The sequence below is a fragment of the Mytilus californianus genome, unplaced genomic scaffold (assembly GCF_021869535.1).
Source record: "Mytilus californianus isolate M0D057914Y unplaced genomic scaffold, xbMytCali1.0.p SCAF_1, whole genome shotgun sequence".
NCBI classification, from domain to species: domain Eukaryota; kingdom Metazoa; phylum Mollusca; class Bivalvia; order Mytilida; family Mytilidae; genus Mytilus; species Mytilus californianus.
The window spans coordinates 131986343-132114245 of NW_026262581.1; the positions used below are offsets into that span (position 1 = coordinate 131986343).

The 127903-nt window shown below is 31.7% G+C and overlaps 5 protein-coding genes and 1 long non-coding RNA gene across 9 annotated transcripts in view; 3 read left to right on the forward strand and 3 right to left on the reverse strand.

Annotated features, from left to right (window-relative positions):
- The window catches only part of LOC127734630 (uncharacterized), a 12391-nt gene extending 11592 nt beyond the window's left edge, over window positions 1-799 (forward strand). For both annotated transcript variants that reach the window (XM_052244610.1, XM_052244619.1), the window contains exon 2: window positions 1-799. This exon is cut by the window's left edge and continues 2235 nt beyond it. The gene's annotated coding sequence lies outside the window, so the exon portion shown is untranslated.
- Window positions 800-10558: 9759 nt separating this feature from the next.
- Window positions 10559-32002, forward strand: LOC127734684 (uncharacterized). Of its 2 annotated transcripts, XM_052244687.1 has the most exons (12): window positions 10559-10670; window positions 15044-15080; window positions 16078-16235; window positions 16781-16862; window positions 19153-19336; window positions 21316-21383; window positions 22327-22403; window positions 23047-23153; window positions 23396-23547; window positions 25524-25646; window positions 26005-26113; window positions 27565-32002. In XM_052244687.1, the coding sequence occupies exons 1-11, from the start codon at window positions 10605-10607 to the stop codon at window positions 26085-26087; spliced, it is 1137 nt and encodes a 378-aa protein (XP_052100647.1). In that variant the 5' UTR covers window positions 10559-10604; the 3' UTR covers window positions 26088-26113; window positions 27565-32002. The 2 variants fall into 2 exon arrangements, with proteins under 2 accessions (XP_052100647.1, XP_052100641.1); XM_052244681.1 differs by lacking the exon at window positions 26005-26113.
- A 1728-nt stretch (window positions 32003-33730) lies between these two features.
- On the reverse strand, window positions 33731-66410 carry LOC127734609 (post-GPI attachment to proteins factor 6-like). Of its 2 annotated transcripts, none has more exons than XM_052244588.1 (12): window positions 66262-66410; window positions 63254-63419; window positions 62041-62239; window positions 61337-61470; window positions 59748-60022; window positions 58883-59214; window positions 56726-56931; window positions 55912-56057; window positions 51502-51680; window positions 48132-48398; window positions 46299-46509; window positions 33731-37753 (listed from the first exon to the last, which is right to left on the reverse strand). In XM_052244588.1, the coding sequence occupies exons 1-12, from the start codon at window positions 66353-66355 to the stop codon at window positions 37614-37616; spliced, it is 2349 nt and encodes a 782-aa protein (XP_052100548.1). In that variant the 5' UTR covers window positions 66356-66410; the 3' UTR covers window positions 33731-37613. The 2 variants fall into 2 exon arrangements, with proteins under 2 accessions (XP_052100548.1, XP_052100540.1); XM_052244580.1 differs by having other exon boundaries at window positions 46263-46509.
- LOC127734745 (uncharacterized) lies at window positions 38413-42677 on the reverse strand. The gene is made up of 2 exons (XR_007997740.1): window positions 41189-42677; window positions 38413-40266 (listed from the first exon to the last, which is right to left on the reverse strand). It is a non-coding gene; the product is annotated as an uncharacterized LOC127734745 (long non-coding RNA).
- A 572-nt stretch (window positions 66411-66982) lies between the features above and the next one.
- LOC127739056 (choline transporter-like protein 1) lies at window positions 66983-99357 on the forward strand. The gene is made up of 19 exons (XM_052250623.1): window positions 66983-66988; window positions 71138-71242; window positions 73591-73733; window positions 75483-75719; window positions 77235-77344; window positions 79263-79371; window positions 79980-80100; window positions 84450-84521; window positions 89732-89798; window positions 89954-89967; window positions 90057-90149; window positions 90663-90769; window positions 91429-91482; window positions 93061-93147; window positions 94337-94452; window positions 94798-94964; window positions 96027-96119; window positions 98114-98206; window positions 99152-99357. Exons 1-19 carry the CDS (start codon window positions 66983-66985, stop codon window positions 99239-99241), a joined length of 1884 nt encoding a protein of 627 aa, XP_052106583.1. The 3' UTR covers window positions 99242-99357.
- Window positions 99358-100237: 880 nt separating this feature from the next.
- LOC127734619 (uncharacterized) lies at window positions 100238-119469 on the reverse strand. Its single transcript, XM_052244600.1, has 14 exons — window positions 119202-119469; window positions 114487-114532; window positions 113908-114122; window positions 113215-113331; window positions 112476-112617; window positions 112019-112212; window positions 109028-109263; window positions 108513-108652; window positions 108155-108284; window positions 105717-105860; window positions 105215-105344; window positions 102912-103019; window positions 101667-101719; window positions 100238-101240 (listed from the first exon to the last, which is right to left on the reverse strand). The coding sequence occupies exons 1-13, from the start codon at window positions 119274-119276 to the stop codon at window positions 101669-101671; spliced, it is 1728 nt and encodes a 575-aa protein (XP_052100560.1). The 5' UTR covers window positions 119277-119469; the 3' UTR covers window positions 100238-101240; window positions 101667-101668.
- Between the last annotated feature and the right edge of the window lie 8434 nt (window positions 119470-127903).

Genomic DNA, 127903 nt, shown 5'->3' on the forward strand with positions numbered 1-127903 from the left:
TTTTCATACTGTATCAGAATTGTTTTTTTTTCCAAATCACGGTTGAAGTAATTGCCAGTTATATTTTAAAGTACACATTTTATCATTTGTTGTTCATGTCCAGTTATGTGATTTATACTGAGCAGAATATGCTTTACATCAGCTCCTTTTATACACTGTATCATGTATTTTACAAAGTGTTCTCCTTTTATACCTTGTATCGTTTTACATAACGAAAAGTCTTCTCCTTTTATACCTTTCATCATGTTACATTATGAAAAAAGTTCTTTTATACCCTGTACCATGTATCGTTACAATGTCTTCTCGTTTTATACCCTGTACCACGTAACGTTACAATTTTTTCTCGTTTTGTATCTTGTACCATGTTACACATTACCGTAACAATGTTCTCTCGTTTTATACCCTGTACCACGTAACTTTACATTGTTTTCTCGTTTTATACCTTGTACCATGTTACATTACAATGTCATCCTGAATACCCTGTATCGATCATGTAAATTACAGAAAAGTCAGAAGTTAAATAAAGCATTCAATATTGAATATCTTCTTAAGATGTTTTATAGAACCACATCATGAGAATTTACCATTTTGCAAAAATTTCGCATTTCGAGTAAGGCTGTAAAATGGTGAAGAAAATACAACGGTACTCCACTATTTTATAATTATTATATTTTTGGTTGTGTTCATACAATTATGATTTTTTTTAAGTTTTTTTGTTGCAGATACATTAATATATTTTTTTAAGAATTACAGCATAATATTAATGAAAAATATTGAGCATAATAAAATTATATTTGAATTTTGTGTATTTTGTATGTACATCAGTGAACTTCACATGCTCTTGGCATGATCATAAACCAAGCATAAAGACGACAAACAACTCACAAAACTCAGGTCTTTGAGACTCTTTTACTACAACCTAAGTTGTATACAGTCATTAAAAAGAGAGCTCATTCGCCTTAAAATCTTTTGTAAATACTTGTTATTCCCCTATATGTATAGAAATCACCATGTCTGTCTGTCCGTCTGTCCCGTTTTGTGTCTAGTGCATAAATTTTGTACCTTTGAACATGGATTGATCAAACTTGGTATACATATGTATCATGGGCTGTCATATACCAAAGTCAGGTCACTCTAACCTTGAATTTGACCTTTGATTCCTTTTAAAGTAAATCCTTGTCATATTTGTGATCGATTCATAACTTTTGTATCGTAAAACAGGTTAAACAAACTTGATTTGCAGTTGCATCTTGGGCTGTGTGTATGTCATTAACTAAAGTCATGTCACTCTGACCCTGAATTTGACATTTGACCCCTATAAGAGAAAAAAAAACCTTGTCCTATAATGATAAAACATTGTCTGATTTGTGTACGGTGCATTTAGTTTGTACGGAAGCATTTAGATTGTCAAAACTCTATATACAGAAGCACCATGGGATCGGGATATGTTAAATACCAAAATCTGATCTCTCTGATCTTTACCTTGACCATTGAACCCAAAAGCAAAACAGTTCAAAATGTCACCGTTTCTTTACTGAATTTCACATCAGCAACTAAAATGCATGTACGTAGGTATTAGTCTCGCTATGCGGATAGCTCTAGGTTTTATATTTCTACGTAAGTGTCAATATGGCATATTTTTGCCAGATAAGGGACTCGGACAGTCCATTTTTAATTCATTTGCAAGAAATTAAGCAGCACAGTGTATACTTCACATCATATGTAACATTTATCTTTTATTCACATTATTTTTCAGAACAAATCTTCGGTCATTTAAAGTTGGATAAAAAGAAGCTATGCTATATTGGATCTATATCCTTATTTATATATGTACTGGAATTTCGGTAGCAGTTGTGATCGTCTTATTCTACGCCTTTTGAACAGATAATGTTTTTTTTCAATTTCAGCTCTTCTTAACAACAAATATGCACTCATTTAAACTTCAGTAACCTCATAGGACGGTTATGACATGTTTTTAACAAAATGTTTTAAAAGATCATATTTAATAGACAAAGAAACGAGCCTTTAAAACTATAACACATTCTAATCTTTTTACACAATAGACTGTTCAACTCTGCGGGATATCTGACTTTGTTATGTAGTTTTTGAAAAAAGAAAATCATGGTAGGTGAACTGAAAAATAAATATGAATATATTAAAGATCGTTTTATAAGACCTTAGTTAGTATATCTTCAGTTTTATGTAAACTGAGGACTAGTTTCCATCAGATATATACAGGCTTTATTTCCAGATAGTTCCCGCTGAGAACAACAACAACTTTTTTGATAACCTAACCGCAACATTCAGGTTTTAAAATGACATATAAAATTCCATTACTTGTAGAATATATGGTTTGTTCAGTTAGATTGTTTCTGTTGTATATGCATGTAACAATATTTTTGTAGCCTCAAATCTAAATTGTTAATTTCCAAACATTGCCTTTTTAACCGATTGTTTTGACGAAGAACACTCAGACAAAGATAGCATTGGCTAGGCACACATTTATCGGATTGAAATGTATGCCTTATACGACTCCTTGTGATTAAGGCAGGTGGGCAACACCAGACAAGGATAGCATTGACTAGGCACACATTTATCGGATTGAAGTGTATGCCTTATACGACTCCTTGTGATTAAGGCAGGTGGGCAACACCAGACAAGGATAGCATTGACTAGGCACACATTTATCGGATTGAAATATATGCCTTATACGACTCCTTGTGCTTAAGGCAGGTGGGCAACACCAGACAAGGATAGCATTGACTAGGCACACATTTATCGGATTGAAGTGTATGCCTTATACGACTCCTTGTGATTGAGGCAGGTGGGCAACACCAGACAAGGATAGCATTGACTAGGCACACATTTATCGGATTGAAATGTATGCCTTATACGACTCCTTGTGATTGAGGCAGGTGGGCAACACCAGACCAGGATAGCATTGACTAGGCACACAGTTATCGGATTGAAATGTATGCCTTATACGACTCCTTGTGATTAAGGCAGGTGGGCAACACCAGACAAGGATAGCATTGACTAGGCACACATTTGACGGATTGAAATGTATGCCTTATACGACTCCTTGTGATTAAGGCAGGTGGGCAACACCAGACAAGGATAGCATTGACTAGGCACACATTTATCGGATTGAAATGTATGCCTTATACGACTCCTTATGATTAAGGCAGGTGGGCAACACCAAACAGAACTTAGGGGGTATCTAAAGATCAGAACAAAACTGGTATTTTACACAAAATTTCCCAACATTTTTTCGTTGTTAAAAGTAAGAATCTGTTCCTGGGACTAATTGTTTTTTAACTTGTGAAAATACTAACGATTGTCAAATATTTAAGTACAGGTGACAAGAAAATGCAAAGGGAAGACAATAATTAAATTGAATTTTGGACCCTTTTCCAAAAATAATTACATTACATTTGTATCAGATGCTTTAAACCCAAACAGAACGCAACATCCATAACTAGTATATACGTACTCACCATAACAACGGTACATCAGTGGGTAGGAATATGTAAAACAAAACAGACGAGCTGATTGTTCATCTCATAATTTCCCTGTGTCAACTTTAAGAATTGAATCATTTTTGTAATTTTATGATATGTTTAGTATGAACAACGCTTCTGCGTTTATATAATGTTTGGGTTTGTATCTCTATACTACACTAATGTCATCTCTACCTTTCACTATGAATTATTTGAATATATTGTTGCATGTCTTTCTCTGTTCCTTTGGGTTATTGGTTTTTGGAAATAAAAGTATTGTAAGCGCTAAACACTTCAATTAAACAACGAAATAAAGCATTCAGTTCTTACTTATAATGTAAAGGGTAATGAAGAACTTTCCTTTTCGAAGTTGTCCATGTCGTTTACTATAGTAATCAAAATGGTCGGTGAAAAGAAATCAGAGAAATAAAATAACGTTTAAAATCGACGACGACGACGAATCCTTGTATCAATATATTACCTTATTATTTGCTTTTGTGTTCAATCTCAAATTTTTGTCTCGCCTTGACGGAGTCAAAAAGTGAGACAGAGGTATGCTGTTTCCGGCGTCGGCGGCGGCGGCGGCGGCGTCAACAATGTATTCGTTTGTGATTAGGTCGAGTTTAAGGTGAACCACTAGTGGTTGGTCAATGATATTTGGTATGCAGTTGTATTAGCACTGGCACATCTCATTTCCATGGAGATTTTTGGCCCTGCTCCCTCAGTCATGGTTTATTGACTTTGAAACTTTTGCTTAGTTTACATGTATTAGTTTGTGATTAGGTCAGTTTGTGGGAAACCACTAGTAGTAAGTCAATGATATTTGGCATGCAGTTGTATAAGCATTGGCATATCTCATTTCCATGGAGATTATTTGGCTCTGCCCCCTCAGTCATGGTCTATTGACTTTAAAACTTTTGCTTAGTTTACATGTATTAGTTTGTGATTAGGTCAGTTCAAGGGGAACCACTAGTGGTAAGTCAGTGATATTTGGTATGCAGTTGTATTAGCATTGGCATATCTCATTTCCATGGATAATATTTGGTCCCGCCCCCGCAGTCATGGTCTATTGACTTTGAAACTTTTGCTTAGTTTACATGTATTAGTTTGTGATTAGGTTAGTTCATGGGGACCCATTAGTGGTAGGCCAATGTTAATTGGTATGCAATTGTATAAGCATTAGCACATCTCATTTCCATGGAGAATATTTGGTCCCGCCCCCCTCAGTCATGGTCTATTGACTTTGAAACTTTTGCTTAGTTTACACGTATTAGTTTGTGATTAGATCAGTATAAGATGAACCGCTAATGTTAAGTCAACGATATTTGGTATGCAAATGTATTGACATTTGCAAGTCTCGTTTCCGTGGAGATTATATAGCCCCACCCCCTCATCAAGGTTCATCGACTTAGGATAAGTCTATGTTATTTGGTATGCAGTTGTATTATCATTGGCAAATCTCATTTTCATAGAGATTGTTTTGCCATGTACCTTCAATCATGGTTCATTGACTTTGAATATTTGGATAACTTACATATTAAAGTATTGCTATTTTAATTTCAACATTTACATTATCAAAAGTACAAAAAGGCGAGACATATCTCTGTGTTAACAGTTCATGTTGAATGTTGTACATGTATGTAACATGGGACTATTATACTTATGTATTCAGGATTTATTGACTAAAATATTTATTGTCCGGAATGATTTCCCTATGAAATAAGTCCAACGTAAAAAATGACTGATCGTGATTCATTTTCCTCTGAAAAATTTTCATATACTTTTTTCTGGTAAAATTTAGAACACGGATTTCTTTCGGGAATTCTTTTGAAAATGAAGAATTATAAAAATTATTGAAAAACGAAGAATCACGTACGTTACATGTTATAAATTTTATTAGGAAAATAAAACGGTATAGCATTTCATTTTCTTTAACAGTCCTCTATTTTGATTTCAGATTCGTATTATGAATATTTGACTAATAGAAGTTTGTTTAAAGTTTGTGTAATAAATTTTGCCATGAAAATAAGGTGATGTTACATCTTAATTTCCTTTACAGTCCACTTTATTATGACAGATTCGTATAATGAAAATTAAAGTTTGTATTTTTTCATTATTTCATAAATCATTCAAATCCTGTTTCATCATAACATCCACGTTCTCAAATTCAAAATTTTAATTTTTCTATATCATCATCAAAACATAAACACACTTTACGGAAATAATGAGAGGTTCATGTAGTACTACGCTAAAAAAATATATGAAAACTTCCATTGTTTAAAGCTGAATGATTATTCAGAACAAGGAATGTTCCTAGTAAAATTGAGGACAATGAGATTTTTTACCTAGGAAAATAAATAGGTGGACGATTTTAATTGACATCGGACTCACAATACTAGTAAAACTATGCAACCATGGACAATTCATACTATAGCCATTTGTATCCGCCTAGAAATATTTAACCAGGACTAAATTATCGCTAACATAGTAAGCCTAGCGTCTGGTCTAGCTTAGACATAACAACAACAAAAAAGGGCAAAATATCCCCATCCCATTAAGTCTTAACTAAGTTCGATGAACGGAGCGATTTTCATTTGTAACACTGATATTATGGAACGGTTCAAGAAGTAAGGATTGCAGCCATTGATTTTTCCACTTTTCAGCCTTAAGAACTGGCTTCATCCCCTATCAAGAATATCTTGAAAGGGATCATTGGCTTTGCATGGAATATCGTAATATACTATAGTCCGAGACACTGCTGTATATACTTGAAATTTCTACACCGAAACATTTGAAGTTATATAGTATGGATTCAAGTTCCTTTTTCAATAGGCTGCCATTTCTAATTTGCATGTGTAGGACAAGATAAGAAGCACATATTATATATAGTATTTGTGATAAAAGTTGTGTTCCAACTCAATGGAATGCACGAAAGATCCAAAACAAACGATGAAATTACAGGATCGAGCAGGCTTCGTATTTTTTCTCTTAAAAAAAAACAATAGAAAAAAGAATAAGAATGTTTATTTTTTCCAATCTATTTTCCAAACAGATATATATATACTGAACAAAGGATCATCAAGTCATAAAGTCCATTGCATAAAGGTTTCTCGTACGAAATATTTTCTTCAAAATAAGCTCCTAAAATATACAAATGGAAACATGTTTATCTTGAATTTATGAGGATAGAATTTAACTCGTTGGAAAAGTTATGAAGTCGACACTATAAGAGTATTGAAGTTGGGGAAAAAAGTAAATGTTTTAAATCTGATTTGTTGCCCTAAAATATGATCTGCTGTGAAAATGTTCTGACTTAAGTCTGATTCTTTTGACAAAAGGTCACTTCAAACGAACTATATATTCGAATTTAGGTCCAGGTAAATGGGAAGCTCTGATTTGAAGATCCCAAGAAAAATGTAACGGAAGTTTTATACTGGACGGACGGACAAACATACGGACGGACGGACGAACGGACATGGGTAAAAAAATATACTCCCTCCTTTGGAGCGGGGCTATAATAAATTAGTTGATATTGCATAAATAAAAAATCACATGCTATTTTTGTCGAGCCTGCGACTTTTGTCGCAGAAAGCTCGACATAGGGAAAGTGATCCGGCGGCGGTGGCGGTGGCGGCGTTAGCTAACTTCTTAAAAGCTTTATATTTTAGAAGCTAGAAGACCTGGATGCTACATACTTTGTATATAGATGCCTTATGCTACGAAGTTTCCGTCTGTCATATGTTCATTGTCCTTGACCTCATTTTCATGGTTCAGTGACTACTTGAAAAAAAAGTCAACATTTTTTGTAATGTTAATTTCTTTCTTATTATGTGTAATAGGATAACTATATTTTTCTTATTATGTGTAATAGGATAACTATATTTTTCTTATTATGTGTAATAGGATAACTATATTCAGTATGTGCGTACCTTGCAAGGTCCTCATGCCCGTCAGACAATTTTCATTTGACCTCGACCTCATTTCATGGATCAGTGAACCGGGATAAGTTTTCGTGGTCAAGTCCATATATCAGATACTATAAGCAGTAGGCCTACTATATTTGGTATATGGAATGATTGTAAGGTGTACATGTCCAACTGGTAGGTGTCATCTGACCTTGACCTCATTTTCATGGTTCAGTGGTCAAAGTTAAGTTTTTGAGTTTTGGTCTTTTTTTCTAATACTATATGCAATAGGTCAACTATATTTGGTGTATGGAAATATTTTATGATGTACATGTCAGTCTCACAGGTTTTATTTGACCTTGACCTCATTTTTACGGTTCATTTCTCAGTGTTAAGTTTTTGTGTTTTGGTCTGTTTTTCTTCAACTATAAGCAATAGATCAACTATATTTGTTGAATGGAAGAATTGTAAGGTGTATATGTCTGTCTGGCAGGTATCATCTGACCTTGACCTCATTTTCATGGTTCATTGGTCAATGTTAAGTTTTCATGGTTAAGTTTGTTTCTTAGATACTATAAGCAATATGTCAACTATATTTAATGCCTAAATTGATTGTAAGGTGTACATGTCTGTCTGGCATGGTTCATCTGACCTTGACCTCATTTTCATGGTTCATTGGTCAATGTTAAGTTTTCTCGTTTAAGACTGTTTCTTAGAAACAATAAGCAATAGGTCAACTATGTTTGGTTTATTGAATGATTGTAAGGTGTACATGTATTTCTCGTTTGATTTATCTTACCTTGACCTCATTTTCTTGGAACATGTTAAGTTTATGTGTTACTTGTAGTAAATCTTTGTATTTAGGACTATCAACATAAAATCAATGGTTAGTAAAGAAGGCGAGACATTTCAGCGTGTGCACTCTTGTGTATTTATTCAATGGGACAGTTTACCGTGCTAAAATTTGGATACCTTGATCAACACCAACTGATTCTAGAGAAAAGTTTATTTCCTTCTCAATAATTTATTGTAAGGTGAACTGTCCCATTTTATAAATACCTCCTCCAACCCTTGCCAAAAAAAAAAAAACAAACACACACACACAAACGATACAAAACAAACAAAAGCGAAAAAAAAATCAAACAAAGAAACGTTACTTTAGAAAAATAAGAGTCCCATGGTCACATTAACCAAAGTATTGCTGTGTAGACATTTGACTAGAAGACGGCATAGATATTGATAGGTGAACAAAATAAAAAAGGATACCAGAAGGGGAATTTTAGATAACCCACTACTACAATTATTAACTCTGATATTCTGCTGTTCTTCATTTGTAATATTTATATATGTTCATTAGGGTTTTTTGTTTCTTTCAGAGCTCTTTATTTGAAAGGCCGATGTCTTGCGAACGTAGGGGCCTATAATAATGAAAGCGTCCCTGTGGAGAACGCGTCAAACATTGACTTTACATAGATCTGATATGCATCTTACAGTTTTATGATTGTTCTTTTCTTGATTTTGGATATTAATGTTACTCACGCTCCAATTGTTAATTTTCATGTTTTAGGTCAAAGTTAAACTTGTCTTTTTCATGATTCAGTAGTGGACCCAGGGTTCGAGGAAAAGGGACGTAATTATGCGTACTGGTGATATGTATACATTTATTTTTAAATGGTGTCGAGCGTAGCGATGCGAACATTTTTTTAACGATTTTATGCCAGAAAATAACCTTTTTTACCGACCACAGGGGGGAAACCGCCATTTATATTTCTTTCGTCCTGATTATCAAGTTGGCTGAGATGGTAGAACATGTAGAATGACAGTGAAAGAGTCAATATTTTTCTAAATCATTCAAACCATCTTTTGTATATCTTAAGTTTCTTAAATCTATTTTTTTCTTATCTTTTTTTTTCTTATCTTTTTTTTTCTTATTAACATTCTAAATTCTTTTTTATATTGTTATGATTCTTTAATGTATCAATATGGTTACGAGTCACTGTCGTTATTCTTCGGGTGCGATAAGTTAGTAAAAATAAGTACATGATATCAAACATGTTGTTTTGAAAAATGAGTTATTAAAATTATAATATTGGACAGCTGACTGGAGACTGTTTATTTTAATGTAAGGCCTCTAAATACATCAATGTTGGAGTTTATTACCTAGAATATTAATATTTTTTTTCTTTTTTTTTTCTTTCTCTGAGTTAACTACATGTATTTGAAGCATTCTTAGAATATTCATACTTTTTGTCTGAGTTAACTATTTGAAGCATCATTCCAGTCAGATATGAGGTATTTTTGAAAAATTAATTCTGTGTTGCCATTATGTTTGTGTATGTGTTGCTTTGTTTGAATGTAATATAATTGTACCTTGTTTTATGGAGAGGGCTTACATAGGCTATGCCTGTTGCCCAATCCAATTCAATTTATTTGAATAAAATACTGTTTAAACTAAAAGAGTCAGTATTTGAAGCAAATTATAATTACCAAAATTTTAAAATGTATTGTCTGTATTGAAGCAGCGCCGTTGAAAGCTTATATAAAGACAACCAAATATACATAATGGAAACTATTATTCAGCAAGTTACTTGGCTAAAAGGCGTATTTAAAATAAAATGAATCCTTGAGTTGCTTGAAAAATCCCAAGCATTTCAAGAATTGCTATAAACCATATATAAACTTGCTCTTGAACTTAAAAGATTTTCCTTCGTGATTGGCGAAAACCAAATGCTTAAAAGATGATTAAGAATATCCGTATGCATTTATAGTATAAGCATCTTTATATACTGAGGAATACCTGTGACATAATATATAGAAAAATAGTCCCAACGAATATAAACACCTTTTGGCTTTCTGAGCAATTAAAATCATTTTCGGTTCTGACTTGGTAATTAAGCTTCGGAGAAAATAAATTTGGGCAGTTTGGTTTTGTTTTTTTTTGTATTGTGTATATTTATTGTGTAAATTTATAAAAGCTCAAAGAGCTTATGTTTATTTTTTTGTGACATGCCGACTTTAAATAAAGTTTTTGATTTGATTTGGTTTTCGGCTGACTACTAGCTACACTTTTGGGTTTATCGTAATACACATAAAAATGTTCGGATCCACCACCGTATCTTTTTTAAAATTACTTCGTTTCCGGTTGAAAAGCGCCCTCTGTAAACAACGAGCATCCTGACAACGAAAGGGAGAAGTAGAAATGGACTGGGAAAATAAGTTTGCGTCAATTTTACGTGAAGCAGACTCAAATTTATCTAAAACAAGAGTAGGTGCAAGTTAAAAATGTCAATATGTTATGAAATGGCATGTATTTGAAAAACACACAATCCTTAATTCATGCTAACAGCTTGTTGAATATTGCCAGTTCATGATTTATTCATTGGCATTGCTCAAAGTATAGATCATCAGTGTGTCACACCCTAATTAGATGAATGAATATTTAATATGTAGCAGGTATAACCTGTGAAAGAGGGCGAACTTGGTATCATTTGCATGAGACATTTTGGTAATGATTATTAGATACAAATGTATACTTCTTCTTCTTTCATTAATCATCCAAGCCAAAACTAAGGAAAATTCCATCACGCTGATGCTGTGTCATCAAGTGCAGGTGCTGTACTAAGTGTAATCAAAGAAAAAAAAATGAAAAATTCTATGTACATTTGTACAAGATAAAATGTGGTTGGTGCAGGATAAAACCATAGATTATAATTTCTACAGCATCACTGTGTCCCTAGTTTCATGATGGAAGTGCAACCAGAGGTTTTCCTGAAATTTGTAGGAAAGTGTTCACTCCTTTATAATCTGAAAAATGGTACAAATTGGTATAAGTATGACTTGTGGACGCAGACTTGGTAAAGGTTACAGTAGGTTGAAATTTGTAAGCATTGCAAGGAAGGAGATGGATTTAACCAACATTAAATTGAAAATCCTCAAGGTTACTTAATTCAGATGTGGGAAAGCTTTTCGAGACACAACCAGTTCGGCCATAGTCGATTCAGCCACACTTTTATATTGTTTTTAGTTATGCATTAATTGTTTTGGCAGAAATTTGAATATTACTTATCAAATGTAACAAATGTGTTTTCGATACAAAATAAAAAAGTCAAGCATCATATCAGTTTCTCAGTTCAAACCGGTTGTTTGAAACAGATCTTTTTCAGACTTACAAAATATGTATGTTCCTTAAAACAAGATATTTGTATATATGCGTCAGTCATTTTCTTGAAACCGGCAAAGATTGACTAGGCCTTTAACTCAGTCTCTAAGTTGATGATGAGGAATATGTGTGTAAACTGTGAAGAAGTCAAAAGGTTGAGCCTGTCTTCACACTATGCTATGGAATACATATACATTTTATCTCTCTTTATCCTTCTTTTTTCTTCTTGGTAAAACATTTGTCCACTAACTCATTGGAAGCTACACCATTCAAATAATCGAGTGGATGATTATTATTAGATTAACAATCGTCTTCACTTTTTAAATAATGTCATATCTTGTTCAGTGTATCAGAGACATATATTAGTATAACATTAAAGAACTTCATTTTACACACGTTTATCAATGAATATTAATCTATGATTAAAATGTATTTTTCCATGTCTGTTTCTAAAACAGTTATATTCCCATGGCTGAAACAACTTTACAAAGTATTGCTGAACTGGCAGTACGGCCAAAACGTCTTGCATGGATGGGAAAAAGAGAAAACAGAAAAGATTTCTCACTAGTGTATTTGTTTTTCAACTGTAATAAGTAGATATAAGAAGATGTGGTATGAGTGCCAATGAGACAACTCTTCATCCAAGTCACAATTTTGTAAAAAGTAAACCATTATAGGTCGAAGTACAGCCTTGGCTGACACTGAACAGCAAGCTATAAAGGGCCCCCAAATTTTTTATTGAAAATGCATAATTTTTACAGGTACATAAAACTACAGGTAAATGAAGTTAAAGGTGTCTTATTACCTATCACCTGGCATTGCTAGGTGTGAAAATTTAATTACTATAAAAACAACAGCCCCCAATAAATGATGACAAAACATGGTTGAAAGTAATTAAAAGTGATATTTGAAGACTCACTTAAACAATAAAATATTTCCTGTCTATTAAATGTGAGACAAAAATCATCTTTATGCAGGAAATGGAAGGTATGAAGGACCTTTACTCTTATGGCTGAACTGTAATTTATGTTTTAAACCAAAAAATATATAATGTATAAATTTTACCTTTACATATTCATAATCAATATTTACATGATTTACATACACATAGTACAACCATCTTGACCTTAAGCACCAAACTGAAACCTGAAGACCCTATTTGCCAATTGGAACTTCTATACAATATAAGACAACAAAACCAGTGCAAAATGTAATGATTGCAATGCTATAGTCAGTGCAAAAGCCACCTGATGAGTTTCCATGCCAGGGACGAAACATTTTTATCTTATGTACTAATAAATCATTGTAAATCACTGTTTTTACAATAAAGATAGAAATGAGAACATTTAAAATGACTTTAACACTTTCATTATTTCATTACTAAAAGTAATTGACCAGGTAGAGAGTGGTTTTTGTCGAGCCTGCGACTTTTGTTGCAGAAAGCTCGACATAGGGATAGTGATCCGGTGGCGGCAGCGGCGTAAGCTAACTTCTTAAAAGCTTTATATTTTAGAAGGTGGAAGACCTGGATGCTTCATACTTTGTATATGGATGCCTCATGTTACGAAGTTTCCGTCAGTCACATGTCCAATGTCCTTGACCTCATTTTCATGGTTCAGTGACTACTTGAAAAAAAAGTTAAGATTTTTTGTAATGTTAAATTCTCTCTTATTATAAGTAATAGGATAACTATATTTTGTATGTGCCTACCTTGCAAGGTCCTCATGCCTGTCAGACAGTTTTCACTTGACCTCGACCTCATTTCATGGATCAGTGAACAAGGTTAAGTTTTGGTGGTCAAGTCCATATCTCAGATACTATAAGCAATAGGCCTAGTATATTCGGTGTATGGAAGGACTGTAAGGTGTACATGTCCAACTGGCAGGTGTCATCTGACCTTGACCTCATTTTCATGGTTCAGTGGTTATAGTAAAGTTTTTGTGTTTTGGTCTGTTTTTCTTATACTGTATGCAAAAGGTCTACTATATTTGGTGTATGGAATGATTGTAAGGTGTACATGTCTAGCTGGCAGGTGTCATCTGACCTTGACCTCATTTTCATGGTTTAGTGGTTATAGTTTAGTATTTGTGTTTTGGTCCGTTTTTCTTATACTTTATGCAATAGGTCTTCTATATTTGGTGTATGGAATGATTGTAAGGTGTACATGTCCAACTGGCAGGTGTCATCTGACTTTGACCTCATTTTCATGGTTCAGTGGTCAAAGTTAAGTTTTTGAGTTTTGGTCTTTTTTCTTATACTATATGCAATAAGTCAACTGTATTTGGTGTATGGAAATATTCTTTGATCTATATGTCAGTCACGCAGGTTTTATTTGACCTTGACCTCATTTTCAAGGTTCATTGCTCAGTGTTAAGTTTTTGTGTTTTGGTCTGTTTTTCTTAAACTATAAGCAATAGGTCAACTATATTTGTTGTATGGAAGAATTGTTAGCTGTACATGCCTGCCTAGCATGGTTCATCTGACCTTGACCTCATTTTCATGGTTCATTGGTCAATGTTTAGTTTACTTGGTTAATGTTAAGTTTATGTGACAGTTGAAATAAAGCTTTATATTTAGGACTATCAACATAATATCAATGATTAGTAAAGAAGGCGAGACATTTCAGTGTGTGCACTCTTGTGTTTACATTCACATTGTATCACTATCTCAATCAGGCTAAATGAGAGCTAAAAATGACTGTTTTAAAGAGAATTTCACTGTCTGTGTTTCAAAATGGAAGTACTGTCTAAACTGCTAAAATTATACAGACATTAATAATAATTAACAAACAGGGTTACACTAATGATTATATTAAGCTGTAATATTTTTTCAATGTTGACCTTGTTAACGCTTAATGTAAAAAGCTAAGATATCTGTAAGGCCTCACCTTTCACATGGTGCAATTTGATAGGTTTGTAAACCAACATTTTTTGTGGTACTTACATTGTACATGTATATGGTAAGGTACATATATTGTAATGATGGCCAACAGTGTGGTAATCCACTGTTGTCTTTCTATTGCATCAAAGATATAGATATACCAAGAAACAACACATCCCAAATTACTAAACTTTGTAATGGATTTCAACAAGAGCTTTTCATAACATAAAAATTAAATCTAATTTTATGTCTTGTAATGGTATTACAAAATAAACTCAAAATAACTTAACTGTGATAGACCTTTTTATAGCATTCTATTTTCAAATAAAGACTATTGACATGTCAACCAGTCAATGCCAGAAGAAATGACAGAGGGAAAAGGAGTCATAATACAATAATCATTTAGAAAAGATAAGAAATCTGTAGTTGGTAGACCAATAACATAGACATATAGGGTAATACTTTGCATGTCCACATGTGACTCCTGTGAGGTTACTTATTGTCAATTAATACTACATGTACATGTATTTAGACAGTAAAAGACTGTTTCAAGAAATTTGATTGGTGCTTAAATAAAATTGTATTATTGTCTTTTTCAGCGAAAGATAAACTTCACAAGATATAATGATAGAAATTGTAAGTGATACATGTGTATACAATGTATTTATTTTTTATTTCTCAAATACTTCACGAAAGATATAGTATAGAATTTTAAAAACTTATTTCTGTTAAATAAAAGATTTAAACTTAATTTACAAAACGTATAATATTTACATTGACATTGTCAAACTTAACCTTACAAAATGTTAAAGGAATGATTTTAATTACTAGAATTATGTTCATATTATTAAGAAAAAGAAAACTATTTTACAGTTTCGAATTATTTTAGTTCAATTAATATATTAGCCATAAAGAAGTAAGGATACATTAATTTCAACAAGTAAGATGTTATACCCAAATTGGTCATGCAGATGCAATAAAGCAAATATTAACAATTACATGTAAAAGATCATATGTAAAGTTTTCTTAGTAGGCTAAGATATTGTTTAGATGTATTTTATGGAGAGGAAATATAAGATATGGAAAATTTAATCGAAGGAAAGGAAATTGGAAAAGCTATGTCTTAATCTAGTCAATGTTGTAGAAAAAATTTGTATATACATGTATTGCATATATATAGTATGGTCAATAATGTATGATGTTGCGACATAAAACTACAATTTCTGTCATTTTATTCTCTGTAGCCTTAACTTATATTCCATATATATTGCACTAAGGAAAAGATAACCTGCAGCTTTGAATAATTTCATTTAAGTCCAATAAAGGCACAAATGACATGCAGAAAAGTTACTATAGGGGGAAGTAATCATTGTTTTTTGGCAGACTTTGGGTGTTTGCTAATTATGCTGAGAAAATTAATATATTCAACTGAAAATATACACATTTGAATGATTGTCATTTACAAAGTGCTTAAAAAAATAAAATAAATTAATACCGGTATGTGTTACTGTACATGAATATGAATGCATATTGAAAAAGCTTTTATACTTATAGCCTTATAAAAACCCAAGTTTTCATGTTTCTACATTTAGTTTGTAAGTTTAAATTGTTTTATTTTTCATTTGATTTATAGTTTCTGTATCACTACCAATGAGGAGAACGTCTTCACTGTTAGAATTTCCTAGAACAGATTTAAACAGTAGTGTTTACAATCCTTATACAACAGAGCCAACAGGAACCAGTTCAGGACTGGTACAAGCACTTAGTGATAGGCTGGAAGAGCAAAATAGGGTAAATGAAGTCCAAAAATTAACATCTAATCAAAATGCAAGAAATATGTTTTTATCAAATCATCTCATGCACAAATATAGCACACACATGCTTATTATCTTTAACACATATCTATATAAAAAGTTGAGTGATTCATAACTTAAAAAGTAAGCCCATGTTGGGTACTAATATTCCTTCTCAAATTTATTTTTGATAGTTTCCCTATTTCAAAATAAATAAAGATAGACATCTTCTCAGTCAAACATTATAAGAAAAAAATTGCTTTTGAGATGAATTCTTGTTGAAATAGCAATTGTGTGTTGTTTATATGAATTAAGTTTGTTGTTGAAAATTTTTATTCTCAATATGCATGACATGTTTGCAATCATATAAAACTAAAATCTCAGAGTGAACTTGGAGGAAAATGAAATGACTCTGTTTTTCGAAGTCCCTTTGACCCCTCCAAAAATCCTGACTAAATAAAATGATAGATATCCTATAAGCTGTACTGATTTTGGAATAAAGTATTATTATACATGTATAAATATTTAGTATTGCTGTTTCAGTTGATTGACCAGTTAAGACAGATGGTAAATAGGTTAGAGACTGATAGAAGTAACTATAATGAACAGATTAGAGAACTTAAAAGTAAGTCAATTATCAAGATGAAAGAGTATGTGGTTAAATCAACAACCCATTTCCTTTCATTTATTAGAAAATTAAAAAATATGAGTGTCTAAACATTATTATAATGTTTTCTTTATCCAATTTTTGCAAATATTGTACACACTGTTTTGTTCCTTAAAGACAAACTTCCTTAATTTGGAAGATATTAAAATTTGTTGTCCAGAGTTATTGGACTTTATTCTTTTAAAAACAAGATGATTTCAAGCAGGTGTAATTGTAAGTCAGCAAGACCCATTTTCATTTGGAAGATTTTTACATGTGTCTTTCCAGAGTCATAAATATAGAAATATAAGTCATATGACAGTTATGGAAGAGCCTGTAGCACAATATATATAACTGATGTTTGTTTCAATGGAATTTTAAGAAATTTTGATGAAGTATCTGATGATTTATTGTGTTAATTAGACATCTGTCCTCAAAATACAAACTATATACCCTTGAATGGCTTCAACAATGAGTAAAACCCATTCCATGAATATTTTAAATTTTAATTTTGGATAAAACAGATTTTACCATTATAATTTTTACACGACCGCAAAAAAATTTTGATGTCATATATTGGTATGACGTTGGCGTTGTCATTGTCGTCCGAAGACACATTGGTTTTCGCACAATAACTTTAGTTTAAGTGAATGGATCTCTATGAAATTTTACCATAAGGTTTAATACCACAAAAGGAAGGTTGGGATTGATTATGGGGGTTATGGTCACAACAGTTAAGGAATTAGGGGCCAAAAAGAGGCCAAAAATAAGCATTTTTGTAACTTCCAGACAATAACTTGTGTGTTAGTGTATGGATCTCTCTGACATTGTACCACAAGGTTCCATATCACAAAGGGAATGCTGGTATTGATTTTGGGGGTAATTGTCTCAAAATTTTAGGAATTAGGGGCCAAAAAAGGGTAAAAAAACAAGCATTTTTTCTAGTTTCATGACAATAACTTGTGTGTAAGTGTATGGATCTTTCTGAAATTGTACTACAAGGTTCCATATCACAAAGGGAAAGCTGGAATTGAGTTTGGGGGTAATTGCCCAAAACGTTTAGGAATTAGGGGCCAAAAAGGGGCCAAAAATAAGCATTTTTGTAACTTCCAGACAATAACTTGTGTGTTAGTGTATGGATCTCTCTGAAATTGTACTGCAAGGTACCATACCACAAAGGGAAGGCTTGGATTGATTTTGGGGGGTAATTGCCTCAAAATTTTAGGAATTAGGTGCCAAAAAGGCGAAAAAAACAAGCTTGTTTCTGGTTTCAGGACAATAACTTGTGTGCAAGTGTATGGATCTTTATGAAATTGTACTACAAGGTTCCATATCAGAAAGGGAAAGCTGGGTTTGAGTTTGGGGGTAATTGCCCTAAATGTTTAGGAATTTGGGGCCAAAAAACAAGCATTTTTTACAGTTTCCAGAAAATAACTTGTGTTCAAGTGTATGGATCTCTCTGAAATTGTACTGCAAGGTACCATACAACAAAGGGAAGGCTGGGATTGAGTTTGGGGGTGATGAATCATAAGGGGGTTCAAAAAATTGGGGGGGGGGGATTTTTTTTCCTTTTTTTTCCCCCCCTTTTTTTCCTTTTTTTTTCTTTAAAATTTTCCATTTTAAGTTGGTTATTTTTGATTTATAAAAAAAAGCAAATAATAATGATATGGTGTGATTTCATCAAAAATTGAAATATTGATTTTCTTTGATATGCTGAATCTAACCGTGTATTTAGATTCTTAATTTTTGGTCCCTTTTTCAAATTGGTCTACATTAAGGTCCAAAGGGTCCAAAATTAAACTGAGTTTGATTTTAACAGAAATTGAATTCTTGGGGTTCTTTGATATGCTGAATCTAACCGTGTATGTATTTAGATTTTGGATATTGGACCATAATAGGTAAATTAAAAATCTTTAAGTTCTTACACCACATTCATTCTGTGTCAGAAACCTATGCTGTGTCAAATATTTAATCACAATCCAAATTCAGAGCTGTATCAAGCTTGAATATTGTGTCCATACGTGCCCCAACTGTTCAGGGTTCGACCTCTGGGGTCGTATCAAGCTGCGCCCAGCGGAGCATTTTATTCATTTTGAATTGTTGTTTTGAGTTCTATTAGTAATAGAATTGTAATATGAAGCTTTTGAAATATTAGCTGAAAATAACTAATTAAACCCTGAATTCTATTTAACTTGTATTGTTCAAGTTTATTGAAACAGTCTGTCATAAAACACAATAAATCACATTATTCCTGTTGTAATAATTGTAGATGAAGTATATAAAATGAGTGGCAGCGAAAGTCCCAACATTGACCGCAAACTAAACAAAGTTTGTCATGATCTCAATGGAGATATTCAACTGTTAAACAGTGAACTTCAAATTTTACGCAGCACAGGAAGTAATAGAATGTCAGAAAATCAGTTCTACTCACTCAGTAAAGATGTACAAGAAGTGTAAGTTACATCTGTGCAGGTCTGGAGTAAACAGGAAGTATCAGACATATACTTGAATATAAAGTCAGGTCATATATAATGAGAGAATGATCCCTATTGATGTTGAATCACTACAGGTCATAAATAATGAGAGAATGATCCCAATTGATGTTGAATCACTACAGGTCATATATAATGAGAGAATGATCCCAATTGATGTTGAATCACTACAGGTCATATATAACGAGAGAATGATCCCTATTGATGTTGAATCATTACAGGTCATATATAACGAGAGAATGATCCCTATTGATGTTGAATCACTACAGGTCATATATAATGAGAGAATGATCCCTATTGATGTTGAATCACTACAGGTCATATATAACGAGAGAATGATCCTTATTGATGTTGAATCACTACAGGTCATATATAATGAGAGAATGATCCCTATTGATGTTGAATCACTACAGGTCATATATAATGAGAGAATGATCCCTATTGATGTTGAATCACTACAGGTCATATATAATGAGAGAATGATCCCTATTGATGTTGAATCACTACAGGTCATATATAATGAGAGAATGATCCCTATTGATGTTGAATCATTACAGGTCATATATAATGAGAGAATGATCCCTATTGATGTTGAATCACTACAGGTCATATATAACGAGAGAATGATCCCTATTGATGTTGAATCACTACAGGTCATATATATTGAGAGAATGATCCCTATTGATGTTGAATTACTACAGGTCATATATAATGAGTGAATGATCCCTATTGATGTTGAATTACTACAGGTCATATATAATGAGAGAATGTTCCCTATTGATGTTGAATCACTACAGGTCATATATAATGAGAGAATGATCCCAATTGATGTTGAATCACTACAGGTCATATATAATGAGAGAATGATCCCTATTGATGTTGAATCACTACAGGTCATATATAACGAGAGAATGATCCCTATTGATGTTGAATCACTACAGGTCATATATAATGAGAGAATGATCCCTATTGATGTTGAATCACTACAGGTCATATATAATGAGTGAATGATCCCTATTTATGTTGATTTTTCTACATGTATGTCTAAGTTTAAGGTCAAAAGTCTGAAATTTGTGTAGAAAAGTGGTCTAAGGAAGCTATATCAGATACTACAAATGGGACTTCAACCTTACTTGGAAATGTGTTAATTTTTAATAAGAGGAATCTACTTATTTTTTTGAAGTCATTTTGTCTAACATAAATGTCAAAGTTACTAAAACAGATTGTTCAAGACAATATTACTGTCTTAAATCATAACAAAAAAGAATACTTTTATTAAATAAACAAATTATGCCATCATATGCCACTATAAGCTATTCCCCTTTTAATTGGTTTCTGGGGAGCATGGGTATGTGAGCTTTTGCACTAGATGGTCTTCTATTTATACATGTATTTGTTTTTGGTAGTTGTTTCATCAACATTTACTTATATACTAAGTCCAAGCTTGTTGGTGGTTGTAAACTCTTTTTTAGTTGTGTGTAATTGTTTTTTATATATTTTGTAAGAGAAGTAACATGATATAAAGACATGGTAAAATGCTACTTTCAAATTAGTATGAATAATCCAGAATATTTTAGTGTCTTGATTTATGTGTTTCTGTTTATAGACTGTGCCAAAAAATAATTAAAACACAAAATTTTGTAATTGCTTACGAAAACACGATGAGTTTTAACCCTCCAAAGACGAAAAGATGCTCCCTTGAAAATTTTGACCATCATGTTTTAAAAATCTGTATCTGTTGCATTTTAAAAAATTTTCATGAAATATTAAGCTTTCTTAACTTGAATATATTTAGAACATTCCAGAAAATTATCTGTAAGGACAGTCAGAAGCATCAAACAAAAAAATCATGTTTTATACCTCTAATTATTTCACTGAATTATAGGAATTGTTGTTCTTAATTAGTATTGTGATTTAAAATCAACACTCTTATATTTTAGAAAGCAGAGTTTAAAAGATGACATAGGAACTATAAAAAGAGATATAGATACTGTCAAATCTAGATTGTGTAAGTTTTTCTCTTATTTTCCATTTTATACATTGTAACATCATTGTAGAATGCATCACAAAGATAATGAAATTTTATAAATCAAATTTTTTAAACAACATAAAATTAATTTGCATATCAAATGACTGAGCTTAACCATTTGGGCTGATTTGAAGAGCAGAGGACCAAAGAAGAAAGGTGTAAAAACTATGGAGCTATATATTAAATGTATGCAAAAAACTGAATTTCCAAAGAACTTTTTGTGTGAAAAAGGGGATTTTTTATCTCAAAAACTGCATCACAAAAAGCTTTTCATGGTTTAAAAATTTGTGGAAAATTTAATTGCACTTTTTACCCTTAAAATTTAATCACATACATATATGTGAAAATGTTTCAGCTTGGAAACAAGCCATTGTATATAGCCAAGTTTATTATATTGGCAGAGAAATTGAACAAAATGTTACCTTTACATCTTATCTAAAATGAATTGTGAATATTGATTCTGTTACCCAACTATTCCAAATTTGATCTCATCATCCTTATTGAACAGAAGTCATAGGCCGTGTGAAATCACAATCAATTAGGCCACACCAATATTATTGAAACAATAATTAATGAACTAATACTCTTTCATATTCATAACACTAGTTGACTTATATGGAGACTTTTGTAAATATATTAAGTACAACAGAGAAGTAAAATGTGTAAAGGACAAGGGATATAAATAGCTGAATTGCTTTATTAAAAAATATATTTTCATTTAGCTACAAAATTCATGTAGTTTTATTTAGTTCATTTCTCTTCTTTAAATTGAAAAATGTTCTGCAATAAAATTCTTCAAAAGAATCACTAACAATTTAACAATAATCATGACTAAAACAAGTCTTAAAAAAGCTTTACTTCTTTATATAACAGATGAGTTATATGTGTTTATATATTTACAACAATGTTTTATTAATTACAGTTAAAATGGAGTTGGATGTAGCATCTGCCTTTAATAATGGAAAAGATTTACAGAGAAAACAAGATCTCCTAGATCGGGTAAAATAAAAAATATTTCCAGTATATATTAAAATTTTGATTTTTATTGGACAACTAGCAATAAATTTTAGCTTTTGTTCAGGATATGTATAGTATACATGTAAGGAAACTATTACACTAAACAACTTACCTTCCAATACTGCACTTTATCTTTATCTTTAGTCTTTAATTTGATGCACAATATGTTTTCATCATTAATTGATTACGTTTGATAAGGCCCAAATATGGCTCTTAGTTTAAGCTAATATTTCAAATTATTTTTTACTAGTTTTTATCTCTACAGATCATTGTTAAAACAGTGACTAGATAGGAAATGTGTCTTTTTTTGTGTGGAAAATTTACATATCATAATATATTTTTATTCACAAAATTAGCGTTAATTTCAATTTTTCACAGAATTCAATGAAACCATGCCAATTTGCATTTGCTTTAAGAACCAGAAACATACTGGGAATGCATCAACAAAAAGATCTTTTAATTTTGTTTGTTTTAACAAATAATCTATTTGACTTGAATATATGTTTTGTTGCACCCTGCCCTCTATATTAAAATATGAAGATAGGGATTAAGTAAGGGCCATATAAAGTTATAAATCTTTTCCTTTGCTTGTTTAAATGGACTTTTTTTCTTTTTGTTCCTGTAGAATGTGCATGATCTAGCCAAACAGCACCATAAACAGCAATACAGACCATCACAGGGAAGCTGGAGTCCTACCTCAGATAATGAAGGACTACACATATCAGAACTTAGGTATGGTCAGTCACAATTTTACATACTTGATTACCAGGCTCCAAATGGCAGTAGGGTTCTAGGGTTCCATACAGCATAAATTTTCTTTGCCATATCTAAAGAAATGGAGAGGGGACAGGGTGATGAGAATTTAATCCTATAATATTTTTTTTTTATATAAAGGTTAGTAAATAGATGAAGTAAATATACAAATAAATTGATTTGTTGCTCATTTTACTGTAAAGATTTTTTTTTCTTTGAAGGTCAACAGTTTCATTATTAAGGGATAGAATTGGCAACATGGAAGCTGTTGTAAATAGTCGTCCAACAACACCCAGATATAGTACTCCAGTGCCAAATGGCTACTCATCTACATTAAAATATCAGTCAACATCACCAAAGAAACAAAAACCAAGTAAGTCAAGCAACAACTAAAACACCAATACCCACATACAAAAAAAAACCAAAAGTATTTTCACATATTGATTTGATGTTCTGATAATAGCTTTATTGTCCAGCTCTGAGTATAGCTTGGAGATATTGGATGTATAACCAAGGAAAAGCAGGAATTTTTGATAGAAATTCTTGACTATTTGCCTTCAATGAATATCCTTATTGTGGTCATATATGCTATTCCAGCAAGAATTGGTAGCCACAATATTGTAACTTATTCTACAAAACTTGATGATTCAGATGGTTAAAGACATATTGTGTATATATATATATACTTTATAACCTGAAGTTTCTGTAAGGTGGGACTTGTTTTTTACATATATTTCCATAGTTATAAAAGCAACCAATGATAAGTTTTTATGATAGAAAGTGGAAAACAAGAGTTTTCTTTCATAGATGCTTCATTAAAATTTGACATATGACATCAGAATTTGACCTCTTGATACTTTTTTTCATGGTCTACCGAATCCCAAACATTAGTAGTAAGTTAAGGATATCATTCACTATGTCAGTCTTCACATGGACCACAAATGATTTTGACCTCAATTCCATGATTTAGTGATTAATGTTAAGTTTTGTGATAAGTGATTTTTTTTTATGACCCCGCTGTAGCGGTGGGGGCATTAAGTATTACCCTTGTCCGTCTGTACGTACGTACGTATTTCCCAAAATTGGTTTCCGTTCTCTAACTTGCGTTTGCCTCAACCAAATGTTATGAAACTTATACACAATTCTAATTACCACAAAACACAGATCAAGTTTGAATTTTGGTGGCGTCATTTCAACCGTTCTAGAGTAATGCCCCTTTATAAATGGAAAAATTGCAAAATTTTTAGTTTCCGTTCTCTAACTTAAGTTTGCCTCAACCAAATGTTATGAAACTTATACACAATGCTTATTACCACAAAACACAGATCAAGTTTGAATTTTGGTGGCGTCACTTTAACCCTTTTAGAGTTATGCCCCTTTATAAATGGAAAAATTTTCTTCAAAATATCAAGTTACTTTTAAAATTGGAGTTATCTCCCTTTGTCCATGATTATAGTTGAATCAACTACAATCAATGCTTTATACAATGCAATGTTTAATTTTGACTTCCACTGATAAAACACAGATCAAGTTGAATTTGGGTAGTGTCACTTTAACCATTATTGAGTTATGCCCCTTTATAAATCGAAAGATTGCAAAATTTTTAGTTTCCATTCTGTAACTTAAGTTTGCCCCAACCAAACATTATGAAACCTATACACAATAATCATTTCCACAAAACTAAGATCAAGTACAAATTTTTTGTTTCCGTTTTCAAACTTTAGTTTGCCTCAACCAAATGTTATGAAACTTATACACAATGCTTATTACTACATAATACAGATTAAGCATGAAATTTGGTGGTGACACTTTTACCATTCTTGAGTTATGTCCCTTTATAAACATTAAAATTGCTGAATTTTTCGTTTCCGTTCTCTAACTTTAGTTTGTCTCAACCAAATGTTATAAAACTTATACAGAACCGTTCTAGAGTTATGCATGTTTACAAATAGAAAAATTGCTGAATTTTTAGTTTCTGTTCTCTACTTAAGTTAGCCTCAACCAAATGTTATGAGACTTACACACAATGCTTATTACCACAAAACTCAGATCAAGTACAAATTTGGGTAGCGTCACTTTAACGTTCTTCAGTTATGTCCCTTTATAACTATATGATATGCAAAGGGGGGCATCATCTGTGTCCACATGTGGACACTATCCACATTTATTTTTAAATAACTTTTTTTAGTTAGATCATATATATACTTTCCATTTAATGATTGAAATGTCCTCTGTAGGTTTGACCTTAACCTCACAGACTTTGAAGAAATGTATGCAGTCATAGTTTTTAAAAAGGTGAAACATGTCATTGAAACCACTCTTGTTTTATAGATGAATTATTTATTTCAGTATACAAGGCCAGTGTCAAGTTAGATAATGATGAAGATTCAGATGACTTCTTGGTGTCAGATGATGATTCTGATTTAGAAATATTTAACCCAAAGAAACAAGATATTAAAGGTTTAGACAGTGGTAAGAATTTTATGTCAAGATTTTTAGACAATCATTAGAATAGCACAGTATCTATACATAAAAATTTGGATTAAATGGCACAAAGCACAATATCGATCAAATCAGCTAATTTGAGTTTGAAAATATGTCTCTATATATACAATTTAGAAAAATACCCAAAACATCTTTTAAATATGAATCAGGTGTAGGGAATGTGATATCAACATCTTTCAGTAGATTCAACATACACGTTTTGTTTTGAATTACATAATGAATATAAGGATACATAAAGAAAATGATTGACATAAACTTCATGTGAACACAATGTATACTATTATGGATAACTTGGTGTGCTAGTACTCCAAAGGACTATTTTTAGATTACCTTATTTTACACCACTGGAAAAGAGTTCCTTACTATAGAAGATACACAAACAGATTGGAACAAACAGGAATAATTTGAAACTTTTATCATAATGATTAGTTAAGGTTTGTTGTAAAGATCATTTGTATGTGTATATGTTTATTATATAAATTGTTTTACTCTGATATAATGATAAGAATCCTGATACTACTTCATGTATTTCCTTCAAGGTTGATTCATATCAGGTAAAAATGTTCATTATTCTAATGGAGAAAGGTTACTTTAATTAAAATAAAGGTAATTTAAGTTACAAAAGCAATAGATATTATAAACAATACACTTTACTTTTTGTAAAATAATTTAGTTGTTCAACTACAGCTTCAAAAACACACTTTAGAGCCTCCCTTATTCTTCTATCCTGTTATTATTTAAATAGCTAAATGTTATAAATCTAGATTACTCAAAGTCTAATTCTTTGAATGAAACCTGTAAATTGTTGTCCATAACATTTTGCAAAAGATTAAATACTTCAAGGAGGGCCATCATGGTATATCTCTTTTCATAAATTAAAAAAACAAAGTATTTGTGAGTTTTTGTCACCAGAAACAATGGGCTGTTATTTGCTATCTATTGCTTTGTATTATAATTTTGTTATATGATATATCAGTTCAGTTATATGGGGCAGGTTTCATTTTATATGAAATTTTTAACAGATAAACTTTCAATGGAGCTTGAAACAATTTGTGCATAGTATCTATGTATACATCACTAAAGATAATTTATAAAAGATTTATTTGATAAAAAATCTGACTAGTATACTGTGCTGAATTTTTTCAAGGTCTTTAAGTTAATTAATTCACCATTTGAAATAGTTATTACAATTCACCGTTTCTGACAATTTGATTTATGTTATATTAATACAAACAATGTTCCTTTTGTTATGATGTATATGGTTAGTATACACCAAGATGAAGGTTAACAGTGATATCTTTTATTCTGGAAAAGTTTTGTTGCCATATTGTGGTAATGTGTTGTTCTTTCCATGTGGAAAAAAATGGTTTCCTTGCAAACACTTTTTTTAAAGATAAAAAATATATCTGCCTACTAACATTTACCTTCAAATTAATTGTAATTATATATAGAAATTATAACACATCTACAATTGCTGTATTAAAAATAGCAATACAACAAAATGAACGTGGAAATTGGATTCAAGGGTCCTCAAACTTTCCAAGTTTCTGTAAGGGAACCTTAAAAAGAAAAAGAAAAACATTGCTGATAAGAGATTGAACATATGATAGAGTTTTAGTATGACCAGGTCTGATAATGGCAGTTCAAAGTGTTATTGACAATAAGTGCATAAAATTGACCAAAAAGATCTAAAAATTAATCATTAAGATATTTAGGATTTATTAAGGCAAATTACATTTTGGAAATTTAATGCCATGTTCTTTTCCTTCTTATAAAAAAGTGGGAAGTTACCAAGGGGACATTGACTTTAATAATCTTTATATGGAACTTATGGTTTTTTATTGATACATGAGGCTGAATAATACTTGGAGTTTTGTAATTTCAGATGATGACGATGATTTAGATTTGGATGACCTTGATCTGGATGATGAGATGGGTTCCTTAGATTCAGAGCTGAATGACTTGTAGCTAACGAGAAAATATGGCAGATAATTAAGCAATTGATCATATATTAAATTTAGAAAAATTTTAAGGTGTATTTGATGAATGTTTTATTAGAATTGGTATTTTCACTTAAAACATAGAACTTGAATAACATTTCCTTTGAACATGTTTAATCTTGGTTGACCTACCAATGGTGGTTATAAAAGTTTAAATGTTTAAAATCATGCTGAAATGCTATCTATATATACTTGCCAGTTATTAGTGATCAATTTTGGAAATATGAATCTATTTTTTTAAAATTTAGATGCTTTTACACATACAAAATTTGTCAACAATATCTTTACGGTTTTTTAAAAATCAGTTTTTTTTTTTATATGTTAAAAAGAAACACATAACACATTTATTTGATACCCTGTTTTCTCAAAACTGTATGAAACAGAATACATGTATATAGAAACTATATTTATTGATACAGTCCAAAGTGCTTTAGTTTTTAGCTTAGTTGATCAAAAGTTTTTAACACTGCCAATTGTTCATGGCTTCTGTTCTTAACTAACCATCATATTGTATGTTTAACTTGCTATGAAATCTTTCATGAAACACTAAAACAAAACAAAAAGTGTATTTGCAGACAAGTTTCTAATAAGGTTCTCATCATATACACACTTGCTGAAAATTAAAAAAAAATCTAGAACCTGAATTCTGGTTAAATTTCAATATATATATAGCTTTTTTGTGTTAAAAATGCTTGAAAGAGAGCCTTGATGTATAGAAATCCATTTTAGGGTTATTTTTTTTTAATATTGTTATAGAAATTTAAAATGTAAGCAGCTTTTTGTTAACATATATTGGTCTTTTGTGAATAGTTGCCTCATCAGTCATACCACATTTTTATACGACCGCAAAAAAATTTTTGTGGTCGTATATTGGTATGACGTTGGCGTCGTCGTCCGGCGTCGTCCGAAGACACATTGGTTTTCGCACTCTAACTTTAGTTTAAGTGAATGGATCTCTATGAAATTTTACCACAAGGTTCAATACCACAAAAGGAAGGTTGGGATTGATTTTGGGGGTCATGGTACCAACAGTGAAGGAATTAGGGGCCAAAAAGGGGCCAAAATAAGCATTTTTGTAACTTCCAGACATAACTTGTGTGTTAGTGTATGGATCTCTCTGACATTGTACCACAAGGTTTCATATCACAAAAGGAATGCTGGGATTGATTTTGGGGGTAATTGCCTCAAAATTTTAGGAATTAGGGGCCTAAAAAGGGTAAAAAAACAAGCATTTTTCTAGTTTCATGACAATAACTTGTGTGTAAGTATATGGATCTTTCTGAAATTGTACTACAAGATTCCATATCACAAAGGGAAAGCTGGAATTGAGTATGGGGGTAATTGCCGAAATGTTTAGGAATTGGGGGCCAAAAAGGGGCCAAAAATAAGCATTTTTCTAGTTTCCAGACAATAACTTGTGTTCAAGTGTATGGATCTCTCTGAAATTGTACTGCAAGGTACCATACCACAAAGGGAAGGCTGGGATTGATGATGGGGGTAATTGCCTCTATATTTTAGGAATTAGGGGCCAAAAAGGGGCAAAAAACAAGCATTTTTCTAGTTTCAGGACAATAACTTGTGTGTAAGTGTATGGATCTCTCTGAAATTGTACTACAAGGTTCCATATCACAAAGGGAAAGCTGGGTTTGAGTTTGGGGGTAATTGCCCTAAATGTTTAGGAATTTGGGGCCAAAAAGGGGCCAAAAAACACATTTTTCTAGTTTCCAGACAATAACTTGTGTTCAAGTGTATGGATCTCTCTGAAATTGTACTGCAAGGTACCATACCACAAAGGGAAGGCTGGGATTGAGTTTGGGGGTGATGAATCATAAGGGGTTCAAAAAATTTGGGGGGGGAATTTTTTTATTTTTCCTTTTTTTTCTTTTTTTCCTTTTTTTTTTCTTTTAAAATTTTCCATTTTAAGTTGGTTATTTCTGATTTATATTTAAAAGCAAATAATAATGGTATGGTAGGAGATACACACCAAACAGGATGTGTAAATTATTATATAATAAGTATTGTGCAATAGCAAGAAATTTTCAATTGCACAGTATTGCACAATAGCAAGAAATCTTCAATTGCACAGTATTGCGCAATAGCAAGAAATCTTCAATTGCACAGTATTGCGCAATAGCAAGAAATATCCAATAGCACAATATTGTGCAATAGCAAGAAATTGTCAATTGTACAGTATTGCGCAATAGCAAGAAATATTTAATTGCACAGTGTTGTGCAAAAGAAGATACTTTGTATAAATTGCTTATTTCTTGACCAATTTCAATGGGGTTTTATTCTTGAATTCTTGGGGTTCTTTAATATGCTGAATCTAACCGTGTATTTAGTTTTTGGATTTTGGGCCCCGTTTTTAAATTGGTCCACATTGAGGTCCAAAGGGTCCAAAATTAAACTTTGTTTGATTTCATCAAAAATTGAATTATTGGGGTTCTTTGATATGCCGAATCTAACCGTGTATTTAGATTCTTAATTTTTGGTACCGTTTTCAAATTGGTCTACATTAAGGTCGAAAGGGTCCAAAATTAAACTTAGTTTGATTTTAACAAAAATTGAATTCTTAGGGTTCTTTGATATGCTAAATCTAAACATGTATTTAGATTTTTGATTATGGGCCCAGTTTTCAAGTTGGTCCAAATCGAGGTCCAAAATTAAACTTTGTTTGATTTCAACAAAAATTGAATATATGGGGTTCTTTGATATGCTGAATCTAACCATGTATTTAGATTTTTGATTTTTGGGCCCCGTTATCAACTTTGTCCACATTGAGGTCAAAAGGGTCCAAAATTAAACTTTGTTTGATTTCATCAAAAATTGAATTCTTGGGGTTCTTTGATATGCTGAATCTAACCATGTATTTAGATTTTGGATATTGGACCATAATAGGTGAATGTCCAATTTAAATTTTTTAAGTTCTTAGACCACATTCATTCTGTGTCAGAAACCTATGCAGTGTCAAATATTTAATCACAATCCAAATGCAAAACTGTATCAAGCTTGAATGTTGTGTCCATACTTGCCCCAACTGTTCAGGGTTCAACCTCTGCGGTCGTATCAAGCTGCGCCCTGCGGAGCATTTTATTTGGTTCTGATATTATTTTAAAGAAATCTAATAAACATGAAAATCAGTACTCAGTAATTACCTTTAATTGGTAGTTATATCATATTTTAGCATAAAATCATCCAAAAATTTTTGCCGATATTACTTCACTTTTATCGAATTACGCCTCCCTTTCAAAAATCCTGGATCCTCCCCTGGTACTAGATTATGTATATCTATGAAAATATATCTCATTATATAAAACAAAATCAGATCCTTGTTGAGTAAAATATTCTTTTAATAATTTTTAAAATCCTGCCTTTTAGAATCTCTATGCTAGATATTGCCCGTTTATTTACAATATATATATTTATCCATGACAACTTATAATCGTCATAATAATCAGAAACTTATACATGTATGTTAGAATGCAGTTTGTTAGTTTGAAACTGATGTGTGTATGTGTGCTTTGTTTGAAGTGAAGGGTAATTTTAACTTACAAACAACAGAATGTGGTTGGGAAAAATTAGAATGCTTTTTTTAAATAACATCTACAATCATTGAGATATGCTGTTCTTTTTCATGTATACAGTTGATCAACAGGAACTTATGTCATCTGTATAATGGAGCCTTTTCATCTCCATATAAATATTACAGAAATTTCATATTGCTGTAAAAGTAATTGGATAAATGGTTTAGGGAAGAAAAAAAGAAAATCCATATACCGGTATACCTAGTGACATTTCATATCAAGGTTCTCACAGTTTTATGTGTAGGATCTCTTACAGAGAATCTGTGAAAATGAAAGTTTTGTTCCATTTTCCATATATTTCTTGAATTTGTGCATTCAAAAGTTTTATTTTTGTATGCAGCTTAAAGTTATATATTAAAACACATAGCTACTTATACCCACAAAATTACTAATTGTATTATGTCCTTATCATTAACAAGTTTTTACATTTACACAATAATGGATGGTTTCTGTTGTTTTCTAATTAATGTTATGACATTTTACTTTAATAATAAATTTGTACTCTTCCATAATACTTTGTATTTGAAGTGTTATAAATACAATAATAAATACTTCTCTGGATGTAGAAACTGTAGAATAAAATCAAGAGTTCTCAAAAACTTCCATACAATATTTGTAAAGGTGCTTACAAGTTAGCATACACATATTATGCAAATTTTACATTTGTATGCATTCATCTGTGATGTTTATTTTATATCTGTTGTGTAATTTTGTTATTAAAATGTTATATATTTGTAAATCTGTTTTTGGTTGAGCAAATATGAGTGGAACCCTTCAAGCTATCATGATAAGAAAAAAAAGGAGAATCTCAGTGTAGTATCCTTAAGCAATATAATTGGTCCAGCAGTTTTATTTGTTATTGGCTTCGAACTAGCTTTCAGTTACTGCCAGGACTCTGTTCTATTTGTCTTGAGTGTTTTTGTGCTTTGAACGATCTGATGAATAAACATTTTCAACTGACTTTTGTCGAGCCTGTGACATTTATGTCGCAAAAGCAAGACATAGCGAACCTAGATTCCATCATCAGCAACATTTAGGTTCAGTCTGTGGTTAAAGTTTTTTTTAGACATCAATAACTTTGTCAAACCTTCATGGAATTTTTAGAAATTTGGACAAAATACAGTATCCAGAGCAAAATTTTTTAAATATTTTAATTTTTCCATATTTTACTGATAAATGGACTTAATTTTTTATTTAACAGTTAACAAGTTAATACAGTCTGGGGTTCAAGTTTGTTACACATGAATTACTTTGTCAAACCTTCATAGAATTTTATGATACTTTGGCAGAAGCTTTTTTATAATTAAGTGATAATGTCTGAAGCAAACTTTTGAAAATATATTTTCTTTTTCAGTATTTTTCTGATAGATGGACATTTACAGAGAGTCTAGGATTAAATTCTTTTGACATGATAAATTTGTAAACCTTCATGGATTGTTATGAAACTTAGACAGAAACTAATCTTCAAGACCAAGAAATAGCATCTAAATAAAAAGATTGTTTTTTTTTTAAATTCTGTATTTTACTGATAAATGGACTCACTTTTTAAGTCAATATTATACTTTTACACTGACAGCAGCAATCGTAGATGAGACACAGGATTCTGCGGACACAAATTTTTATAGTATAATCTTAAGTTTTGCTTTAAAACTTCTGTCCCAGGTCAGGGAGAAGATTGGGCACCTGCAAACATGTTTAGCTTGCCACATTTTGTATGTAGCCTATTAATCAGTGATTGTTGTTTGTATATCACATTTGTGTTTTTGTCATGTCAGGGCCTTACAGCCTTTTATAGCTGCTATGCAGTATGACTGATTGATTATTAGTGATTAAGGCCACTTAAAGCACTATCAACCATATCTTGGCGGTCAAACTTATTGGTTGAGGAAGCCGGAGAGAACCAAAACCTTTGGCTGGAAAACTGACAATCCAAGTCAATTAAGATTAGAGATGAAAGCACCTCAGTGTTGACAGGCTAGTTATACAATAGATAAACTACTTGGACCACTCAGCCACTGAAGCCATACTATGCAGTATGGGTTTTGCTCATTGTTGAAGGCAGTAGGGTGACCCTATAATTGCTACCATCTTCATCTTTCGGTCTCTGTTGGATAATTGTCTTATGTCTTATTGACAATCATCCCACATCTCCTTATTTTATATAAGAGAAGATTTTTGTAAAAAATGGGAACACACCTTCAGGCAAAGAACAACCAAATGAGATACAATATTTACCTTTAAGAGTGATAAATTTAAAAAAAATAATTCTGAGTTAAAACTTCTCAGTTAAAACGGCATATATTCATGTAAATTGCTACAACTTTTCCCATAGAACTATAAATAAATCTTTCAAATGCCAGTAAACTCTCCTCCCTCTCTGTGTTGGTCCTGTTGCACCATAATCAGGACTCAATAAAACACAAGGTTACCTAAATTTATTCTACTCTGTGGAAAAAAAAACCCAACATGAGATTGACTAGTTTTATTTCATTCTATATAACAATGTAGAATAAAAAAAAATATATATAGTACACCAGTTAACACTTAATAATAATAATGTAATCATTGACAAACTTCACATCCAATAGGTTTGATATTCAAAGTTCTAATACGTTTTTCAATGTAATCAACACTTGTTAATATAATTTACTTTTTAAAAGTAAAAGAAAATAATCAATGTTTGTAAAAAAATGTAATATATCCTGACAAATATCAAGAATGGCCACTCTTCAATCCAGTAAAGCATATTTAGCCTGGTTCAGTGGTAGTTGCCCCTTTACATAATTTATAACAAATTTTTTGTTGAATTTGATTGAAACTTTATTATAACAGTCAAGTTTGATCCAAATTGGCTCACAAGTTTCAGAGGTGAAAATGTGAAAAGTGAACACACAATTAATGACAAGTGGTACAATAGCTCACATTTTTGTCGAGCCTTCGACTTTTGTCGAAAAAGCGAGACATAGCGATCCTACATTCCGTCGGCGTCGTCGTCGTTGTCGTCGGCGGCGTCCACAAATATTCACTCTGTGGTTAAAGTTTTTGAAATTTTAATAACTTTCTTAAACTACCCTGGATTTCTACCAAACTTGGACAGAAGCTTGTTTATGATCATAAGATAATATTCAAAAGTAAATTTTGTAAAAAAAAAATTCCATTTTTTCCGTATTTTACTTATAAATGGACTTAGTTTTTCTGCCAGGAAACATTACATTCACTCTGTGGTTAAAGTTTTTGAAATTTTAATAACTTTCTTAAACTATCCTGGATTTGTACCAAACTTGGAAAGAAGCTTGTTTGTGATCATAAGATAGTATCCAGAAGTAAATTTTGTAAAAAAAAAATTCTATTTTTTCCGTATTTTACTTGTAAATGGACTTAGTTTTTCTGCCAGGAAACATTACATTCACTCTGTGGTTAAAGTTTTTGAAATTTTAATAACTTTCTTAAACTATCCTGGATTTGTACCAAACTTGGAAAGAAGCTTGTTTGTGATCATAAGATAGTATCCAGAAGTAAATTTTGTTAAAATTTTGTTCAATTTTTCCGTATTTTACTTATAAATGGACTTAGTTTTTCTTCCAGTTAACATTACATAACAGTCTGCAGTTTAAGTTTTTATTTTAAAACATTTATTAGATTCATAAACTATCCTGGATTTTTACCAAACTTGGACAGAAGCTACTTACAATCAAAAGATAGTATAGAGAGGAATATTTTTATTAATTTTTTTCCTCATTTTTGTTGAGCCCGTGATTAACAGCAGAAGTAGGCGAGACACTGGGTTCCGTGGAACCCTTACGAATTTTTTGAATGGTGACTATAAAAGTGAAATTATTTGAGTCACTTGATACTTATTTTGGTAAGGTTGCACATAGTTGAAATCTAGCTTACATGAATAATGCTCGATGGTCAGTTCTGAGAAAGAGGTTTCCTATTTTAATATATTCAACAGCATTGTCAACCCTAACTAAGCAAATGAAAGTTTACAATGTTTGCATAGGCAATTACACCAAATATAAAAGTAAAGTTTACATTGTGCAATACTATATAACAACAAAAGGGACCTGTCTGGTCTTCAGTAACAGGATTTTTTTCACTAGTTTTGGGTTTAGTTTTTTTAATGTGTGGACACTGGCTTATCACCGCCTACAATTTCTTTCTAATCCAGATTTCAGAAATGTTACTAAAATGTCCATTGGTTTTTTATGTTTTTGGGTTGCTGTATCAACAACATATTCCCACATCTGAGATTTTCTTTCACAATTATGCACCTGGTGATTTCTTTTTTTCTAAATTCTGAAACTGATTACTTTGGTTTGGGCTGTAAACTAAAATCAACGTTGCCAAAACATTTTAGCCATGATGTTTAACAAGTTTATCAAATAAGACAGAAAAACTGAAATGTCACTGATTTGGTTATAAATTCCTATCATGCTTTGGAAGCAGACAGTTTTTTTTTAAATATGCATAGCCAACCTCAATTCTTTATAAAAGAAAATGACTTTTTGCAACCTGACCATTTTAAGGCGGCATAATTTTATGAATTTTGCTGTTTCACAACAAAATACACAGCATTTATTGGTCTGGCTGAATCTATTGTGAAACAAACTGAAACCAAAGTTAAATACTTTCACAACTATTCCACAGTCTTCTCTGATCAGAATTTAGCTTAAAATTGATATAATTAAATAAGTTAAAAATAAATAACTTCCTTAAATTACCAGATGTATTATCAGATCTTTTAGTAAATAGTACAGTTAGTCAGATCTTCATAATCATAACAATGAGATCAAAATCATATAACAAGCATATAAATATATACAGATTTTCACAAATTACTATAATGCTCATGTTAATATTTAAAAAAAACAACGAATAAATAATGCATTATTCATATTTCTTAGATAAAAAATATCCCTGAATTAGCAGCATATTCATAACTAGTCAGGATAGGCTAATTATATGCTACTATATTAACAATGTAGTTCTCTATGGCTAGATATGGTTCACACTGAGATGCACAAAAGTTCACAAAATATATTGTAATGACAGTGAACTGATAATGAGTACAGTCCCTCAATCAACCAAAATATTTTAAAACTTATTATATATTATGGTTGGAGAAAATTTGCTAAAAAATTGAGATTGAAAGATTTATATTACAGCAGTTGACAATTGTTGGTCAGAAAGATTTGGAGCAAGTTATGAATAAAATAGATTCATTAGGGACAACACAAATGCCCCTGTTTGCCAGAAGGACAGTCTTTCCATTTTCAATTTTATTTCAACCCCTTGTGGTAATGTATTTGAGGCTGCCTTATAATTAAAAATTGTATGAATTAGTCATCATTTTCTTGAGATAATAGAAAAACTGTCATTTGTAAAAAAGAACTTATTTCTCAGTTTACCGCCTTCTTGGCAGTGATCATACACATTAAAAAATCTTAATTATAAAACATGATCTTTTTGATTAAACATATTTTGCATTTAGACTAGCTTGTAAAAATATATATTAAAATCTATACATAAACATTCAATAAATGTGGAAAAAAAATTGTTTTGCTTTAAAAAAAAATCAAATCAGAAGAAAGAACACCAGACTAAAACATCATTGTTCAGGAAAGAAAATGTTTTAGAGGCAAAACAAGGTGATCATTTAAGAAAATGCCCAACATAATATGTTTTTTGCCTATTTCTGTAAAACTAAAATTTCAAAGTAATCAGGAACTGTTTAAATATATAGATGACTTTCTAATTCGTGCACTTTCCTTTACATTTCATATGTCAGAAATCTTTTTGTGGGCATAGTATCCATGAGTCATATTATGTAATATACAGTTTTTGTCATTTTTGTTCATGCTTTTAGATGATAAATATAGTGTGCTGTATAAAACATTTTGCAATGACATCATGGCTTTGATATTAAGATTTAATTAAATTTAAAAATAATAAAAATTGGGCAGAGCTGCAAATTTCAATATCTTACGTCCCTTGTACTTTTTACTGTGCATATAACTAAAACAAAGTAATCTAGTCTAAACTAAAATAAATTCTGGACTTTTTTTAAATGAGGTAGCAAGATACAATGGGAAGATCAAGAAAGGATAGAAAAGTAATCTCATACAATATACTATAGTATTTAACATATGTCAATGATCTAGGATTACTACATTTTCTCCCGTTATCTCATGGCTACTCTAGAATAAGTGTCTACATATTTCAGAGCTATTAAGGTTCTTTTCTCTTCCAGTCAGTGCTTGAGTCTACTTTGGTGCTAAATCACCTGAAAACTCAATCAAAGATTCCTACTCTTTATTCCATTAGCTGGATTGCCCTATTTTCTCTAGTCATAAAATAACATTCCAATCTTGGCGAGATCTGCTAGGTTGTAATATACACTCCTCGTCAGAATCATCTATCCCATCAGCTGACATCATTCCCACGGCTTCCACCGGTTGGTTTTGTACTAGGCTGTAGTCTTGTCCATCTAGTAAACAAAAAGTTTTTCTTAAAAATGGCTATCAACATAAAACTAACTCCAAAAGTTTAAATCCTAGTCCTAGTTATGTAAATTTTCTTATCAAACTGATTGATTAACACAGAACTTGTTCAGTGGATAAATGTTTAATATATAATGTCCTGTATGCTTTTGCAAATAAATTTTCACATATTCAGTCATTATTTGATAGTTATACAAAATTTATGAAAAATTGATAATCTAGTTAGATATATTGCAAATTGTGATATGACATCCAAATATATATGTATATTAAAAATACCTAGCTTGGGACAATTTAAGATGAATAAACCTATTTTTTTTTTAATCTTTTTTCACAATACAAAATCATAACATCATATAATTTTAGAGAAATGCCACAATGTTATTCTTCATTTTCTCAATATCATATTTCATAAACAATGAATTTTTAAAATTTACAATTTTTCATTACTAATATTTGGTTACATTCCTCTTCCATAGAATGTATACTAGTAAACCAAATGTAGACATCCAATAACACCACCAACACCATTGATATCTTATTTAATAAAATTAGAATGAAATTTTTTTTTAAATTTGCGTTTGAGAAGATTTTAAAGTTCTACAGTTCCTTCAAGAGGCAGAATAACTACTGTAAATTCAGAAAATATTGTGAAATTTTTTATTAATGGAATAATGCGACTAGACAATAATAACTCACATTCTGATATCTAATACATATATCTGTATGCAGATTTTCCTGAAGTCACAATATATAATCTCACATTTTTGTCCATTCTTCAAAAATAGCAATTATAAACGCATTCAATAATTTCTGAATTTACAGTTTTATGGACAGGCATGGATCTTGCTAGTTAAAACATTATGCTAAACATAAAAGTTTCTTCAAATTTCTTCTCATGGTCAACTACTGCATAACTTATCTTTCTTCATATTGATAAATTTCAGAATGACCACTTGCAGTCCAACACTATACATAATGTTACAATGTTCAAGCAGAAGCAGAAGAATTTGCTGTTTTTATTATTTCATGGATAGATACCTTACCTGCTATGAAAGCATAAATACAGAATGCAATGCAAAACTAGCTATGGAGAAAAATTTGCCAAAGATCAGTTCAGAAATTATGATCCTTTAGACAGACAAAATATTGATGAATATGCTAAATTATAATACCTCCACATATTGCTACAAGGAAAGTGGTAGGGGTAAAATGAAAACAATTGCATATTTTTTCAGAAACCAGACAAAAGGAAACTTATAATATCACTCTGTCCATCTTTTATTTTAGTTAGTTAGTTCCTCGAAAAGGGTAACTGCTCTTTGTATCTTTACCATTCTGTCAAACAAACCAAAATCAGAGACAAAAGTATAAATCTGAGCTGCATTTGCTCCTGCACACCATAAGATAACATGTCAATCGTTTATCTACTTAAAGTTGCCTATCCAATAACTCTTTACAAGGCAAACACAATTTGCCAAAGTTGCCTATCCATTAACTCTTTACAGGGCCAACACAATATGCTAAATATGCTTGTCCATAAACATTTTACATAGCCAACACAAATTGCTAAAGTTGCCAATACAATTGGTTATTATTGGTTATTAATTAACTCTTTACAGATCTAATATAAAGTGATAAAGTTGCCTGTCCATTAACTCTTTACGGGACCAAGACCATGTGAGAAAGTCATGCTAAATTACATACCTCAAAATTAGTACAATTTATAAAAAGATATCTGGGCTATCTTAAATAAAGATTATGAACACAGTCCAAAATGCTGTCTAATACTTCCCGTTACAGCTTCCTTCTTGACAGAAAGTCTTAATAAAAAAAGTGTTATGATTTCATATGGAAAAGAATGAAAAGTCATTAATGATACAAAGTACCATATACAATTCAGTACATCAGACATGCATTTCAAAAAATAATTAATTGGGGCTCAGTTAAAACCGTTGGAAGACCAAATCAATTATGAAGTTGAATAAAATTTATTGAAAGAAAACCTAAATGTCCATGGAGGAATAAAATGCTTCGCTGGGGCGCAGCTTGATACGACCGCAGAGGTCGAACCCTGAACAGTTGGGGCAAGTATGGACACAACATTCAAGCTTGATACAGCTCTGAATTTTGATTGTTATTAAATATTTGACACAGCATAGGTTTCTGACACAGAAAGAATGTGGTCTAAGAACTTGAATTTTTTTAATTTACCTATTATGGTCCAATGTCCAAAATCAAAATACATGGTTAGATTCAGCATATCAAAGAACCCCATATATTCAATTTTTGTTAAAATCAAACAAAGTTTAATTTTGGACCCCAACTTGGACAAACTTGAAAACTGGGCCCATAATCAAAAATCTAAACACATGTTTAGATTCAGCATATCAAAGAACCCCAAGAATTCAATTTTTGCTAAAATCAAACTAAGTTTAATTTTGGACCCTTTGGACCTTAATGTAGACCAATTTAAAAAACGGGACTTAAAATTAAAAATCTAAATACACAGTTAGATTTGGAATATCAAAGAACCCCAATAATTCAATTTTTGATGAAATCAAACAAAGTTTAATTTTGGACCCTTTTGACCTCAATATGAACCAATTTGATAGCGGGGCCCACAAATAAAAATTCTAAATTCATGGTTAGATTCAGCATATCAAAGAACCCCATATATTCAATTTTTGTTGAAATCAAAAAAAGTTTAATTTTGGACCCCAACTTGGACCAACTTGAAAACTGGGCCCATAATCAAAAATCTAAACACATGTTTAGATTCAGCATATCAAAGAACCCCAAGAATTCAATTTTTGTTAAAATCAAACTAAGTTTAATTTTGGACCCTTTGGACCTCAATGAAGACCAATTTAAAAAACGGGACCCAAATTAAAAATCTAAAAACACGGTTAGATTTGGCATATCAAAGAACCCCAATAATTCAATTTTCGATGAAATCAAACAAAGTTTAATTATGGACCCTTTTGACCTCAATATGAACCAATTTGATAGCGGGGCCTACAAATAAAAAATCTAAATACATGGTTAGATTCAGCATATCAAAGAACCTCATATATTCAATTTTTTTTGAAATCAAACAAAGTTTAATTTTGGACCCCTATTTGGACCAACTTGAAAACTGGGCCCATAATCACAAATCTAAATACATGTTTAGATTCAGCATATCAAAGAACCCCATATATTCAATTTTTGTTGAAATCAAACAAAGTTTAAATACTGGACCCTATCTTGGACCAACTTGAAAACTGGGCCCATAATCAAAAATCTAAACACATGTTTAGATTCAGCAAATCAAAGAACCCCAAGAATTCAATTTTTGTTAAAATCAAACTAAGTTTAATTTTGGACCCTTTGGACCTCAATGTAGACCAATTTAAAAAACAGGACCCAAAATTAAAAACCTAAATACACGGTTAGATTTGGAATATCAAAGAACCCCAATAATTCAATTTTAGATGAAATCAAACAAAGTTTAATTTTGGACCCTTTTGACCTCAATATGAACCAATTAGATAACGGGGTCCACAAATAAAAAATCTAAATACATGGTTAGATTCAGCATATCAAAGAACCCCATATATTCAATTTTTGTTGTAATCAAACAAAGTTTAATTTTGGACCCCAATTTGGACCAACTTGAAAACTGGGCCAAAAATCAAAAATCTAAATACATGTTTAGATTCAGCATATCAAAGAACCTCATATATTCAATTTTTGCTAAAATCAAAAAAAGTTTAATTTTGGACCCTTTGGACCTTAATGTAGACCAATTTGAAAACTGGACCCAAAATTAAAAATCTAAATACACTGTTAGATTCGGCATAACAAATAAATAAATGTGATCAAAGATTTTACAAATCTAATGCGCCATACTGTGCAATTAAAGATTACTTCTTGAAATTTTTCAATATTTGAAATTTGAAAAAAAAATAATATTTGAAGAATAATTCTTTTTAATTTCTGAAATCTGAAATGAGAAAAAATTGGCCCCCCACAATTTCTTTTTATCCCCCCCCCCCTTTTTCCCCCAAAAAAATTCTTTCCCTCAAGATATGGTCATAATCTCAATTCAAATTTCCAATGGAGTTGGCAACCATAATTACCCATTTAAATTTACCACAGTGCTAACTTAATCTATTTTATAATAGAATTAATAAAAATATAGTGTCAAATCTTTCATATGGATTTTTTTGTAAAAAAAAAAGATGAAAACATTTGCAGATATTTTTACTGGTCTTCCTTTATAAATATGCATTTCTTTAAACATAATTTAAAAGCAGTGTAAGGGAAGTAACCAAAACGTAGTATTTGGATTACCTCCCTTACACTGTTTTAGATTATCTTTATTGTTCATTAACCATTACTTTATACATAATTTAAAAGCAGTGTAAGGGAGATAATTTCAATGATGTATTTGATTTATCTCCCTTACACTGCTTTAAATTATGTTTTGTACTAAAGTATTTGTCCATTAACCAGGACAACCTTGTTTTTCCCCCTTTTTTGCCCCTAATTCCTAAACGGTTTGAGCCATAACCCCCCAAAGCAAATCCTAACCATCCCTTTGTGGTATGGAAACTTGTAGTATAATTTCAGAGAGATCCATACACCGTTCCACAGTTATTGTCTGGAAACTAGAAAATGCTCATTTTTGGCCCCTTTTTGGCCCCTAATTCCTTAACTGTTGGTACCATAACCCCCAAAATCAATCCCAGCCTTCCTTTTGTGGTATTTAACCTTATGGTCAAATTTCAAAAAGATCCATTCACTTAAACTAAAGTTAGAGTGCGAAAACCAATATGTATTCGGACGACGACGCCGGACGACGACGACGCCAATGTCATACCAATATACGACCACAAAATTTTTTTGCGGTCGTATAAAAACAGTATACCATTGTCATGTATTTGTTAATACTACATCCCATAATTTATGCTACCTGTATATGTGTGTGTCAAAATATACATTAGAAGAAACACAGCTGAATCAACATTTTTGTCTTGAACAGACCCATAATATTATTATGACAGAAAAAATCATTTTCACTAAGTTGATAGGATAATTATAAATGAACATAGAATCTGATTAAATATTTAATAACTCAAGAATGGTCATTATAAAAGTATACACTACATATTCACTACATCAAAATTATGAACCTCTAGTAAATCTACACTAAGAAACTTGGAAGGTGGCAACTTGTTTATATCTACATTAAAATGAAAGACAACCAGAATAAGATTACAATGCCATCATATACTTAAAGGAGTAGCAATATATCAAAAGAAAAGGGATTTTATTGCTGTTTTTCATTTTGACAATTATTTAAAGATATATATAGACTTAACCATATGGTAATATTGATACCATTTACTGTAAGTGACTTGTTGGAATATCATATTGGGATCTTCTTATTCTCTATTTTGGATATTAAAGGACAAAAAAATCACTTAATTTCTGGTCTCACAGATTGACATTTTAACCCATATTTTTCCTATCAGAAAGGATATAGGTCATAAATATCAACTCTTATTTTGAAGGGTTTATAAGAAAACTGCTTCCTTTCCATTAAGCAGTAAAAATTCTTCTTTAATTTGTTATCTTATTGTGTTTATTTTTTAACATGCACTCATTACACTGAAATACATATCTTCCTACTTTACTGTCAACTCATAATAACAACATGCCACCTCCAAGATCATAGGTGAAATAAACTTTAGATTTCATAAAAATTTATAATACAATTGTTTTGGAAAATGTAAATATAAATATTCCAGTGTTTTATTAGACAGAATACATACAACTTAATTTGCTTTCTAATAAATACTACCACTCTGTTTATAACTGAATATCACTCATCAAATATACAAACTCACTATCAGACTATCATGATTTATATTTGTGATAATATTTCACCTAATATAATGAAATTTTCCCTCGTTATTCAAATAAAAGGGCACCAAGCCTTAAAATTTTCAAATGCTGTTACAAATTTGAACACACATTTCATTCCTGCAACGAGGAACCCTGAGTTTAAACCATGTTACATTGAGCCGTTGATAGTTCAGGCCAGGTAGTCTAAAAGTGTTGCGATTATTGATAGAAAAATAATAAATTGTTGACACAGAGATATGTCTCACCTTTATGACATTGTTGGTATAATGCAAATGTTGTAATTACAATGACAATATTTAAACATGCAAACTATGCAACACATTCAAAGTCAATAAACCATAATTGAAGGTGCAGGGCCAAATAACCTCCATTCAAATGAGAAATGCCAATGCATATAAAACTGCACACCAAGCATCATGGACATATCATAACTCATTCCTTTCAAAACAAACCTAAACACAAACTTAAACATGTAAACTATGGTATCAAAGTCAATGAACCATGATGAGGGAGTGTGGCCTTAACATATCCATTAAAATGAGACTTTCAAATGCTATAACAACTGCATACCAAATATCATCAACTTAAAATAAGTGGTTCATCTTAAACTGACCTAATATCCAAGAAAATGAAATGTGCCAATGCTAATGCATCTACATATCAAATATCAATGACCTACTTGAACATGTAAACTAAAGTTTCAAACACCATTACTGAGGGGCGAGGGCCAAATTATCTCATCTCATGAAGGTATAATGATTATATTTCCTGCTTATATTCATAGCTGGGAGTAAATATTCAAATATGATATAACAAATTAAATTCATATGTTTCAATTTTCAACAAATTCTGTTTCCTTAGTTGATTTCGGGTATGGAATTAATTTTGTACTTACATCCAAATCTTCTTAAGAATCACACTATCTATTACGTTATTGATGTCTTAACTGAAATCAAACCTTTTCATTTCATACAACAAATTTCAATGTACAGGAAACACATTTAATTGTAAAACTGCTTACATTTCCTTCCTGAAAAGCATGCAAAACAGATATCAAACCATGCAATATAAATATATATATAAATATATAACATTCAGAATATCAAAGCAGTGTGCATGCATATAGAGTTCATTTCTAATCTGCCCTTAAATCAAAATTGATCTGTAATTCCTCATTAATTGACTTTATACCAAAAACAACCTTTTTGAAAACATAACAAAATTTCAGACAACAAATTGATGATTAAAAGGATGAAGGCTTTTGTCATCCAGGGGCCTTAATTCATTATTTTAGTTGTAGGGATGTTCTCTTTTAGTTATGAGTAATTAACCGTAGCTGTGAAGATTAAAAATTCTAAACTCACTTACAATGAATTTTTTTTTTACCTTTATAAAACAAAATGACAATGCAATACAAATAAAATTATGTTACTATGAGAGAACTGTTGAATTCACAGTTGTCAATATCTTTCATAAAAATCTGTTTATGACCGGACATGCTATGTTGATAAAGCAGAATATATCAATCAATCAATAAAATAATCAATCAATCAATCAATCAATCAATAATCTTTATTTACAGAGGATAACCTCATTACTAACAACTAATCTTCCTAAGGGTCCTCAACTAATAAATACTAATGATTATCTTCTGTAAAATAAAACCTGAAAAATGCTCTGAAAAACAAAAAATATTTTCTTCCTAAAAAATGACACACAAAGAGGAGAAAATTTTGAGGTAATGACAACAACTATCAGATTTTGCTTGATAGAATTAGGTCAGGGTCAGAGATTTGTACATTCTTAAATTAGGTCCAGGTGAATGGTATGTATATTCATAGAATAACTAATATGTGAAAGCTAACTAAAAAAATCACAGAACTCACTTTAGTTAAAAAAAAAGCTAAATGAATAAAAAATGTGATGTAAGTTAGATGAATAAAAAATAAATAAAATAAACACTGTCATATTGTGATATTAATATAAAGAGCAAATAAAGAAAAGTAATACAGATATTTAGAAGAGCTAACTCAAAAAATCACACTGTCAAAATGCCAAAAATTAAACCACAACATAACATGAATGTATCAAGCTTCAAAAATATTTCTAGTAAAGTTTACAATATAAAGTTGACCTAAAGATAAAATGGTGGCAAGTTGAATTTAAAGAACACAGATTTTTCCAAAACAAAACAGATAATATAAAATGACATGCTATGCATGAAATAAAATCAATATCATCTTGCTTTAAACAATAACTCTTTCACCTAAAAATCAAATGATTTAATGTATTTAATACAAGAAATGTACATTCATAGAAAATACAAAAAAATGATTTTGTTTTCTGACAGTTCAAACTTCTGACTTTTATTACATATTCATTAAAACATACCAATGAATGTAAACCAGAACCAATATAAAATATGACTGTCCAAATATTCAGTGTGTTTGAATTAGCTCTGATAAATAAAGAAATAAAATAAGCTATGAAATGTTAGTCATTAACTATTACAGTAAGTAGGGCCACTAATCAAATGGATATTGCCATTGCCTGTGTCCACCACCTGAACATGGCCACTACCTGATAAAATAGCATCATCTGATTGGATATCACTACCTTTGGATGTTTTACGTGATGGCAACAGAAAGACGATACTCAGTGCTATGACCACATGCCAGGCACTGTGTGTGTATTTGTAATTCTGGTCTGTCTCCAAGAAAGCAAATATGATAAGTCCCGTCCCTGCTAGTAAGACACCAGGTAGAATGAATTTCAAATATCTCCATTTTGATGGATAACAGTTTTTACGTTTACGACATTGCACTATCTGTAATATAAATAAAGATGACTGGAAATATATATGTATATATAAATCTCAACTAAAGAATAATTCAATTTGTAAAATATGTTCCATCACCTTTTACAAATAGGAATACAAATATTACTTACTACCTGTAAGTAAATAAGAAGACAGAAAAATATGTAGCAAATGTAGGTGTAATCTGAGTACATTCTAGTGCACAGAAGTACAAATTTTTTTTTTTTTTTTAGGGAATCTGGTATTGCTGACTGATCTTTGACAGCCTCTGTTAAATTTATTCACAACTTTTCTGGACTTGCAGTAATTAAGAGCTAGACATCTGTCTACCGTTGAAAGCCATATGTTTATCTCTAGATGTTTTTTTGTTTTTTTAGGGTTCATTGGGTTGCTGTCTCATTGACATACACCAAACATTTCGGTTTCATAGAACATCAATTTAAATACTTGTAAGAGATGGCGGGAAAATCAGTGTGTAATAGTGACCCAGTGGTCTTGTTAGCCCAATTTAGAAGGGACTGCACCCTTTGTCTAGCCCTCCTGCCTTTAAAACCTTAATTCTGACATATGTTGTGTCACTTGTGTGCCCTAAGGTTCAATATTATTGATTACACTTGCATGGTGTTAATTTCTAGGTAATTACCTCACAATGTACCTGGAATTAATATCTCAATCATTTATCAGATTGGATTCAATTTCGATGAGTCATTGTGATGTGCTCAGTACAAGGACGTATATTTCAGTTATATAAATCCTTGGTTCAGCTTAAGGCAACTAAGTAGAACTTAATATCGACTGCTCAGTGTTCTACCCATGGTTACATGAAATTGGAGGACCGTAGTGCCTCTAGCCCATATCAAGATTCAAGGGTTGAAAATTTTCATGAAATTAAAAAGCATGTGTACTTCTAATGACCTGATATAAATATAAATAGTATATCTATTTCTCACATTTGCAAATTGGTCTCAGACAAGTTAAAATACTCAACAAAACTTACATGCTGAGAGTGAAATATTGTGTTTGAAAATCACTGGACACAGTTTTATGATATGCCTGACATCATAAATATCTATGACTTGGAGAAATTCAAAGGTAGTTTATTGTTAGAATAGAAGTTTTCCAAAAATCTTAGGACACATAAAACTGTACATATGTGGGGGATACTAATTTGCTATGAAATTTGTTATTTTCAAAACCATCAATTTAAATTCCAAATGTATGATAATAAATCCACTGATTTTATATGTAAAAAGTCAAAAGCCCATCAATCAACAGCTTCCCTGTTACTATTGGGCATTAATAAAGTACTTTAACAATAAGTTACTCACCATTATATGAATTCTTCACATTAATTTTTAGTGAACAGTAATAAAGCAATGTCATTGTTATTTCAATGGTAATCCAACCACAAATCCTTTTTTCTTAGATATAAAGAATAGATATATAGTGGTGGTTCTAACATGTTAACTTACTCTTTGATTCTTAGATAAAGAAATATCTTTTTTTATAAATTAAACTGATATCATTTCAGAAGTGAGGCAATTTGAGATGGAATTAACAACAAAACTAGACAATGAAATTGTAACTATTTGTGTGTTAAAAAATCAGTCATAAGTTGACCTTGAACTTACCCAAGAAATTGACATAATGACGACACCAGTAAGAGCTGGAGCTACAAACACCCACAGTCCATGTTTGTTATATTCCACACCTAGGGCTAGACATAGAGCACCAAGCATGTGGAAAACTGATCGAACTGTATCATTTAATTGTGACATTGCCAGCAAGGTCACCCAGAAGGACATGATAGATCCATAAAAATCACAGAAACTGAGCACTCCATAATCCATCATACACCATGTATACTTCACATTGTTGACATCACAGGCATGGTAAAACTACAAAATACACAACCATAAACTATTCTTGATGCTTACAATGAGTTTAATATAGGTGTCTTAGCTTTTCCATGGTTGAAATTACTACAAAGTGTTTGCGTACTATTAATATAAGGAATTTTAGATTTACTTCTATATACATCCTTATTTTTGTGGTTTTCATATTTTAAGATTTCTTTACAAAACACTTTTACACAATACATTTTTACAATTGAGCTATTGCTGTGAAAACACTAATAATAAAACTTCCAATAACTTTCCATATTAACAAGATTGTTTTTTTTTTTATCCCAATTGAATTTATTTCCTTTTTAAAATTTGAATTGAGCTTCATTTTTGCAGTGGTTGTACTTAGTGAAAATATCCTTATTCATTTTCTTGCTACAGATCATCACTGAGCTTTTCTGAGAGCTATATTGTAAGATTTATTTATATTTTTTCCTAAACATAACTAATAATTGAATAGATACATACTCTTCAAATTAGGAAGATTAATAGAATCAATTCAAAAATTATTTTCGAAAAAGGAAGTGTGTAGTCTATGTTGAATAATAACAATCCACTTTTTATTATCTTTTTATTTACATATGTTTTGGTAAACTGCTTTCATCAGCGTTTTATTCTATCAAGGGTTCTACATTTTTTTTTCTACATTCAACAATTTCTTCATGACCTTACATGCAGAAAAATTTGCATTCTGACTGTATTCATATTCAGATTTTTGAATACTAATTAAGACTGATAAGATATGTCCTGAGTTTAGAATTAAATAACAAGTTTTTGTTTATATATATATTTTTTTTACAACTTCAATGGCAAAATAATAGATCTTATCATATACAAACAATAATAAAATGCTCCGCAGGGCGCAGCTTGATACGACCGCAGAGGTCGAACCCTGAACAGTTGGGGCAAGTATGGACACAACATTCAAGCTTGATACAGCTTTGCATTTGGATTGTGATTAAATATTTGACACAGCATAGGTTTCTGACACAGAATGAATGTGGTCTAAGAACTTAAAAATTTAAATTGGACATTCACCTATTATGGTCCAATATCCAAAATCTAAATACATGGTTAGATTCAGCATATCAAAGAACCCCAAGAATTCAATTTTTGATGAAATCAAACAAAGTTTAATTTTGGACCCTTTTGACCTCAATGTGGACAAATTTGATAACGTGGCCCAAAAATCAAAAATCTAAATACATGGTTAGATTCAGCATATCAAAGAACCCCATATATTCAATTTTTGTTGAAATCAAACAAAGTTTAATTTTGGACCCCGATTTGGACCAACTTGAAAACTGGGCCCATAATTAAAAATCTAAATACATGTTTAGATTCAGCATATCAAAGAACCCTAAGAATTCAATTTTTGTTAAAATCAAACTAAGTTTAATTTTGGACCCTTTGGACCTTAATGTAGACCAATTTGAAAACGGAACCAAAAATTAAGAATCTAAATACATGGTTAGATTCGGCATATCAACGAACCCCAATAATTCAATTTTTGATGAAATCAAACAAAGTTTAATTTTGGACCCTTTGGACCTCAATGTGGACCAATTTAAAAACAGGGCCCAAAATCCAAAAACTAAATACACGGTTAGATTCAGCATATTAAAGAACCCCAAGAATTCAAGAATAAAACCCCATTGAAATTGGTCAAGAAATAAGCAATTTATACGAAGTATCTTCTTTTGCACAAGACTGTGCAATTAAATATTTCTTGCTATTGCGCAATACTGTACAATTGACAATTTCTTGTTATTGCGCAATATTGTGCTATTGGATATTTCTTGCTATTGCGCAATACTGTGCAATTGAAAATTTCTTGCTATTGCGCAATAGTGTGCAATTGAAGATTTCTTGCTATTGTGCAATACTGTGCAATTGAAAATTTCTTGCTATTGCATAATACTTATTATATAATAATTTACACATCCTGTTTGTTCTCCTACCATATCATTATTATTTGCTTTTAAATATAAATCAGAAAAAACCAACTTAAAATGGAAAATTTTAAAAGAAAAAAAAAAGGAAAAAATAAAAAAAATCCCCCCCCCCCCCCCCAATGTTTTGAACCCCCTTATGATTCATCACCCCCAAACTCAATCCCAGCCTTCCCTTTGTGGTATGGTATCTTGCAGCACAATTTCAGAGAGATCCATACACTTGAACACAAGTTATTGTCTGGAAACTAGAAAAATGCTTATTTTTGGCCCCTTTTCGGCCTCAAATTCCTAAACGTTTAGGGCAATTACCCCCAAACTCAAACCCAGCTTTCCCTTTGTGATATAAAACCTTGTAGTACAATTTCAGAAAGATCCATACACTTACACACAAGTTATTGTCCTGAAACTAGAAAAATGCTTGTTTTTGGCCCCTAATTCCTAAAATATTGAGGCAATTACCCCCATCATCAATCCCAGCCTTCCCTTTGTGGTATGGTACCTTGCAGTACAATTTCAGAGAGATCCATACACTTGAACACAAGTTAATGTCTGGAAACTAGAAAAATGCTTATTTTTGGCCCCTTTTTGGCCCCCAATTCCTAAACGTTTCGGCAATTACCCCCAAACTCAATTCCAGCTTTCCCTTTGTGATATGGAACCTTGTAGTACAATTTCAGAAAGATCCATACACTTACACACAAGTTATTGTCATGAAACTAGAAAAATGCTTGTTTTTTGCCCCTTTTTTTGGCCCCGTAATTCCTTAAATTTTGAGGCAATTACCCCCAAAATCAATCCCAGCATTCCTTTTGTGATATGGAACCTTGTGGTACAATGTCAGAGAGATCCATACACTAACACACAAGTTATGTCTGGAAGTTACAAAAATGCTTATTTTTGGCCCCTAATTCCTTTACTGTTGGTACCATAACCCCCAAAATCAATCCCAACCGTCCTTTTGTGGTATTGAACCTTGTGGTAAAATTTCATAGAGATCCATTCACTTAAACTAAAGTTAGAGTGCGAAAACCAATGTGTCTTCGGACGACGCTGGACGACGACGAAGACGACGATGACGCCAACGTCATACCAATATACAATCACAAAATTTTTTTTTCGGTCGTATAAAAAATGGTACTCACTGTAGAAAAGAACATAGTAAAGACATAAACAAGTGCCTCTACAAACATTCTACGTCTTAACGACAGAAATATTCCTGGGATAAAGAATGCATTACTGAGAGTTAATAACAACATTGTACTTAGAATTGTCCCATCTGATTCTGCCATAGATCCATCAGTACAGCCATAACCTCTCCAATCTATAAATAGAACAGATAAATTGGGAATAACTATGTAATTTGTAAAAAAAAGGAAACCAAAGAAATTATAAAAGTATGGTTGGATAAAAGGTTTGTTGCCAACAAATCTCAATTCTAAGACATCGGACATCAAATGCTTATTGATCAATGATAAAATAAAAACAAAATCTATGAGATGTGTTTACTAGAAACAGGTAATCCCCTTGAATTAATAAATGAAAAAGCTGCAATACACCAGTTTCACATTTAACTGCGCATGTCTAACCTAATTAGCCAAACTATGAAATCACGCGATAATTCCCGAGAATTCATCAACTGGGGCTTACGGTTCATAAGCAGACCATGCAGACTTGGAAAAACAATCATCTGATTAAGTGTCTGCGTTTACATGTGCATACAACACGAGCATCATTTGAATCAAAATATAAAAATTATATTGACGAGATAACTTTATTAACAATGGCACATTAAAATATTTAAAAACAGACTACTGTTGTGGTGTTGGTTGCAATAATAGACGATCTGATATCCGCCTGACTTTGCACCTTTAATTGCCACGAAGAAGTGCATGGATTCACGCTGAGGTCGTTCAGTATTTTTGTGATTTTACTTTTCACTTAGCGGGTAGAATAAATTAGATAAATCAGCGGGGCTCACTTCATATCCATAGTATAAGGTCATAAATTAAGAAGTCAATTAACACCTTAGCCATGTGGAATCCTCATTTTACCTTGTACAATCTCACCTGGTGACAATTGATAAAAACGTACCCTTTTCTACATACAGTTACCGAAAAGGGGACGACCATTTGATATTCTGATGGAAGCTGGAAGGAAATTTATTCATATTTTGTACACAATTATTTCCTTCATTTTGTGTTGCAGATTATTCTTTTTCATCCTGCCTTGGGCAAAATTATTTATTTTCAGCTCTTACTTGACCAGGATATTCATTTTTTAACCCACCTCGCAAAAATCAAATGGTCATCTCCTAATATAGATGTTAAAAATGTTAACCTTGGTACCTAATTTACTCTGAGATATCATGGCCAGTACGGTTAATGCAATATCATTTTTTTTTAATAATTTAGGAGGGGGTCATTCAGCAATTTGATCTCATTTTATGGTTAAGCGTGGTAAATACAGGATATTCAATTACGTTTAATGATATCTTGTAAATTTAAAAATCAATTTGAAATGTCATTACATCTATCCTTTTTTTTTTTTATAAAATATTGAAAATTTTGGACACAAAGTATGCTTAGATATGCAATATATAGAATTTGCAAAAGTTGAAAATATGTAGAAAATTACTCTGGCCGTTGGCACTGAACAACTGCTTAGACTATGTCGATCATGAACATAGCCTAGAAATTTAAATGGTATTGAATGCATTGTTTAAAAGTCTGATGTTTGGAAATTGAAGATAAACCTGTATTTCAGATAAGTATTTTAAAACTGCATTAACTATATCTCACTTCATTATCATGACCGTATAAAAACATCAATGAAGCAGAACTATTTGAAACAAATGTACATGTCTATTACAACAAGCATTCTGAGAGTATTGCATGGCAATACATAGTCCCCTACCGGGTAAAAATTCATTATACTGGAACAAAATGCTAACTTGTTATATAACTTGCCATGGTGTAAACAAAAAGTAAATATCATGTCAATATCTTCAAGCATGACTAAAAACAGTGTGGAAAACTGATTATATGAGTGAATTTTTCAAGTCCAAGGACCATAACTCTGCACAAAATTATTAGACAGAAACAAAAATTTGATCTTGATCTGTAACTTGTCATGATAAAACTATATACCAATTATCAATCAATATCGTATGAAAAAAACATTAGATATGATTAATAGTTCTCTAAAATTAAATATGATGTAATACAGTGTATATCTATTTTCAATAATAATCAAATATAATTAATAGTTCCAAATATTTTTTCTTTCATTTGTCACAAACTAATATAGATTTGTAACTTATCTATAAAATGTCAACAACTTTTATCTACACAATGTAATGTATTGAAATATATACATAATAAAAATACATTATTATCTAATTGAAGGATTTCTCTTCATAATTTTTTTTATATATATAGCATTCAGAAAATTAGTTTATACTAAATAACTAACAAACCTGCCAAAAAATTCTTCAAATAATTGAACAAAGAATGTCTTTTAAAAAATTAGTTATCTCCCTTTGTACAGAAATATGGTTTAACATAGTACTCTAACACTATTAGATATGGTCCAGAGTTATAGTCCATAACTCTAGATTAAATCATCAGACCGGAACAAATTTTGAACTTGATCTATAACTTGTCATGATAAAACTATATACCAAATATCAAATCAATATCTTCAAGAACGAAGAAAAAAAGTGTGGAAAGCTGATTTGCCGGACTGACAGAAGGACAGACAGACAGACAGACAGACAGACAGACAGACGGAGTGCAAACCTAAAGTCCCCTTCGACTTCGTCGGTAGGAGACGAATTAACAGGAAAGTGTTCTATTTTATGTTTTATGCCATGTATGCTGTAGCAGGATAAAACGCATGATGACCCCATTTATTTCTTTTTGTATTCTGAAAGCATTTTATAAGAGCTATCTTCTCACATTTTATTTTAAAATACTATCATTCAGTTTACCTTCAAATATTCATATAATGATGCCTTTTCTTTGTATGATCCATACAAAATGTTTCCTATTTTCACAGCCGTGGTATATTGAAAACAAACTCGGTGACCTATCATTGTGTTTTTTTATATTTTTATTATATCACAATATACATGTACACTACATCTTTGGCAAAGGATATAATGAAAAATTCTATCAATTTTCGTTTATACTTCCATGCTATACCATTAGTGGAAATTTCGATTATTTAGTAGCGACATCCTTAACTGGTCCTTGTACCCATAAAATTTCACGCAAAAGTCACTATAACAGTAGACGGCTTTTGTTTAAAAGAAAATTAAAAGTTGAGTCTAAGGTACTAAACCTTATTGTAGGCCGTTACCCTTTACATGTTACAAGAAGATGTAAAAAAAATATTTGAGAAAAACTGAGAATTGTTTACGGTAACTCACACCGAACGAATTGATACTGGAAAGGAACTGATATTTAATGTATTTCTGATGTTTATGTTGTTTTCTTTTTAACAAAATATTTTTCTCTTTTCACGAAAAATTATACTTACATACAGCACTGTAGCGCAGTAAGCAAAAGATAGCAACTGCAAGGTATATATTTTTTTAAACCATTTTATTCATAAATACAACAGTTATGAACCATTTACGTCAACAAGAAGACTTATTTTCTTGTTTGAATTGTTTTATGTCAGTACCTGTTATAGCTTACTATTCGGTATGCATTTTCTAATTGTTGAGGGCCGTATGGTGACCTATGGTTGCCGCGTTTCATCTGTCATTTGGTCGCTGGTGGATAGTTGTCTCGTTTGCCATCTTTGTTCAAAATTTATGTTATTCTCTGTATATACGGTCATACTATTTAGTTTGAATATATAAAAAAAACGATTATTAATATCTTAAAATTAAATAATCTTGGACCAATATATAAATTTATTCGTCCCAATCATAATGCAGTTACATTTGTTAATATACAATTGTTTAATGTCAGCAATTGCCAAAGATATAGTAGCTATTATATCTATGATGTCAGCAACAACTTCTCAAATAGCTACATTCGCCGTGACAAAAATACTGTGTACTGGTATCATCTGTTTAGCTGCCTCCAGCATACACCACGAGAGAGAGAGAGATGTGTATTATCGGTTCATTTATTATTGTGTTGCTAAATATGAGGGTCAATCGGATAGCCCCCTGTCACGTATGATATCGTTAATTATCACGGGATTTAAACTAAAACGCGCATAGGATTTCGAGATCAGTGTTGATAAGTCGCTTATGTGAAACTGGTCTATTGGAACTAAATACAAATCTTAAGATGAGCTTGTAAAGGTTGAAGATAAGAAGGCAATTTAATTATGAAGCCTGGATATTGTTTCAATACATCTGATGTGACCCTCAAGATATGCCCTGTGTGCATGCTTGACTTAGATTCAAGCTGTCAATACAAAGTTAAAGCAGACATAGAATAGGGGACAGACATGCACACAGATGGATGGATATGTTATACCTATATACCCTCTATCCCAAATAGAAATTTACATTTGCCAGAATACAATAATACCTGATAAACATTCACAGGAGCTGAACAACAACATCCCGCTAAAAAACTCCTGACAATTTCCCTTCCCACCACACTTGTTGTCTACACATCTTGTCACAAAAACTTGTATTAATACTACAGGTAGTTTTAAACATTTTTCTTCTGTCCTAAAAAACACATTGAAAATAAGAAAGTGGAAAATTTCTAATTGCCTCTCAAGTCAAAACATAAATTAGTTCTACACGTTAATACCTTATCTTTTTGTTCAACAAGAGAGTAAAGTTAAAAGAACCTTTGGACAAGTTTGAAAATGGAATATTTTAACATAACTTGTTTTCTATAATATGATTATAAGTAAAGTTTTAAAAGTATTTTATACATATAGATACTACCACTGCATCAAGTGTGATACGATATTTACCCACTCAAGACAGTTAAATTTTCAAATTTAAAACGTGAGGCTCACCAAGTGTGTTTAACATTTAAAATTTTACTGTCGAGAGTGGATAAATATATCTTGTATCGAGATTCAGTGGTGGGATCAAAAGAACCACACGTTGATTAAATAAAAATAATCAACAGGTCAGGAAAAGGATATATCGGGTAAGAATTAAAGAAATGTATTCATCAATAAAATCTACTGCATTTATGTTAACAATCCATCATACATTTCTTATTATTGTCAAAACCCTCAAATGGAAAATAAATATAAGTTTTTTAATCCCACTTAATCTGTAATTCCTAGTCTAATACGCTGGAAGAACATTTCAAATTATTTGAATGACTATATATCTTGCAATATTGAAGCTACATTGAAAACTGCCAAATTACTTACTTGTTTTTATTGTAACAAACACTTTTCATTCCCAAGTACCATCGTCCACCAGAAGGATATGGTATGTAAATTTTTGATGTTGATGCTGTCTCAGATGTTGTGTTTACAATCAAACTCACCCCTCCTGGACAATCTGTAACGGTTGTCAGTGAAGGAATGGAAGATTTCATAACACACAGGTACATCTCGGCATCTTGTACAGGATGCTGTTAAGGTGGAACATAAACAATATCTATATCCAATTTGATTACAATAATCATGTTGATGAAAAATGTATGTCATTTGATATACAGTCAACCCTGTCTATAGTGGATATTCATCATAGGTATATCATAATAACTGTGCCCTATATAAAGAGGTTAAGGAAATACTATTATCTAGGAAACATACTTTTTTAGACTTTTTTTCCCTTAAAATTGTCAAGTATTTGAATGCTTTGTGGGTGCTTTGAACTAGCTTTCAGCAAGTGAGAATAATCTCAGATCAGTATTTTGTGTCCTCTGTCTTTCTGTAGGTTGTTTTTGTGCCTAGTACTGATCTGACGAGTCAAGCCCTTCCAAACTGATTTTTTACAGTTTTTTCTTATGTTGTGCTGTAACAGCACTTTCACAAGTACGGGAGAAGATTGAACACTCACAAACATGTTTAATCCCTCCACATTTGTACTATGTAATCCAGTGGTTGTCATATTTTACTATTTGCCTAAATAGTTTATTACTGTTGTATTTGTTCTGATTATTATTTTTTTCTTCCGCCAAATTTTGTTATCGTGTAAAATTTTTGTTTCACAATATGTCGCTAAGATATTTCTTATATAGTATCATACAGTTTATGCGCCTTTTTATTTTCACCCATTCTAAGCCGAACAATTTTCTTTGTAAGAGTTATCTCCCTTTTCACTGTTTATCAAGTGTGTGCATCTCCTTCGTAACAAAAAAGATAGCGACAAAATTCTTTTTCTAAATTGTTCGTTACATCCTCAGGAATTTTTGACTAATTTGGATTGAAGCGATTCGATGAAATTTTAAAGGAGTTATCTACCTTTACCAAATAAATTTGTCTGTATGATTTTTTAACTCATAAACCGTTTACTGTATAACCCTGGAATCTTTTTATCTGAGGTCACTAGGTCCTAACTTAGAAAATAAGGTCGAGGTCAAAGGTCAAGGTCAAGTTCTCAATTTTGACTTTTCCTTGTTTCTGCATTTCTCAAACACTTTTAAAGATATATATGAGACAACAAGTGCAAAATGTTTGCTTTATTGTAATGAAGATATGTTACATTTGGTCTGAAACAATCTAATGGCATCTTATAGGAGTCAGTGCCTCTGAAATGTCCAATTATAAGGTTAATTGATTATTACTTCAATTTGGTTCATTATAAAGCCATATGATCCTTTACAAAAGGTTGGATGACATATGACCTTGAAAAATGACAACCGGAAGTGACCTTGAGAATACCGGAAGTAGCCATTTTTGCACTTTCTTCATGGAAAAGTACTCGGAATCCATATATTTTGTAATTTTAATACATTAACTTATCACTGAAGACTAGAAATGACTTTCGATAAACCGGAAGTGGCCAATTATCTCCTGGTTTACAAGCAAAAGTATATAGAAACTATATTTTTGGAATCAGTGTAAAAGAAACTATTATATGAGACCAGAAGTGACATTTACTTCATCGGAAGTAGCTAATTATCTCCCTTATTTCACTCAGAAGTATATAGAAACCACTTATTTATCGCATCAGTATGAAGAAACTGATGATAAGATGCCAATTTTAACTTTGAGTAAACAGAACTAGCTTCTTTTCAATAAATTTTAAAATTGCTGTGGAAAGACCTTCAATTGTTCTCTGAACAATTGGTTTTTAATTAGTTATTGTTTTTAGCATAAATCTGGCTATTAGTTTTCTAATTTGAATTGTTTCACATTTGGTCGTGCTGGGGGCTCTTAATGAACAGTTGTATGCCATGCCTATTAAACCTGGTTTTATCATTTTATTTTACAAAAGTAATAAAGATAAAAACATTTTTTTTTGTTCCAAGAAACAGAAGTTTAAAGATGATGATAAATAAATTCAAAGAGATACCAAATCCTCACAAGGCCCATGAATCAGGTGAGCTGCAAAAAGTCCAATAACATTATACCTACCACATAAAGATGTGATGTAGTGAAAACAACTTTTAATGTTCCTCCAGCATCTCTCTCTGTCAACAAATCAAAGTATGTCAGAAGGACTTGTGTATCTGGGCAGAACAACCTCATGTTTGGCCATGGGTAAAGGAATTGGTCTGGGAAGATGAATATTGAGAGAAAATCTTCATTCATGATGTCAAATCTTCCCATCTGTTGAAGCTGAACACATGATGAGTTAGTAACTGGTGGGGCTGGTTTAGGTTTGTAGTGTATAATCTGAGTTTTGTTATCATCTTCATCAACTGGATCAACTGGTTCCACAACTATATACTGTTCCATTAAGCAATCTGGAAAACATACATTAATTAAATAATATGTCTGAGATGTCACAAAGCTCAAGTATCATTAGAAAGTCTTTTTCCCGTACTTTTGAACTGAATCATATCATTATTTTTAAACCTTTCACAGTATTTTCAATGATGATTAATTTCATGCTTATAAGAAGATCCTTATCATTCAATGTGTTAACTAAACAACAGAATGAATGCCAGTCTGTGTAATAACAAGGCACCTCTGAATGTTGGACGTGCACAATTTGCACAAATACAGATCTTCCATCAAATTCATTTGCTTTTTAAGTTCTATAACCAACAAGCTGACCAACATAGGAAAATAAGGAACGATAACACAAGTCTAACAGAGGAATTGCACTTCAGGACTAAACCAAGATTAACTGATTTACACAATGATGTCTTTGAATAATAGATTGTAATATAGGACCCTTTTCTTTATAACACTATAAAGTATACGAAAAACTTGTGATTTCCTACCATTGGAAAGAAAGTTATAGTTAAAATTAAAACGCAATGTCTATGCTTACTTTGAGTATTAACTTGAAGACTGACATTCAGTTCTGTATCATTGGCCAGCAGATAAGGCACAATTCTGATGTAACTCCATTCTTTGATGAAAGGTGATTGGTAATCCAATTGACATGTGTCAGAAGTACAGTTGATATTTGTATCCAATGACACATTAGGAATATGACCAGATGCTGCTGCTATGAGGACAGGACAGGCAGTAGTATTAGTAGTGTTCACAGAACAATTTTCCACTAACACAGAGAATGATGTTGTTCCTTCTGGAACTGTTAATCTGGGGATAAAAATAAAACTATCAATTTCAATGAGTAGCAGACAATAAAAGAAAATGAATTATGGTGTAAAGAAGCCTAGGGACCTAAGTATTCATTTCCTATTATTGTTATTCAACACTTCCCATTTGTCTGTATAATGCATCTTTTCAAAGAATTTTACATCTAACAACACACACATAATTTTATTTAGTCATGATTTATTACATGTTTATGGCCCTTTCAATTTACATTTGGTAAAATGAAACAAAGCTTCCTTTTCCCTATTGAGGCCATTTTGTTTGGTAACAATATATAATTTACATAGTACTAGCCACCCCTTCCCTCATCATTTCCCAAATTTGGGACATCCTAGCTGGTCTTTTTGAAGTGTGCTTCACTCAAGTAGGGATCCCATCTGGGTCAGACCAAAGATAGGAAATTGGTATTTGCTGCTTCTCTGCCAAGCAAACAGCCATTTAATGGGAGTAAGATCAAAGACGAGTAAGAATAATGTGTCAGAGTGACACTTTTGAAATCAGACTAGGTATGTTGGTCTGGTCTGTTACAGGCAGGACACAGGATATCTCATTAATATGTTATGGTCCGGAATATGCATAGATTTTTTTTTCTGCTGTAGGATAATTAGTAGGCATTGAACAATCAAAGATTTGGTTAAAAAAAAATGAGGTCAAATTATGTAAAAGTAACATTTCATCAATAATTTTAACTAAAAAAGTATGTTACATATGTTTGATTTTTGCCATTCTACATTATTAATTTCATCAAAAATATTTAGCCAAAAAATTATTGCAAACACTTTGATTGATGATATTGCTGCTATTATGAGTTGAAAAAGTGTCTGTTTATCTTTTTTACTTTTTGTGCGATAAGTAAACAAACGGTAACCTGATTTGAATTTCAACTTCAACCATGCCACTAACTTACTTATTAAGTCTGTCCCAAGCATTGATTATTGTAGATTGCTTTGTGTTATATTTGTTTATTCTCTTTAAATTTTAATTTATCACATTTTGATTACCTGAGGTCTTTTATAACTTACCCAGCAGTATGGATCTGTGTCCATTGTTGAAGACCTACAGTGACCTGTACAGGTGTAGATGATCATTTTCCCAGATGTTTTTGTCTTTGTTGAAAGTTGTCTCTAAACCAATCATACCAATTCTCCATAATTTTATATCAATATAATATATTTTTAACATTTATCTGCCTACTTTATGATGTTTTCATGTTCAATTAGAATAAAATGTCTATGATAAATCTATCATAAATAAAAAAAAATTAATATCTACTTTCTATTAAGAATTTTTACTTACCTAATGGTTTTAGATTTGTTGGCAGGCAATACAAAATTATACAATTTCCCTGTAGAAACTTCATCAATATCAACCATATATCTAGATATGACTCGGATACCCATACCATACACACAGTTTTTCTTATTCAGACCCTAATGAAATAAAATTAAGATAGTCACACAAAATTCACCTGTCTTTGATTTATTTTAGTTCATTTATTGAATCTTAAGTGGTTTTTTTTAAATCTTCAATTGTCTCTGTTTAAGTGTTTTTAATCAGTTTATGTAGTACATGCTTAGTTTTAAGGACCACAAAATGACATGTAAATACTATAATTTAACATCTGTTTAGTTTCATTTGCACATAAGTTAAAAATAAATGCATCCATGAAATATTAATTCATGAAGTTACACCAAACTGATATCTCCTTGAAACTTTGGATGTTGCCTTTCTTTGTCACATCATAAGATTGACATTGTGTTGAAATTTTGATTTCCATAAAAGTTGAATATTGTTGTAAACAGTAAAGATTATCTGAGCTTTGCCAATTAAGAGCTTGAAATATTGTATAGACACTTTTCTTTTGTTGAAGACCATGGTTAACCTCTAGATATCTATTAGTTTTTTAAGTCCTTCGGTTGCTATCTCATTGAAATATATATACCAACATATTTTATTCATCTGTTTTAATTGTCAATAGTTTTAACAAATCTGATCATTACCGCTTGTAAATATTGTTTTTGTGCTCTTGGTAGAAATCCTCCTAAGAACCATGGTCCTGACTTAGGCATCTTTATGGAATAAGGTAATGTCACATTATTTGTTGTTAGTTTCAGGTAATGACTGTCTTCAATATGGAAATTTTCTGGATATGATTCATTGTATGGTGTCACAAGTGGATAACTACCATGTCTTATATAGCTGTTAAGATATATATAGTCAATAAACATTAATTTCTTTGATTGCAAGAATAGGAAAAAATAACTAAATCAAAGTTCATACACTACAATACTTAGTATGGTGCATAAACATGAGACTCAAAGGATCCTTTGTAGTTCACATGTTGATTGGATCAACATTTAAGTACTAGTAATTTCAAACTATGTTTTCTTAAAGATTGCTGTATAATTAACTTTGATTATTTTGCAAGAAACACTACAGAGTATTTACAACTGTATATGAAAAATTATAAGTCATTGAGCTTGTTTTCAAGCTACAGGGTGTGAACAGTTATATATATTTAACAAGGATTATACATACAAAAAATGTGTGATTAGAAAGAACATGCTAATTGACAGAATTTTGAAACAAGTAGAACTTTGAGCTATTGCTCTCTAATGATACCCTCACTTTAAGCATTCAGTAAACAGAAACTTAACGAATGAATCTGAAAACACATTACACAATATGGCATGCTCACATAAAGCCTGCCATCTTATTTCAGGAGCTCTGATTTGTAGCTCCTGTGAAAAAATCGATGGAAATTTCTTGGGAATGGACATGTGGATGGACAGGCAGGGGTAACACAATATACCCCCTCTTCGGAGCTGGGGTATCATAAAATATGAGGAGATAGCTCTAATAAAATGCTTGATAATCAAAGTACTGTAAATTCAGAAATTATTGCGTGCATTTATTATTGCGATTTTTCAAGAATGGACAAAAATGCTAGATTAATTATTGCGATTTCATGAAAATCTGCATACAGATATATGTAACAGATATCAGAATGCGAGTTCTTATTATTGCGATAGTCACCAAGTCGCATTATTCGCATTAATAAAAACCTCGCAATAATTTCTGAATTTACAGTAATTGAAATCACTTTGAAAGTGGCAAAGTGAGTGTTAACTGAAATTTCCCCTGTTAAATTCAAATACTGTATATTTGTATTGTTTTAAGCTTTTCTAAATCTAATTTATAGTTACTACTTACATAAAGACTTCCTTCTTTGGACATTTTGGCAGTGTGTCAGCACTTATATCCCATAATACTTCTATGGTACCATCTGGAATGGTGTACTTTGTTAAACTGACTGACTTATACCCTTTATAATCTGAGAGTCGGACTGCTGTAGTCCATTCCACTTCTGCTGAGTATGCTATAAAATTAAACCTATATTGATAGAGGAATTCTATAAAAATCTGTTTGATTTATACACAAAGCAATAAAAAATCAGTTGGGTTAATATATAAAGCAATAATGCCATTCATGTATTTCTGATGACTGTAGATCACTAGATGACTGTAGAGGACAGTCTGTTCAATAAATCCATTATGACAGAAGACACCGGATCTATCTAAATAATCTCTTCAGTCAACTTCAGCATTGTGCACTACATATGTATGTAAAGAAACACTTGATCCACAGTCATGACAGTGAGAATTTGTGTATCCTATGTTTTTTTTCCATGTAATCAGTGCATAGAAACAAAGACCTGGAGGGATACAACAATGATCTCACTTAACCTACATTGTATCATTAGTAAAACCTCTTTTCTAACTTGCTTCTGCAGAGTATAATACAGTAAGAATTTAAATATTAATAAAGGATAACTATTTAAAAGACCTATAACAGTGATTTGCCAACATATATTAAGGTAACACATTACAGTTATGAGAATGGTGATACTTAATGCAAATGAAAAGTATTATGTCAATGAATACAAGAAAGGCAAAATGTTTTATAGTTAAATGAGTTAAATTTGTCAGTAAGGGGTCTAAGACAAATGTAGTAACAATAACATAACCCTTAGTTACAATGTAGATACAAATGTGTATTTCAACTTGCAACTAAGCAGGCAAGGAGTGATTTACTCTAAAGTTTTATACATGTACAAATTAAAACTGGAAAATCACCTCTTTTTTTAATGAATAAAACCCCATAACTCAGAAATGTAAAATTTATAAAATTCTAAAGGGAGCTTACATCAATACATACAAACAATTCACCAAAGTTTCATACAAATTGCTGAAAGAATTTTTGAGTTTTTGTCCGAAAACTGGAAAATCCCCTCTTTTTTTATGAATAAAACCCTGTAAAAAAAGTAAAATTTAAAATTTATAAAAATCGAAAGGGAGCTCATGTCAATAGATACATGTATAAACAATTGACCACAATTTCTTGCAAGTTGGTGAAAGCATTCTTGACTTATTGTCCGAAAACTGGAAAATTCCCCTTTTTTTTAATGAATAAAACCCCATAACACGGAAACGTAAAATCTAAATTTTATAAAAAACGAAAGGGAGCTCACGTCAATAGATATAAACAATTCACCAAAGTTTTATGCAAATTGGTTAAAGCATTTTTGAGTTAATGTCCGACATGTTGACAACGGACAGACGGAAAACGGTATACCATAATACGTCCCATAAACGGGCGTATAAAAAGTATTACATGTATTATGCATTATGCGTTTCTAAAGATTGTAAAATAAACATTTGAATACCTATTAAAATAAAATTTATTCTTGTGCTTTAAATCAATCTGATGAGTTAATCATTTTCTACTGATTTTCATAGTGTGTTCTTATAATGTTGTCCAAGGCTAGGGGAGGGTTTGGCGCCAGCAAACATGTTTAACACGGCCACATTCTGTATTTGCCTGTCCCAAGTCAGGAGCCTGTATTTCAGTGATTGTTGTTCGTTGCTGTACATCATTGTACATGTATTTGTTTAGTTTTGAACATAAATCAGGCGATTAGTTTTTTCGTTTGAATTGTTTTACATTTGCTATTTTAGGGCCATTTATAGCTTACTATGCGGTATGGTTTTACTCATTGCTGGAGGCCGTACAGTGATCTGTATGTCATTTGGTCTCGGGTGGAGAGTTGTCTAATTCAGACATTGGCAAACATACCACATCTTCTGATTTTTATATTTATATCCAATGAAAGTATTGGGACGGGTATACATATAATTTTGTAAGCCTGCAGCCAAAAGATGGAAAATTATAGCGAAGGCATGGCAAAACATTATCGTGATGGGGTGTTCTTAGCTAGGGGGCCACTTACTATGTAATGAGCTGCTGGAATAGGTCACTATTTCATGCTCCATGATATATGAAAAGGGTGAGAAATTCAGATTAAATATATCATTAGGCTGATATTATCACTTGCTTGATTATATCATAAGTATCAGAGTGAAACTAATCAGAGATGTCAGTATCTATTTTTGATGCGGTTAAACCACAGCCGTAAATGCATCAGTATCAGAGTGAAACTAATCAGAGATGTCAGTATCTATTTTTGATGCGGTTAAACCACAGCCGTAAATGCATCAGCTATTTGTCAAACCAATTAATCTCCATCTGACCAAACATATTTTATAAGTATTGTCTATTGAAATTGAATTTTCTTCATAATGAAAGACATAAAAGGGTTAAATAGAGGAAAGCGTTTAAGATGTGACCAATGTGACGAATTTATTGGAAAACAAGGTGTGATTATTGTGACTGTGTTGCTACTAAACATGAAGGTGATGATAAGCCGGACCAAAATAAATTTTCTAAACTAATGTACTAAGAAGATGAAAAATATCCAAGTGGATTTGGTGACGTTAAACCCACAGAAAATTCATTACCGGTAGTTTCTATAACAAGTCTAAAAGCAAGTGGTGACACTGATAGTTTTATATGTCAAGATGGGCCCATGGATGAACCAAAATTTTTTACCAATAATGATGTTTCTGAGACTGAGATGCCTATTTCCAAGCTTGACCCAAAGTCCCTGCCAAATTCATAAGTATTCTAAAATAGGGAAATATATCTATAGAGATTTTGTTAATTGATATATGACAGGGTATATATTTTTGATAAACAAAATATATAAAACGGTGGTGTACTTGATGTCTCAGCTGCTCACTCCTACAGAAGAAAGATAATTTGAAGTGGCCCCCCGAGGTTCATAGTGGTCGGTGATTGAAAAGATATTATGCATGCTTTACCTTGAGGTTTACATGGTTGCCATTGTAGAATTATAACAACTATGAACCATACTAAGTGATTATTCAAATTACATCCATGTTTGTACATTTCCATTGAGAAAATCCGACAATCATGCTTTGTTTACATGAGCCACATGATAATGACTGAAGATCGGAAAAATGGGAAGTAACTCCACACTTTTTAAAATCGTGACGTCACCACGCATTCTGTATTGACGTTTTTTTGTGTAAAAAATGCCCTGCTGTGGAAAGGTAGGGGTTGGAAAAGTGAAACCATTTGACGGTCAGGTATATTGAATGCGTGTTTCCCCATATAAATAAGAAATGAGGGATTTAATTTTTCCTTATGTAAAACGACATTTTCATTATTTTATGTTACAACACCCCCCTAAAAAACAGTGAACACTATCAAAACAAATATACTTTTATGCAATCAACATAGATTACAAAATACTGATCTTGTTAGTCGAAGAGATGGTCACGGTTTCCCTTTTTCCACAATATTTTAACCGGGCTTTTGCTATCAAGATTTAAACGTTGGAAAAAATCCATTTATTAAGTAAATAAACAAAAAAATAATGTAGCCTACTGTTTAACGCTGTGCACAACTCGTAAACAAAACAGAATTTGAAAAGTGGCCCATCAGCAAGGCAACGTTATGAGTGAGATGTACGGCACAATAAGGGATAGGGGCGTGACACTATAAAAGATCGTTACTGAGATGCAGGTATGCTTGAGTCTAACTGAGTGGAAAGTCAAACCGTGATGATATTAAGTTGAGAACACAAAACAAACCCGAAAGGTCAGTCGGCCAAAAAGAACAGCCAAAAATTATTCAAGGTAATTTGTCTGCCAACGTTGAAATCTTAGACCGTTGTAGTAAAATTACTCGCTATATAGATGTCAAACATGGAAATTTAAAGACAAAGACTTCTTTTGTATAGACAAAGTACGTCTTTTTTATAGACAAAGTACGTCTTTTTATCTCAGTTTAGTCATTGTGTTGTATGTCTTAATTATATCCTTTATACAATATTATTCCTATTCTAATTCTCTTGATATATCTATCACTTAGATCTAGTTCTCTACTTCATGGTACTCACATTGCACCTTTTTGACAGTTTTTTCACCTACAATTCTTTAAAAAAACAGCCAAAAGTTTCCATTCTGTGTTTAGTTTTAAGATACTATATAGTTCTACAAATTCAAATTTTGAATCCATACTTAATCATAGAAAAATGTGTTTGAACCAACCTCCAGACGACCCAAGAGTCTGTAATGAATAGTACTTAAATTGTATACATGCTTAGTTTCATACCCGTAAAATTCTAATAACTGATGTTTTGTTTTATTTCTCAACATTTTTAGAACAACTTGACAATAGTCGATGCTTTATACTATACATTCTGAAAGAAATGGATGCCTGTGACATATATTTCAATTGCTCATTTTTTAAGAGTTGGCTTTTATTGGACGTCGCATGCGATGTTTTCGTAAATTTTACTTTTTTAGATCTTTTCCGAATGATATAAGCGCAAGTTTTATTTTTTGTCTGGGTATTTGTTAAATTAGATTGTAAAAAAATACTCTACATTTTCAAATCAGGAGAAAACAAAAACAACTAAAAGAAAAAAAAATACCAAATAAACAAATATACTACCGGCATTTTTATGTCTTTTAACTTACGGTTTGTTGAGATCCAATCATAAATTCCTTCAAAATAATTGAAAAAAACGTAGTTTTATGAAATATATATAGCAAAAAAGTGCATCTCACGACTTATTTTTTTTCATAACACCTTCATTAAAGCGGTCGTCTAACTTTGTTTCATAAAAATTAAAAAAATGCCAACGTAGATACAAATATCTTGTTTTAGCAAGGAACAGAGCAGACTTTGTAAAAACCACGCCGAATCAAATAAAAAGCCCTCTAAAACTGACATCTTCAAGATGCTTGCTTTTTGATTGACATCCGACATTTGTAACGTTTGTTGAACGTATTCTTCAACAGACAGTCAGTCGGTTTAAACTATAACTATCGAGTCATGTGAGGCAGACTTCATACAATTGCTTCTCAAAATCTCCGAAAAGAAGCTAGTATTATCTTTTAACTTTACGTTCTCCTATATCACGGTGTACATTCAAAACGCTTGCTTTCCGTTTCAATCGCCGGTAACGCTTACTTTCCGAAAATTACAGAGAGGGTTGAACGGTAGGTTGTTTTTTTCCTAAAATATATTCTGATTCTCAAATTTGACGAAACAAATAATTTTATCTGGGAGATGGACAAAAATATTCCGATTGGCAGTTTTTGACATTAATTTAATGCTAAGTTCTCAAAGTAATAGATACATTGATGCTTATAATGATAAGGAGATGTGGTATGATTGCCAATGAGACAACTATCCACCAAAGTTCAAATGAAGTAAATGTCAGCAATTATAGGCCACTGTACAGCTTCAACATTTAGAAAAATCTATACCATATAGTTGGCTATAAAAGGCCTCGACATGAAAAATGTGAAACAACCAAACGAGAAAACTGACGGCCTACTTTCTATAACAAAATAATTTACAAAAAACAATTATGACAGACATGAACCAACTGCAACCAATGAACCACAGGCTCCTGACTATAGTTGCCTGGTATGAAAAATGAAATGTTTTAAAAAGTTTCATATAAAAGAAATGCATTCTTGTGTTTAATAGTATACAGTGTTGCGTTTGTGGTACCGTTTACGACCCGATGAAACAATTTTATAATGACATGCATTACATTTTTATCAAGTAAAATATCTCTAGTGTTCCGTGAGATGCAAGAGAGAGCACCACATACCACCCAATTGAAGCATTATCCATCATCGTCACGTGTCTCTTGCTTCTTGGTAATACCAAATCCGAAAGCAAGCGTTAATCGTATCGTAAACTAAGAGTTACCGTCGAATAAATCGGAAAGCAAGCATTCTGAATATACATCGTGTATATGTTGTGTAAAAGTTATCATTTTGCACAAATTATAATTCGTACAAAAAAAAATGTACAAATTATAGTTTGTCCAAAAAATGTTTGTACAAATTACAATTTGTACAAAATTTGACTAAAATTCACTTTTATTTTGACAAAAGATATATGAGAATTTAACATGATAGAAAAGATGGCCTTTTATATATTTTTAACAGTTATACATTTTAATTGCCTTGATGAAAACGTTTTTGCATTCAACTATTCTTGAATCCTTTTGGACTGTTCATTAATTTGAGGTCAATTGTTTTAAAAAGTTGTCAAAGATATATATCCGGTGTTAGTGAACACTCTTTTGGTCGTTTACTCATTTGATGTAATAGTGTAAACATGGCAAGCATTGTTTATCAGCAGGATAAATTTGTCCAAGAAATTCTGAACCTAGCAGATAATAATACATGAAAGCACAATCATGTCTTCACCAAGGATTTTTGGTCCCGCATTGGAACAGCTGTGTGAATTTTAACATGATATTTGACTAGAAATCAAATTGAAGCTGTTAAAGACACATGTTTAATTGTGGCAATGGTTCATAAGCTTTCGCTACGTGAAGCAGTTGAAAAGCTTTTAAAAACTGGTGGTCATGGGTTTCTTTCATGTAAATGCAAAGGGGTTGCAACACTTTTTAATGTAAAAAACAAGAAATTATTTAAATCTGGAATAATTTTGAATTCTGGGAAATTGCTTAGAAATGAATGATAAAAACTAACATAATTAAGAAGGGTTAGCCATGCATATACGGCTAAAAAAAAGAGGGGGTTAGTTCATACAGAAATATCAGTGAAAGTTACTTGAACCTTAGCCATGCGCTAATATTGGGTTAGTTTTCATCATACATTTCTTATCAGTTTTTTAGAATTCAAAATTATTTCCAGAAATAATACATTTCTAAAATAATACAAAGCGAAAAGGGGAAGACATTTCTTATATCAAATCATCTCTTAAACGACTGCAATCAAATGTCTTTCTTAAACATAATTTTATTTGTTCTCCCTAGCGGCTCGGTCGATCATAGTATTTATTGTGAAATTTACAGACTATCCGACAATAAAGTTAAAGACGAAGGGGATTTATTTTTTTTTTATTTTTAAAGATTTGAGACATAAAATCGACGAAGGCAACTTTCTTCTGTGCCTCTCGAACTTCAAAAGAGGAATGGTCATATTTGCTTAAAACTACGTCAATTGGCCTCTTGAGGATATTGCCTCATCAGGAATCAAAGCAAATCTTCTTATTTTTATTTATATACATTGTATGTGTACAATGTCTGCTTTATAGCTGAAAACAGAGATATATATGTATATATATATCCGGATATGGTGTACTAATTTTTGCACCTTTTGTTTGCGGTATACCATCTTTTCCGCAAGTTTATTGTTTTCTGTTTTTTTTTTATTAAATTAATAATTAAGATCCATTTTGTTACATCTGGTGATCCGTTTATTTGGCAATCGCCAATGGCAGTCAGCAGGGTTTAAGAACATCTGTTGTTCGACCTGCTAGTCAAATACGTTTTGTTAAAATATACTTTTTCACTTTTTTGGTCTTTTGGAAAATGTTGTTTGTGCTGTATTTATACCCCTCTACCAAGAAATTTGTTTTGCATGCACACGTATAAAAATTGCGGTTGTTATCCAACGCAATCATAGGTTTGAACGTTGTTTTCAATTTAGACTTGTTTATGTATATATATATATATGCAGGCTTGCCGATTTATATTCTTCCGTCAATCTTACTTATAAACTTATCACATGTACAACTGATAAGACCATTCTTATTAATGTTAAAACTTAAAGATTTGTGAATCTTTTATTGAAATTTAGAATTATATATTATACATTTTTTTTATGTTAGAAGAGAGGTGAAGAAGAGGATACATCGCTAGATGATGGCCCACTGACAGATCGTCGTTGTACTGATGTAATTTTCCTTATAATATTGGTGCTCTATTTAGCTGGAATGGTAATACAAGTATAAAGTAATGCTTCATGGAATAATTAATATATTTATCTGGTTTCAGTGTTTGGTGTTATATTGACCTATTTTCATTTCGTTTTTTAAGTACATGTTTTTATTTGTTTTCCCTGTATTCCCATAACTTGATTAACGGCACCGAAATATATTGTATAATTTCATTTGTTGCTTTGCTTGTGTAAATTCCTCTGTTGCATACCAGAATCGTTTGCAAAATAGCCTTTGTTGAGAAAACATAAAGAGGTTCGAATAGGCTTTGCTGCTCTAAAATATGTGGTCAATTATGACGGCAATTGCAAATCCGCTATTCATGGACTTTGCAAGGGCGGTTGGAGATCAATTTATGAGTCATAACCAGATATCTTATCCTTTACCTAAAAAAATACACAAATTGGCCAGCTGAAACTTAATTTTTCTTTTCCCGTTGCACAAGTTCCATATTTATATAAAACTTTCAAACAGCACCTGCATATGCATAATAGAGTTATGTTATCTAACAGCTGGCACAATATTCCAGAGGTTGTGTTTCTTATCAGGATTTCCTTGATAATAAGAGGGTTGCTACATGCAAAGCAGATAATGAACCAATGTTTTTAATGGTAATGTACTCGTTCGATAGTTAGGACACCATCATGACGTAATCGATGATGTCAAATATGACCACGGGTATGTTCCTCGTTTGAGTGAAAAAAAGGTAAGAATCAATTTGCACCAATTACAGTTTTGAAAAGGTATCAACATGATCAATTGCGCCACTCCCTATTTTTATGATGTCGTGATTCATTACGCCAATTTACCTGTATATTTTTTATGCCCCCGCCGTAGGCAACGGGGCATTAAGTGTTACCAGTGACCGTCCGTCCCAATTTTGTTTCCGCACACTCTAACTTAAGTTTGCCTCATGCAAATTTTATGAAACTCATTCACAATACTAAGAACCGAAACTCGAGTTTGAATTTGGGCAATGAGTCACTTAGAGTTCTAGAGTTATACCCTTTATAACTTGAAAAATTGATTTGTTTTTTGTTTTCTCACTCTAACTTAAGTTTTCTTCATCCAAACTTTGCGAAACTCTTACACAATGCTAAGAACCCTGCAAACCTCGCAACCACAGTACGAATTTGGGCAGTGGGTCACTTACATTTCTAGAGTTATGCCCCTTTATAACTTGGAAAATTGATTTTTTTTCGTTTCCGCACTCTAACTTAACTTTCCCTCTTCCAACTTTTATGAAATTCATACAAAATGCTAAGAACCAAGGCTAGCAGATAGAGTTCGAATTTAGGCAGTAAGTCACTTACCGTTCTAGAGTTATGCCCTTTATAACTTGGAAAATTGCAATTTGTTTTCGTTTCCGCACTCTCACTTAAGTTTAGTCATCCAAATTTTATGTGATTCATACACAATGCTAAGAACCACAACACGCAGACAGAGTTCGAATTTTGGTTGCGAGTTATTTACCGTTCTAGAGTTATGCCCCTTTTTAACTTGAAAATTCCAAAACTTGAGCGGGGCATTCGTGTCCTCAGACACATTCTTCTTTTATTTACCTATATGATACATGTAACATGTACTATAACTATCCTTTCGACTTTAAATTAAACTGATTACTCATCAAAACTAATCAAAACTTACCAATAGATAAATTGTTCAGTAATAAAATAGTTTTTCACATGTAAAGATGTCTGATATATTGTTAAAAAAGAAGAGTCTGATAGAGGGAAACCTTAAATCGTTTTAGAAGATCACAAATTCTGTCAGGAATTTATTAAGAAAATGGAGAAATTAGATGGAGATGTACAGCGAAATCGTGTTGTGCTAGGCTATTTATCGAAGATATAATACATAAGTAAAAATAAATAAATTGATAACATTGGCGCAATTGTATGATTATTCTATTGGCGCAAATGAAACCTATAGATTCAAAATGAACTGGCGCAGAAGTAGCGTTGGCGCAAATGGATTCCTTTTAGGTGCGAAATTTAAAGACTAGTAGCATTCTTAAGATTAACAAGTAGAAGGTGTTACCTATTTTGCGCACAGGTACGAGCCGAAATTTTTTCTTTCACCTGTGATTTTGCGATCGATATCAAAATTGCAAATCCTTGAGAAAAAACAAACAACTCCTAGTACTCCGCTATTTGGGGATACTGCTACCATTGATTGATCTTGCAGACTTTATTCGATCGCTATTATTTACTAAACACGTTAAGCTTAATCCTGTAAAGAGTATTGTTTTGCAAATAATATACATATAGACAATATATCTATGTTTTCCTGAATTTTGATTATGTAATTTTGATAGACTTGATTTTATATTCACAATATTTTTTCAGGTTTATGTAGCATACATAGGCATTAGTAAAGGTGACCCTTATAAAATGATTTACGGTGTAGATAGCTGGGGCAATATTTGTAACCGAAAGAATGAGCCGATTCCAGGGGCGCCAATGTCTGGGCGAAACATGATTGGGAAAGTGTAAGTCAAATAGTTCACTTTTATTAGAAATGTACAGTTGATAGACATCTTGAATTCGAGGTGAATGTTTTTGTCGACCATTGGTGGGGTGATAGTTTAAGAGATGATTGTATGGTTATCGCTCTTCATTTTTGATTCGTCCAGTCAGCGTGTGTGCTGAAAAGTCTGAGTCTTTAAAGTGGGTCTCATTGGGGTCTAAGCGTGATGCGGGATTGGCCGATTTTTTGTAAGCGTGATGCGGGATTGGCCGATTTTTGTAAGCGTGATGCGGGATTGGCCGATTTTTTGTAAGCGTGACACGTGATTCGGTGAAGGTCAAATTTATTTGCATGAAAACGTGAAACGAAGTCGATGGGGACACGTGAAATTACAAGCGCTATTATTACAAATGATAAGCGGGATACGGGATTCTGACAAAACAATAAGCGGGATCCAGGTTCAGACCCCCTCCAAATGAGAACCCCTTTAAATGGCATAATTTTATTAAAACATCGTATCAAACCGACTTCTAAGAGTAAAGAAAGCATCGACGGTTCCTCTGGGAAGACACAAGTAACAACGATCACAGTCTGATTACAAGATCTTCATTTAGACCGCCCCGCTACCGATTTCAGTACAAGTTGGCAGTTGAAAAATCAATATCAGTAGTCGGGGGCAAGTAGGACAAACAGTTAACAGGGACAAAAGGAGAAACAATTTAAAGGTGCAAAACAGGCGCAAATGAGAACTCAATAAACAGGGGCATATAAAAAACAATTATTTCTAATATAATTACTTTGTCATGTTTGGCAGAACTTACAATCTTTAAAAGGTATACAGGATATTTTAATATGCGAAAATATTATCATATGCCATACAATAATCATAATGAATTTTCAACGTCTACTCTTAAAATATATAAATTAAAGGAAGTCAGCTTTGAGCAGTCATTTGCGGTTGCATGCAAATACTACATAGATAAAATAATGTTTATCAAAATATAGTGCTTACTATCTGATGTATCCTCCAAATTCATTGGTAGGTCTTTTAAATAAATTCTTAGTAAATAAATTTTGTAATCTTCACTGAAGATTTTGTTCTAACTTCTTCCTCCATGGTACACTTTTGTGATATCGTTAATGTATATATTCATCTTGTGTTTGGTAATCACATCTTCTGTTGAAGATTATCGTCTAATGCGCACCGAAAGCATAAAAGTTGGTATATTTGATTTTGAGTTAAATAAATGGATTATGCCAGTTTAAATGTTCGTAAAACAAAGCCAAATAAACAGACTTAAACAATGTAGTCCTTACAAACACATCGATAAAAGCAATAGTTGATACCAACAAAACATCAATTACAAAAACTTACGATTGTTATTAATCTTTTACCCCTACTGACGAATCCCATGCAGACGGCATACTAAACGACTAGCCTGGTATGGTTCCTAAGTTGTTTTTTTTTAATTTGAACTCGAAATCGGAATAACATCACCGTTCGGTTAATGGTAAATAATTATATCGCCCAATAGCTCGTAGAGTTGTTTTATACTAGAGGTATAGTAGTGATAGACTTAAAATGAACTAAACGGTTAGTATCCAATAACAGATCCATACAATATGACACTGCGTTTTTGTTTATTTCTTTTTTTATTTTGTGTGGGTTTTTTGTCTTTTTCTTTTTGTAGTGGTTTTTTAAATCAATGCAATTATTCTTTTAGCAGATGTTATTTATTTGTTTCATTGCCTGATTTCTTTTATGTTTCAGAAAGAAATTTTACTTCGACCAGACGTATTTTACGTCCCAGATAAATACAGGACTACCAGTATTAGATGAAAGTATCTACATTTCCACATGTGTGTCAGGATGCCCAAATGATACGTTGCTAGATCGTTCAGCAATTGATGAATTTCGGAACACTTCTGGAATCAACCTCTGTAGATATGATACCATGTCTTATGTGTCAGACAACCAATTATGCCCTACTCCACCTATAACTAAGCAGTAAGCTTATTACACGAATCCCATACTATTCAAAAACTATTTATAAAGTTGTTAATATTTTCTCTATAACGTCACAACTATGTACTCGGACACAACACACGTAATCCATCTATTTTTGGTCATGAATTACGTTTGCTTTATCTAAATAATATTGATTTTCGAATCTTGTACTGCGACCAACACGATTTTTTCATACCTTTATACATCTTATAGAAGATAATGAAAAATAAAGAGATTAAATATATTACCATTTAAGATTATTCAAGAAACACATAAATTTACCTAATGAAAAGTTGCAACTTGTTTGTTTATTTTAACGCTGCTTGTTCGGAATGTTTTATGCGTTAATAATCAGTACATTCAGTCTTAGTCAGCCTTTCAGATATTTATTATGTCCTTTTATGACAATTCTAATCATATGGAATTGGATATTTGGCTTTACCTTCTTGTCCTTTTTAGATTATAACTCTTCACCTTTTTAATAAGCTTTGGATTTTCAAATATTTTGGCCTCGAGCATCACTAAAGAGACATTTGTTGTCGAAATGCGCATCTGGTGCAGAAAAACTAAACATCATTAATGTTATTCAATCAGATAATTTTGAGTACTGAATAAAGCAACTCCTCTGGCAAAGTTCCTCTTGGTTTCGATTTTCACAAAAATGTAATGTCTTTGTTGTTTTGATGACTTGTTAGGTAATCATAGGAACACATGCCATACATACTGTTACGCACTGAAATCGGTGTAATACATTTATGTTATAACCACTAGATCGCTGTTGGTGGACCTTAAGTCCTAGAGGGTACAAGAAGCCAGTGCTTGCACAAGCATCATATAAATGATGCAGTATTTAATCGTACTGAAACTTATGTTGAACACTCTTGGGTAAAATTGCTCTTAGACAGTTTTAGCTGTTCCTTTTCGGCCACTTTTTCTTCTCTTTGCTTTGATGCTCTCAAACATTTCTTGATTTTTGTTTCCAGACATTTTCTTGATCATATACATAATGAAGTAATTTCAGAAAACTGGAATTGGTATTGCACGTCTCGACTGAGTTTGATTGCATTTTCTTCTATGTATCTTTTGTTATTCCATTGGAGAGAGTTAAAAGGTGGACAGATGAGTGCTACAAAACTAGATGAATCTCGTCAGTGGTTGTCTTTAGTTTCCAATAAAAACAAGCTTTCGGTATTGTATTTCATTTGGATTCCTTTCTCGATTTAAAAACTTGATTTGAATTATTTCTTTTTAACGCATACGATTGTGTTTTGTGTTGGTTTATATTTTTGGTTGTTTTTTTTTTGGGGGGGGGGGGGGGGGATTGTTTATCAATGCTTTTGGATTTCCGACGTTTGTGTTTGAGCATCATCAAAATAAGCGTCGGTATTTTGTAATTTTGTATGACGTCAGACTAGAAAATTTAAAAAGAGTAAAAAGTAAATAGTCTCACATTGGGAAGGATTATAATGTTCTCTTTTTCCATGAAGTTCTTTTTTTTCTTTTTTTTTCTTTTAGTATGAGTGTATTCAATAGATGTATACCAGAAGCACTAGTCAATCTGGCAGCAACGATGGCACGATCTTTTACATCAGTGTTAAGTAGCGTTACCGTAGGGGGAGACATAAGCAAGGTAAAGGAACAAATACAATATTAGATCTACACAACATATTGGTCTTTTTTGTCATTGGACTATACCAGTCGTTTTTAAGTGCAATTATATTTATCCTAGTGTTGCAAAAATAACCTGTCATGCTCCAAAATGTTTACGTATCCATTTTATTCATATTGTACAAACCACGTATTGATTAAATTCTTAGAAATGAATATTTCTTTTCGATGTTTTACCTTTTATGATATATATTCCTATAAATGTTGAGATTGAAATGAAAATTGATGACAACTAAGTATGCTTTATTTATGCTGTCATTGATCTAATACTTATTATATATACCTATATTTCAGAAAATTGTATCTGATCTGAAAAATACATGGATGGAAATTTTATATTTATGTGCACTATCCGTTGGTAATGATATTTAAAATCATATTTCCTAAATTTACAGAGTTTTTATGCCCCAACTACGATAGTAGGGGAATCATGTGTTCGTTCTGTGTGTCCGTCTTTTAGCCCGTTCGTCTTTCCGTCCCGTATCAGATTGAAGTTTCGGTTTAAGGTAGTTTACCATGAAGTTGTGATCACATCAACTTAAATAAATGCCACATTTCACGTAGAACCAATTTCATCTGATTTTACTTAATGACTAGTGCCATTTTTAAAAAGTTTTTCAATCTTTACTGAAAATATACTTTACTACAATACCGGTATTATGGCTGATTTTTGAATATACAACCAATTCATGAAACGCCTGAATATATAACCCAAAACGGCAATTGACAGATTTTTTTTTTACCAAAAACAGAAACCTGTTGGAAGTAAAGCTATGTATTGCCTTTCGGATACAGATTAGTTCTTTTTTGTAAGAGATGTCATTCGATTTCAAAATTTGACAAAAAAAATGAACTATTTGCAGTTTGATATCAAAATGCCTCCAACAGCAACGTAATAGCATTTGAATTTTATGGACATTTGTAAAATTGTGAAACATTATCTAATGTATATAGTGTTGACTTTTTGATATTCAATTTCTAGTAAGATTTAACAAATTTATGATTTTGACCCTCTGAGTAAAAAAAATACAGCGGAAGTTTGCCCTTCCTCTTAGGGTTATTACCCATATTTTGTGGTTCACTGAACTAGGACATATGATTGTGTGAGCGGGGTATTCTTGTTCTTTATAATTCTACGTTTTATATTCGGAATTCACATATGTCCGTGATTTCGTTATTAGTTTGCTTTATTTGATTGAAATCGTATATTCTTTTTAAAAAAAATAGCATGTGTACGTATTGATCTGTTAATTGCAATGCAATTAAAACATTATAAACCGTAATATTAAAAAAAATCACTTCATATATCAAAGTATTCAATTTGAATTTGTAGTAAAAATAAATGCAATTTTTAAGATCTTTTCAAAAAGATTCTAAAACCATTTAATTAACATAGCTATACATGTATAAACATGTGTAGTTAGAAGGCGTTTTAATATGATAAAATATTTAAATTATAATCTGTGTTGTATTTTTTGTGGAGTGATGGATGAGTATTTTTTTGATTTGCCAAAAAAAAAAAAAAAAAAAAAACACGTGATGATATGTGAACATCCTGTTTATTCAATGTCACGGGTTAAGCATATCCTTAGTATAACCCATACTTATGCACTATCTATATGTTTTTCCCTGTTGGAAATTTAAGTGAATGTAATTTATCCATCCTGATCTGTTTGTTTTGTCTATTGAAAAAGTAAATGTTACTTACAATGGCAATGTACTATCTATTTGGTTTGTCAGTTAAATAATGCAGTTCAATGAATAGGTCCGAAATTGCTGTAATTTTGGAGAAGATTTTACAAGAATATCGTAGTCAAACTCTGTCAAAAATAATTCTATAATAATATTAATATTACAATTACTGATATTCACTAGGTGTTTCCATAATTATTGTGGCATGCTTTGGATTTTTGGCGGCCTTTATAATCTGGTTCATAGTGATAGCTGTTATTGCTTTTTGTCTTGGAGCAACAGCGTACTGCTGGTAAGCATATGTGTTTGATGTTTTGCATGTGTAAGCTCTGAAATTAGAAAATAAAAATATGGGTATGGATCTGAATAATTTAAGGGCTGTTACCATTAAATCTCTCATCTTTTTAGATGATTTATCAAATTATTGTAACGAATATAGAAATTAGAAGAAGTGGTATGACTGCATGAGAGGTTGAACATGAACACATTTTAGAAGTAACCAAAAAAAGTAAAATAACAAAAATACCGAACTTCAAGGAAAATTAAAACGGAAAGAACAGTCTATCAATGACTGATGACGCGTTTTAAAATATTGTCTGCAAATAAACAAGTCAAGTATAAAAAATATTGCTCAAAGCTGAATGCAAGATTTTTTTATCAATGTTCAATTAATATATCATACGCATAGGTAATAAGGTCAAGCAATTGGAAAGAAGCATTACAAACGGACCACATGCGTCCACCTTCTAAGCATGCATTATCCGTCAAAACATTCCAGAATTGTATCCAGTAGTACTTGAACAAATATGGAATTTGGGTAATCAGCATAAATAACTTTAATCAATCTATTATAAGGGCATTCCTGTACTGTATAACGATTTTCTATTTTATTCTTTTGAGGTATTCATGGTATAACCTGAAAATGGCATATGATAGTCTCGCTGCATCACAACAGACAGCTGACAGGAGTGATGCTGTTGAAACCTGGTTAATTTATGCTTGTATAGCCAGTGGGATTACCGTTAGTATATTGAAAATATAAGCACGGTGATATCAAAACACTAGTATTGGGAGCATATTCAGCCCGTCATACATGGTATTTCATTAAAAAGGCTTTGTGCATAGTGCCGGTCTGATGAGTCGAGCCCTTTTCAACTGCTTTTTACAATTTGCTTTTATGTTGTTTTGTTACACTATTGTCCCACGTTAGGGGAGGGTTGCGCCCCACAAACATGTTTAATCCCGCCACATTCTTCATGTGTCTGTCCCAAATTTGAGGCAATAGTAGATTACCAATGTTCAAATCTTATAAAGAAGATACAAAATAATGTAAAAAAAAAACAGAAAATCGCGTGATCTCCAAAAGGAGCGTGACCTAGTGCGTCGACAAGGTAAACGTTCCCTGTTGTGCATTCATCACCCGCCATGCCACTCAGACAAAATGTCATAATCGGGAATAAGACACAATCGGTAAATTTACAGCACAGACGACAGATAACTAAAGATCTAAGACCGCGAAAAATGTCGCTTATCAAATCAGACACAGACACATCGTATCGGTCAGCCAATTCGTGATGGTGACCGTAAAACTTATGTAGTGTCAGTCGTTTGTCCTCATAGCTCTGTTGAAGCAGTTTTTGTGTCAGGAGCATACCCCTATTTAATGAAGTCAGTATAGTGTGAACAAGCGCAAGCGTAACGTTACTTTTCCTGTTGAAGTTTGAATCATAGTTTCTTGATAATTTCTTAATTTTTCAACGGACAATTTGTTGATTTATGTAAATCATGCAGTTGATTTTCTGTTTGGCATCTAGATGCCTGCTAACGTTTTACTACAATTTTGAAATGAACTTACTAAAATTTGAAAGCAGGTGTCATTTCTTGTCCTGCAACCTTGTCGCTGAATACATTATTTCGATTTGTATTTCCGTTGTGATTAGGTTCCGATACTTTTCAACTCAATTAAGATAGCTAAATTTTCGACAATGAAGACAATTTATAATTTATAAGTTGTCATCTAAATAGCTCTGCTGTTTTCTATTATTGTGTATATTATTCTGTCGAAAAACATAATTAATTTTACCTATATCTCAGTGCTTGTGCTACAAATGTACTGAAGAAGAAGTTACAGTGTTGAGGCAAACATCATCACGTGTCAATGAAATACATGCAATGTATTCTTCTCATATATTTTATGATGGTATGATACTAAACACCTAACGGGAGGGAGTGTGCTTGATTTTCATAGGATGCAGACATAATCTTTCAATCAGTTTAATCGAGGTATGGAGCTGGTATGTCAGTAACTGCTAGTAGTATCTTGTTAATTTATGTATCATTGTTATTTTGTTTAGTTTCTTAAGTTACCTATTCTGATATCGGACTCGGACTTCTTTTAAACTGAGTTTTAATGTGCGTATTACTGTGTGTTTGTTTATTCTACATTGGCTAGAGGTATAGGGGAGGGTTGAGATCTCACAAAACATGTTTAACCCCGCCGCATTTTTGTGCCTGTCCCATGTCAGGAGCCTCTGGCCTTTGTTAGTCTTGTATGTTTTTTAATTTTAGTTCATTTATATGTTTTGGAGTTTAGTGTGACGTCCATTTTCATTGAACTAGTACACATTTTGTTTAGGGGCCAGCTGAAGCCCGCCTCCGAGTGCTGGATTTTCTCGCTGTGTTGAAGACCCATTGGTGGCCGTCGGCTGTTTTCTGCGGTTTGGGTTGTTGTCTCTTTGACACATTCCCCATTTCCGTTCTCAATTTTATTGATATATTTTTACTTTATTCTACGTACCGCCCTTTTTTTAATTCCTTTGAGTTCCCTAAATAAAGTTTTATGTCAAGAGATAGTCCCAGTTATAATATTAGAAATATGTTAATTGGGTTTTACTGGTATGGTCTGGTAAATGTCATATCAAAGACATATAAAGCAATCTATGGTCAAATGGTGTGAAAAATAATCGAAATAGCAAAACGAGTTTTTTAATATATTTTTTTTTTTTTTTTTAGATTATTATACTGCTTCTTTTGTTGATGATGTTTAAAAGAATTGCACTCGTAAGTATTTGAAGATATAGATTTGTTATAAATATCATTGAATTCTCCTGAGTTATAAATCAATTAAAGTAAAAAAAAAAGGTATTGCATATTATTTTGATATTTATCAAAAATAGATATAAAGAATAATCAATAAAACATTAATCATTAAAATCATAGATCAAACTATAGTGGTATCTTGAGAATTAAGACCGCAAAAACATAGTCACTTGAGACAACGACACGTCGTATAGGTCAACTAATTCGTGGTGGTGACCATACAACTTATTTAGTGTCGATTTCAGTTGTTCTTCTTCATAAATTAAGGAGACAGCAGTTTACCGATGTTCAAATTTAAATGATTTGGAAAGACAAATCAAGGTAACAAACCAAAAAATTAGGGAACTAAATTCGTCCTGAAATAATCTGAAATTTAGTTTTTCCTCTAAAATCAACACAACATAATCAAACCAAAAGCTTTTTTGATATGCATTTCATCGGATAAAATAGTCACTTCAGTATTCATCCAGTCTCAACATACTATATACAAATATTTTGACTATAAATGCGCATGGAGGTTTATTTAAAACAAGAAGCAAAAATTTAAAAAACATGTTTTTATCCGTTGAGTTATGATTTAAAGTCCAGATTTACGATGCAGGGCATACACAAACAAATGTGATTTGTAGTAAATTCTTTGACGCTTTAACATTTTTCTTCTTCTACATATCAAAGGTAGAAAATGCGCTTAGTATTTCTGAAGATAGGAAGCATTTATATATTTAGCGAATCTTTCTTGCCGAATTTGCTGCGTTCATATGATAAATCAAAAAAGTCATACATTATGATTTAATAAACATGCATATTTTACATGTATTGATCGTGAAAAAATGTGCAATTATCAATCAGCTTATTTCTTTGCATCTTCGATATAATTATATATATAATGTTGATAAAGAATGAAGATTTTGTCATAATTTTAGTGTTAAGGATGTACACCTCTGAGGAGCCAAAATTTTCTAGAATTAAACTTTTTTTCTTAACCTGATTTTTGGGTTTATTTGACTGTAAAAAAATAATTGGTGAAGAAAAAAATCATACGGTGGTGCACTTCTTTTTTTGCTACGGCCCTTTGAAGGTACCCAATTTTAATGATTTTCCCATTTTTCATCAATTTTTACGTGTTTTTGGGCTATTATCGTGAAAAATATCACAGTTCCACAATTAAACTTTTTTTCATACTTTCAATAAAGATGAGTTGGACCAATCTGAATAAATTTAACTTAAAAAAAATTTAGGTAGGTGTTAATATAAGAAAGTTTTATCATATTTTGATGCGTTTTTGTGTCAAATTTACCATGCTGTCAATTTTGTAAATTTGTGATTTTTCATTGTTTTAAGAACAAAATGCATATTATTTCAACTTCTTTGTTATAAATGATTGTAAAAATACATATCTAAGAAATTTGAAAAGAAAAAAGTGATATGGGATGTACATGTTTCTGGTAAAATCATTTCTTGTACCCCTAACCCATTTTCTCAAAATTTTGGCTAAAAAGACTGACTTCATTGGTAATAAAATTTGAAAAATTGAATACTCAAAAACTACTCATTGTAAATACACAATTTTTTCACAGAGTTTAGTTTCATTATAATATTTTTTAAATTCATTGATATTTTCCACTTGTATCACATGTTTTGAAAATAATTCTAGAACGAGATTTCAACGAGACTGAAACGTCAGAAGAATAAATCCTTAAATAAAAATTGACATAAAATGCTTCTTCGTTAAATATGTGCTACATCACATTTATTTAGAAATTTAAAAAGAGACGAGTTTAATTCTCATATTCATAGTATTTTTTTTATAGGATTTGATCTAATGAGAATAACATTTAATATTAATTTCGTGGGTGCGAATCACTTTTCTGGATTAACATTCATAAGGAAGGCTCAAACCCCAAAATGTTAAGCCGTTGTATTTGGAATAATATTGATTCATTTTTTGTTTATCATCATGAAACGATCGAGGCACGTACATCGAAATTGTAAACAACAACATTATGCGGCAAATGTTTTAGCTAAATAAAAACAGATTATATAAAATGTAGACATATTATAAAAATGGGTAGATGTAGTTGTTGTATTTACACCAATAATTTAATATAAAAATAATATGCCCATTTTGGTCTTTAATCGAATTAAATTTACTATATAACATTGCCATCCTACTGAAAAATGAAAGTAATTTTGGGTTTATCTGTGTTGACCCTGTGCTGAAATAATGGTATATGTATTTATTCATAGATTAAAGATTGATTTGATATTTAGGTTGTCCAGTTATTCAAAGAGGCTGGAAAAGCAATCAGATGCATTCCTTTCTTGTTGCTTCAACCTCTATGGGTAAGTGTAATAAGTTCAGATATGTGTGTCGAGTTATAGATACCGATTAGTATAGGTTCACAATATACACTGACAAAGAGGGTTCATATAATTTTATCATAAATCTTGTTGGTTATGCCAATAACCAAGTAGGCTGTCAGCAAGAATTGCAGTATATTGACAAAGTTCCATTATGTCCAAATCGAACACAAATATTATCTTGCAAAAAACCATGACCTAAATAATATCTCTGCATGTCTATTAAATGTCTTTTTGGGTGTATTTTTTACTGTAAAGAACTGTGAAGATATTTTGACAGTCGTTTTGTGGATTGAACACCAATACAAGCAAATTACACCTACTGAAATACAAGCCTTGTGGTAAAATTATTTTATAATTTACTGCAACATAGCAGCAAGATTCCAATGACAATATCGGCATTATCAATTACCAGAGTTGTATTAACATAAACGGTACCAATTTTTCTGCACCAGATGCGCATTTCGCATATTCGTTTGTGTGAACATAAATGAAATGACTTATCACTTGATAACCAAAATATATATGCGATCCTAAGACATTAATATTTATCAACGTTGATCCCAAAACCGAAATTGAAACTAGAATAAAGTTTAACATCCATGTGACGTCAACTTTTTCATAAACCTTGGTATCTAAACTACTAAAATAACGAGGTTCAATTTGTTAGCCAGCATGACGTAAAAACGACGAATCAAAGAATTCAACTTTATAGCTTATATAGGACAATGGTGTTGTTTAAAAATTACACCATTCCAGGATCTTTTGTTTTCCATTAATTAATATTACCAATAATTAACACGTTCCGGGTCGAATCCGATACCGATACCAATAGTATATGTAATATGTGATTTCCGGTTTCACCTGTTATCTTCTGTAAATCCCTCCTGTATTAGGAGAACCAGGAATTCTTCCAGTGGTTGTTTTATATCTATGTTAAACTAAAGTAAACTATTTAACAAGTCTGTTTTCTTCCACATCAATACCACTATTAATTTTGATTAATTAGTTAAACAATTCAATTTAGTTTTAGTAAGTTTACTGTAGTAAGAAAACCAGGACGGGTTCAAACAGAAAGATTTTGAAAGCAGAGAAAACTGTGCACCTTACAATCAGCATGACTTTATCAGATGACAATACGTATACTAAAAATCGAGGATACGTACTTTAATTCAGTCATGGACCCGAGATGTCGCGGGTGATTTCTAGTAAATACCTAAAACCACGAGGAGCTAAATAACAAAAAGGGACATAAAGAGAATAGTCAAATTTATTTAACTTCACCCGAGAGAGTTGGAACCTTAGTTTCTAAACTAAATTCTTAGTCTTTAGTTTTCTATGTTGTGTCATCTGTACTATTATTTGTCTGTTTGTATTTTTATTTTTGGCCATGGCGTTGTCAGTTTGTTTTCGATCTATGAGTTTGACTGTCCCTCTGGTATCTTTCGTCCCTCTTTTTTTCGTACTTTGTCATCGGAGAATTTAAGAATAATGTTTGTTATAAATTATGTCAGTACCGAAGCACTGCCTACTGAGCTGATGATATCCTCGGTGACTTGCAGTCCACCAGCAGTGGTACATACTCAGTGCTGGTAAACGAAAATAACACTTTATAAACTTGCTTCCGATATAATATTTATAATAATAAAATAGATTCTGTTAAGTCTGCTTCATGTCTTGAATTACATCTAGAAATTAATAATTATAGATTATCGACGGTTTCCCAAGCGAGAGGATGTTTCTCAGCTACTATTTCATGGAAGGGCGATAGCCCTAAGATGAGATGTAGCCAAGATACAACCTCGAGTTTGAAAGGACATTGATAATCTGTTTATCGCTGTTTTCCTAGGCAACGTCAATGACGTACGCTCAGTTAAGGGGAGGGTTTAGTGCCGCCACATTCTGTATGTTCCTGTCCCAACTCAGGAGCCTGTAATTCAGTGGTTGTCGTTTGTGGCTGTATATAAAGGCAACAGTAGTATACCGCTGTTCAATAGTCATAAATCGATTAAGCGAAAACAAATCCGGGTCACAAACTAAAACCGAGGGAAACACATCAACTATAAGAGGAAAACAACGGAACAACAGAAACACTGAACTGCAACAAAAACAAATGCCAACATACATAGAAACGGATTATTTGATAACAACTGCCATATTCCTGACTTGGTACAGGACATTTTAAGAAAAAAATGGTGGGTTGAACCTGGTTTTATGGCTAGCTAAACCTCCCGCTTATATGACAATGTTAAAAATACCGCTAAAATTATAATATTACCTGACAGGAATACAGTACAAATAAACGCAAGAACATTAGGACAGAGAAATACATAAAAAATAATATAATAGTACATCACAACATGTAAACCACAGAATAACAACGGACACCTCCCATAAATTTACTACAGTACACCAGGACACCACAATAGAATTATAAACTGTGCGTCACACGAATGTATCAACGCCACAAAAAGTGACGTATTTTTTGTGACGTTTATTTTATCATATTTGTTTTTCGTTTATTGTTTTGTACATAAATCAGTCCGTTAGTTTTCTTGTATGAATTGTTTTACATTTGTCATTTCGTGGACTTTTATAGCTTACTATGCGGTATGAGTTTTGCTCATTGTTGAAGGCCGTACGTTGATTTATAATTGTTAACTTCTACGCCATTTGATCTGTGGTGGAGAGTTGTCTCTCATACCATGACTTATGTTTAATATCATGATGTTGTCAGTTTATTTTTGACTCATGAGTTTGAATGTCCCTTTGGTATCTTTCGCCTCTTTCTTATATAATACATTCTCTTCCTCTCGGCTGAGAAAAAATACGCTGTTGCTAACGGGATACTAGCGACAATTTTCCATTTCAAACGAGTAGCACGATATGAAAAATGATCACACAAAAAAAAATCAGGAAAGATAATGAGGGTTGGTTAAGAATTTAACTTGCACTAAAGAGGTGATTTTAATTTTCCAGTGATCAATTTCCATTTTTGTGAAGCAACAATTCATAAGGGCCTGCATATGAAATATATATCTTCCAGTTGTTACGATAATCCAGTGCTTGTGTTTCCTATAATGATTTCCTTTATGGAGGTTTGTTGCTTACAAGGAAGCTATTGAAACAACGTTTCCAAATGGTACAGTTGGAGACCTTCTTTTCCTCGATTGCGGCAAAAATAGAAGCACAATTGGATAGGAATAATATATGTATCACTCTACACCCATATAGTAGCAGGTTACCACGGATTTACAGACCTTAGCGACTATTACGTAATAGCGGCCAGCATGCAGAATCAACTGACTTTTTGTAGGGAATAGCGCTTATCACCGACAAAAGGACGATCAAATCTGAGGTCAAATAAAGGATAACAACGTCTTGTGGGGCCATGAAAACGCATGGAAAACTTTACAGCAATTAATTGTACAGCACCTCGATAAGATGTTTGGCAGGAGATACATGGTTTTAGAATAATATATCGAGTGACGTGACACTGAGAACATCATAACTATACATGAATACTGGAATTGTCTTTAAGGTTCCGTCTTTTGGCTAATATGGCCATATTTACACCACAAATTTTACTCTGAGTACAGACAAACCTGTACACCTGGAAAAGCTTTAAGGCATGGCATGAACTAGATAATTAGATTTCAAATGCATTTTATGTTTCAGAAAATTATAAACTTTTCTGGATTTTGCTATTCATTTTTTTTCATTCCTGCAGAAGGTGCCAAAAATAAACTAAGTTGGGAAAGAGGTTTGAGAAGCTCCCCTCATATAATAAATGTTGTGAGTAGTATTGATTTAAATGGACAATAGATGGACAATAGACATCTGCAAACAATAGGTGATTTAAACTGTGTAACTGAGTGGACCGTATCAAATGAAACTCATGTGTTTGTTTATTTTGCTATCTTCTGCAGACTGGAAAAAAATGCACATCAAAATCCAGGTAAATTTTTAATTTTCTGAAACATAGACTACATATAACTTTTATATATTTAGTTCCTGCCATACCCTGAAACTTTCCTGGATGCATCAGTTTGTCTGTACTCATAGTAGATTTTGTTGTGTAAACACGGCCATATTTTACAATTCCTTTTGATGAACCTTAAGCATTCTTGACTCAGACTTGTTACAGTACGTGTAAAGATTTTAATGCAGTTAACGTTGGAACAAAATATGAAGTGGCGATAAACTCCTCAACGCAAGCAATTAAATATAAGTGGTTAACTTATTCGGAAAAGGTAACAATCTATAAACAATATTTTACTGAGATGTAACTTTGAAAAGAGGTTGTCAGACAAAATTTTTTGTTGTTGATAGAAAACCAAGCATTTTATTGATTTCTTCTTCGGTGTTTTTGTTATTTTGAATCAGGATGTTTTAAAGAATATATTTCTTGAACTAAAACAAGAAACCGGTATCTTCGATTATCGTTCTTTTTTTCTCTCTCTCTCTTTTTTTTTTTTAGAATACACCCTTTTGAAACGATGTAGACGATCCCTCAAGTTAGACAGAGAAATAGTCTTGTAGAGCAAAAAATCCAGAAGTCGAGCGTTTTAATATTGGTGCAAAACATTGATTACTTTTATTTAAGCATAATATTGATTCACCATCAATGGTTGGTCATTTTTATTGGATTGAGAACAGTTGAATGTATGGACAAGTCATGAAAAATTTAAAGATAAAAATAAGATAAAAAAATCCTGTCTTTGAACAGGCAACACCATTTTCAAAACGAAAAAGACAAAAAAAGAAAGACGAAATGCCACACAAAGTTTACAATAAGCTTACTATGGAGCAGCAGTATCCTATTTATACCTACTGCGAACCGGTAGTCTGAAAGGGTAAACAGTTCCTGCTCATCTACTTGCACATGTTGTATTTCTAATGACAAGTTAAAATCATGGTTATAAATAGATATAGGATGATGGGATTGTGATTACAAATAAACTCATCATAGATAACAGGATTGAAATTTTGTATTTGCGCCAGACGCGCGTTTTGTCTACAAAAGACTCAAAAGGGGTACATATCGATATTCCGCGATCATGAGTACGGCTGTAAACTGAAAAGGAGTTTATTGAACTTAGAACCCATCTGCTTTTTTCAATCAATAATTTAAAAAGCATGTAATGATCTTTACTATTGACACTACATTGACGTTAACTTTAATCTTTTAGACATTAATTATACTTGGTGGAGTATTGGCTGGGCTTGCTGCTATAGCAGCATATATTGAAACATCTGGTATGTAAAATACTATTGTTTTCATAACATATACTATTAAAGTCGAAGTTTACTAAAAATTTAAAATCTTATTCTGTTTAACAATATGCTTTATAATACTAGTACCGAAAACATCACAAAGAGGTTAATTTTGAGCATTAAGTGACTAATTCTAGGCAACATTGTCGTTGTAATGAATCTAAAGTTATAATTGGATACCGATTACTCCTGTTCTAAAGGTGAACAGTGATATTAGAGGTTGTATATGCTATATTTTAGGCTGTCTCATTTTCTGATATATATGTTTTAGAAATTCCGGAGGTGAATAATTCAACAGGAATTGTCAAATATGCTATGGATGATACTATGAGGGTAAGACTTGAAAGCTTATCAATTCATACCTTTTATAATACCTGGAAATGCGGAGCTTTTCTTTTAAAGAAAGTGATAGATTTTTTTATGAAGCCTGAGAAATGGTAAAAAAGTAAAAATAATAAAAGGGTTTTATATTTTAAAACTGAAATACAAAAAAAAGGGTTCATATTTCAAAACTGAAAATTATATTTTAAATCTTAAATACTAAAAAAGGTTTTATATTTCATAACTGAAATTCTAAATATTTAAAAACTGAAATACTAAATATTTCAAAACTGAAATACTAAAAAGGTTTTATATTTCAAAACTGAAATACTAAAAAGGTTTTATATTTCAAAACTGAAATACTAAAGAGGTTTTAAATTTCAAAACTGAAATACTAAAACGGTTTTACCTTTTAAAACTATATTTCACAGAAGTTAATTTCAGATATTTTCTTTAATATATATTCTACACATCATTCGGAAGTGTAAACGAAATTCACGTATAACATTTATGTATTATATATAGTATCTACGGTGGTACCATATATTTGGAATCCTTTGGGTATCAGCATTCATTGTGGCCTGTCAAGATATGGTTATTGCTGGTGCAATCGCAACGTGGTTTTTCAAAAGGTAATATACATAATATTGCAATAACCTTTATCCACCCGTTCGTTCGTCATTTTGTCTCACAAATATTTTGTCACACATTTTTTCAGTTCTACTGAATAGAATGACTTCATAAATAGTATGCAATATGACAGTGATGACTCTACCATAACCACTTTCCAGATCTGTCAGACACATACTTCTTGATTTCCAATATTTTGAATTACGATTTGGGAGAACACGACATTGCGATCTACTATTTTTTTTTATTTTTGTTTTTTATAAAACTATCTATTTTATTTGTAGTATTGAAGACTAAATGGATAAAGGGGGAAAAGGGGGGTGGTGGTTGTTGGTAACATGATGATTAGTGTGAAAAAAATAAGCATAATAAAGTCATAAACTAATTTGTGTACCTTGTTTTCTCTCATTACTCTATGCATACCTGAATGATAATGTAGATGTTTATGGCTTCTAATCTGAGACTCCTATGTTTTAAAGTAGTCGCAGTTCTAATTTGGGAAACATGTAGGCAATTCCCTATGAGTTACATAAATTTGATGTAGACAAATTAAACAATACACAGCTAATTACAAGCCTTAACATAATTATTTATAATCATGTCAACTTTTAAAATCATAATTAACATAGAGATGAATTATATCAATTCTCCATAATTTTAGGGATAAGAGCCAACTTGGATGGCCAGTCCTTGCATCTATCAAAAGACTCATCAGGTAAGGTAATATTTTCCTGTTATGCAAAAGACAAAGAAATATTAGTAGTTTGAAATACAATTACCGTTATTTAGATAGAAACAGTTGTTTATAATTGAAAACAAATTATAACGAAATTATTTGGCTTTTCGGTCCATTTTAAATCAATTAGATAAGTCTGAATATTATAAAAAGAGAGGCGAAGGATACCAAAGGTAAATTCAAACACATGAGTTGAAAATAAACTGACAATGCACTGGCTTAAAAAGAGAAGACAAACAGACAAACAACAGTACATAAAACACAACATAGAAAACCAAAGACTGAGCAACGCGAATCCCACCAAAAAGTGGGGTGATCTCGGGTGCTCCGGAAGGGTAAGCCGATCCTTCTCCACATTTGACACCCGTCATGTTGTTCATGTAAGTACAAACCCGGTGATAATTCTAATTCGGTAGGTCACATTGGGGAAAAGGGGACGGGATTGAAGTTACGACAATTGGAACATATCCGTTGTCATCTGTGGAACGGATATTCCATAACGGTCAACCAACTCGTGATGGCATCCTTAAAATTTTCGAAGGGACGATTTCAACTTCACCACTAGGAACTGGTTTAATAGCTTCCTTGTGAGCAGCAACCCTCTACCATGGAAATCATGACAGGAAATACTAGCCCTGAAATATCGTAACAACTGGGAGATATATACTCTATATGCAGGCGCTGCTGGGATGTTGCTACATAGAAATGTGAAGTTGAAATCATCTCTTTTGTCGTAAAATTTTGTTTTCAACCGACTGCATTCAAATAAATATTAGATAATCCAAAGATTCATCAGATTATATGTCTGTTTGATTAGTCATCTATAATAGATTTGCAAGTTATGAATAACACCAATTAGACAGCGCCAAGAGGGCACAACAAATCTCAAATGACATAGAGGTAAACATGCGGTCATCGAAAAGTGACATATGTCTACGTACAATATGAACAGTTGTTAACCACCCTGAGTCTAGAAAAGTTCGAATATTCAACCGTTTAAAAAGTTCCTAAACATGAAGATATAACAAACAAACAAAAACTTACAAGATTGTTGGCGTTTGAAAACACATAAACATTTGGTGATGTTGATTAATGTTTCGATATCTCGACCCTGTGCCTTTTAATCTCGATCAGTGAAATAACGAAAAGTACAAGTAAATAACTTTCAAAAAAGGTAGACATTTTGAAGTATTTGTAAATTACTTCTATTCCTTATATGAAATACGGTTTTCCATCATTTTTGATGGATTGGATAGCACTTATGACATATTCTTTTTTAATTTTTTTTACATATTTGTACAAATTGAGTGTACAAACAAAAAAAATAAAATCATAATATAAATTTGATTAAAAACCCAATAATAATAAATGCTCAATATAAGGGTTCTTCTATTATACTTTATAGATAGTTTGTTGATATTATCAAATTTAAACGTCTCAGTAATTAAAGAACACATAATTTATCTGACAAACTAAACTAAGATATATCAATATATAAGACCGTAACTTAAAAGAAAATTTTCAAAATAATGATAAATGATTATTATCTGTTGGCAGATACCATCTTGGATCTGTTGCATTTGGATCGTTTATAATTGCTCTTGTCCGTCTGGCCAGGATGGTTCTTGGATATATTCAGAACAAGTAAGTACTGACAGGACAATATTGGTTTTGACTATTGTTATAATATTTAATGCATGAAAGTTTTCCCATTGGAGTTTAGTAAACAACATCAACTTAATTAATCAATTAATTAATCCTTAACCTATAATTTTGCTATAGGAATTTTTGCAAATCTGAATAGTCTCCTGCAAGTGCGGAATATAAAACAATTAAGACAGAATAAACACTGCACAAGCAAAGACTTACACCTTCCCAATCAAATATACCCCAAATAAATTGGACACAAACAATTTCTGAGCTCTATAAAAACCTGTGGAAATGGAGAGAAGATATCAAGTGGCAATCAAAAACTATGAGTAGCAGAAAGACAGTAGTGTTGCAACCAGACAATTAACAGTTCACAAAGTACAACAAAGACAACATAGATTAGGCAACACGAAATACCGTAGGTGAACACTAAACATGGGATTTGATAGTTTGTGTAGAAGAAATTGGATAGACACTTACATTGATGTACAAAATAACTTTTGTGATAGATTCCGAGACATGTATTTCAAGATATTCCTATTGAATTAAATATCAATACATTAAATTAAGTTTAGAAATTAAGGTCACCGTATAAACAGCAATATATTTGTATATAAAAAAATAGGTTGCAAAATTCTACAATTTTATATAGAAAATATGTAGTGTAAAATCATTCTTTTTTTAATAAAACAAAAACCTATCAAATGTGTAATTAAAATTTCCAATTCCCTCAGGCAAAGTGACAATTATTTAAAGCTCATGATGTATTCAAGTTATTATACTACCTTGGGTTTGAGTGTTCCTGATTTCCAGAAAATGTTTCAGTTCCATTTTAAAGTTCGCAAATTTTAAAAAGATACGATACCGACTTATAAACAAGCAACATATCAAATATAGCGCCCATAGATGTTCAGTTTTGGTGTTTGGTCAAATATTATTACTTCTATACCATATTAATACCTTTACAATTTACCGCGTTAAGGGTTTGAAAGTGTTTTGTTTGGTCAATATAAAATAACACTGCTGTGTGCTACTCTGCCTATATAATATAACATAAAGGGTTGTGTTATACATGTCGCACTTGAAATTGAACTTAATGTTATTAATTAAGTATCAATTGTTTATTTATTTTTCAATTTCAACAGTAAATCATTACTTTTATCTTATGTTTTCAATATTTTAGGCTTCGTGGAAAAGTAGGGAAGGTGACAGATTTCCTTCTCAAAATGTTGCAATGTTGTCTTTGGTGTTTTGAAAAGTTTCTAGCTTATCTAAATAGAAACGCATATATTGAAATAGGTACGTATGTAGACCTTATAATCGTTGTGTGTTTGTGTGTACAAATTGTAGACAATCTGGAGATTAATTTTAGGGGTAGGCATGACAACCAATGGACGTTCAAACGACAATCAGTAATCGATTGAGAAAAACGAACCTATAAAAAACCTCCGGTTGAATTCCATGCAAGTTTAACATTTTATTTGGATGAAAACCAAATGACATTTTCAAAATACTGTTATGTATGTTGTTTATAATGAAAGCATTCCACGAAATATTCTGTGAGTATAATGTAACTCATAGTAGGATATTAAATGTGGTTTCAGATATAAATGCTTTATTTTCTCATAATTCATCTTTTTGCAGCTATTTATGGGTACAGTTTCTGTAGAGGAGCACAAAAGGCGTTTCTGCTCATTGTTTCAAATGCTTTGAGAGTTGCAGCTATAAACTCCATTGGTGATTTTGTACTATTTCTTGGTAAAATAAGTACAATGGCAATCGTGTTAGTCATTGGTCATGAATTTCTCAAGGTAATGTAATATTGTCTTTGCCAACATTCAATTTTCAATCGTTTCTTAAGGTTATTTTAACAGATTAACTTTTCTAACAGACAGCCCATTGAAAATTCTAATACTAGTGTATATGTCATCTAACTTACTTCACTTATTTGTTAAAACACCTTAAACAGTCAGCTAAAAGACTTCCATCAAAAAGAAGTACAGATATGAATGACGTCCAAGTCAAAGATCTGAACCATGATATTAAATGGTTATTAAAATGAAAATTAATTTTACTGAAAAAGTTAAATGTAATGGGTTTACTTTTTAAATTATTATACATTCTAATACTGAGAAGCCTAAACAGACCTTTCAGTCATGTAAAAATGATGTTTTGCACCTTGATTGATCATAATAAGTCACACGAAATTATCCTTCATATTTAAAAAGAATTAAGAAATATTATTAAAGGTGAATGTGTATCTCTGCATAAAATTATTATTACCTATCTTTTAGAATGCAATATGTTTTTTTAGTTAAATCATGTCACAATATCATGATGGTGAAATGAATTATTGAAGATGATTTTGCGTTTTCGTACTTGTAAATCTAAAGACAGAAATTCTTATATTTCCTTTCTAAATATATTTTGTTATACATTAGACAGTTAACAAAAAATGCGTTATAATAAAAAACTGGAAGAGGTCAAAATTAATGGTTAATGTAAAGAAACCTTTATTAGATTTATGCTTTGTAATTAATTTTTACAATAGAGTTGTAAATTATATTTGTACTTCACAAGGATATTTGAATTGATGAAGGAAGTGTAAGAATCAATTGATTGAAATAAAGGAATACCTTATTGGTGTTAAAAAATAGTTCCTATCTTAAACGTGATTCGATTTGAACCACGTCAATAATGCATTGTCAATTTTCGATGCCCCCTCTTTCCTCTCGTACATATGTTTCTGTCACAAGTTTCTATTTTCGGGAATATCCTTTTCAAACTGACAAGCTTACATTGTACATACCTACTAAAGATGAAACCACGATACACTATTTTCTATATATTCATGGCAACGATATATACTTCAGCATAGGGACGACATTAACTTTATGTGGGCACCAATAACAGTTGCAGCGGCTTTTGGGTTTGCAGTGTCACATTGTTTTCTACTGGTGTATGAGGTAAGTTTCATCGTAAATAGCTGTAGTGGAGATTGAGAAGCGTCTATTACGTATTGAATTTAAGTTATCTTTGGTCCAATAAATTCCGCATCTGCAAAATACTTCTTTCTAAAAGGGAAAATATAACTGAAAATATTTATAGTATTACAGTAAAACCGATGTTATATTGCTACTGCGCATCATTGTTTGTCATTGCAGCAAACTAGTATGTATGTACGAAGATCCCTCCGTTATTCAGGGCACTCCTCGAGAGCTGCGAGGGTACAGTGGAATCCGTGTATACTCCAAATCGGGATGAGTGGAGATGTGTCACAATATTTTCCAGGACAGTCCCCATAGCTACACAAAAGGAGTGCTAGGACATCGGGTAGTCTGTTATTAAGGTGGAGGGAGCCGAAGTATTCGTAGAGAAAAACCGGGCTACTCGACGGGAGTAGACAAACAAAAGAGATATCAGAAGATTGATCTCAAGGTCAAAGTAGGGGGCAACTTTGACCTACCTAGGCCCCCAAAGTACCAATTCTACTTTAAACTCTGGTCTGGGTACCAGAGATGTGTGTGGGAGGGTGAAATCACCTCTCTGATGTATTGAAATTTCCAGCGCCCCGAGTCAGAATCGAACTCGGGACCTTCAGCACTGTAGTAATCGATCTTAACCACTACACCACGAACCCACGCACCAACTTTCCGGAAGAAAAATAACTCATATCAGATTACAGTTCTAGAATGAAATCTAGGCATTCTGAAATGAATTTCAGAAAATGATAATGTTACAAAAGTGTTCTCAATGTGTAGACACATTAATACACGGCATAGTACATACTAAAAGACCATGATGATGATTCAAAACTTTGTGAAAACGAAATTTAACATACCAAATTAGGTGCGTTTGAAGTGAACCATTGGTGTTTTGTCCCACCTGTATCGAATGTCAAGTAAAGCGAAAACAGATACAACTGTTCCGTCGTCGTCATCAATAATGTTTAAATTTTCATATCATGGAATTTTTGTTGAGAGAGTGATTATCAATTGAGAATAGACTTTTTATATTACCAACACATCTTTCTTTGAGCATGATTAATTCTTTAAGGGAATATCAGGTTATGTCTCATCTGGCATGTTCAAGTGATTATATATAGAATTTGACAATGTACCGTGCACGTTTAGTTTTCTGATTAAGTGTTGCACATGGCTTTGGATGTAATCATAATAGCCCATCGATTGATGATTTGTTGTTTCATTTCCTAATTACTTTTCATCTAGACTGTAAATTTAATTTGGGCAACAGTAGTTTACCGATACTGATGTTCGAACCTCATGAATCGATTTAGAAATAAGGCGCCATTCCCTGTATAATCAAGTTACATTCACCTTTTTTTCATACTGAAAAGCAAATTAGGTACGTGTATAATTATGCAAAAAAACGTATGACTGCGAAAAATAGTTGCATTTAAACGGTGAATGTAAGTAAAACGAAAAATTTCCACGTGGAAAATCGTAAACCCCAAACTATGTTAAAATCAACATTCTAAACTGTTGGTAATACATCTCTAACAAATCTAGTGTAATACTAGGAGCCCCGATAATGTAAGCAGATGTTACCTTTCATTCGAAGTATACACAATGAGAATTTGATATATTGTATGTTATTACCATAGCATGCGTGCACTTCTGTTTTAGCAGAATATGTAGCTCAGCCTTCTCCTTCGTGCGTCATTTAATTTTAAATACTATTATTTATAAACATGTGGAAGATTAAATTTCCTAGAAGTGTTATCATTAAGAATAATGTGAAGAAAAATTTACTACACCAGACGTGCGTTTTGCTACTTTAAGCTAAACAGTGGCTTTCGAATTACACAGTTGGAGGTCTAAATCAAGAATGAGGTTAAACGATATTTAAATACAATAAAGTTAAATAAATTACATTTTTGAAATTTAAAAAATGAAGTAATGTCAATTATAAGCTGTTTAAGTGTAAGTTTTGCTTTAAGGTTGCCATAGACACAATATTTTTGTGTTTTTGTGAAGATTGTGAAAGAAATGATGGAGTTTCAAAGCCATATTATATGAGTAAAGACTTGATGGTATGTATAGTATGTTGGTTAGATCTCGTAAAATCTCGAAGAATGAAAAGAAATGTGTGGGTAAACTTTTTATGCAAACACAAAGTTGAAGAAAAATATTAAATTTCTCAGTGTCACAGGAAAATGAATGCAATCAAGGGCGTGCCGAAAGAAAACAGACAATGATTAATCCAAAACCCTGATTTGGAATGACTGGTGGAGGACAAGCGGCTTGGATATTCCAAGTCTTCTTATTTGTGACTAAAAATTACTACAAAAGGTTATATGGAGGAGCTGAAATCAGGATTTCACAAAATCCAAGGTGGTAAAATGACAACTGAAATTCAAAACAAGCTTGCGGTCGCCATCACGAACTGATACGACAGATCATTATCGTAACTCACTGTCTCATATAACAGGAATCATATTTTACCTGTCATAGATGGTACGTGTTTATTTTAATCCGTCTGAGTTTAGATCCAATTTAGTTTATATGTACTACTTATGGCTCTTGTAATTGAAATTTCAGTTTAGAAACCCTGTCGTTGCTCTACGTTTCACACTGAAGAATGTACGTGATCCAACTGTATTCAACCCACAGTTTTCCTTCTCAACCTTGGTCTTATTAGAAAATAATTAAATGGTTACTTATGACCAAATTTATACCTTGTTAATTGTGAGTTAATATTAAATATATAATTGCACGATTAGTTTTCAATCTAATACTTTTCAATCATACAGTTTTGTCTCTAAAACACGTATCGTGGTTACTGAAATCGATATCCTACATTTGCATTGTCAGTACATGTATTGAAGCTGTTTTATACTGATGTTAATAATTTCATTGTTTGAATTGTCCTTCAAATCATAGAGTATTTGACAATCACTGCAGATTTTTGTTATATTTTAGAATCCCCAAATTAGTGTATAATTACTTATTCAGTATATGGTTTTCCTAATTTTCAGAAATATCTTAATGATAGTAACAAGATGATAGCTAAAGATGAACAGACAAAGACAAACAAAAAGGAAGGGATAGATTTAGCAAATGTCTGATTGTACAAATAACTTTTCACAAACCTTTTTTTGTAATACATACTGTATATTGTTATATGTTGTTAAGTTTTGTAATTCTGAAATATATTATATAATTTGTTTGATTGAAACTGTGTATGGTATACATAATGTTTCCTTACACAGAGTTTTTTTCCCAGTGTTTTTGTTAATAGTACTCGATTTCACAAAACATCATCAGCTAGATAGTCTGTTGAAGGAAAAAATTATCATTTCTGTGGTCTTTTGTAACGGAAGTCATCAAATATACTTTAATTAAACATGCCTGTTTTTCATCTTTCGTTTGAAATCTCCTCGTTTCTATTTAGGATAAGCAATTAACTAATTTTCTTTGGAATTTGTTTTTAAAAACAATTGATGTGATGATTTTGGAAATTTCAATTAAAATCTTTAGTAAAGGATGAAGTAATTAAATTTATAGTCCAAACAATTGACTTCAATTTCAACGCTGATTTATTTTAGTTATGTCTGTATGTGTTCCTCAATTTTTTATGTTTTGTGGTTTTGTAGTCTATTGCTTATTTTTGGGGTATACCAAAGGGATATTCAAACTCGTCAGTCGAAGACACATTGAAAACGCCATGGAATAAAAAAAAATACGGAAACAACCGAAAGACGAAACCATAGTCTACAAAACACTACAAGTTAATCTTCTTCACTTGTTATTTTTAATGTGTCCTTTGTATTTTCTTATGTTCTTCCATGTCCCTTTTTTAGGAATTGCTTTTTGCAGGATTACAATAAGATAATTAACTTTATGGAATAGTGCTGAAAGAGCTGAAAATGTACATCCTAGTAATGATGACATTAACAATAAATATTCTATTTTATAACCATATTGTGATTAACATGTGATCTAAAGTTCAACAGTCAAGTCAGAATTTTGGCACCTTTAAAATTAATCCATATTAAAATATATATCGCAGTGTATCTTCTTGGTAAGACATTAAGTGAAAAATAAATAAATAGAAAGTAAACTGCAATCAAACATTTATTAAAAATAACAACTTGTACATTTATACGACAACATATGCATTAAAGTTTTAACTCAGATAATATGATTGAAATAACTTGTCATTATGAAGGAAGGATCTATATATGCTATTTTTTTAAGAGAAAATCATTTTCATAGATGTGTACTTCAAAATAGGAAATTATTTTGTTGTATTGCAACGTTATTTAGTTAGACATTCATGTCCATACAAAATACATTTGTATGCTCAATTGTTTTAGAGTTGCTCAACCCCTCCACGAAAAATCAAAAATATGTATGAAAAAGTCTTTCTGAGTATCATTTCATTGCCTTAAATTGACATGTCAATCTTTTAGGCCCTTTTTCCTTGATAGAAAACTCGGGAGGTAAAAAAGTTAACAATGCACACATTTACACTTCAGAATCATTACAGGAAACAAAACGTTTTCCAGTAATTTTCCATTACAAGAGTAGACATTGGCTTTACAGACCAGGAAGATTGTCTTTGTGTTCTCGACTGCATTGGTCAAATTGAGGTTGGTCGTAGTAAAGAAAGAGGCGGATGAAATGCATGCAGGATCTAACGATAATAAATCTATGACTTCCAATAATATCATTTGGTCACTTCAAATAATTCCATGTAGTTTTTGTAAAGATTAAAAAAGGAAAGATAATCAGTGAGACAACATACAAAGAACCTGCTCATTAAGCATTTCATCGGATTTTGAATACAGTATGGTATTGTACAGTTTGGGTAGGTATTGCCATCATATGGCATAAAGGAACAAAACATATAGTCAATTAATTGAGTCACATTAGAACTAAAGTCTGTTTTAATCACAAAAGTCACAATTGGATTTCACTTTCACTATCAATAGTTGTGAGATCTTCACGACTCGTCTCACATGATACATAACTCAGAAACGGGTCACAAGGCATATTCTTCCAGATCGATTGCTTGTCTAAATGTGAGACAGATGATTGTCGAATATCCGCAGCTGGCTAAAACTGTAAAATTAATAGGAAATAGTTTATTTAAAGAATACAATACAGTATACTGTTTAATGTTATAATTAGTTTTACTTTTTGTATACCAATTTCTGTACCAATGTTTGTATGTCATATTTCTGTTCTTAATTCTGTACTTAATTTCCATATAAGTATACCATTTCTCAATGCTTTGAAGTAAAAACGTTGTTCTGAGAGGAACTTCCCTTACCAATCTGGAAACGATTTAATTATTTAAAGATTTTTATAGAAATTATGTTAAGTAAAAAGTACTTTAAATTTCTCGAGATAATTGATTGCATGAAAATGTCATTCTTGTTGTGATATATTTATGCAAAAACTTTCCTTACAAAATGTAGGAAAACCCTTATTTATGTGAAATAATGAGCGATTTCAATGCAATTTATCAAATTAGTCAGTACTTACTTTTATTTTCGTCCTATTGTGGAAAGTGGAACGCATTGCCCGTTTAGACACACCTGTAAAACGAAATGATCAATCAAGAATGTATCACAATAATGGATTGTTCAAGAGAAACGAACTTTTTACTTAAATACATGATTAATGAAATAACGTGTTTATATTATAAAATTACTTTTGACATTTTTTAAATCAATCTGCGAGATTTTCCAAGAAAAAAATGTTTTTGAATTCTTGTTAGTGGATTTCTAAAAAAAAATGTCATTACCACTGGAGTATCTCTGACGAGAAATAAAATGTCATTACCACTGGAGTATCTCTGACGAGAAATAAAATTTCAAAATACACATGCATCATACTGGACATGGTTTTTTTTTTGGTATTCTGTTTACTGGTGGACAGCAGCTTAATCATGTGGGTATCATAAACAACGATTTTTTGTTCTGCGATTGCATTATTTTTGTACTGGGATGGTATGTGGATGTGATATCCCGGTTTTAATAAGAATTCTACAGACACAGCCAAACTCCTAACCAAATTTTTCCATCCACGAAAGAATTTAGTTAAAGGTTAAGTACTGGGATGGTATTACTTTTATACTGGCATGGTGTTAACATTTGTAATGGAATTACATTACTTTGGTACTGGGTGGTATTTATCGTGTACTGGGATGGCATTTATCGTGTACTGGGATGGTATTTATCGTGTACTGAGATGGTATTTATCGTGTACTGGGGTGGTATTTATCGTGTACTGGGATGGTATTTTTTGTACTGGGTAGTATTAAACATCTGCTGGATGTTCCTTTGGTCCCTTCTTATGGTGTGTATATTTTACAACTTGTTCGTTATGTCCGTGTCTGTAGTCACGTTTTAATGAACATAATGTATGCATAACTGGTATATTATTAAGTCAGGGATTTCGTAAGCACAAAGTGACTTAACATTTTTCTAAATTCTTTCGTGGCTGCATACATTTGGTCAGGAGTTCGGCTGTGCCTATAGAATTCTTATTAAAACCGGGATATCACATCCTAATTTTTTATGATGTTGTTTATAAAGCCCGCAATCCCCCGATGCAAATTGCTCTTCAACGATTGATACTTTTGGATTTCTTATATTTGCTTTGAGATATCAATATTTGTGATGTACAAATGGTACATCAAATTAGCAACGTATCTTTGTGTATTGACTACCGTTTTCAGTCAAGTAAGCTCTTCTTTTTAAGAAAGCTATTCAATAGTAAACGTACTCTGGATGCTCCACACGTTGTTCCATCTACTGCAGGTTCTGATCTGGTGTATCTCCATTCTCCATTTCTATCGTCACAACATAAATGTTCACATTGTGTAGGTCCTTCCTACGGAAGAAAAAATAAAATAACTTCTTTATTATTGGTAAAAATGTCTTTACACGTATAATATACATTACGATCAAAGACAATGCTTTCAATTTTATGTTAATGATTAAAAGGAGGAGTTTTGATGTACTAGTCAATGAGAGAACAATCAGAATGCCCACAGTAACCTGAATATCTATATATCATCATACGGTAACAAATAATCGACAAGAGTTTACATTATTGGTCAAGCTCTTATTCGCTCTGATTCCAGGTGGGTTAAACATGCAACCAAATTAATGGTCTAACCAAGGATTTATATACTTGTAAGATTTTACTATATAAATCCTTGGTCTGACATAAACACAAGAATTGTTAACCACAAAATAGAAATAAAAACACCTTCAAAAACAGAGAATCACTGACCCGGTTCCTGCCATTGGAGCAGGTATATATTAACTTGTATCAAGGTTAATTAACTCGACGTTCCCAGGAGCACGAATCGTTCACCTTGCCAAAATATACAACATTCAAATCATAAGCACCAGTAGCGGCCATCTTTCGTGAGCTAATTATGATTTTGACCAGGATGCAGATCCATTTGGAGAATAATTTTGCAAAACATGTTCAAGATATTAAAGGAATTTTATCACATACTAGTCGAAATAATATGAAATGAAAATAACCTTAATAACTTTCGTGCATCCGTAGCTCTAATTCTGGTTTTACCTTCCTTCGGAATGCGCTTACCTACACATTTGAAAGCCAGGGATGTATAAAAACGTTGACATGTTTGACCAAAAGAGCCCTAAAAAAAAGCCAAATTCTCCTGAGGTCAACTTTGCCTGAGTGAGTTGGAACCTTAGTTTCTTAATAATTTCTAGTTTATCAACGGGAATTCAATTTTTTTTTTATAGATCATGACATTACCGCAATATTGACTACTGAGCTGAAGATTTTTATCACTTTATATTTTTGTAGATCTTGTCTTGCTGATCATGGTATTGTTCACAGCTTTTCTCTTTCTATTATAGTTTTCAAGATAATAACAAATAAACATAACATTGAACACTATGGGGCAGTAACTCCTAAATAAAGTCCATCCATAAATTAAGTTATTTGTAGATCCTATCTTACGATCATAGTTTCGACAATTAAGTTCTCTTCAGTAATGCTCGAGTCAAAAATATTTGAAAGTCCGAAACTGATATAAACGTCAAAGAGCGGATCAACCAAAAAGGACCAGAAGTAAAGCCAACCACGGATAAGGAATCCGAGCTATGTGGGAGATGCATTCCTTAATTTCAAACAAATTCGAAATTTTTAACTAGCTACCATGCTGGTGATACCCTCGGGGTCATTAAAGGGCAATCATTCCTATAAGAATATGGTTGACAATTTCGATCATCTGATTTATTTGTAGATCTTGGTTTTTCGTCTTTATTTTTATAATTATTTCCCATCTATAATAGTTTTCAAGAAAATTGCCAAACACGACTATAAGGAGTCGATTTTCAAATTCGGTTTTCATGATTGAAACCTTAAATCTATTATCCTGTAAAAAAAGAAATCTTTATCAAGGGGAAATAATTCCTACAAGTAATGAACTAATAATTTCAGCGAATGCAGAATTTGCCTTGTTGATTATTTTTACTGTTGACTATCACTACCGAGTAGAGTTTTAACCCAAAAAAAAAAACACAACATGGGTGAAATTCGTTATTGAAGGAAACTAAGTCATAAAGAAGTCGACTGATCATTTCTGTCATGGTGGCTGATGTGTAGAAATTTTATTTTGCTATATACAGTTTATTTCAATTTCCGTCCGTTTTGTAATTGAAGGGAAATAACACATGTAATGAGTCGGCTGACAATTTTGTCTTCTTATTTTTATTTGTAAATTTTGTCTAGCTGATCATATGTGTTTTTAATGTTTCTCTCCATCTATTGTAGCTTTCAAGATTATAGTTCGAATTACAAAATGGGTAAAAATCGTCATTGAAGGACAATTTCTCCTATTCTGAATACATAGCACATGACAATATACTTTTTTCAAGAAAATGAACGCATGTGTCATAATCAAGCAAGAATTATTTTCTTAAATATTGCTTTGCATGTTATTATTTATTGCTTCTTGTTTCGTTGTTTTTTTTTATTTTGTTATAAATAGAATTTTTTTCTCTCCAAAAAATCAAATAGAATAAAGATAAACATACTTCACATGGTGGTCCACCTGTAAATCGTCTACACTGTTCATTGAGGTTCATAAACTTGCCAGGAAAAGTTGTTGGAAATTCCAATGATTCTCTACTATAACGCTGTAACAGGCATTTTGCTCTTTCCATCCTGTGAGAAAATAAATCAAGATTAGAGTAGGTCTGCATTTATTACCTATGATAATAACTACGATGCTCAGATAAGATTTGCATGTATTAACAATGGCAATAACTAGATACTTAAGTTCTGACTAAACAAAAAATTATATTTCTAAAAATATATAGAATTATTTTCATTTTCTCTACTTATATCAACTATGACGATGAATAAGATTCTCAGATAAGGTCAACATGTATTAACTTTGGCAATGAATCAGACTTTTTTTTCTTGATTTTACTTTTAATCCTAGCGCGAAAAACCAAGAAAACAACTACGGATAAAAAATGCACAGCCCGCCACCCACCCCCCCCCCCCTTTTCAGCCAAAAAAATTAGAACTTACCTGAGAAAATTTTGAAAACTTTTTATTGAGCATGATGAAAATCTACTAAATTTAAACGAGTCATCTCTAGTGTAGCTCATTATATAACCCGATTGTGTGGGGCATGATCTTGCTTCCGCTTCTCCATCATGGTATGCTCCGAGTCTATATAATACACAATAGATAGAATTAGAAAATTATAGATTTCCGATTCTAGTATGAGATATTACTGCTTGTTTGTATGACTAAATCAGTCATTTCACGTTATGACATTTTATTTATATTAAAATGACAACAAACTGAAGCCGAAAACAACAAAATAAGGATTAGACTTAAGCAACCTGAAATACGTAACATAATTTATGGTTGAACTTTGGAGGACTAATAAGTCGAAGACTAAATAACAACACCATGGCAAAGACAACAGTAGTCAACCGTTGTTCAAACCTCATAAAGGGAAAAAGAAACACAAACTGAAGGAATTGAAAGAATTCAAAATGGAAGAGACCAATGGCTACGACAGGGTAACGTCTCCTGCTATGCATATAAACTAGCATTCATAAACTTGTCATTTTTCATTTACATTTGAATACATATATGATTTGCATAAAACCATTAAGTTGTATTTCATCTACAAAAATAATGACAACTTTGGCATGGTTTTTTACTATACTTTTCTTAAATTCTCCGTTGATAAATTAAGAAATTATTACGAAACTAAAGTCCCAACTCCCTCAGGCAAAGTTGACCTCAGGTGAATTTGGCTTTTGTTTTTTAGGGCTCTTTTGGTCAAACATGTCAACGTTTTGATACATCCCTGGCTTTCAAATGTCTAGGTAAGCGCATTCCGAAGGAAGGTAAAACCAGAATTAGAGCTACGGACACAGTTGGCCTATGATAAATTCGTTGTTTTTTAGGTCCCTTATTGCTATAAAGCACTTCATGTGTTTAAGTCTTGTACATCCTTGGCTTGCAAATATTAAGGTTTGAGCGTTCGTGATGCATGTAAAATCAGAAATATGCTTCGGACGTATGAAATCAATAACGTGGCATTTTCATTTAGTTTATTTTCAAGCCTTTACACTTAAAATGGTTTCTATTGGTTTCGGATGAAACATTGAAAAATTACTGTACAAACATGTAACACCAAATAATTGCAATTGTATTCATTGGTATTAATTGTTAGTGACAACATTCACTGGCAACTTATTACAGGTGGACCGAAATCTCACAAAAACCTCAACTTGTATTTAAAAAAGTAGTTAGACTAAGTTGTCAAAACGAATAGCTATACAGACACTATGTAACCCGTTTTAAATGTATTTTTTACAAAAATGGGGAAAATTTATATAAATATTCGATCGTATATACTCTTAAATATAGATTAAGCCTTTTAAAACACCGTTCACTACTTTTGAAAATAGGTGTTTCGTGCTCGTCCACATCATACATGACGGAAGTTATTCCAAAATGCATGTGTCACGCGAACTGAAATATGTATCATTTGTAGAACATTCAATATCATCATGTTCTATATTGCATTGAAATAATAGTAATTACGTAAGGTCTTATCTAAATTAGACTCAATAGTAGCGCCAGAATCGAAACAGTTGGAAAGCCAAATGAACTACGAAGTAGAAAAGCAAACAAAAAACGGGCATTTAAAAAACTGTGCCATATACGGCTAATGTAATCTATGCCTAAGTTTAGAAGGTATGCGATCACTGTGCAAAGTTCATTACTGTTGTAGGATGAATAAGTAGCCTCTACAACATTGTCTAAGATCTACACATGGGACATATGAAGTCAAATATTCAAATTAGGAGATTCAATTATTCAATCTGTTTGCTTTGACTTTTCAAAGTTTAAAATTTGATGTTTTAGCAAAATAATTGGAGTAACAGAAGACACGAAATGGTTACCGTCTATGTGTTTCGGACGAACGGAGCCGTGTGGTTACTTGACTATATCTCGCCTCTGACAGCGCAGATGAAAAGCTTCTTTATTTAAACGTGTTATTTTAATCATAAACAGAACAGATAAGTGGAATGTCTGAGAGTTGATTTGGTTTTATTGTTTTTTGTAGCAAAATGTTTTAACGAGGAACTTCTATGCATAGCGTCATTATATTCTTCGATGCTTTACTAATGGTATATCTTATCACTTTGTTAAAATGAATATAATCGTTATACAATTCATGGCATGGTGTATATGTTGCACATACATCGTTTCAAAAGATAGATGCAGAAAAAAAGATATAAAATCCTTTAAGTAAAGAGGCGGTACATTGAAATTTGTTGAAACAGATTTTAAGGGAAATCCCGTGGCATTTCTAGGTGTTAATTTTAATAGCATTAAACCTCTGATGGTGTTCATAAATCAAGCTTATGTCAGCTGTCTATATTTATACAAATATACAAAAATGTTTGTGAAATAATTCATTCCTAAAAATAACTTACAGATGGCCCACTTCATGGGCTGCTATTATTATTCCATTAAAACTGGTTGATGCTTCGCCAATGCCAAAATTAAAGGCATTTCCCCGTAAGAATGGTGCTGACAGACATGCACCTCTGACATATGCCACGCCTTTAAAAAAAACAATAATGATTAACTATGCATTAATTGGGGAAATAATGTCGTTGATTCGAAGCAGATCTTTATTTCAGGTCGTTATAGTTCAATTGTATTTATGTTTTATCTTCTTGGATAATTCCGACAAAAAGTTTTTTTTTTTTTACTGACATTTTGACATGTTGTAGAGCAATATAAATCGGACATAATAAGGTCAATTACAATATATATCATATATAGTACCTGCTGTTCCTTTGACACATTCGTCATCATCCATAGATTCAATTGTTTTAATGGGCAAACGATGTCTTAATGCGCTAAGTATACTTGGCGCCCAAGGTGCTATTGGGTCAGTGTGTTGTGTCTTTCTACACGCATTTTCACTAGAATTGAAAATAGGTAATTTTCTTGATAAATTCAGTTAGGTCACAATTAGAAGTTGTATTTGACAAAATTTATTTTAAGTTCCAAGTTCCTCAATTTCTTGAACAAGACATAGAATATCTAGTTCACTTCCAAATAAGGCATGTATTTAACAATGATATACAATTTGTCAAATCATTTCATCCTTATTTGAAGAAAATAAAGGTATTTTTTGAATATTTTTGTTTAATAATTTAATGAAAAAATGTTATGTAATAGATGTAGATGAAAATTATACAGATAAAATGCAGGTGAAATAATGAGCTGTTCGACGTTTTCAAGATGAATTGCGTATTCGGTTTTTATTATATCAAGCCAACTATTATAAAACTTACCCTGTCTGTAGAAATGCTATATCATGCAAAGGTAAAGCATTTTCATATTTAACTAGCCACTTTTGAAGAGTATCCATTGCATCATACAAAGAGAATAATTTACTTCCTGGTGTCATCCTACTGGATTCTATAAATGGTTGCGCATTAGGTTCTTTAAATACTCCGATTTCTCTGATTTTAATATCAATTATTGGCCAATTCCCAGATAGGGCGATTGTCAAATATTTCCAATTTACCTTAAAAATATTAATGCCTTAAAATAAAAACCAAAAAGTACATATTCATCATATTTGATTCTCGCTTAAATGAGATACAAAAGTTCAATTTCGATTATTCGAAGACTGATAATTTCACATTTTTTTCCTCGTTATTTTATCGAGTTTCATAAATAAGTCAAAAGATGTTAACAGATAAAAGCTTTAATCGTTTTGGTCATATTCTGATGTTCATTTGTGAATATGCGATTTCCCAGTAGAATTTCAAAAAAACATCAAGAACCGAGGTCAGTACATCTGTGGCAAAGATATCCACCACAGTCAACCGAATCATTATGGTGTCCTAAAACTGTCAAACAGTCAACTTCAACTTAACTTTTAAAAACCTTGGTTTAATAGCTAGCTTTCTTTAAAGCAGCAACCCTTTGTCAATGAAATTACGATGGGAAACGCAAGCCCTGCGACATCATGTCAACTGTGATATAATATATATAACTTTTTTGGTCTTTTGGAAAATGTTGTTTGTGCTGTATTTAGACCCCTCTAACAAGAAATTTGTTTTGCATGCACACGTATAAAAATTGCGGTTTTTATCCAACGCAATCATAGGTTTGAACGTTGTTTTCAATTTAAACTTGTTTATATTTTTTCGTTTTGGGCTTGTATTATATTTTCCTTCGGGTTTATATGATCCGTTCATCCTATTTCGACTCTTCAAAATTCAAGAGTCTATTCTAAATTGAGGTAAATTATATGGCCTTCCAAATACCGTTTCGATTCCTAACATCACTGAAGAGACATTAATTGTCGAAATCCGAATATGGTGTACAAATTTTTCCACCTCATGTTTGCGGTATACCATCTTTTCCGTAAGTGTATTGTTTTTTGTTTGGTATAATATTAAAAATTAAGATTCACTTTGTTACATCTAGTGATCCATTTATTTGGCAATCGCCATGGCAGTCAGCAGGGTTTAAGAACATCTGTTAGTCAAATGCATTTTGTTAAAATATACTTTTTCACTTTTTTGGTCTTTTGGAAAATGTTGTTTGTGCTGTATTTAGACCCCTCTACCAAGAAATTTTTTTGCATGCACACGTATAAAAATTGCGGTTTTTCATGATCGAACGCAATCATAGGTTTGAACGTTGTTTTCAATTTAGACTTGTTTATATATATATAATATAAACAAGTCTAAATTGAAAACATATATATATATATATAAACAAGTCTAAATTGAAAACAACGCTCAAACCTATGATTAAACCTACGATTGCGTTGGATAAAAACCGCAATTTTTATACGTGCGATGCAAAACAAATTTCTTGTTAGGGGGGTCTAAATACAGCACAAACAACATTTTCCAAAAGACCAAAAAAGTGAAAAAGTATATTTTAACAAAACGCATTTGACTAACAGGTCGAACAACTGATGTTCTTAAATCCTGCTGACTGCCATTGGCGATTGCCAAATAAACGGATCACCGATGTAATAAATGGATCTTAATTCTAAATTTAATACTAAACAGAAAACAATAAACGTGCGGAAAAGATGATATACCGCAAACAAAAGGTGCAAAGGTTTTTGTACACCATATCCGGATTTCGACAAATAATGTCTCTTCAGTGATGTTAGGAATCGATATATATATATATATATATATATATATATAAACAAGTCTAGATTGAAAACAACGTTCAAACCTATGATTGCGTTGGATAAAAACTGCAATTTTTATACGTGTGCATGTAAAACAAATTTCTTAGTAGAGGGGTCTAAATACAGCACAAACAACATTTTCCAAAAGACCAAAAGAGTGTAAAAGTATATTTTAACAAAACGCATTTGACTAACAGGTCGAACAACTGATGTTCTCAAACCCTGCTGACTGCCATTAGCGATTGCCAAATAAATTGATCACCAGATTTAACAAAATGGATCTTAATATTAATTTAATACCAAACAGAAAACAATTAACTTGCGGAAAGATGGTATTCCACATACTTGAGGTGCAAATATTTGTACACCATATCCGGATTTCGACAATTAATGTCTCTTCAGAGATGTTAGTGATCGAAACGGTATTTGGAAGGCCATATAATTTACCTCAATTTAGGATAGACTCTTGAATTTTAAAGAGTCGAAATAGGATGAACGGATCATATAAACCCTATGGAAAATATAATACAAGCCCAAAACGAAAAAATATAAACAAGTCTAAATTGAAAACAACGTTCAAACCTATGATTGCGTTGGATAAAAACCGCAATTTTTATACGTGTGCATGTGAAACAAATTTCTTGTTAGAGGGGTCTAAATACAGCACAAACAACATTTTCCAAAAGACCAAAAGAGTGAAAAAGTATATTTTAAAAAAATATATAAATATATATGATAGGACTGTTGTAATGTTTTAAGTAAAAATGGAAAAGTGCACAAAAGGAAAATTAGAGGCAACAGTAGTTTGGTACATACGAATTTACTAAGAAGTCTTATAGAAGTTCCAATAGGAATGCAATACAGTCTTTGAAAGCTCAATAAATATTGTAGTATGTTCATTGGCATTCCAGAAAACTAATTTAAAACTAATTAATAAAAACATGTGAATATTAATAAAATTATTATAATCGGATTGATATGTTTGAAACATAGAATGAGCTATAAACACAATAAAGGGTGATACAATCTAAAGATATGTGTATTAATGTCATCAATGTTTACGGAAGTTACAATTGAAATGTAGATATAATTTACTTTCCCGATTAGTAATACTTACAGAATGCCAAAAGTGCAGTAGATATTCCAGGAGTTCATTGGAATCCCCACCAAAATCTTTAAACAAAGCATAATCAACAAATAACAGCAGTTCCGGTTCAATCTTTGGAGTGCCAGTTTGTCGTTTCCGTCTTGTTCTGTATGTTATGTTTGATGATTTTTGAGGTTCTTGTAATTTATCAATATGTTCTGGCACTGAAATCAAACATATATTGATGACACGTGACAGTCGCCAAACAACGCAAATAGATATTATTGTTATTGAGAGAGAAAAGGGAATTAAGATTCGGAGTTGTCGTTAGCGTCATTAGATAGTTACATACAACAACAAAATTGCAAAAAATATTTTACATATCAATTGTCTCTTTTGACGAAGGTTGTAGGAACTGTTATAAAAAGATAATTTAACTTGGACTGGTATATTGAATTGTCAATATCTATAATGTGTAAAGACTTACCGTTAACTGTATCAAAATGAAACATGTCTTTATTCATTTCGCTTTTCTTGTATAAAATATGTTTGCGAGGATGAATAGATCGTTTGTGTCTTTTTTGCGCCAGTGGAGAAGCCACCATTAACTCGTCAAACATTACTCCTTCCTAAAATGTTTAAAAGAACAATATCGTCTCAATGTTTACAAATACAATGCAACTTTCAACATAAGAAGTGATATTTGAAAACCACTGTGATCCAGAATTTGGAAGGCAAGGTCAGCATATCTGACTATGTTTGCTGAAAGTTATACAGCTGCAAAATTATATAACTCAAATCATGTGATGCACTCTTAATGCAGAATTTAGTTAATTACAAGATTGTTGACAATAATTAAAGTCTATTCATTGTGTAGTACATTTGATGTACTAAATCATGTCGTCTGCACTTATATTACATAATGCAAGGTGTTCCATGCAAATTAAAGTAGCCGGATGGCCTATGTATATTTAAGTAGCCGGATGGCCTTTGCATATTTAAGTAGCCGGATGGCCTTTGCATATATATTTGACGATAAGTTTGCATGTTAAATCAAAGGTAACTTTATATTTTAATATATAATGTAAATTACGTGTGACTAATAAAAAAAAGTAGTTCAATGTACTATATTCAAAGTTTACATGAAAACACAATTAAATGTGAAAACACAATTAAATGTGTGTACAACAAGGTTGTTAGCTTTCGCCTGTATCATTTAAACTTACAATAAATGTAAATGGTTTATCAGCAGTTCCTTTCCGACGAGCTTTGACGTTAACTAATGTGCCTGTGTTGATATCATGATAAAAGTTCATTTCTTTTGCCTTTGAAAAGATGTCGACCTGAATATAAAATATGTTTTAATTTATCAAGTGGTGACATCTCCTTGATATTAAGGAGTCTGATAAAGACATTAATCATGTATTTGCTCCATATTAGATCATGAAAATTATTTTCCTTTCAACTGAGGTCTGGGTACCATTTATCAAAGGAAACTGCATTAATACATTTGACCTAAATTTGTTTATTCTAACATGTCAATTAATCAATCTATAATTTAACGAAACTAAAATAGTGTTTAGTTAAAATGTTTCCGGTGATGTTTTATTAAAAGGATGTCATATTTATTGCAGTATGTTGTTTTATGACCATTTTACGACTTCAGCGCGACACTTCATTAAAACTACATAAAAGATGTCATTTCTTATTTCTCCTTAGATTTATTTCATATTTCTACATAAACATATGATTTTATACTAAGCTTTAGTAAATAAATAAATTAATTAATTAATACTGTCAAACCGCACTTTAAGTCAATTATCAATGAGAAAAGATATGAATGTTTGCCGAAACTTCTCATATGAATTACCACATTAGATAGGTTCAGAGTATTCATATCAATAATAAGGCAAACATACTGGCTTAAGTTGCTCTTTAAATATGGTCCTTCCAGTAGAATCGACAGACACTGTTAATAAACGAACATCTTCGTGAAGAATATTATGTTCCAATCTTTGCAGCTGCATTTTATATATACGATCAGCTGTTAGTAAATGAAGATCTATAAAAGGGTCTTTTGTTGGATCACCCGTTACATTAAAATCTACTGGGAGATCCTCATGGGGACTTATACCTGAAATATAAGTAAAATTTTAACAATTTTATAGAAATTAACAATTCAAGTTTTTAGTAAATAAGTATGGTGGCCGGTTAAGGCCATTTCGCGTTTTCGCGTTTTCGCCCTTCATATTCTATAGGGCGAAAACGCGAAATCGCGAAGTCGAAAACGCTAAATATTATTTCTTTCCGATTTCGCGTTTTCGACTTCGCGTTTTTCGCGTTTTCGACTTCTCGTTTTCGCGTTTTCGAAAATAACGAGTTTTCTGATTGCAAGGGTTTAATTGTGGTTATACAATTATGTTAAGTCACAACTTTCGACATTTGTGATTCTATCTATTTACACCGTGACAAAATTCATTATTTGAAGGCAAACTTACCAGAAACAAAAGGTTCCCAGATCTGGCTTATTTCTTTCAAATTATTCTGCAAAAAAGTAGTAATGACATAATCAAATATTTTCAAATAAAAGTTATAAAGTGCAGTCGATTGATTGTTTTGCAGATCTCTATCTTTTCTTTTCTTGTCTTCATATTTACTCTATATTTTGTATGTGTGTAATTTAATTCCTACACTTTTCTTTTCGAACAACTCGAGACACTGTATTTTTATTGGAGTATTTTCTGAATAAACTAAATAGGATATATTAAAAATGAGAACACCTTCAAGATATTTAATTTTCCTTAAATTTTTTTCAAATACTATAATTTGTTATTAATTTGATAATAGATCGGAAAATATAAACTATATACATTTCACTTTTTAAAATAGGTGGGGATCTAATTGGAAAGTTTTGGGGGTAAACGTAACTCATTTTTATGTGTTTAAGGGCACAATTCTTTTTTATGAATCTAATCTACATAATTTTTTTTTAGAAACGAGTAAACAAAAAGGTGCATTCTGTTTGAAAAGGGGGGTGGGGCTAGTCAGTTAAAAAAAACCCTAAACTTTATTTGCCGTTTGACTTTCAAAGATAGAAACCAGATTGAAACATGTATGCACTAATCGTTTGTGTATATGCTTGCATTTTAGTCTTTTGTTGTACAACACCATCTTATAAATCTCCACTATTCTCTCGCATTTATTCCACAAAGTATTGTATTTCATATATCTATCAGGATAACATAGATTATTTGATAAGTATGCATACAGGTAATTTGGCGCAATGCATGCCGTATTCTGGCGCAATTAATACCTTAAAAAAATTTTGGCGCAAATGATATATCTTACAAAAAAGGACTGCAGCCTTTATTTTTGGGGTAAAACTAACTCATTTGTATGTGCCTTTTTCTAGTGCATATCACTTATATAGAAATCTAATCTACATGAAATATTCAGAAGTTTATATAAACGAGTAAATAAAAGCGACATTCTGTTTGAAAGGTGTAAGTCAGTTCCAAAAAACAACTACAGTCAAGAGCACACACATATATAGTATAAAATAGATAAGTACCATTTAACGACACTATTAGAGTTTAAAAATGTATAATACATAATACTCAAAAGTGGCCGGGAGATTTAAACTTAAACTTTATTTGCAGTATGACTTTCAAATATAGAATCCATATAGAAATATGTCTTATTATTAAAGAGAATCGTGTCATAAAGAACGGAAAGAATACTTTTTTTATCAAAGAAACTTCAGAAATTTGGAACATATCATATTTTTGGTAAAAACTAAATGAATAGAAAAATCAAAATATGATGAGAACTTGATTTTTCAATAGTGACTTTAATACTAGGCAGACATCTTTAATACAAATAAATCAAAATGTAAAATAAAACTTCTGTTACAATTACTCACTGACCTTGCCATGACAGATAGCGTAGGTTCAGCTATAATGATAATTAACATACTGTTTTGTTGTGTCTTAGTGTTCAGTTTATAAGGTTAATTGATAATGTTTAACCTTAACACAATGTAAGATATTGAAAGATAAGTTTATGAAAACTAAAATCTACTTTTTATCCCTATATACTCTATGATACAAATACATCAACTTGATGTATTTTTGAGAAAAGAACCACAGTCAAAAATATAACCATAGCGATTATATCATTACTTTAATTTGCTATAAAAACCACTATTAAACCAGTTTTTTTTTCAAAAATTGTCTGTCATTTGTGGTCAAAGGTGACACTATGTGATAATGTTTAACAAACCTCAAAGGTCAGTGATTGACAGATTGACTTTCGTACCTTAACCTTATGTCACAAAACAATATTTCATAAGCATCACAAAGGAGACATGCATTCCAGCTTTTATATCTAGAATTGCTTGATATAGAGACATAACTTAATTTGATAATACCCCAATAATATTCACATCACATGGAGACATGCGTTCTAGCTTTTATATCTAGAATGTATTGATATATGAGACATAACTTAATTTGATAATACCTTCATTATAATAATATCAACAAGAATTATCACAATAAACTTTTTATGAAAAAAGAAAATATAACATCGCGTTAGAGAAAAAAATTTCCACTGGAATTTGATAATTTTCTTCTTTTCATCTGTGTATGAGTTTTTTTGGTCCATTGTTTGGTGGTTTGTTTCAAGAAAAACTACCTAAATGAAAATGAAATTAATAACTAAAATGACACAAATTATATGGCTCTTCTTTCACTGACAATAAATAATATTCTAAAGAATCCAAACACAAGACAATGCCTAGGCTGTACAAAGGTCAACACACCATCTCTAAGGAAAACTGATTGATGATGGATTGCTGGTTGCTTAACGTCCAATGGCAAATATTTCATGCATGTTCAGGACGATTGAGATACAATAATAATGATAAAAAAAAACCCGCAAGTGATGTAGTTAAATAAAAGAAAAAGGAGTAGATACATTTTTAAAAGATGTCTCAAGTAAGGAGAGTATCACGCTCTCTACACAATAAAGAAACCGTGCAACCTCACTTTAGTGCGTCTGTATAGGTGACATATAGATGATCTCTCTGCACAATAAAGAACCCTTGCAACCTCACTTTAGTGCGTCTGTATAGGTGACATATAGAGGATCTCTCTGCACAATAAAGAACCCTTGCAACCTCACTTTAGTGCGTCTGTATAGGTGACATATAGATGATCTCTCTGCACAATAAAGAACCCTTGCAACCTCACGTTGGTGCGTCTGTATAGGTGACATATAGATGATCTCTCTGCACAATAAAGAATCCTTGCAACCTCACGTTGGTGCGTCTGTATAGGTGACATATAGATGATCTCTCTGCACAATAAAGAACCCTTGCAACCTCACGTTGGTGCGTCTGTATAGGTGACATATAGATGATTTTTAAATAATTTATGACTAATCATGAAATTCAAAGGGAGGGTATTTTTTATATAAAGTTGCCAATAAACCAGTTCGTACATCCGATTTGTGCTCCCTTATTATTCAGAATGTATATCTAGAGACACTGTCAGTTTTAATTTGTAACTGCCTAATCACGATACCTGTCAAGGTGCTTTTTTAAACAATGCACAACCTGTTCGAGGGAAAGCATGCACATTTAATTTCAGAAAGTTATTTTGTTTGACAGTGTTGTTTTGAAATGACCTATACACCAACTATAACATATAGATAGTAATAGAGTTACGTAAAGAAACAGTAAAGTTAATTAAAACCTCCAAATATGTTGTCTTACATGATTACGTTCTTATTTAGTAATTAAACTTCGACATTTCCCACAATAAAAACGGTATTTGATGTCTACCTACAGATATATACTAACCTGATTGCTTGCATGGGTCAGGGAAATGTCATTGTACCTATGTTGTTTCGGAAGTGAAGTCTACATTAAATATGATATACATGGATTTACAATTTTTTTTACTATCAATACGGAGGCTTTTTAAATGAAACATTTTTGAACCTTGTCTCAATCGGTATACCGATCGTGCGATTTTTTACTCCCATACCCATTTGATTTGGATTTGGCCATTGTTATACTTCATATAATGTTGATTAAAATCATATACAGATGGAAAAAACATAACTAAATGATTTCGATAAACATTTTGTTTTGTATACAAATAATTAAAAATGTAAATTGTGGTCATTAATTTCTGTTCGTATTTATTCACAATAAACTATTTACAATTACTGAGAGACAAAGTAATTGATAACTATATGAGTTATTTATATTCACAGGACATACCATTTTATCACACAACCAAAAAACTAGTATATGGGTTAAATATAAATAAATATGTGTGAATCATCAAGAAAAGTCATCGCCTAATATTATATAAGAGGAGCCCAGTCAGCAGTAAAACAAATGTTCTATTTTCGAACGGATCCGGTTTCGAAGATTAAGTACCGGACAGAAAATTTAAGGAAACATCATTTTAAGTCGTGTATTACTTGGATTATTCAGTGGTCGTTGTAGGATATGGGAATGGTGAATGTGTTTGTGATTCAAACTATATTATTAGGTGTTACGTCGTAAACTGACGTTATAGGAAAACATGGAATTTGTCATTTATCAATGTCAATATCCACCCCAAGGGAACGTTTTCCGATATATACCAAAAACAATTTTATTTAAAGAATGTGTTTAATCTTTTTTAAATCGTACAGTTTTAATAGCATAGTATAACGTAGTTAACGGAAATGATTGTTTTTCTTTCTTTCTTTCAGAAAACAGAGAATTCTATGACAAATCTTATTTCGTCTTGTATACAATAAAACTTTTAATGCCATCGAATTATTTTCGTTTAAATAAAGATAATACACTGCTATTTCTATAGACAATTTTGGTTTACATCCTTTTTATTATCCATATACTAGTTGGCAGTTAAGATTTGTTATTTCGAGCTTCATGTTAATTATAGAATAATAAGAGGTACATATGGGGTGAAGATAAGGTTTTTCATATACATCACATGCTTCTTTTTTAAATAAAGCAAGTGGAATATCATTGGACTTTAGAAAGGAGAAAATCATGTGATTTAAATAGTTTTTACCCTATTTTCTCCTGTAGAAATCAAATACATCATTAGATATAAAACAAATGCAAATTATGATATGAATAAGAACGAATTTATACTACATTTTAACATATACGTCTTAAACTACTTACAGTAAAATCCCATTGAGCAAAAGAAATTTGAACCAGAGAGAATATTAAACACTTCAGAACATAATAACTTCCCATATTATTCCACAAAACTATTGTTGGTAGAAATAGTAATCCTGGATATATATTAATATTGTTTTTCCTTTTGTTACGTCGGCATCGTTTCCATTACTTTAAAACTTCCTACATGCAATGTTTATGCAGTGAAAGAAGTACCAACTGCTATCTCCAGCCTCGGGCCTCTACTGATACTTCATTTCATATATGTACAAGATCGTCGAAGAGTTCACTTTCAACCTATGTCATGCTTGGTTAATTTTAGCCTTACGGCGCTGGTAATAATGGAATAAGAAATATACACTGTAAAAAAAAACTAATCGTCACAGTATGACAGGAATAATAAATATCACATTCACTCAAATAATATTTATAAAATCCTCATTTTTCAAAAAACATGACCACATCAATATTCTGTAACAATTTTAGAGTAGTACATAATTTAAGATAGAAATATTTATCATTCATATCAATACAAAATAACGTATATGACGCATCGAAGTTCATTACAGATCATGGCACCAACCAAGATTTGAAAACCCGCAGTGAATAACAACAAATTAATAATACAATGCATAACTGAAAAAAGGAGATAACGGGCAACCTTGACTCATTCCATAATTGTGTCAAGTAAAGCCATCTTTTATTTCAGACAAAATTAAAGATATATTTATATCATTCCTGAAAAAAAATCAGAAAGTACGTACTTTTAATAAGTTTAAAGGCCAAAACCCGTTATTCAGGGTATATTCATTCTGCTTACCAATTAAAGGGCATATATTTATTTTCTATTTTTTTCGACATAAGATAAATTAGAAATGAAATCGTATTCAGTGTAAGTTGTGCCTTTCATTTTACATCTATATCATTTAATTCGACCTGTGTTTTTGTTTGTTAAAATCAAAATGAAATAAGATAACACTAGAATAAGAAGATGAATAAATAAATGATATTATCAAATAAAAGTATAAAAAAAGGCAGCCTGAATTATGTAGGAGTAAATTTACATGATAGTAGAGATACTATCTAGAAGATGGGATAAGAATTGTGCCACTACTCCTTGGTAAAATGGAACAAACTAGTATGAATATGATTAAAAGGAGGTGTGGGCTGTCCATCAATGAGACAGCAACTCAAAAAAAATATCCTAAAGGATCTCTATAGAGAGCAGTATTCAGTCTACAAGTGCCTGCATGTCAGCAGTAAATCGTCCCGAGTGTATATAAAAGTTGTGAATAAACTTAACAGAAAAAAAAATTAACATTCAATTCTCCAAATAACGAAATCCTTAAGAAATGACATACGATGAATACGCTCATTGTTGAAGGCTGTACGGTGACCTGTAGTTGCTTAAATCCACGTCAATTGGACTCTGTTGGATAGTTGTCTCATTTTAGCAATGAATCCACACCTCCTTATTTTGTACCTACGAGATTCCTGACTTAAAACAGGCCCATGGACATTTGGCGTGGTTAAATTACTATTTTGAGATGTCAACCCTTCCCCTTTTTTTATAATCTCGAATCGTAATTTATCAAACAGCACATAAAAGAACAAACAAGAAAAGCAATTAACTTTAAAATGACGGTAAATAACTAATCATACTAATCATACAGAATTTAAGAATGCGATACATACTTCATAAATGATTTTATAGAGCAGCGTCATATACAGCATAGGAAAACAAAACTCAGCATAGATACCAGGATAAAATTGTGTAGGCCATTTGCGCGAGTTGTTTACAAAAGACTCATCAGACAGTGACGCTCGAATCAGAAACTTAAAAAGGCTGACTACTGGGCTGGTGATACCATCGTGAAGGAAACCTCCACCATCAGTGGCATCGCCCCTGTTGTTGCAAAAAACTCATCATAGATACCAGGATAAAAATTACACAATCTTGTCAATGCCCAAAACAAACTATACAGAAAACAAAAGAAATATTTATTCGTTGCTTCAAATGATGTTTATATCCTTAAAAATACATAACAGCAACAGCATGATTATAACCTTGCATGATCAAAATGTCTATCATTATAAGGCGACAGATTTGAAATACAAGACCTATATTTGTTAACTTTTATTTACAATATTTCCATTAAAAGCAAGATGCGAAAAACGACTCTTTATCTAATTCTTGCACATAGAATTATACTTTCAAAACGAAAGTCTATATTTGTGATAAAATTTATTTTAAGTTTTTAACAATTTTTGATAGCTGTATAGCTGTTGTAAACTGAAAGTTTTAATAATGAATCATTGAACTCCGAGACTTCTATGGAAGGGAATATCCGCCATAATTATACATTTCTTAATTTGTAAAATGCAATTTCTTAATTTGTAACATGCAATTTCTTAATTTGTAAAATATAATTTCTTAATTTGTAATATGTATTTTTTACATCCGTTACATGAATTTCTACATTCTTGATTTGTGAAATGTAACTTCTTAATGTGTAGATGCAATTTCTTAAATTTGATGTTAAAAATCAACAAGTTACAAATCAAGAAGTTTTACAAATGAAGAATGAAATAGCTCCACAAAATTCCGCACGATGTCGTTGTGGATCTATGTCAACTCGTACCTTAGCCAACTCGTACCCTACCCAATATTTACCATCTCGTACTTTTACCAACTCGTACTTTATATTTTATTATTTATACGCAAACAAATGTTCAAGTTCTTTTGTGTAATATACAAAATACAATAAAGTACAACTTTATTTATTGGTATTGTGATGCAATTTGTTTTCAAATCAGAAATATTTATAGTAAATCATTCGTCTTTAGAAGTAAGTGATTATATGAAATTATTTGAACGCGTACGATAACAAGATTATTTTGAAACCCCCTATTTGTTTTACAACTAATGCTTTTGTATGGGGACATATGGTTGGATCCCCCTTTCTATATGGCTTGTATGTGTTGGTCGTCTTGCAAAAATGGCTGGATCCGCGCCTGATTGGTCATATCCAACTATAGCAGTCATCACGTGACATTGGCGACGTCACACATCACCCGTATCATGCCCAAGTAAAATGTATAGAAATGCACAGGGGCTTTCAAGAATCGATAAAATAAATTACTTTAAGTTCATGATAAAAAAAGTGAGGAAATATATAGTAATTCCTCATATATTTAGAAATATATTTATGCCTTTTGGAAAAGTTTAAATTTTGGTCTTCTCCCTTCCAAATGCTTTTGAAAATTTGTCTTGTTGCCTCGATAATTCACACTGTTAAATCATCCAACTCCGATAAATATTGGATTTTCTGTCGTGTTAAACCTAAAATTGCGATTTAAACAAAACAGATGGAAAAATTGTGGAAATATGTGCTTATTACTATATTCATAAATATTTGAAATATCGTACATGCAATAGTTTAATTTTTTATTACGTCCCTTCCAAATTGATTTGAAAATTAGCTATTTTCAGAAAATCGGGTATTATTTTTCAAGATGGCGACCACATTGACAGCGTGGGCCGACTTGGTAAAAATATATTTTGTAAGATTGTTACAATGAAAATCAAATAACTGTTGGATGCTCGCGTTTTCAGTCATTGTCTTACCTTAAAGCAGCATAGAATCAAACATTGGTTCCTTTTGATAAAGCTGATACATGCTGTTGTTTTTTAATAAAAAATTTAAAAAAACGTAGACGATGTTCGACACTTATTTTGTCCATGCAAATAATTCAATTTAATTTCACTGTTTATATTGCAATTAGATATGACACGTTATTGTCACTATAATGATGGCCAAGGACATAGCTAGACTAAGGAGATATTAAGTCATAACATCAACGTAATCAAAGAAAACAAACATGGCACATAATCACGATGTAAGTTTTGACAATACCTATGTAGATGTATGTTTTGACAATACCTATGTTGATTAGTGTTGTCAGATTCTCAATGAAATTCATTACGATATTATTTTATATTTATAAAAGAAGACCTCGAACGGATATTAACTGAGGTGAAATAACTATATTTTTCAATTTTCTTTAAACCATTCATCGGGTAACTAGTAAATTTTACATAATCCTAATTAAACCAGTAACATGCAGAGTTATCGAACGTAATTATGACTGGAATAGTTGCATATGGGATAATAGGTTCGGACCTACACATTAGAATAGGGTTTATGAAAATACAGATTGCGGAATAAATGCTGCTCCAAAGTCTGTTGAGTTTTACTTATTAACTTTGTAAAAGCCAAGCTTGGCGTATCTGTTAATCTAAATAACTGTATATGTGAAAACGTTTGGCCTATGTTTAACTCCTGTGCTGGCTTTATCAGAAAGGGCCTTCATCTATAAACTAACTATAAAAATCTTCTTGAACACATGTTCAACGAAAAAATCAGTAAAATATATCCTTCTCCCATATTGTATGGAGCTTTTTTTACTGATTTTTGCGTTAAACATATGTTCAAGAAGATCTACTAGATAGTTTATATATGAAGACATTTCGAATCTTTTTGAAGCGATAAAGGCAGCACAGGAATTAAAAATAGTCCAAAAACATAGATATAATCATCTGGTAGGTTTAAATTATCTAAGCCAGTTAACATCGTTTCAACAAAAAATACAGATATATCATGTCCAAGCAAAATGTCAATGAAATCCGGAGACAGCAGGTTTTTCTTCAGCCCACAAACATTTAAGAAACAAAACTTTTAAGTTATCGTTGTTCAATTTATATTCACTATTTACAGTTCCATTACTAGTCGATTTCTTTTTAGATATAGGCCTCTTGCAACAACCTGCCAGAAGTCGGTGGAGCATTTGCGTTCGGTGGACGAGGGGACGGTCCCTGTCGCTATCTTTTGCTAGATTGGGTACTACTTAAGTAAAACCCTTTTGTGGTCGTGTCATGATTCGTTGACGAAGAGCTGGTACGCTCTGTTCTAGATTCGTCTTATACAGTGGCATGAATATAGAGCTGATTGTCTAAGACGAATGATTAACTTTAGACATTTCTGATTTGAAAACAAATTGCATCAGATTACCAATGAATGAAGTTGTACTTTATTGTATTTGTATGTGTCTATATTATATAAAAGAACATAACAACTTTAATGCACACAAATAATAAAATACTGGGTACGAGTTGGTAGAAGTATGAGTTGGTGGAGTACGAGTTGGCTAAATTAAAAGGTGCGAGTTGACATAGATCAACAGCGACCTCGTGCGGAATATTGTGGAACTATTTCATTCTTGATCTGTAAAACCTCTTGATATGTAAAACTTCTTGATTTGTACCTTGTTGATTTTTAACTTGTAGTTTTTCTTGTGAAACAGAACTTTTCATTGGCTGGCAGCGGTAACAATTACACTGAAACATTCTCACAAAACGTGACTCAAAGAAATTATATTTCACAAATTAAAGAAATGTAGAGTTACATGTAACGAACGAAGCTTGAAAATACGTTAACAAATTAAGAAATTGTATTTACACATTAAGAAGTAACATTTCACAAATCAAGAAATGTAGAAATTGATGTAACGGATGTAGAAAATACATGTTACAAATTAAGAAATTACATTTTACAAATTAAGAAATTACATGTTACAAATTAAGAAATTGCATTTACCAAAGAAATGAATAATTTTGGCGGATATTCCCTTCCATAGACTTCACTGCAAACAAATGATCATGTCTGTCTTTTTTTTTTGTCATATCGTTATAAATATGACAAGCCGTTTTACTATTTATTCTAACTTCAAGATATCTAATAAACTTTATAAGATATCTTATACACTTTATATCTTGAAGTTAGAATAAATAGTAAAACGGCTTGCCATAGTTATTAGTTTCTCTTCGACTTTTGAATTTAGAATTTGGTTACAGATTTAGAAATACGCCATAATGTTGTAAGAACCTCAAAGTAAACACATGCAGTTATCACAGTGTGAATTTTAGCTCAGATTGAAACACTTTTTAAAAATGACACTGATGTGAAATAATTTCAGGACTATTTGCCCTGCCTCTTTTCCGTAAATGGTGATCCTCGTTTGGAATAACGATTGATGATCTGGATTTTATTTAGTTTAAACATATTTTACTTGTTGAAAGGATCCAAGAGGATGAGTACTGTAACAAGAACATATACATCGTACTGAAGAATATTCTTCTTAATCCTGTAACAATGCAAACTATCTATACTATAACTAAAACCTAACAAAACCTATGTTAAATTCATCGGCATAAAACTTTTGACCTTTTCTAGTTAAATATTCTGCTCAGATGCTTATTTTCACCTAACTTGCTATAATGAGGACAGTAAACATAAACATAAACAATTAGGGGAGGCTTGAACGCTCACAAACATGTTTGTTTTGTCATAAATCACCCAGTTAGATTTTTCGTTTGAATTGTTTCACATTTTATCATGTCGGGGCATTTAATAACTTACTATACGGTATGGGTTTTGATATTTGTTGAAGGCCGTATGGTAACATATATATATAGTTGCTTAATTCCTCGTAATTTGGACTCTGGATGAAAGTTGTCTCGCTGGCAATCAGGCTTCTCCTCCTTATTTTATAAAGAGATTTGTCGTTTTCTTTTTTTTTCATTTATATGGTCTCAATGAAAAAATGGTCAAAACGGTTTCTGTTTTTATTACATTGGTAGAGGTTCGTGATTCCAAAAAATGGTCAAAACGGTTTCTGGTTTTTATTACGTTGGTAGAGGTTCGTGATTCCAAAAAATGGCATGGTGCATATAACCCCTTTTCTAAATTTACAATTTAACATATATATACACACTAGAATAAAACCATTTTGGAAGGGGTTTCAGTTAAAATGAAATATAAAATAAAACGCTTACAAACATGTTCAACCCGCCCGTTTCTATATATGCCTGTCAGCATGTTATTATGTGGTTGTTGTCTTTTTTTTCTATCATATTTGTTTTTCGTTTATCATATTGTTATAAATCAGGCTGTTGTTTTTTTCGTTTGAGTTTTTTTTACATTTTGTCATGTCGGGACCTTTTATAGCTGACTCTGTGGTATGAGTTTGGCTCATTGTTGAAGGCCGTACGGCGACCTTAAGTTGCATAAATCCACGTCATTTCGACTCTGATGGATAGTTGTCTCATTGGCAAATATATAGAGATTTGCTGTTTTCTTTTTGTTTTAATCTTGGGTCTCGATGGACGAATGGTCAAAACAATTGAAGTTTTTAACACCCTGGCAGGTGTCCGCGACTCGCTTCGGTCAATTCAAAATTTAAGGTGCACAAAACCGTTTTTCTTTAAATTATTATTATTTTTATATCAAATCTTATAAAAAGACTATAAATAACTTCGTACAATAAATGATAGAATGGCATATAAAAGTAAAATGGCCTGCTTGGAAAAACTAGGATACAATGTAATTCAATTCAAGCGCAATAATAATTTGACTAAAACAAGCACAATGTGCACGCACGAAGGAAAGAGAACATAAATCAGAAACCACCTAATATTTCATACTGTAACATGTATTTGTAAAAAGTTATGTATTTATATCTATGAACTTAATATAACACGTAAACTCACGACAAGGAAATAAAATTGATCCGTCGTGTTAGGTTGTTGTCACTTAGGTAATCATTGCAACAAAAATGCATTAAGTTCACTATGTACACGTGATTCGGTATCCTGTCGACGTTTTAATATTATTTTTTGAAGACAGTTTCGATCTCGTTTCGATATGCGACTGGAACTCTTCTCTTTTCTGAGTCTCTCAAATATATGAGAAGATAGGGACTTTCATATTACTTCAATATAAAGATGATTAAAGGAAGACGTGAGGTATGCATTTATGAGACAGCAACTAAACACCGCATGACAAGATATCACAATATAATAAAATCATATCATTTGGTCCGAATTTCTTAATCATGAACAAATAAATATAATATTATCAGATAATTACATGGCATTTTTCATATCAGATGTATTATCAGCCCAAGAGCCGAAGGCTCGAGGTCTGATAATACATCCGATATGAAAAATGACATCTTATGATCTTTTTATCATATGCTTCAACAATGGAGAAGAATAACAGTTTAATATATTGATCTGTTTAAATGGTTCTCAAGTAGAAGTTCAAAAAATGAAAAAGTTTACGGACGACGGACGCCAAATGTAATACATCCGATATGAAATCTTTCTATCATATGCCTCAACAGAGGAGAAAAACAACAGTTTAATATATTTTTTTATCATATACTTGTAGTAAATAATGGTATAATTTTACCCCTTGATAAAACTAATTTATACATATATTTATTCAATAAATCTGAAGAATTGTCTTAGCCGTGTGATATGACTTTTGTTATCAACTGCTTCCGGTATATATCAACTGTTTCCGGTTTATATCAACTGCTTCCGGTTATTATCGCATGCCTTTCTTTAACGTAATCGCAAAGCATTTCGACGTCATTCTGCATATTCCGGAAAATAAACATCAGTGGTACATTTAAGTGAAAAACAAAGCTAAGTAGAATAACAGAAGGAATATTAGGAAACAGGAAAATAAATTATTTAAAAACGCAAAACAAATAATACAAAAAAAGATTTTAATAAAGTTTTAAAAAAGTTTTCATGTCTGTATGGCTTCTGCTGAAGTATATGATAAAAAGAACATAAC

Excerpts from the sequence above, each read along its gene's own strand:
- LOC127734684 (XM_052244687.1), top strand. The coding sequence starts at position 10,605 with ATGGACTGGGAAAATAAGTTTGCGTCAATTTTACGTGAAGCAGACTCA. Across the intron at positions 16,863-19,152 it reads ACAGATTAGAGAACTTAAAA|ATGAAGTATATAAAATGAGT; the intron begins GTAAGTCAATTA and ends TAATAATTGTAG. Across the intron at positions 23,548-25,523 it reads ACCAAAGAAACAAAAACCAA|TATACAAGGCCAGTGTCAAG; the intron begins GTAAGTCAAGCA and ends TATTTATTTCAG.
- LOC127734609 (XM_052244580.1), bottom strand. The coding sequence starts at position 66,355 with ATGGAAATGTACAAACATGGATGTAATTTGAATAATCACTTAGTATGG. Across the intron at positions 61,471-62,040 it reads AAAAACAATATTTACAAGCG|GGTCTGAATAAGAAAAACTG; the intron begins GTAATGATCAGA and ends TTATTTCATTAG. Across the intron at positions 51,681-55,911 it reads CTCCTGTGAATGTTTATCAG|ATTGGAGAGGTTATGGCTGT; the intron begins GTATTATTGTAT and ends TTCTATTTATAG.
- LOC127739056 (XM_052250623.1), top strand. Across the intron at positions 73,734-75,482 it reads CGAAACATGATTGGGAAAGT|AAAGAAATTTTACTTCGACC; the intron begins GTAAGTCAAATA and ends TTTATGTTTCAG. Across the intron at positions 94,453-94,797 it reads AAACGCATATATTGAAATAG|CTATTTATGGGTACAGTTTC; the intron begins GTACGTATGTAG and ends ATCTTTTTGCAG.
- LOC127734619 (XM_052244600.1), bottom strand. The coding sequence starts at position 119,276 with ATGGGAAGTTATTATGTTCTGAAGTGTTTAATATTCTCTCTGGTTCAA. Across the intron at positions 108,285-108,512 it reads ATGTGTCAAAGGAACAGCAG|GCGTGGCATATGTCAGAGGT; the intron begins GTACTATATATG and ends TTTTTTTTAAAG. Across the intron at positions 103,020-105,214 it reads CAGGTGGACCACCATGTGAA|GAAGGACCTACACAATGTGA; the intron begins GTATGTTTATCT and ends TTTCTTCCGTAG.